The 144,179-nt window shown below is 40.2% G+C and overlaps 1 protein-coding gene across 2 annotated transcripts; it reads left to right on the top strand.

Moving 5' to 3' along the window:
* The first annotated feature begins 60,929 nt into the window (after positions 1-60,929).
* Positions 60,930-128,891, top strand: SLC44A1 (solute carrier family 44 member 1). Of its 2 annotated transcripts, XM_085212850.1 has the most exons (16): positions 60,930-61,070; positions 79,893-79,982; positions 82,079-82,221; positions 89,266-89,402; positions 99,285-99,378; positions 103,845-104,014; positions 105,751-105,840; positions 109,978-110,105; positions 111,162-111,348; positions 112,168-112,333; positions 114,806-114,962; positions 115,221-115,304; positions 115,778-115,915; positions 118,118-118,354; positions 119,846-119,926; positions 122,126-128,891. In XM_085212850.1, the coding sequence occupies exons 1-16, from the start codon at positions 61,044-61,046 to the stop codon at positions 122,147-122,149; spliced, it is 1,953 nt and encodes a 650-aa protein (XP_085068976.1). In that variant the 5' UTR covers positions 60,930-61,043; the 3' UTR covers positions 122,150-128,891. The 2 variants fall into 2 exon arrangements, with proteins under 2 accessions (XP_085068976.1, XP_085068975.1); XM_085212849.1 differs by lacking the exon at positions 122,126-128,891 and having other exon boundaries at positions 119,846-122,119.
* Positions 128,892-144,179: the final 15,288 nt, after the last annotated feature.

Here is a 144,179-nt window from a genome sequence, read left to right as displayed (position 1 = left end):
CCAGACAGAATTAAATCTAGCCACGGAGATAACAGTGAACAAGAAGAAATTCTACATGTATATTACTATAAAAAGAAGGTCAGGGAGGATGTGGGCCCTCTCCAAATGGAAACTGGAGATCTGGTCGCAAAGAATATGGAGAAAGCTGAGCTGCTCAGCTTTCATTGCCTCAGTCTTCACCAACAAGAGCTCTAGCCACACCACCCAAATTGTAGAAAGCAATGCTGAGTACTTGGAGAAGTACAGGGATTTGTAAGTAAAAATTAGGTTCAAGACCATCTATAGAAGCTGAAGGTGTACAAGTCTATGGGACCTAATGAGATCCATCCATGGGTTCTCAGGGAACAGGCAGATGAAGTTACCAAGCCACTATCCATCATATTTGAAAGATCATGGCAATCTGTGAAGTTCCCATGTCATCTAAAATACAGGAAGAAAACTCTCTAACTGGAATGTGGTGTTAGAAAGTGGCATTCTTTCATTCTTCACGCATCAGACAACTTGACAAACAAGTGCATACTCTCAGAGTTAAGTTCAGCATTTATATAGATATGACATACATATACAGCACATTGGCATACATATTCGTTCTTTTCCAAGGTCTCAGATATGTGCTAATGTCCCCTTGGGCATGCTCAGTGGTATTTAGGGTGGTCAAGTGCCCACCCACTTCTTCCCCTTTTTACACCATCATCTTCATCACGGAAACCTTTGACTCACTTTCATTCACTTTTCCCCAGTTTGGAAGATTTCCATTGCTTATTAGGCCACAGTGAGCCATTTTTAAAAAACACTGTATATGGAACCAGAGGAAAATGTCCTTGCACATTTTGAGACAAAAGATAGAAGTATTCTGTTATGACTCCAGTATTTCTCATGAGGCAAAATCATTGAGACAGAAGATAAAAGTATTCTGTTATGTCCCCAGTGCAAAATTATTAAGGAAAAACAAGACTGTTACCCACTAAAGCTAAAATGGATAGTTTTAGAATTATCACTTATGAATTCCTTTTGCTAAACTAATATATTGGTTCTTAAACTAATGTACTAATCCCTATTGCTTAGCAAACCAACCTATATCATCTTATATCCCCATGAAAAGAGGAAACATAACCCCCATTTTCAAAAAGGGAAAAAAGAAAATATAGGGAACTACCAACCAGTCAGATCACCTCTGCGCCTAGCAAGATCTTGGAATAGATCTTCTTGAAGGCCCTGCTGAGGCAGTGAAAAATACAGATGAGGTGATTGGTGGTAACCAGCATGGCTTCATCAAGTCCTGCCTGACAAACTTTTTGGCTTTTATGATGGAGTTACAGTGTCAGTGAATAAAGGAAGAGTAACTGACGTCATCTACCTGGACTTGTGCAAAGTGTTTGGCAACATTCCACATGACATCCTCTTTGCCAAACTGGAGAAGAATGGATTTGATGGATGGACCACTCAGCGGATAAGGAATTGGCTGAATCGTTGCACTCAGAGAGTTGCGGTCAATGGCTCAATGTCCAAGTGGAGACCAGTGACAAGTCATGTTCCTCAGGGATCAGTGCTGAGACTGAGTATCTTTGTAGGTGACATGAACAGTGGAATTGAGTGTACCCTCAGCAAGTTTGCAGGTGACACGAAGCAGAGAGGTGCAGTTGACACGCTAGAGGGAAGGGATGCTATTCAGCGGGACCTGTAATGGCTTGAGCGGTGGGCCCATGCCAACATCATGAAGTTCAATAGGCCAAGTGCAAGGTTCTGCACATGGGTCAGGACAATCCCAAGCACAGATTCAGGTTGGGCGAAGAATTGCTTGAGAGCAGCCCTGAGGAGAAGAATTTGGGAGTATCAGTTGATGAAAGACTCAAGCAGACAATGTGTGCTTGCAGCCCAGAAGGCCAACTGTATCCTCAATTGCATTAAGTGAAGTGTGATCAGCACATTGAGGGAGGTGATTCTTCTCCTCTGCTCTCACGAGATCCCACGTGGAGTACTTTGTTCAGTTCTGAAGCCTCCTACACATGAAGGACATGGAGCTGTTGGAGCAGGTCCAGAGGAGGGCCACAAAGACAATCGGAGGTTTGGAGCACCTGGTTCTTCAGCCTGGAGAAGACTCTGAGGGTTACCTTATAGCAGTCTTCCAGCACCTGAAGCTTACAGGAAAGATGGGAAGGGACTTTTTATAAAGGAGGTAGCGACAGGATGAGGGGAAATGGTTTTAAACTGGAAGAGGGTAGATTTAGATATTAGGAAGAAATGCTTTACTGTGAGGATGGTGAGATACTGGGACAGGTTGCCCAGTGATGTCATGAATGCCTCCTCCCTGGAAGCATTTAAGCCAGACTGGATGGGACTTTAAGCAACCTGGTCTAGAGGGAGGTGTCCTTGCCTGAAGCAATAGGGTTGCAAGTAGATTATTTTAATGCTCCCTTCCAACCCTAACCATTCTATGATTCTATGATTCTTTGATTCTACAACTCTGCGAAAGGACAGGTGAGCTTTAACTGATCTCAGGTCTAGGGCACGCTGCTGAGTGTCAGGACAGATCAAGTCATGGATGTAGTGTTATGGCAAGACAATGAAGCCCTGGGCTGATATTGGAAGCATGTCCAAATGTAAAGCATGTTGCTTTAGAGCAGAAACTCCTGATTGCTCAACTTTTGGTTTTTGTATCCTGGTAGTGTCTCATGGGAAACAGATTTTCAGCAGTCACATGCTGCAGATTTCTATGATTTCCCTTATAAATTCTGAAACCATACAAAAATAACTGTCAAATTTTATAGAGACAGCAATTACAAAGTTAGAGAATTCCTTCAAGATTTGTAAAATTGTTGTATTGGTAGCAGGGTGACTGATTCAGCCTGCCCACAAAGGGAAAGCTGCAGTGTGCACTAAACATCGATAAGCTGCAAAGGAAACACATAAGTCAGAAGTACTACCAGTTCTGTTACTCAGACTTTAAAAAAGACCTATGCATCTTAGGAGCAAATGTCACTGGAATGTTCCTGGATTTCAGCACTTTTCAAACTTTTGTTTCTTGAGTGCATCTACAGACATTTTTTAAAGTGTTTGAGGCTTATATGAAACCAACAAAGTATTGTACTTCTTAGATAGAATCTTGGAAATGAAAAGGCTAAGATAAAATGTCATCCAAACAAGGTAATGCTGTATATCACAGACCCGAGGTCTCTAGTGAACATTTTGCAAGATAGTTAACATGACAGTGATGTCCAGCCTTGTTACTCACATCTAAGAATTTCTCAAGATAACACTGACCTTTATATTAATGCCAGAACTGTGCTGGCTGTTAATTGCTTCCAAGCATTTTACAAAACTTCAAATCTAGTCCTGATGTAGAGTGTAGTTTCTCTATCTAGATAGCTGACTCTTAGTATTTGCCATGGGTTCTCTGATTTATCACCACTTTAATATCTAACATATGCAAAAACATGTAATGTCTTTCACTCTCCACGTTACAGTGATCTGGATTTAATTCTGCATTTGGCAAAAGTACTCAAGAGTGTCTGCTCTATTTTTTATTTGCTTTTCCATACTTGAATCTCAGACTGGAGAAAAATACAGAGACAGCATCTCTGACTTCTCAGCTTGATAAGCCAATGTTTAGTGAGTTATGTTAAAAATCTCTTTCTAATACTAAAAAGAAAAAAAACCACAGATTCAAATACACGCAACAAATATTTTTCAAACCTATATCTCAAGAGAAACCCAAACTCCATAGTCTACTGTGGCAGATTTGTCCAGGAAAGTCTTATTTCTCTGTACAGCCTACAACTGATTCCTTCAACTGGTCTTTTTCCAAGACTGCATTCCCTATCTCAATGTAAATTGTCTGAGGCAGCCAAGAGAGATAGACTCTACTTGCCTGCATTTTCACAGTGGTCCACAGAAGTGACCATTTGCTGATAGGGTGACCATACCACCAGCTCATACTTCTTCTGAAGATGTTCTTCCTCTGAAGTGTTTCACCCTGATGCCAGTCCCTGCTAGTTCTGCTGATAAATGGTACAGCACAGTTTCCGATTGTTGTGAGACAAATCATGAGAAAAAGTAGTTACTTATGATTTGCAAGTCAACATGTACTCAACATTTTAACCCAGCTATTTTTGTGATATTTTTGTCATCCTGCAGCTTTGCAACATGTTATGAGAAAAAAGTGTAGGATAATGCAGGCCTTTGATTTGTATCCTGTACTGTGAGCTTGATTTCCTAACAAAATCTAGTTAGTACTAAAGCAGAGGCTACCCATCTCCTTTTCTGGTAGTCTCAATGTAACATCTTCTTAACCCACTGAATATCTTTTCGACTAAACAGAAAAGTTACTTATATTGTAAACATAGATATAAGAGTAGAGACATGGCAGAGGAGACAGATGTTGTTGCCTCCCAACACAGGCAGAACCTGACCCTTACATTTTTTGAGCTGTAGGCAGTGGACTGCTTGGCACAGATCAGGTGATCATCATGCACAGAGCTCAGTGTAACATACTGTTTGTTGCCAGGAGGTGTTTGGGACCTGAATGGGAGAGAGGAGCAGCTGGGCTTGTATGGTGAGGAGGGGAGGGTCAGGGAACAGAAGGGCCAATTTTTACTCAGTATACTCGTGTAGCGCTCATCATGGAGCAAGAAATTACCTCTAAATGTAATTAAAACAAGTATTTAAAATACCTTTTCTGTACTGGGATGAAACTCTGAAGGTAATGAATATGCTCAGACTTCTGGTCTAAACATAAATTCAGCCTGATGTAACTCATTTACTATCACCCATTGAGCCTGACCCATCAGCAAATCGCTCACCCACTGCATTATTTTTCTTCCTCTAGCTGTATGCTGGACATTTGTCCAGAAGGATAGTGTGAGAAACAGTACTGAAAGCTTTTCTGAAATCCAAAGTTTACGTCTTTTTTTGTCTAGTGGCAAGGAAAATAGTGCCATCTGCCCATAAATTATTCACACTGCTTTCCCAAAAAGCAGACTTATTTAGCATGTAAATGATGAGGAGGGAGAGGAGGCTGTGGATTCATTCTCTGAGCAAATGCTGACTCTGCCAAGTTAAAAACAGCATGTGATGGGTTAGCCCACTGCACTGGAGGTCTGAAGCATCACTGAAGGCTTTGTAGCAGGGTACACAAGAAAGAGACAGTGAAGATCACAGTAAAATTAAAAAGCGAGAACTTGAATAAGTAACATTTCCAGACCCTCAGACTGACTAAGTCAGAAAGAGGAAACTGCAACTTCAGGAAATAAATTTGATTGCCTTCTGTTACATCTGAAGAAGGCCATCAGAGCTTTCAACTCCTGACTCCCTTGAGTGCAGAGCCGAATCCTCTTTTTTAAGAGAATTTTACTATTTTCTGCCTGTAAGACATTTACAGTGCTTTTGCATTTTGAAAATTGAGTGCCAAGCAGTTGAATTATTTCAGTCTCTTACTTTTGCCAGGTTGTGGGTGAGCTGTCCACAAGTCAAGTAACATGTCAAGCAGGATGCAGGTATGAGGAAGCTGGAGGAGAAGGAGAGAGCTTTGTCAGAAAGTAGACTTCTGTATTGTATTGCAACTGAGCAGGGAATTGAGGATTAATTCAGCACAGTGGTGGTGACACTGCCAACTAAAAGCACCTTGTGATCACTGCTAAGGAAGATTCTGAGTATGATTTCTTTGGAAGAAGGAGGAGAGAAATTACCTTGAAAACTTAAGAAAAAATTCATCACTGAATGGGTGGTTAGGCACTGGAACAGGCCTCCCAGGACAACAGGCCTCGTGGAGTTCAAGAAGTATTTGGACAACACTCTCAGATGAGTGGCTTGATTTTTTGGTGGTACTGTGAGGACTTGGACTCAATGATCCTTGAGCTCCTCTTCCAATTTAGAGTATTCTATGATTCCATGATTTCTCCAAAACATCCTTAGATTTTTCATTTCTCAAAGGAGGTGTAAAAGACAAAAAAAAAATAACATGTCCTGTGCACACCTAAGTATTATAGAAAATCCACAAGGAGATGTTCTGCAATAGCAACTTGAAAGTGAAAATGAGTTCAGCAATAAAATGCCAGCCCAAGTCTCCTCTTGACAGAGCTCCCATGAGAGAACCAGTAAGGAAGAGTTATTCACTATATGAGACTAGACAGCATACAAGGAGGCTTTCCATCCACTCGTAACACTGCAGTGTAGGCACAAAATTTATTTTTATTTCCTTGTTTGACTCCTTAAACTGACTGTCTTTGGTAATATCCTCTAGTCAGGATTTTAAAGTCATTAGACTCTTCTTCAGATTTGAAGATCTGTCCAAATCACAGGATCTCCAGATCAGTATGCTGTGCTCACAGAATAGCTTAACTCAGGATAGAATTTTTATTCCAAGCCAGAAACGAGTTTGATTTGGTAGTTGCGTTACTTTAATCTTAAATGAAGTCACAGTTCTGCCTTGGCTTGGCCTAGTTCCTGACAAGAGGACAAAGGGACTCATGGACCCATGCCCCAGGAAAGAGGGAAGGGGAAAAGGTAAAAGGTAAAGGTTTTAGGAAAACAGCAGCAACGAACTAAGGGAAAAAAGACAAACTTTATTTACTAAATATTATAGCAGAATGTGAGATGCTACAGTAGAATACAATTGGAATTAAAGCAAAGAAATCAAATAAAATGAGAGAGAGAGAGTTTCCAGAAGTGAAGTCCTTACTCCAATGCTGTCAGTGAGAGAGCCAGGAGCGCAGAGAGCAAAGAGACAGTCTCATGACTCTGTCAGTTTTATCTTTCCCTCTGAACAGAACTGTGAAGTCTTCTGGGAACTGTAGTTCATTCTTCTTTTCTGAGAAGAGGTAACCCGAAATACTGACAATCTATGGAACTGCAGTATTAAGTCTTTAACTCCTAGTACACTATGTGATACTATGATGTGGAATACCAATCAAAAATCATAGGACCATGACAAATCAGTATTACCAAGAGCTGTATAACTTTAAGGAAATGTTTTCTTGACACAGTTGTTAATCGTATGCATAAAATTGGTCCTAAGTTTCCTTTTCCTCAGTAAGTATTGTAAGTAAACGCCCTCAATTTACTTGTAGAGGACAATTGTGGCTTCATATAGATGCCTCACCAGTACACTTAATTAGTTTTAATAAAGTTTTAGGATCTTAGTCTTTTAAGAAATGCTAACGATATCATTTATGTCAGCAATTAAGGGGGAAATTAAATGCAAAGAAATACTTAGTGCCTAAACATAACAACCATGAGATAAAATGCATTTCACCTAAAGGGTGGAGAAAAAAGACATCTTCTCCCTTTGCAAATGCAAAACTTCAAAGGCAATCTAAACCTGTCAACCTGCTAATCTCAAGTGGTAACAGAACTGGATCTGTCAGAAAACACTAAATATGTCCCCAAGAAATGTTTTTCCACAGAAAACACAATATCACTGAAAGCACAGAATAATACTGCACTTAAAACCACCAACAATGCAGCATTATTATTCAGTACTAAACTGCAAACTGAATTCCATGCTTGCAACTCTCTTCTTTTACTTTAATTGGTGTTATACTCCATTATACAACAGCAGGATGAGTTTAAAAGGAAGACTGCTGAAATACAAAGACATCTTTTAGTCAGCATAATTTAATCACAGAATAACAGAGTAATCCAGGTTGGACATGACCTCAGGAGCTCTTGAGTCCCACCTCTTTAAGTAAGGACAGCTCTTGAGTCCCACCTGCTTAAGTAAGGACAGCCAAGCAAGTACAACAATGTATGACAATAGCTGCAGAAGCTGGCCCAAGAAATGAGAAAATCTGCCTTCTGAAGTCAGTGGAGCAATATAAACATTATATCAAAGTAATAGGTAGTAAATAGGCAGAAGGCCCGTCCTAAGCTGCAATAGTGGTATGCAGCAAGGAAGAGTTGTACCAGTCTTGTAGTAGGGGGTTACATCTGGAAGGCATTTGGAAGGGGAAGTGGAAGGAGAAGGAAGTATTCTCCTTCCCTTGATAACAAGCAGCAGTGTTTGCTGGTTTGCACAGTGCAGTCTGTGAAGAAACATGTGGCTTGCTAAAACAGGAAGCAATGAAATCTGCTGAGCTTTGACTACTGACATAATCAGATTATTACAGAAAAGATTCTGCAAAGAGGTTCTGTGCCACTTCTGCCTCACACAAAGTTAGTGAGAACAGTTCACTGAAAAAAGTCATTCTGCAATGAGATATCCTAGATCAGAACCTAGCCTGTGAGATACATATTTTTCATCCAACTCAGAAGTTAAATTTAAGAAAATTCTAAATTCTTATTTCCTCATGTGCTCCTCTCAAAGAAAGGCTTACAAAAAAGTAACAAGGTATGTCAGGGCAAGGTGGAGGAAAAAAAATTTAGGACAAGACAGGTATGTTCTAAAGCAGCAAAGAGATATAATAACTGATATACAGACAGGCTGGTGAGTCATATTGAGTCTTTTTCTAGACAATATAATTTCATCCTTATCTTCTCTGCCAAATCTGTCATGCTCTGCCTCCACAAAATTTAGTAAAGAAACCATAGATGACCAGATCCCAGAGGAGCTATCCAAGTATATCTTAGCTGATCATCTCACAGAATCACAATCACAGAATCACAAAATTGTTCATATAGAAGATATCTCTGGAAGCCATCTGCTCCAACCCCTGCTCAAGCAGGGCCTGCCCAGGCCTGTGTCCAGGCAGCTTTGGAAGACCTCCAAGCGGGGAGAGTCCACCACTTTACTGGGCAATATGTGCCAGTTCTCAGTCCCTTCGGCAGTAAAGAAGTGCTGCCTGATGTTCAGAGAGAACCTTATGTCTTTCAGTTTGTGTCCTCTGAGCAAAAGGTTAAATATTTGACATTAATTATGTTAAACTACTTCATCTTATTAGGTTGGACTGAGTATTGTTTATCCTCAGGAACACTGATCATGTGCTGTATTAGGGTATGCTCAAAAAGAAGAAAACCGTGTCAGATTCTCAACCTCTGTGACTATTATCACCGAAAAATAAAAGAGAAAGTTTCAGAGTAGAGAAAGCGACTGTGTAGAGAATAACAGCTTTGCAAACTTAGTTTGGCTTGAATTAGAAGCCTTCAATTTCTTCCAAAGCAACTTGTATCAGAGAACATAGATTACAACAGATTTTGAGTAAAACCTCTGTGTTCTCCATCTAAAGAGCCACAGAAATGGTATTTGTGACCTTATGCAACCATCCTCTGGCCTCTGCATTGACAGCCCATGTTTTTTAACAACCAGAGACTGACTGTCTCACATGATAGGATGAACAGCCAGATAATGCAGTAAGGCAGAACACCTTCCATCTCACTTGAAAGGCATCCTCCAAGTGCAGATAACAGCTGTTTATCCCGAGGTGTTTTCCTGCTTATTGGCAGCAAAAGCTCTTTGAGAGTTGAGTAATCCACACTTTCTGTAGCCCTTTGGTGAACTCTAGTAACCTTACTGCCTGCTGCTACTTACTTGGCATTAACTATACAGGCAGGTTCAGAAATTCCCTTGTGAGCTGGCACTTCCCAGAGATGCAATTTTGCAAGTGGTTGTTAGTCTGGGTGTCTTCCACTGCACTAGAATAACCCCAGGACTAGGACAAAAACACTAATTGATAAACGCCTTCCCAGAGAGGCCATGTATGTAACAATAGCTTATGATCTGCATTTAATTATAATTTTGCAGGCATGAATGGGAAGTAAACACATCAGCTAAGCGATAACTATATATGCAAGAACATTCAATACAGGAGTTCCATCAAAGAAAGAAAATCTGCTGAAAATTGTATTTCTAACTTAGTTACTGCTTGTTTGTAGCTAATTAACATAACTTCTAGGGTGCTCTGGGACATCTTAAATCAGTGAACTCATTTTGTGTTTTTTAATTATAATTATTCAAATACTGCATGAACTACTATCTATATCTTTTATTTGGCCAAATATGCAAACTGGCCTCAATAAGAAGCAACAAGTACTAACAGAGTAACTCAGATTTAACTGCAATGCCTCTAGCAATTAGACAATATAGCATCAATACAGTTACAGCAAGAAATGGTTCAGTCAATACACCAATTAGCCAAAATGCTTGCATGGCCTTTGCTAAAATGTATGTATGTAAATATAATGTACAAGTATGTGTGTGTGTGTGTGTGTGTGCACGCGCGCACACTTTTTTTATCTGTGAGTTTTAACACAGAAATATAACCAAAATGTTAAAGACAGCCTAGGAGGATTTCCGTATATATGTTTTGCTGTTGTTGATGACCAAAAACCAGTTATGTTTATCATGAAGTAACAAACCATACAATATTCCTTTGATTTTCTGATCTACAAGTAGACTGCTTTACTGCTTGGCTGTCCTCTTAACAGTACAGTTTCTCCTTAATAAATTTGAACCTCTCTTCTACTGATTGCTGTTTCCTCTATCCTTCCACCATCCACTAGCTGTATCCTCAAACAAGTTTCAAGTCAACCAATAAGACTATAACATTAAAGCTCCATCAATTTGGAGGAAATGCAGATGCCCATATGGTAAATTTATGCCTTCTGAACAGATAGTGGTTTTCTTTGGTCCCCTTACAAGTTGTTGATGACTATCAACAACAACAAAAAAAGCACTGTCAGGATGCATTCACAAGCACAGGAAAGAATGGCATGTCAAATTTCAGCACTAAAGAAAGGGGAAACAGAAGGGTAGAGTACCGCTCTATGCAGAAAGATGAGTCTCAGCAGCAGGCAGTTAACAATGGAAGAACTCGACATAACAGCCAAAGTAATTTTATTAAGCTGCAGAGGAAAAAGTTTTAATAGAGAGAGTATCATCTCAGGTCACTAATGAGGAAGAGCTGGCACCCAGACTGCTGTAAATCTGTTGAGCTCCATTTCATTCAGTGGAGATATATGCCTCTAACACCACCTCAGGATCAAGTCTGAAGTACCTTATTCCCTAAGGAGTTACTGTTTGTCTCATTCTATGTATCATCTTCCACGCGTTCGTTACACCAGCAGGGAGTTTCTTGTTATGTCTGTGCAATATCACACTGCATGACAATTCATTCCTCACTGACATGTCAGAAATTTTTTTAATGAGGTACTTCTGCTGCTCCAAAATAGGGTGAATGTTGAATATTAATTTTCGCTGTTTACATTCAGCATTCATTTGGATCAAGTGGTAAATGATGGTTCTCCACAGCATAGTTTAAACTTCTACATCCCTGCTGTTTAAACAAATAATAATTACTCATTTTTCCTCCATTGTCACAGGCAAAGGAGGAAAAGTCATTGCAAGGACAGAGTGTTCTGAGTTTGCAGGATGCTAGAAGGTTTCTAGGCAGCTTACCTGCACAACTGTTAGGTGAGATTGAATGAGGGCTATGTAAAATAGAAGGAAAGAACAGAAGGATCTTGTTCAGGTTGAAAAAAAGAGCTATCCCAGAGACAAGGTTGTGCATATTTTTTCTTCTGAGTGAAGCTAAAACTGCAATCTGATGAAATTCTGGTATCAATAATAGAATCACAGAATCATTTGAGTTGGTAGGGACATTTACAAGTCATCTAGTCCAGATCCCCTGCAGTGACCAGCAATACCTACAGCTCAATCAGGTGCTCAGACCCCATCCAGCCTGACCTTGAATGTCTCCTGGGACGGGGCATTCACCACCTCTCTGGGCAACATGTGCCAGTGCCCCATCACCCTGGTTGTAAAAAACTTCTTTATTCAGTCTAAATCTCCTCTTCTTTAGTTTGAAACCATTTCACCTTCTCCTATCATCTCCTAGCATCACTCTGCTAAAGACTCTGTCCCCTTCCTTCTTATAGTCTCTCTTTAGATATCGAAAGGCCACTATCAGGTTACCTTGGAGCCTTCTCTTCTCTAGGCTGAAAGCCCCAGCTCTCTCAGCCTCCTTATAGTAGAGGTGTTCCATCCCTTGGATCATTCTCGTGGCCCTCCTCTGGATATGCTCCAACAGGTCCATGCCTCTCCTGTACACACCTGCATGCAGTACTCCAGGTGAGGCCTCACCAGCACAGAGCAGAGGGGCAGGATCATGTCCCTCGACCTGCTGGCCACACTGCTCTGGATGCAGCTCAGGGTACGTTAGCTTTCTGGGCTGTGAGGGCACATTGCTGCCATCCACTGGTACTCCAAATCCTTTCCATCAGGGTGCACTCCATTCTTTTGTCCCCCAGCTTGTCATGATAGTGGAGTTTGCCACAGCCCAGCTGTAAGACTAAGACATTGCGGATTTGCTGAATCTCCTGAGGTTCACCTGGGCCCACTGCTTGAACCTGTCTGGGTCTCTCCAGATGGCATCCCATTCCTCAAGTATGTTGGCTTGAGTATGTAATATGCAAATGTGCTGAAGGTGCACTCAATCCCACAGTTGTTGAGTTAAAAGTCATTCTATGACATTGCTCTAGATCTTTAATTATGTCCCCTGTCAAGGCAGGCACTTACGTAAGTGCTAAACTCTGACTTCAGCAGGGTCATTCACATGCTTCAAAGCTAAGACATACACTTGTTTGAGTGTCTTGCTAAATCACGGGTGAGTTGGATTAATTTCAGTCTAAGTAAGGATTTGTCACAGATTAGAAGAAGTTAGGTTGGCTCCTAAAATGATATGCACGATCACATGCTAGGGCAAATAGAACACAAAGGTTAGAAACCATTGTGATACAACATGATTCACATTGTATTGATTTTTAATGAGTCTGTAAAGTAGATCTTCTGATGATGTAATTCAGAATAACAACCTCACAGTTGACAAAATTATGTTAGTATGCATTTGCTGAGATTTACTGGCAGAACAGTAGGATGGCAAAGTAACGAACTCAGAAGTCCAGTCTCCCAGGGCTGTACACCAAGTCTTAGCTATGCCACCTTATGTCTAAGTGGTGCAACTGCAGTACAATCTTCAATCCTACAATACCTATTCACACTTTCTTTGCATAGTTAATGAAGAATCTGAACTATATTTACTTTTATACAAGTGCTCCTAATGTAGCCTTTCCTCATTCATTAGTTAAGTACACTATCCATCTGCAGGACACCAAAAAATCAGATCCAGGTTTCCCATCTTGGTTAAAAAATACATACACATAGTAAAGAAAAGTGCCAAGGCACGCAGCCTAAATGTATTTGATCTGTCTGAACCAAATGAGCTTTCTGCCAGATCACTGAGCCTTCTGGATAGTTTCCATTCTAGATTTCAGCTTTCCATTTTCTCCTGTTGATATGCTTTAGTCTACTCAGTCTACTTAACTTGTTTCTTCTCAAACTTCTAAAAATAATTATCTCTTATCTTTATCAAAGTCCAGATTCAGAAGACTTCAGTTCTAAAAGATAAAGATGAGGCAGTCATCTTTTTTTTTTTTTTAAAGAGCCTTAGACCAGAAACAATTAGCCTTAATTCTAATTCATTTCACGTTTCAGCTATGACAGCTTAACATACTGTACATCTTAAAGCACTTCAGAAGCATTACAAACCAGTTGATAAAGCATTAACTGTTTTCCCATTATTTTATAACTAACCAGAAGAATGTATAATTATTTTACAATCAATAAAGGTAAATCATAAATTAATTCCATTATTAGAGCATTAGCTTTGTCTCAAGTAGTTCAATCCCATCATAGTCAGATTTGGTATGTGAACTAATTGTTTCTGAGGAACTCTCTATTGAACTGAAATAAAAATGTTTAGAGAAAGTGCTTTAAGAAAAATATTAGCATGTTGATGTATTTGACAGATTTGTGTAATCACTTATATATTCTATGACTCCAACATTAAAAAAAATACAAACAAAATATACATAAACAAATAAATTAAAAAAAAAAGGGTGCTTGAGATATATTTGAAACTTACCTGTTGAGATACAACATATATGTTTAACTCAAGAATAAAAAGGAAAAGGCAAAGTTCATGCTGAAGCTATATGAAGTCATGGCAGCAATACAGATAACAAGCTTTAACTACCCTGTTCATTTCTCAATTATTGTGCACAGGAGTCATCAGTGGCATTAAGGGATATAAGGGCAGAAAAAGATAAAAAATACATTTTTAGTATAGCTGATGCTATGTGAATGCGTTTGCATTCATGAAACAGTTGTGATAACAAGAGCTTAACAAAATCTTCCCAAAAGACCGTACATCAGCAGGAATAACAAACCTGCACAGAGTTGCTAAGATTTCAATTTAATAGCTATCATCAACAGGATAGGATCTGAAAAAGCACTTAAGCTCCTGGCAGCTGTTACGGATGTGATCTTGATACCCATTCTCACCACTAGTAATAAACGAGAGGAGCTGCCCAAGTTTAGTAACTGCCAAAGAGACTCTGGAGCTCTTAAGCCATGTTAAAGGGAGGATTTTTAACTTCCCTCCCCAGTCCTTTTGTTGTTTCCAGTTACTTATCTTCTGTTCCTCTGTGCAAATGGACACAGAGTTTTAACACAGGTTTGACACCAAACACAAAGCTAAGCTCTGGGCAGTGACTACTTTTAGTAAAGTATGAACACACAGAGTTAACTAAATATGAAAAGGACATGTTGCTCATCTCCAACAAAGGTGAAAGCAGCCCCTTCTTTCTCCTTCCTTACAACCCTTCTCAGAATTGTTGTGCAATAAACATGCGGTCTATTTTGTTCACAGAATCACAGAATCACAGAATTGTAGGGGTTGGAAGGGACCTCTAGAGATCATCGAGACCAACCCCCCAAAGATTGTAGATTCATACCAGGCCAGAAGCAGTCTATTTCTGCAGCAACAGGAGAGAACACAAAGCAATGAAGGTTTAGCCCTCTATCAATATGAACTTTGACTTACAATAAATTAGTAGGTCATGTATACATTTACAGCAGATGCGAACTGCTCTGTGAAAGTGCCTGATACAACAGAGCAGCACAGGCATAGAAAGGAACTTTGTTCCAACAGACATACCCGTGTGTTCCTGCTAACTCAGAATCTCAGCTATATGGCTTCAGCATACCTTTATCCAGGTCATCCATCTCTCACTTGTGACACTGCTGTATCCTTGACAGGCCTTCAGGCATAAGAAGGTCTGTTTCTAGACAATCTGCTATCTGAAACATAGCAATGGTTCATGTGTCAAAAATGTTTTTTTCGCTCCTCCTGTTGCTGACTGGTTTATTAAGATTTAACAATAATTCAGACTACTATCTTCTTAGTATGGAGGTATCCAAAGAAGCAGAGTTTCTATAGCATCGTAATTTATTAATGGAGCAATATTGGTTCTTCTTCACTAAGCTTTATTCCACTGTCTTTGTTGTTATCCTAGCTACTAGGTAGGGTTAGCTATTAGGTATTACTGATAGGTAAAGATATCTCTACAATTCTACAACTATATAAAAGGAAGTTGCAGAAAGAAAGTTGTCTTTTCTCAAGTGATAAGTGGTGGGACAAGAAGAAGCAGTCTCAAGTTGCTTCAGAGGAGGTTTAGGTTTGACACTAGGAGAAGGTTCATCATAGAGATTGGTGAAGTATTGCAGTGAGCTGCCCAGCAAAGTGGAGTTTCCATCTCTGGAGATACTTAATAGGTAAATGGACATAGCACCAAAAGACATGGTTTAGTGATGAAACCTGATAGGTCAGGTTAAAGATTTGACCTGGGGATCTTAAAGGTCTTTTCCAACTTAGCAATTCTATGATCTGCTCTAGAGACCACTCCCCCCAGTAGCTGTGTGGCAATTAGGTAAACAGGTATTCCAGGTTGACAGTACAATTCTCTTCCTATCTGACAGTAATTCCTGGCATTACCGAACTTTAAACTGTATTTGCTAAATAACTTGCTGCATTAGTGAATTTAAACCAGAAACGCATGATCCTCTGGCATGTTAGTCCACCAGACTTGAGATCTGCAAAAAAAAAAAAAGCTATTTTCTAAAAGCAGAAGAAATATAATTAAAATGCTTTTTAGGAAGGCATTTTCTGGGTTATTAGTTCAACACTTATGGTATTAAAATATTTTACTTTTTTAAATTGAATTTTGGGGGACAAGCAAAACTTGTCATAATACTTACTGACAAAAAGCTACAAGATGCTTTCACAGTTTTGTTGATACTTGTGCAAAATTAAAATGCTCCAGGTCTAACTCTGAGCTGAGAGTCTTCCTCTACTCTGAAAGGATGGGCTGTTTCAAAATGGCACAAAGAAAAGAGAGCTATCAGCCTTTCAAATCATTCTTTCATCACAAGCTTACAGTACAAACTTCCTTTCCCCTGCCTGTGCCATACAAAGTGTTTGTCCTCTTTCTTCCCTCATCTAACTCCCACCATGCAACTTTACGTGCTGGGCTTCTTAAGCAGAGCTCTTGTAGATAGCCTGCTCTCTACTGGAATTAACACTAAATCATAGAATCATAGAATCATAGAATCACAGAATCACAGAATCACAGAATCACAGAATCATAGAATCATAGAATCATAGAATCATAGAATGGCCTGGGTTGAAAAGGACCGTGGTGATCATCTAGTTGCAACCCCCTGCTATATGGAGTGTCACTAACCACCAGACCAGGATGCTCAGAGCCACATCCAGCCTGGCCTTGAATGCCTGCAAGGATGGGGCATCCACAACCTCCTTGGGCAACCTGTTCCAGTGTGTCACCACCCTCTGAAAAACTTCCTCCTAATCCATCAAATCTAATCCCTTCAAATCCATACCTCTCCAATTTAGAGAGAAGGATGTGGTAAGGGGCCATGTCAAAGGCTTTGCAGAAGTCCAGGAAGATGAGATGCATCGCCCTTCCCCTGTCCACCGATGCCATTACTCTATCGTAGAAGGCCACCAAATGGATCAGGCAAGATCTGCCCTTGGTGAAGTCATCCTGGCTGTCTCAGATCTGGGAGATGGAGTAGCACAAAGGAGATATTTTTTGCTTGACTTCACAGCAACAAATTGCAAACCTGACATGCAAAGGTGCAAGGAAAAGAGGTAACATCATGTATTGTGGAACAAAGCCTGCAGAAGTGCTGTACAGCTACTAGGAGTCATCAAAGGACTCTGCGGTGTGGACAATCAGCAAGCCAGAGTTTGAGGGCAATATTAAAGGTCAGATCATAAGTATAGTACAAACGCACTAAGGCCAGTGAGAGGGACTTGTCATTGCAGGACTGGCTACCACACATAGAAGACTTTGCCATCTAAGAGCATAAAGGTGGCACTGTTAAGATACTAAGGGCTGAAAAGAAGATGTGCCTGTCTGGGAGAGAGTCTGCTCCTGACAGGCAGAAAACTGAACCGGCATGTCCTAGGCACAAGCAGATCCCAGCTACTCACCCATGCACATAGAGACACGGTGCTTTACCTTTTAGTAGCAAAGAGTTGCCACTTGCCTGAGAGAGCAGCAACAACCCAAGGAATAGCAGCTGGAAAGCTGCAATGATGCAATGCTGATGCACCTGCAGAGTGACAAGAAGCAAAAGTTGAACATTTCAGTCTTTGGGAATGAAATGACTGTCTCACTACCTCATCTCAATATCCAAAGTGCAGCACATTGGGAAGTTGCAGTTTCCAGCAAAGGGGCTGCCCAGCAAGTCATCCAAAGGGCAGCAGGAGCTGCAAGCAATGGAGCTGCAGCTTAGCAAGAGACCAGGCCATCTTTAGATGTTCAACATCAACAACATCCAGCTATATCTATAAAAATAGGAGGCAAATTCTCAAGTGATATAAATCTGCACGGCATCAGTACTTCCAGAGGATTGGTGAAATTTTATATAAAAAGAGGTGTAATCTCTGCTTTGGCTAACAGCTATTAATGTCTTCAGAGAATTAACGATAATTTTGTCCTCTTTTTGTGTATCTAACCTTAACAGTACTTTGACCACCATATGGCCCTTAAGGTACTTAGGTAAACTAGTTAAAATGTAATAACAAACAGCTCTGACATTACACTGTATAGCCCAAAACATGCAAAGGGTACATTAAATGAAAAATTCTGGATTTACCACTTTCTTCCCTCTATTTATAAGGCCAGCTAAACACCAACTTTTCAGCTTTTAATTTACCTTTCATTTACATGTGATAATTGCGATAGCTTGAACAACTTCAGTCATGCTTTATGCTCACGGGAAAACTGAGTTCCTTTACAAAACAATGCAAAAAAAGCCAGACTTACATGTTGCTTACAAAACAGCATGCAAATAGTTAATGATCTTCTGAAATATAGGTGTATATATATATATATATGACTTTCATACCTTTCTTTTTCCTTAACCTTCATCCATGGCAGATCACTGATCTATTTAAAACAATTCTACCAGCGTAGGAAACAGAAATATGGAGAGGAGAATGAATGCCAGAACAAGGGCTATGGAAGGGAGGAATCCGTAGTTAAATATTTCTGACTTTGCTGAGCTGGTTATCATCTGAGACAAAATTACCATGTTATATTCCTTACAGCACTTTTATTCTGCACTGCCTTCGACTTTTTCTAACAATTATCAAATTTGTAAAGATGTAACAAAAGTTATATGCTCTGAAACTGGAATGGAAGCATGCTATGCCATGCTCACACAGGTGTGAATGACATTATAAGGTACAAGCAAAAGGGACAGCAAGCCAGCTGATCTTTCTTACTGGGGCACGGGGAAGCAGTATGTTGTTCCAAGGTGCCAGCTATGGAGCAGCTATTAGACTGTCAACAGCTGAAGTAACAAAATGGCAAAAAAAACCAGAAATATGTGAAGTTATTGAAATTTGACCCTTGCTTAGTTTTTATAGAAGTTTGATACTTTTATAATATCTATATAGGTCCAATTAAGTTGTTAAGACAGGTGTAGCACGTTAGTCTACTTTGCACCAATCCATTTTGTCTCACTTCTTAGCTACTACTGGTATTTTTCAGCCTGTGACAGATGAGGGCATACCTGACCTTAGCTCTCCAGAAAGCTTTGTCCATGTGTGGGCTGGACTTATCAAAAGAAGGGAATTCACACTGCAATACATTTGCTTGCAGTATTACAGAAGTCAAACTGCTTACACAGCAGCCTTGATCTGAGATACGTTATATGCATCTTTCATTACCACGCTTTTCCAAAATGAATGAGTAGTCCAACTTGTAAAATTGATGTTCAGCTTTAATTGCACTGTATCTTTTGCCTCACTGGAGACAAACATTGCCTGTATTTCAGCCCTGAATTATTTCAGGCTTCTTTTCATCTGTTGTTAATTCAGAGGTTTTGCTACAATAGTCACTTTCATTCTCTTTCTCTTTCATCACCTGTCACATCCTCTATTTCCCAGTGTCAGTCTTTACTCTATCTCCCAACTGCAGGAAAAAGGAAAAACAGCTTTCAAAACAGGGAAGAACACATTTTGAATGACCTACATATTTCCACCTTATCTTGCAATATCAGTTTCTACAGTGACTGTAATGAATACATGCACAAATCAAGCAACCTCAGTTTTTTTTCACCTTGCTTTTCTACTTTCTTGAGGTGATGAATTTTAATGTCTGTTGCTCCAGGATATCCTTAACAATGCTAGGTCACAGTACGGGATCAGGAGAGATGAACACCAGTTTACAGTGTATCCTATGCACTGCTCTTAACTAATCTTTGCATGAAGCAACATCTATAGAGTGGAAATAAAACCAGGCAAGACTGGGACTGCTAATTTTACTGATTTGACTTGCTTCGGTGGACAGGGGAAGGGTTATGGATCTACCTGGACTTCTGCAGAGCCTTTGACATGGTCCTTCACCACATCCTTCTCTTTAAATTGGAGAGGTATGGATTTGAAGGATGGACATTTTGATGGATTAGGAATTGGTTGGCTGGGTGCAGCCAAAGTGTTGTGATCAATAGTTCTGTGTTAGGGTGAAGGCCAGTCACAAGCGGTGTCCCTCAGGCTCGGTTTTGGGGCTGGTGCTCTTCAACATCTTCATCAGTGACATAGATGTTGGCATCGAGTGCACCCTTAGCAAGTTTGCAGATGACAGCAAGCTGAGCAGTGCAGTTGATACATTGGAAGGAGGGAAAGCCATCCAGAGAGACTTGCACAGGCTGGAGAAGTGGGCCCATGAAAACCTAATGAGGTTCAACAAGGCCAAGTGCAGGGTGCTGCACTTGGGTCAGGGCAATCCCAGGTATTTATACAGACTGGGGGAAGATCTTGAGAGCAGCTCTGTGGAGAAGGACTTGGGGGTCCTGGTGGACAAGAAGCTGGACATGAGACAGCAGTGTGCGCTTGCAGCCCAGAAGGCCAAGTGTGTTCTGGGCTGCATTAAAAGAGATGTGGCCAGCAGGGAGAGGGAGGTGATTGTCCCCCTCTACTCGGCTCCTGTGAGGCCCCATCTGCAGTACTGCGTCCAGGCCTGGGGCCCCCAGCACAGGAAGGACGTGGAGCTCTTGGAGCGGGTCCAGAGGAGGGCCACTAAGATGATCAGAGGGCTGGAGCACCTCTCCTGTGAGGAAAGATTGAGGAAACTGGGATTGTTTAGCTTGGAGAAGAGGCGGCTCTGGGGAGACCTCATTGTGGCCTGCCAGTACTTGAAGGGAGCATATAAACAAAAGAGGGGTATGACTGTTTATGAGGGTGGATAGTGATAGGTCAAGTGGAAATGGTTTTAAACTGAGACAGGGGAGATTTGAGTTAGATATTAGGAGGAAGTTTTTCACACAGAGTGTTGTGACACACTGGAACAGGTTGCCCAAGGAGGTTGTGGATGCCCCATTCCTGGAGGCATTCAAGGCCAGGCTGGATGTGGCTCTGGACAGCCTGCTCTGGTGGTTAGTGACACTCCATATAGCAGGGGGGTTGCAACTAGATGATCACCACAGTCCTTTTCAACCCAGGCCATTCTATGATTCTATGATGATTTAACAGGCTAGTAGTTCTTCTGAGGATGACAGTGTAATGCAATTTAGGATCCACTCAGCTGAGCGAAGATAGCATATTTTTCCAGTGTAACCCACTGATCAGGTGTGAATGGAGTCTTTCACAGCCCTGCATTGAAAAGGCAGGCTGTGTAGTGCAAGCTGTAGAGAAAATCTCCCACTTAATCCCTCACAGTGGCCATTATATCATCAAAGTTTTAACTGCCAGCTGTCTACATCTTTTGCAACTGCCTTTCTTTCAGAAGGAAATTTCTTACTCAACACATTCTCAACAGTAATTGTACTGTTTAACTCAGTTTTCCTAAAAATTCTTTTTCATATGTTTTTTTAAAAGTAGTACCCAACAAACAATTTCTCCAGAATGTCACAGTATCTATTTCGTAAACATTAGGGGTATTTCTTACATTAACGGTCTAGATCTGCAAATGCTCCTCATTCTATTCAAGACATAGAGTACATGAAGCTATAGTGGAATATTATGAAATGATCAAGTTAATACGCTTGCAGTAGACTCCTCCCATCAAGTCTGCTCTGGTGCAAACATCCCTCTTACTCAGATGTCTCTAAGTTCAGCTGATATCTCCATCAGCATGAAAGAGCATGAAAGTTGTCTCATGTTGGGGAAGACAAAGGTATCAAGCATAAGGAAATACTTTGAATAATTCACTACTTACTATTTATTCCCTAGGGGGAATTTATGGTGTAACAGAATCATAGAATGGCTTAGGTTGGTAAGTATCTTATAGCTCATCTAGTTCCAATCCTCCTGTCGTGGGCAGGACTGCCCCCCACCAGCTCAACTGCCCAGTTTCCAACCTGGCCTTGAGTGCTTCCAGGGATGGGGCAACACAGCTTCTCTGGGCAGCTTTGCCAGAGCCTCACTGCCCTCTGAGTAAATAATTTCCTCTGAATATCTAAATCTCCCTTCTTTTTGTTTAAAACTATTGCCTGTTATCCTATCACTAACAGTCAGTGTGAAAAATTGGTTACAATCTTATTTATAAGCTTCTTTAAACACTGGAAAGCAACAGTGATGCCTCTCAGAAGCCTTCTCTTCTCCAGGATGAACAAGCCCAGCTCCTTCAGCCTTTCTTTATAAGAGAGATGCTTCAGCCCTCTGATCATTCTCATGGCCCTCCTCTGGACCAGCTCGAGCAGCTACACATTTTTCTTGTGCTAGGGGACCCAGGCCTAGACAGGGTACTGCAGATGGAGCCTTACAAGGGCAGAACAGAAGGGGACAATCCCTTCCCTCTTACAAGAATGGAATGTTATTTCTGCATTAGAACTAACAAGATAACTATTTTACTAATAGTTCTTTTCAAAGGGGATCTTTTTACTTCATCAGGAGTCTCTGCTAGTCTTCACATGCTCAGCTGAAATAATTTATAGTCAAAGACATTAGGTAGATGGAGTAATTTATAGGTACAAGGACTGCAACTCTTGTCTGTCCACCCATTTGGAAAACCTCTGAGCCTTGAGTTAAAGGCAAAGTTAGACACCCCACTCCTAAACAATGTGATAATGCCTTTACAAGGATATCAATAGGCTCATTGTGTTGGAACACTACTAATTTTTGGTGCTGAGCAGACAAGACCTGAGTGATAGAGAATTTAAGGAGGAGAAGGTTAAATATTTATGTTTACCCAGTATGAATATATATGTAATGTTTTGTTGCATGCTCACATGCACTGCAAGAATATCCTGCATGAGACTGATCAAACCAGAGAACAAAACATTACATGCCTAAAGAAGTGCCTGAAGAGGCATCAGGAAAGCCTGGCACCTCCAATCCTTTTTCCTCACCCTTCTCCCCACCAACCTCCTGCCAGTGCTCTTTATTTAACAAAGAACTGTCCTTTGGACAGAAACAAGAGGCCTTGGAGAGAATCAGAGAATCACTAAGTCAGTACAATAAAAAGGGTACTGTTAGTGATCTGTTGGTAATCTGGATAAGGAGATCAGTGCATCCTTACTAAGTCTGCAGATGACACCAAGTTGAGAGGAAATGATCTGCCTGAGGGTAGGAAAGCATGGAGGTATCTGGACAGGCTGAATTGATGAGCTGAGGCCAACTGTATAAGTTTTAAGAAGACCAAGTGTCAGGTCCTGCACTTGGTCATACCAACCCGCATGTTGCTACAGGCCTGGGGCAGAGTGGCTGGCAAGATGTAGGAAGAAAAGTATTTGGGGGTGTTAATTCACAGCTGGCTGAACATGAGCCAGCAGTATGGTCAGGGAGTCAAGAAAGCCAATGGCGTCCTGGCTTATATCAGAAACAGTGTAGTCAGCAGGACTAGAGAGGTTATCATTCCTCTGCACTCAGCTCTGGTGAGGCCACACCTCTAGTACTGTGTTCAGTTTTGGGCCCCTCTCTGCGAGAAAGGCATCAAGGCCATGAAGTATATCCAGAGAAGGGCAACGAAGCTGTGAAATGTCTGGAATAGAAGTATTATAAGGAGTAGCTGAGGGAACTAGAATTATTCAGTCTGGAGAAGAGAAGGCTCAGGGGAGACCTCATCACTCTCTACAACTACTTGAAAGGAGGTTGTAGTGAGGTGAGAGTCAGCCTCTTCTCCCAGGTAACGTTGATAGGACAAGAAGTAATGGCCTTAATTTGCACCAGGGAAGGTGTAGATCGGTTTGGATATCTGGATATTAGGACAAATTTCTTCTCAAAAGGAGTGGTGAGGTGTTGGAACAGGCTGCCCAGGAAGGTGGTCGAGTCACCATCCCTGGAGATGTTCAAGAACTGTATGGGCATGACACCAAGTGACATGGTTTAGCAGGTATGGTAGAAATGAGTTGATGACTGGACTAAATAATGAACAAATGGAGAGTTTGTGGGTGAGAATTAAGGGGTAATATAGGTGACACTGTTGTGAATGTTTACTAATGTTTACTACAGGCCACCTGATCAGGAGGAGGAAGTTGATGAGACCTTTTACAGACAGCTGGAAGTAGTTTGAACAGACACTAGTTCATACAGGGAACTTCAATCATCCTAATATTTGTTGGATAAGAAACACTACCAGGCACACAAGGTCCAGGAGGTTCCTGCATATGCACAGAAGATAACTTTCTCATGCAAGTGCTGCAGGAGCCAGTGAGGAGAGGTGTGCTGCTGGATCTTGTTCATACAAATAAGGTCTGGGGGATGTGAAGGTTGAGGGCAGCTTTGCAGAGATCATGAGATAGTGGCATTCAGGAGCTTGTGTGGAAGAAGCAAAGCAATAAGTAGGATTGCAACGCTAGACTTCAGGAGAGCCAACTTTTACTTTTTCAAGGACCTACTTGGAGTTACCCCACAAGCTAAAGTGTTGGAAAGTAAGGGGCCTAAGCTAGTTGATACTTAAACACCATTTCTTCCAAGCTCAAGATTGGTGCATCTCTAAGAGTGAAAAATCAGGGAAAGTGGCATGCATGTAAGCAAGGAACTCATGGATAAACTCAAAGGGAAGGAGAATGTCCATGAAATGTGGGAAAAAAAAGTCCTGGCTACTCTGGAAGAATATAGGAATGATGTTAGGGACTGCAAGAATGCAAAGAGGAAGGCTAGGGCCTTCTTGGAATTAAATCTGGCAGGGGAGATCAAGGATAACTAGAAAGGCATCTTTAAGTAAGTCAACAGCAAAAGGAAGACTAGGGAAAATGTGGATCTGCTGCGTAATGAGATGGATGTGCTGGTGGCAGAGAGTGCTGAGAAGGTAGAGTTACTGAATGCTTTCTTTGCTCCAGTCTCCACTACTGAGACTGATCCTTGGGAATCCCGGACCCTGGAGGTAAGAGAAAGAGTGTGGAGAAAGGATGACTTCCCCTTGGTTGAGGAGGATCTGATCAGAGTGCATCTAGCCAAAATCAATTCACACAAATCCATGGGACCTGGATTGGATGTACCCACGTGTGCTGAGGGAGTTGGCAGAAGTGACTGCTGAATTGCTTTTTATCGTCTTTGAAAGGTCTTGGAGAGTGGAAGAGGTGCCTGAAGACTGGAGGATAACCAGTGTTTTTATGGATGTCAAGAAGAAGGATTTGGGCAACTACAGGCTAGTCAGCCTCACTTCCATACCTGGAAAATGGCTGGAGTAACTTGTTCTGGATGTCATCTCCAAGCAACTGGAAGAAAAGAAGGTTGTCAGGAGGAGTCAAAATGGATTCACCTAGGGGAAATCACACTCAACCAACTTGATGTCACTGGCTTGGTTGGTGAGGTAGTGGATGTGAATGTGGTGTGTCTTGACTTCAGCAAGGCATTTGACACTTTGTCCCAGAACGTTATCATAGATAAGCTTAGAAAGTGTGGGACAGATGGGAAGGCAGTGAGGTGGATTGAGAACTGGCTGACTGGTAGAGCTTGTAGGGTTGTGATCAGCAGCACAGAATCTGGCTGGGAGCCTGTAGCTAGTGGAGTTCCACAGGGGCTGGTACTGGGTCGGTTCTTGTTCAATATCCTCATAAACAATCTGGATAAAGGGACAGAGTCCACTCTCAGCATGTTTCATACAAAGCTGGGAGGAGTTGCTGACACACTAGAAAGCTGTGCTAGCATTGGACTCAGTAATTTTCTCTCTCTTCCAATCCCTATGATTCAATGATTCAATGATTTTAGTGGACTTTTTCAATCTTAATATTTCTACGATCTTTCCAGGCACCAGGCTCACCAGTCTGTAGTTTCCTGGATCTTTATTTCTACTCTTCTTAAAAATGGGAGTGGTGTCTGGAGCTGCACTTAATAACCTCTAGATGTTCCTTGCAATCCCTGCAATACTGGGATTCCCTTTTTCCAGTCACCAAGGACTGCACCTGGCAGCCATGATTTTTCGATTGTAATGGACAGTGGTTTGTCAGCTACATCAGGAAGTTCCTTTGGGACCCTGGGATACATATCATCAGGATTTGTATACGTTCAGTCTCATCATGTAGTCTCAAACTTGCTCTTTGCTTACAGTGGGAGGGATATGGCTTCCCCAATCCCTGCCTAGAGGTTCAGGGACCTGACATAAATGGGAAGCCTGACTGCCAGTGAAGACTAAGGGAAATAAACTGTTGAGTACCTCAGCCTTCTCCATGTCTGTTATTGCCAGTTCTCCCTTTCTCATTTATCGGAAGGGGTACATGCTCCTTTGCCTATCTCTTTAGACCTATGTACCAGTGGAATTCCTTCTTGTTATTTCTCAGATTTCTTTCCAAGGCAGTCCTTGTCCAGTCATACTGGCATCCTGCCTCTTTTGCTTGATTTAATGTACTTGAGGATGGAGAGCTCTTGCACTCTAAGAAAAGTGTCCTTAAAGAGCTGCTAGCTGTAGTCAGTTCGTCTGTTCATAAGGACAGTTTCCCAGGGGAATCTCATCCACTGATTATCTAAGCACCATGCACCCTGCCTGCTCTACCCCAGTGAAGCAGTGGACTGGAGCTTTGCTCAGTTTATCTATCAGCAATCCGAAACACCACAAAACATAATTTATGAAAATCACATAAAAAAGCTGGTACTTTTCTATAGCTAAATCGTTGCCAATCCTAACTATTAGATATTATTATTACAACTATATTGTAGTGTGTGCCTTTGAGAGCTCTCCTCTTTTGTTCAAAGTGTAGAAGTTGCGTTGTTTTTCTTGTTTCCATCATCCTTTGATGACTAGTAAGAAGCCACACCCATCCTGTGAAAGTAGACATGGATCCAATGTTTTCAACTGCCAAGTCTGAATAGCATCAACTGTAAAGCCTAAGTGCAGAGCAGCTGCCCCTTAAAACAGTCACAGCTGGTTTACTATGCAACCAGCCATCTGCTCAGCTAACACAGATGGCTAAGAACAGATCAGCTTTGGTATTTGCACTTTTCACTGGCTCCAGGTCAAAATAAGATGATGATTTTGATCTTCACATTATCATAGAGATGACCTTTCCGACTGGGAAGGCTTCTGCAATACAAGTAGGACAATGTCACAGTCAGCATGGAGAACAAGCAGAGCAGCTGCAGGAAGCAGAATGTTCACAGGGGCTACAGCAGCTACTTGGGACTCTCTTCCAGAGGAGATCAAGATGTCCACACAGCACACCACTCTCCTAAGCATATGCACAGACACAGAAACAAAGAGCTTCAGAGGACCTCATGAAAGGATAAAGAAGTCTTTTTATGATTTCTCTTTATGAAACTGTGAAATACTCAGATACCATAGCAGTGTCTAAGAAGGGAAAGAGAATTAAAAATGGAAGAAATGAAGCTGCAGAAGGAGTGAAAAAATAGGGCTTGAAGCAGAATGTGGACTACTTCTAAGTCCCATGCCTGTCCTTTAACTCAGCTGGGATGTATTCTGCTGGTTGTGTTACAGTGCTTTATTTTCTGAGGCTCCTATTCAGAATAGTCTCTGAGCAATCTTGAAATCAAGTTCCAAGTAAGTGAATAATCCAGATAAAGTAGAAAAAATTGCTTGTGTGCCTAAAGTGCAGCATGTGTGTCTTGCTGAATTTAGATTAAAGTAATCACAGCAATTTCTACAGGTGAAATAATTGTCACTGATATGTGCAGATAGTGTATCACTTACTGGAAATCCTGCAGCATGTTAATTTCACTTCCAGTTTTATGAAAAGACAGAAACTGACAATGACATAGAAAATGGATTTATGCAAGAGAAGCTATTCAGAGACAATAACAAACGATATAAGAGGTAAATCTTCAGGATTTTTATTCTAAAATTACCTTGTTTTTGCTGTGAGATGGTCACAGACTTAAAGCTGAACTTGTTCAGTTTGCCAAATATCTGTTAAAAATATGCAAGCCCTATTGAGTTCCAGTAAGGACAAAACACTCATGTAGGAAAAATGAGCTTCTTTTAACAGTCTGGTAGCTAACGGAGAGCTGGTTCTTAAAGTGTTCACTGGAAATCTGGATATTCTGTCGTAAGACAGTATGAATGAGAATTTGAAGGGAAAGAAAAGGTCAGGAAAACAGCAAAGAATCAAGCTTTCAATTTCTGTGGTAAATGGTAAATTACACATCTTCATGTGAATCCCACTCCCTTGTGTTTCACTGTCATTTCACTGAAACAGGCAAAGAAACGTAACTTACCAGGAACTAATGACTTTGTTTTATACTTCAAAACTGGATCCACAGAATGGAGTTGAGTAAATTTGGGATGGACTTTCTGATAATGGATTTCCTGAACCTCAGCATAAAGCAGGGTTCTGAGCTGCAGATTGAGAGTTTGCCAATGTTGTACAATGGAATGTTCTCTCCTGTTCTGTTCAGGTGAATTTGGGGTCTAGATTGTTTACTCTCAGCAGCCTCCTTGCTCTGACTATCTTCAAAAGTGTCCTTCAGCTTAATCTCAATTATTTTTTATTTTCTTCAGACCACTACCAGTTTCTGATCTTGGCTGTAGCAAACGGAACACAATCTCAATTCAAAGCCAAAGCAAAACTGGGGGGGGAGTCGAAATCAGTAGAAACAACTCTGCAAAATATACTCAGCAAAAATGTCATTCTCCCTGTGCACCCTAGAGAAGCCCACTTGCAAAAGCCAAAGTTGGGATCTCCCATTGCATTTCACTCTTTCAGTCAGGATGAGAAGATTTTTGAGAAAAGACTGACAAAATCTTCAAATCTTTTTTTTTTTTTTAAGTTTAATTTTTTAATTCAGCATATTAGCATTTCTAACACTTCAGCACATGTGTCCATGCTACTCCCTGAGAGGTAAACATGGGTGCTGGAAATTTAGATGCTTTTTGGCAACAGAGGCACTTTGAAGCTTTCAGGAAAAGTACAAAAGTACTTTAATATTTTCTTTGGCTGAACTTATCTCTCATTCCCTTCTCTGTTTCTGAGAAGCCAGCATTAGTCCTCCATTCTCAAGCTATGCTCACAGTATCAAAGCAGAATGTCATCACAACTCAGTGCACTGAGATAGACCAGTAAGTAAACTCTCATGGCCATAAAAGATTTCATCACTCATTCTGCACTAATCACACAGAGCCTTAACATTGATGTCACTTTATTCTATATCTAAATTTTCCTGGAAGAATGACTGGAATTTGAAACAGGCAAAGACAGCAAAATTCAAATTACAGTTATGAGTCAAAACTCATAGAGGCAGAAGCCTAAAGATACCTACTCTTTTGTCATCAAATCATAGAATCGCTCAGGTTGGAAAAGACCTTAAAGATCATTGAGTCCAACCACAACCAAACCATACTACCCTAACTAACAACCCTCCGCTATATCATGTCCCTGAGAACCACATCCAAATGGTTTTTAAACACATCCAGGGATGGTGACTTTAACCTTAGTGATCATAATAAATCCATCCGTAACACCGTTAGGTACTTAAAGGATCATATGAGCAAAATTCAACACGACATCAGCCCTCTGGATAAATGGCTACAAGGGCTGGGGTTGACTGGGTGGCTGAGGGACCTCGTGAAGGAAGGAATAGCATTTGTTTCATGATTGTCCTTGGGATTGTAATCATAATTATTATTGAAGCAATAGTGAAACGCTTGCTTGCAAAATTATCTAACGCTGTTTTGCTTGCGCAAAAAGAAAAAGGGGGAATTGTGGAGGATTGGCTCAAGGACAGTGGTCATGTTTTCTTGCCCTTGGACTGTTGCGAGCAAAACAGCGCGTACAGAAGTACGGTGCCGCTGATAGAGCAAAAATGAGGCAGTCGGTCACAAGGGCAGGTGCTGTTCCAGAATGGCATCCGAACCTGAAACTTTTTGTGAGTGTAACCATGGGGACGCGACCATGAGCACTGATATCGCTAGCATGTATTAAAGATACACTGGGCTAACAATAAACGAATCATTCCACATGTTAACCATATTGGTGTACGGCATGATTTCTAAGTGCGTGGGGAAACTCCAGAGAAACTCTCCACAATTGGCATGGGACTGCTAGGAGAGTGGAGAGGACCCGGCAGTCACTGCAGATGGTTGGCACCGAGCACCGGAGCCATAAGTGTTGCGGTAGCTGGAAGCGGGGTCGCGACCCTCCCTCTGCGACCACCATGGAGTGGGAGGCTGCAGAGAAGCTGTTGCTTAGTATCCTCTCTAAGAGAGGAGAGCAACCGTCTCCAAAAGGCCTGACAGAGCTCATAAGATGGGCTCGGAAAAATGGACACCTATCGGAGGTGGCATTAATATTTAGTGTAGCAGAATGATGGGACATTGGTGATCATATGTGGGAAGCAATGATTGCCGATAAGAAGGAGGAGAAGGTGGTGAAGCCCCTAGGTGTATTATGGCGAGCAATTATAAATAAGCTAAAAACTATGCAAGCTGAGTGCCAGTCACTGTGCAGGCGTTGTCCGGACCTAGTGCTCCATCACCAGAATTTAATATGCCACCTTGCGGGGTATTTTACCCTGTGTGCACTTCGGCGGAGCAGGTATGAGCTTCTGTGGCAGCTCGCGCGAATGGTTCAGTGTCTCAAACAAACCAGAGCCCAAGCGATGCAATAACGAGGGCAGAAGTGCCTCGGACAATGAGGAAGAGTCACCAGAGGAAATTGGAGTCTGACATCCGGGCATTAACAGAGAAGTTGCAGAGCTTAGAAGTTCAGAGAAAGAAATCCCCAAGTGCTCCAGTGCCCTTAACCCCTAGCACGCTGCCTGTGCCTGTGCCTTCACCATCTAGTCAGACTTTGCAGGGCTGTCCATCTCGCTGGTCCGGAGTTATCTGTGATGCTATTTTGGATGGGCAGTGGGAGGCGGCAGCACAATTAACTTGTCCAGTGGTATATAACCAACAAAATGGGGCCCAATGGGAGGTGCATGACTGGAAGCTTTTGCAGCAGGCATGGCTAAATATGCAGTGTCAGACTGCAGGCTAAAAGCAGAAGCTTCAAAGCAGATAATTCAGTGGATATTCACTGCAGATGTCAACATGCCCATAGATATCCGTAATTTAGCATGCTTGTTATTAACACCCTCAGAAAATGTGTTGTTTTTGCAAGAATCGTCCGATCGTGTCCATAGAGAAACGTCAATAACACGACAACAAAACGACCCATTTTATGCGGTAATAGCAGAGATGCTGCTGAGCACAGGCCCCTATACGGCCTCTGATGTTCAGATTACATTCCCTGCTGCTTTCCATAGGCTCTCTGCACAACTAGCTTTGGAAGCCTTATTCGCAATTCCGGAATAAAAAAAAAAAAAGGAGCCAGCCTCGCCACGGTGAGGCAGAGTGTCACGGAACCTTTCACGCATTTTGTTGATCGTATGTGGGTGGCCATTCAGGACAGTGACCTCCTGGAAGAGACAAAACAACAGCTTTTTCGCGTTATGGTTCATGACAATGCCAATCTAGCTACAAGGTCAGTTCTGGCAACTCTGCCACAGGGGTCTTCAGTAGAAATCATGTTACACTGGCATTTCTTGGTAGTAGATCTTAAGGATTGTTTTTTCACGATTCCTATAGCTGAACAGGATTGTAAGTGTTTTGCCTTTTCAGTACCCTCAATAAACAAGGCTGAGCCGGCTAGTAGATATGAATGGGTGGTGTTGCCTCAGGGAATGAAAAATTCACCCATGCTGTGCCAACTTTTTGTTTTCTAATTGCACCGGGAAATTCCAGAGAAACTCTCCACAGTGACTCAATCACCTGCCAGGGGAGCCTATTCCAGTGCTTTACTTTTCAGTAAAGAAGTGTTTCCGGATATCCAAGTCAATTTAACCTGGCGCAATTTGAGGCCATTTCCCCTCGTCCTATCACCTGTCACCAGTGAGAAGTGACCAACCCCGCTCTTACTGTAAACACCTTTCAGATATTTGAAGAGAGCAATGAGGTCTCCCCTCAGTCTCCTCTTCCCCAGACTGAACATTCCCAGTTCCTTCAGTCTCTCCTTGAAAGGATTATTCTCCAAGCCCTTCACCAGCCTTGATGCCCTCCTTTAGAGCTGCTCCAGCACCTCAATATCCTTTCTGTACTGACATGCCCAAAACTGAGTACAGTACTCGAGGTGAGGCCTCACCAGTGATGAATACCAGCGCAGGATGACTTCCCTAGTCCTGCTCACCACACCATTCCCGATACAAGCCAGGATGCCATTGGCCTTCTTGACCAACTGAGCACACTGCTGGCTCATGTTCAGCCTACTGTCCATCAGTAAACCAAGGTCCTTTTCCATCAGGCAGCTTTCAAGCCACTCCTCCCAAAGCCTGGGGTTGTTGTGACCAAAATGCAAGACCCAACACTTGGCCCTATTGAAACTCATGCAGTTTGCCTTGGCCTATCAATCCAGTCCAGGTCCCTCTGTAGTGCCTTTCTTACCTCAGGCAGATCAACACTCCCTCCCAGCTTGGTATCATCTCCAAACTTACCTAGAGTGCACTTAATCCCCTCATCAAGATCATTAATAAAGATGTTAAATAGAAACAGCTCCAGTACTAAGCCCTGGGGGACACCGCTCATGACCAGCAGCCAACTGGATTTCACTCCACTGAACACAACTTTTTGGGCCCGGCCATCCAGCCAGTGTTTCACCCAGTGGAGCATGTACCCATCCAAACTGTGGGCAGCAGCTTCTCCACGAGAATGTTGTGAGACACAATGTCAAAGGCTTTACTGAAGTCCAGGCAGACCACATCGACAACCTTACCCACATCCACTAAGCGGGTCACCTTGTCATAGAATGCAATCAGGTTTGCCAAACAGGATATACCATTCACAAATCCATGCTGACTGGGCCTGATCCCCTGGTTGACCTTTAACTGGTCCATGATGGCTCCCAAGATTATCCATTCCATAACCTTCCCTGGCACTGAGGTGAGACTGATAGGTCTGTAGCTCCCAGGATCATCTTTCCGGCCCTTTTTGAAGACGGACATCACATTTGCCAGTCTCCAATCCACTGGGACATCCCTGGTTAGCCAGGACTGCCAAAGAATGATGGAGAGTGGCTTGGAAATCACATCCGCCAAGTCCCTCAGCACTCTAGGATGCAATCCATCCAGTCCCATGGACTTGTGAGCATCCATCATGGATCATGCAGGACCTATTCTGTTCCCCATTCCTATCTACCAGCACAGGGGGCTGTGTGCCCCGGGAGTAACAAGTCTTCTATTAAAGACTGAGGCAAAGAAGCCATTAAGCACCTCACCCTTATCCTGATCCTTGGTCACCAAGTTACCCTCTGTGTCCAACAAGGGATGGAGATTCTCCCTAGTCCTCTTGCTGTTGATGTATTTATAGAATATTTACTGTTGTCCTTTGTCTTGGTGGCCAAGTTCAGTTCTAGCTGGGCTTCGACTTTTCTAATTTTCTCCCTGCACAGCTTCACTGTGTACCTGTAATCATCATATGTAGCTTGCACACTCTTCCAGAGACCATAAACTTTCCTTTTGTTCTTGAGTTCCAGCCAAAGGTCTCTGTTCAGCCAGCCTGGCCTCCTTGCCTGTTTGCTCATCTTCTGTGACCTGGGGATGGTCAGCTCCTGCACCTTTAAAATTACTTTCTTAAAGTATCCTCAGCCTTCCTGGGCTCCCACGCTCTCCAAAAGTACATCCCAAGGGATCCTCTCAACCATGGTCCTAAAGAGGTTTAAGTCTGCCCTCCAGAAGTCCAAGGTGGCAGTTCTATTGACTCCCCTCCGTGATTCAACAAGGATTGAGAAATTAACATCTCATGATCACTTTGCCCCAGATGGCCTCCCACCTTTACATCCCCCACAAGACCTTCTCTGTTAATAAACAGCAAGTCCAGGATTTTGCTTCCCTTTGTTGCCTCCTTCACCAGCTGTGTCAGGAACTCATCTCCCACACACTCTAGGAACTTCTGGGACTGTTCCCTATCTACTGTATTATAAATCCAGCAGATGTCTGGAAAGTTGAAGTCTCCCACAAGAACTAGGGGGAGAGACCTTGAGATCTCACCCAACTGTCTATAAAGTGTCTTGTCCACCTCTTCATCCTGGTTGGGTAGCCTGCAGCACACTCCATGATAGTATCAGTCCTATTGGCCTTATCAGTCATGGAATTTGTCTGGATTTGCACCTTCTAACTTCAATGTCTAGACAAATAGGACAGTGACTAGAAAAAAAACCTAGCACAAGGAGGTGGAAAAAAATATTATAACCATGATTTTTAGCCTAATTTTCAAGAGACGCAATATAGCTGCTGCCTTAAAATAGATGTAGTGCTACATTCAAATTTACATATTCTGTGAATTTATTCTATGCAAATCTTCTGGTTCTGTGAGATTCTCCAGTCTGACAGGGTTGTTACTGTGACAGTGTCCTGGGATCAAGGAGAAGGACAAATGAGATTTACATGCTCCAGAGAATAAGCTCCATACAAAAGTTACTATGCTTTGGAATATTAACTGCACCTGTTTGTATGTGCTCAAAAGCAAGAACTGGTACAGATATGAAGCGTTGCTGCCTATGCTGGTTGATGTTGTACATAAGAATTTTGCTAGGCAAATCCTGTTCAGTCCATAAAGACCCTGAAATAGATAAACTGCTGGTTTTCAGTAGCATTTCTCACTGTAGCCTAAGAAGAACAGACCATGTTGTATGAATTCTCAGCTTTAAGAATTCACTCTTCATTAAAAATACAAATGTCAGGAGGTGTAGGATGATTTTTCATGACAACCTTTACTTTTTGTCCTTGAGATAATATAAACTATTTTGCATAAAAAGTTCTTTGGGAAATGATTTGATAAACTTAATATGGTGAAAAGCATTATGATCCTGTGAGAAATGCAGAGCCAATGTCTTTTGACTCCAGACTGAGACTACACTTGTTTTCAGATCAGTGACCTAAACAGAAAAGCAGTAAGGAGTAACGTGTGGTGAGAAGTAATTCTATTCTTCACAGAGGGGACAGTCTGCATCTCTACTACTTACCTAGAAATATCTGTATATTGCTAAGACTAGAGATAGTAGCCTTCACTTGCTGCTTTGCTCTTATATCTTCATTTCATTCTCGTCCTAATACAGAGCAGCTCCTACGCTGTCAGGGTGTTTCGCAAGGACTTTCTTCAAAACTTCGAAGTACTTAAAAAACATTTGCTCCAGCCAAATACCCTGTCCCTGGAGATAGTGAAGGCCAGGTTGGATGGGCTCTGGACAGCCTCATCTAGTGGGTGGCAGCCCTGTCCATGGCAGGGGTTGTAACTATATAGGCTTTAAGATCCCTTTCAACCTAAATCATTCTATGATTTATGATTTAAATTTAATTTAATCTCAAAAATTTGGACATAAAGAAAACTAGTTCACATTCATTTCTAATGTGGTGGGACAAGAGAAAAATACTGACAGATATGCACACAGTATAATCCGACCACTAAACAGTAGGCTTGGCAGAATCCCACAGATACACACTTGGGAGGGAGGATACACAACTCAAGTACTCATGCTACCTTCATTTTTGGAACTAGCAAACAATACTGGAGCAACTGTGAGGAATTCATCAGCAGACATGTACTTGCATGATAAACTGGCAAATGCAACTTCAAAAAACTTGTTTCATTTGAACAAGGCTACCTGCTGAAAATGACCTTCTGCTTTGCCTGCTTTTCATTTTATAGTCGGAAAGCAAGATCTTCCTTTCTGTGCACTTCTACCACTGTGTAGTGCACAGAAAGTGGGATTCAGTGCAGCTAACACTTCAAAGGTTGGATTGCATTTCTGAAGAGTGCAAAAGAGAAGCTGTGTGTTTATAAGAGCATGTTGACTCAGTGGGCAAGTGGGCATATTTGGCACTAGAAGAAGCATACAAGTGCTTGTTGAAGTCAATTTTGAGTTGTCTTATGTCTATAGCCAAGATAGGACATAAATGAAAAGATGCAGATAGAAGTCAGCATTATCAGGTTGTAGAGGAGGTTGCAAAGCGTGTTGCCAGTAAATACAGATCCAGATGCTTGAACTTCATAAGGTAGGATGAGATTAGTTGTTTTTAAGGATACAGCTTTTAGACATTTCTAATGAGTTTGTAATGACAACTTTTGGTTCAGCTGAAGACTGTGGTAGAAATGGGTGGAAACTGTTAGAAAGAGCTGGAAAAGGGAAATATGAAAGCAGCCTTCCCAGGCATGGACATGTATGCATGACACAAGGAAAAAAAAAAATAAATCTTATTATTTTTCCTTTGGTGGTACATCTTTTCTTCCTACTGTTAAATTAATCATCAGCTCTGAAGCCACTTGTTTTCTGTAGTCTGCTCATCTGATACTGATCAAACTTAGCTATTAGTTGTGTTCTATCCTTTCAATCACGGAGCATAAGTAAATAATTTGTTACCAGATGTCGCATATGAAAAGTCAAAATCAAACACTCAGTAACAAGTCTGGCTTTAGTTTTAACACTGCAATCCCTAGATGAGATCAACATGTCCTCACTTTCTCCCTGGAAATGGTTCACAATTCTTTGCTACGTAATGACTAGCTAGCTCTTTTTATCTTTCCACTTATTTCCTCCTTTGTATCTCCACCACCAACTGCACGTCAGACTTTACAGTTCAAGTTTATAATGCTTTACTGGCCTTCTTGCCTTATTGTTTTTGACACTGTGCAGCAAGAATTATACACTTCTGTTTAGTAAAGCGAGAGCTCACTCTTAGTCAATGTGCCAACAAAGTTAACTAGGATAAGAGCAGTAAGCCAAAACATCCAGAGACAATAAAGTCAGAGGCATCTGTATTGTTACATTCAGATCTTTCCATCAAGAATTTTGAAACTTAAGCAGGACTGGCATTATTTTTGTGGTACTGATGCATGAACTCATTCAGGAAGAGTGAGAGCAAACAGTATGATGTTTGGCATTGTATTCCTTTTATAGATTTGATGTTCATTGAAAGTTCATGCTGCTTTGAAGCAGGTACTTGTACTGTTCAGATTACAAAGACCTGCTAACATGTGTGCAGCTCACATACTGGTCTACCTATGACCAGAGCAGCACAAAATCTAGCAGCCAAGATTCTGCTTCGCTTGCTCTCATGTTCACAATAAGAAGAAAACTACTGGCATTTTGAAGGGTCTTGTTCATCCAAGAACTGCAAAAAGTTTGCAAAAGGTCAGTAAACATATTGACAATATATTAATGAGTGAAGCATTGATCCCCAATTTAAAGGACTTTCTCAAAATAATTCAAGGTATTCATTGTATACAAAGGGGCCTACTGAATCCCCATCAGTCAGCTGTTATGGTAAGCAAATCACTTTTCCATTGTTACATAAGCTGACTGCTACCTACAATAACCTAACTATAAAAATATCATCTTTCATAAAGTAAGGAGTGTGTCACTGGAGAAGCTATTTCACTCTCAACAGAGCTCTCCTTCAAATATCATAAACCAACTTCTGCCTCTATTTTAGTATTTTGCAGTCTTCTTAGTTAACTAGTGGACAACAACAAAGCCTGTGTATTAAGCCATCTATATGAGTAGGCCTTGACTTGATCAAAGACATATTTACACAGATAAAAACATTGTTTTGTACTGGACACGTGTTTCTGGTCAGACACAGATTATCTACCTAATCTCAGGTAGCTTTAAGCAAGCAGCATTCCAGAGAATGGTAGGCAAGCTGATAACATTTTTGTCTTTGATGTACAAACGAGTTTGCATGTTTGTAGAGAAAAGGAAAAAAAAAAAAGAAGGCTACAAAAATAGGGGAAGTAAGACCAGATTCTGTAATAACAATGGTAACAACAACAACAACTGTAAGAAACCATGCTTGATCATCTGAAACAAATAGCACTAAACACTGAACACAGCTCTCAGGGACAGCTGTTTAGAGAAAAAGAAAATATTTCTACTATATATTTCATCAGTATGACAGCTATTAAATGTGAAGAACTCTCATATCACCACACAGTCATTGCTTCAGTGAGTTAAATTGATAGATGACTTTTTGAAATCAGTGTAATAATAGCAAAGCCAAACATGACCCACTGAGCTTGACCTTAAACAGTGGAAACATGAAAGTAAAGAATGCTAGAAATCTCAAGGTCAAAGATGTTCAAATATATATCTTTCTGTTGCAAATCATCTGAAGACCTTGCTTGAGCCCTTGGGTAAGAAGCAATCACGTAAAAACATTTCCTTTTCTGTATAGTTAATGGTTTTAACTGAGAAAGAGAAAAGATTTGGAATGGAAAAACGAGAAGCACACTTAAATTTCCAATCTTCTTTGTAGTCTCTATGCAGAACTGACTTCATGGATTATTGTATGGTTAGAATCAGATTTATAGGAAGACAGAAAATCTGGTAGCAGATCATCTTTTTCATGAAGAATATAATATTAAAAGCCAGAGAACTCTTGAAGAAAGAGTCTTGAGCTTCCACTCTAATGCCAGAAATAATTGCATCTAATAAACTAAGTAAAAACACAATTAAATCTATTATAATTGAGTCAGCTTAAACATTTTCAGTTTGATCATTCTATTCAAACAACCTCTACATCCTGGTCCACAAAACAAAATCCCCAAATCAGAAACTAAATGCAGTCTTGTGCTAATTAAGCTCCTTATTGACGAGAAAGACCAGTCACAGGTTGATGGATGAAAAGTAGCATGCAACTCTGACAAGTTATACAACTCCTACACTTCCAACCAGCAGCTAAATAAAAGGATGGGGAACACTTTCCCTTTTCTGCAATCAGTTCAACATTATTTCATCTGGGTTTGTCTCAGGTGCTCCCTGATATAGGAGCAATATCATCTGAATAACACTGCAAACAGATCTGCATAAGTATCATACAGAAAACACCACAGAGAAGGATCTATGGGAGAAAAAATCCATTGTCCACATGAAGTTCTCTCAGTAGAGTTTGGAAGAGAATTAAGGAATATTACTGCATCTGTGCCCCTTTCTTAGACTTCCTGAACATTGTTTTGGCTCACATTTGAGAAGGAGGTATGGCTGGCCAAGTGTGACTCTTATAAAACAGAACAATGAGGAGAGAAATGCTGTAATCTATTTTTGTGGAAGGGAGAATAATCACCAGTTTTAAACAGACATTTTTTTTACCTATCTGGTGTAAAATTAAAAGGTACACATTTTGGTGTGGTCATAAGAGGGCATGCAGTGTGGTTTTCTTCCACCACACTACCTTGGGGAGATAGCAAACTGCAGTTTATTTATGTGCTTTGGTAATTTGCAATGGCATCACTGCAGATGACTACCTAGAGAATATAACATTTTCTTCATCAATCGGGTTTCACTAACATAATGCCAGTACAGCGCTGCTCTGCTTAACTAAACACATGCAAATGATTCCTATGTGCTACCTTGCAAAAGCATTGCAAAATTCAGGAAGGAGGGGAAAGGATATGTTATTTTGCTGACTGGGCAGAGAAGGAAGAGCCATCAGTCCATAAAATGACCAAACCAACAGACCTGGAAACTAGAAGCTCATAGTTGCAGTAGTGTGCTGCTGTTAGTGAACTGCTCATCTTCATATCCTGTCATGTGAAGTAGTTTGATTTTCAGATGATCTAATGGCAGTCAGCAGGAAGCTGGAGGCCTAGCAAAGACGTAATTGGTTATTTGCAACTGGTTCCTTCCAGAGACAAATTCTCTCCTCAAGGAAGGCAGGCTTGAGCTGCATCTTCACTGGTATTACAGTGTTAATTCCATCTGTCCCAAGTAGTTATCAACTGTACTCATGCATTCTGAGACTATTTGAGTCAGAAACAAATCTTGGGCTCAGAAACCTGAATGCCAGCAACTGGTAAGCAAAGCACCAAGTAGTTACAGATGTGTAAGAAGCTCAGCTTATCCTTCAGCCAACCATTTAGGCGTATGGTTGAAATCAGTGGCATGTGTACAGTGCTTTGCTAGACTAGATCCAACCTGGCCTTGAACACCTCCAGGTATGGAGCATCCACAGTCCTTCTGGGCAGCCTTTTCCAGCACCTAACCACTCCTTCTTTAAAGGACTTCCCCCTGACATCCAATGTAAACCTTCCCTCCTTGAGCCTAAAATCATTCCCCTTTGTCCTATCACTGTATACCCTTGTAAAATGTTGACTCTCTTCCTGTTTATAATCCCCTTTTAAATACTGGAAAGTCACAATGAATTCTCCTCACAACCTTCTCTTCTCCAGGCTGAACAAGCCCAGTTCCCTCAGCCTGTCTTCATGGAGATGCTCCAGCCCTCTGACCATCTAGACCCACTCCAAGAGCTCCAAATCCTTCCTGTACTGGGGGCCCCAGGTCTGAATGCAGTACTGCAGATGGGGCTTCACAAGAGCCAAGTAGAGGGGGACAATCACTTCCCTCTCCCTGCTGGCCACCCCTTTTTTAATGCAACCCAGGATACCATTGGCTTTCTGAGATGCTAGAACACACTGCTGGCTCATGTTCAGTTTTTTATCTACCACGTTCCCCAGGTCCTTCTCCATAGGGCTCTCAAGGAATTCTTCTCCCAGCCTGAATACATATCTGGGATTACTCCAACCCAAATGCAAAACCTTGCACTTTGCTATGTTGAACCTCATGAGGCTCACATTGGCTCATCTTTAAAATCTGTCGAGGTCCCTCTGAATGGCATGCCTTCCTTCTAATGTGTCAACTGCACCACTCAGCTTGGTGTCATCAGCAAACTTGCTGAGGGTGCACCTGAGCCCATCATTGATGTCACTGATGAAGATATATAATAGCACCAGTCCTAAGACAGACCCCTGGGGGACAGCACTCATCACCAGCCTCCATGTGGACGTTGTGCTATTCACTACAACCCTCTGTCTATGGCCTTGCAATCAATTCCTTATCCATCAAATAGTCCACCCCTCAAATCCATATCTCTCCAATGCAGAGATAAGGATGTGGTGGAGGCGCATATCAAAGGCCTTGCACAAGTCCAGGTAGATGACATCAGTTACCTTCTCTTTGTCCACTCATGTCATCACTCCATCATACAAAGTCACCAGGTTGGTCAGGTATGGCCTTCCCTTAGTAAAGCCAAGGGCTGTCTCAGATATCACCTGCTCATCCCTAATGTGCCTTAACATGTCTTCTAAGAGGATCTGTTCCATGATCTTCCCAGGCACAGAGGTGAGGCTCATTGGCCTGTAGTTCCACAGGCCCTCCTTGCTCCCTTTCTTGTATACGGGAATGACATTTCCATTTTTCCAGTCTGTGGGGACTTTGCCTGACAGTTACAACTTCTCAAATGTGATGGAGAGCAGCTCAGCAACCATATCAGTCAGCTTCTTCAGGATTCTGGGATGCATGTCATCTGGCCCCACAGATGGCTTGCATACATTCAGTCTCATGAGACAGTCTCAGAATTGTGCTGCCCTTACAGTGGTGTGGGGGATTTTCTCCCCCAGTTCCCACCTAGAGGCCCAGGGATGCTATGTGTGTTTTGAATTAGAGGAAGGAACAACTCTAAGCTTTTCTTGTGGCTTTTCTTAATGTATGTAAAATATTCCACTTTTCTATTAAAAACCAACAAACAAAAACAACAAAAAAAAACCTTTTATTTTTGCTAAGAAAAAAAGAGGAAAAAATCTCTCTAGAAAAGGTTGGTAACAACACAATTGTGTACAAAGACTCGAGGGAAGTAGGAAGAAAACATAAAATCACTTCAATCACCACAGCAAACAGATTTCCTTCATAGACTTCAGTTCTCCTAGCCATGGGGAATACAGCTGATGAAGGTTAAAAGCACTAAATTGTGCATGTGGAATAATTTTCAGAGGGCTCAAGCCACAGTGCAGGAATCAGGTTTCAAGTCTGAAGATGCCGAGATCTGAGAATATGGTATCTGTGGTTTTAACCTGTCAGACAGCTCAGCTCCAAGAAGCAGTTCACTCGCTCTCTCCACACTGGGATAGGGGAAAGAACTGGAAAAAAGTTAAAATTCGTAGGTTGAGATAAAAATGGTTTAATACAACAGAAAAGGAAAGGAAAATAATAATAATGGTAAAAGAATATACAAAATGAGTGATGCACAATGCAATTGCTCACCACACAGTGATCGATTCCAACCTCCCCAGTTTTGTTGTTCATTGTGACATCATAGGGTACAGAATATCCCTTCAGATCCCTTTGATCTGCCTGTGTCCTCTCCCAGCAACTTGTGCATCCCCAGCTCCTCACTGGCAGGGCAGTTTGAGAAGCTGAAAAGTCCTTGGCTCTGTCTAAGTACTGCTCAGCAATAACTACAACATCAGTGTGTCAACATTATTCTCATTCTAAATCCAAAACAGAGTACCATACCAGCTACCAGGAAGAAAATGAACTATCCTACTGAAACCAGGAAAATGGTTCAGAAGCTTATGAAGACTGTAAAATGCAAAACAGGCACTAGTAAATAATTTCTTATTCCAGCTGAATTGCCCTTGAGGCCCAAAGATTTTGGTACAAACTTGAAATCTCACTCAACCTCTATGAAAGGTTGAAAGGAGTTCTTGTACTACCAAGTTCCACCTGAATACTGCTACTTGAATGACAACTACTTATTTGGAATGAAATGAAGGGGAAGACAGACATTCCTTCATCACTAATAAACTGAAATGTTTTTCTACCTTGGGGACAACCAGAAACTTCAAGTTGTATTCTTTTCTCCAGTCATTCTAATGGGAATATTATGAAGAAGTCCTTCCAAAGTTTATAGCACTGCAAAATAAGATAATTACAGGATTATGAAAGATGTTCTTCTCTATACTGCACGATTGCCCTAGCAAAGAACAATTCATAACAATGCCTTTCAGCCAGCAATGCTTCCAGATCTATCAGGGCAGAAAACTGCAGACTTATTCCAGACAGGGAGATCTTGTTCTCCTCATTTGTTGCAAGGTTGACCCATCCTTATGATGGCCAAGCACAGAAGACATAGCAACTTCAAGGTTAATTTAACAAAACAGAAGCTAATAGGATCTGGAGTTTTTTCATCTATCATGTTGTTTACCTTCTCTGCCATGTGCCTAGACTTTTTAACTCTAAAATCTCTCTGTAACATCACATTCCTGTTAAATGCATTTCTTGGGCATTTCCTAATGGCAGAATGTGCTTGGAACAAAAAAATTGTATTTAAATATTCTCCCTATATTGTGTGGCTTGAACAGTCAAACCAACACAAAAACGAAGAATCTCTGCAAAAGGAGATTAAAATAAAAATCTCTCTAAACCTGAATTTTCCAAGTGATTCAGCTTAGCTCAAAAAATTTCCCCTGTGATCCAGCATCAGCTTAGATTTCCACTAGTGTTAGCCAAAACCAGTACAGGATTTGTCTCAGAGAAAATTCCTCCTGATGAAAAGTGCAAATACTGTCCACCAAATAGACAAAAATCTCTGGAATCAGGGTAGGGCCTCTATTGCTAGCAGACCAGCAAAACAAAGCCAGAAGGATAGTATTACTAGGAGAACCTGTCAGATTTGCCTGCGTTTTGAATCCAACATAACACAAGTAACTCACTGGCTGCAGGACAGACTGCATCCTTGAGAAGGAGTCCTGCTTTTTCCGTTCACATGGTACCCTCTCGTCAGAACTTAGCAACTCACCAACAGGGACAGAACTGAAGTAGTCTGCAAGCAGTGGGGAAAAAAAACAACAAAAAACACCGCTTGTTTTAATAACGCAAGTTCTGCCACCTAGTGACGAAGAAAGATTAACCTACAGTTAACTAACTGTCTTTGGGCAGATTAGCTCAAACAACTAAAACTGTGCCATAACATCATCAGTACCTGCAGTACTCAGAGCATAAAAGTAGAAGACCGTATGCTGCTTAGCAAAGCACAAAAAGGATGATCATAGCAATATGTAAATGTGAAGTCCCAACATTCATTCAACCGCACACACTTCAATTGTTGACTCTACACCTTCTTCAGGGAGATCAACAAGTGGGCTCAGCTATTGCCTGCATAAAAGCACAACAATGGCAGAGAGCAGGAAGGCAGACACAGATTTTCTTTTCCAATCCTTTGGCTTACTGAGCCATGAGCATGGTTTGGACCCCAAATCTCTAGCACACAGGTGGTGGTTCCAGCAGGATCTTCCTGTTCAGAATTCACATACGGAACCTTTACAACACCTATTCAGAGTGAAACTTTACAGCTCTGCTCTCCAGACGAACTGCCAGCAATAACCACCGTCTGTGAAGCATGTTGGCCAGTGAGTTTTTCAATGCAATATCCTTAACACCAGGTAGAGTACTCTAAGTGGAGCTACACATGAAAAGAAAATCAGTTGCACCCAATGAAAATGTATGTGCTCCTCTCTGCTGAGGGTCTTCTGACCATATTTTCATTGTCCTGTGCCAACGGCTCTGGGAGGAGATAAGACATTAATCTGGAAGTTCAGCTGTGCTTACTATTGGAAATGGAAATGGAAAACGGAAAATGGTCCTGTGCAGAGCAAAACCATGTGGTTTTTACAGATTTGCCTCTAAAGAAGCACTTCTCAATGTCTACCTACAGCAAACCATTCTGTAAGTTCATGTAAAGGGGATGGTAAAGGGGATAGAAAACTACAGTTGCAAAGACAAGCTCCATGGCCACATTTCCTTGAGAGCAGCCCTGCGGAGAAGGACTTGGGGGTCCTGGTGGACAAGAAGCTGGACATGAGACAGCAGTGTGTGCTTGCAGCCCAGAAGGCCAAGTGTGTTCTGGGCTGCATTAGAAAAGGGGGGGCCAGCAGGGAGAGGGAGGTGATTGTCCCCCTCTACTCGGCTCCTGTGAGGCCCCATCTGGAGCACTGTGTCCAGGCCTGGGGCTCCCAGTACAGGAAGGACCTGGAGCTCTTGGAGCGGGTCCAGAGGAGGGCCACTAAGATGATCAGAGGGCTGGAGCACCTCTGCTGTGAGGAAAGGCTGAGGGAATTGGGATTGTTTAGCTTGGAGAAGAAGCGGTTCTGGGGAGACTTCATTGTGGCCTGCCAGTACTCGAAGGGAGCATAGAAACAAGAGGGGTATGACTGTTTATGAGGGTGGATAGTGATAGGTCAAGGGGAAATGGTTTTAAACTGAGACAGGGGAGGTTTAGGTTAGATATTAGGAGAAAGTTTTTCACACACAGTGTGGTGACACACTGGAACAGGTTGCCCAAGGAAGTTGTGGATGCCCCATTCCTGGAGGCATTCAAGGCCAGGCTGGATGTGGCTCTGGGCAGCCTGGTCTGGTGGTTGGCAATCTTGCACATAGCAGGGGGGTTGCAACTAGATGATCACCACAGTCCTTTTCAACCCAGGCCAGTCTATGATTCTATGATCTTGCTAAACTGAAGATGCAAAAAGCAGAACCACTTATGAGTCTTTATTACTTATTAGAAAAGCTTGCAATTAGTCATTAAAAAGATGCTAGAGCTGGAAATAGAATCCAGGCTTACTTTCTCCCACTTGCTTGCTACACCCCTAAAAAATCCTTTGCCCCTGTGTTGTTGTACATCTGCTTAACATCCTCAGTAACACAGCAATAGAAAAAGCTACTGGAAGGAAAACTACAAGGCTTTAATTCTAGTCATCTTGTGTATTCTTTTTCATACATGTTACTCTGTGATTTCCATCAGAATCAATGGAACTAAAACAAAGTTAGAGTTTAGTGCAATGTCTACAGAACTATATGTCTTATACAGCCACTCAACTTCATCTCAGTAGAAGGCTAGCTATTAAGGAAAGCCTTTTCACTGTACTTCAGTGTACTTAGCATTAGCTGGTATTTTGGTTGGAGCTATAGAATTTAAGTAGAGGGATTTTATTTTTATTTTTATTTTCATTTTCATTTTTTTTTAACCTAAGAACAATATAAAAAGAAAATAAATCAAAAAGTATTTACTCTTTCTGATGAATGGCAGACTTCCTGTCACAGAGCTATTCCTAAACTCTTTGGAAGGCATTCCCTCCTTCTGCACAGTATTTACTTTCCACTTGGAATCCAAGGCACTTAGGATTACCACAATAATGCTGTGAAGTACATGTAAATCACCAGAAGACCACTCAGATTTTTCTTCTTCATACTACCATGCTAAACAGAAATGCTACATTGTTGGTAATTAAACCATGTATTAGAACAACTAAACACATCAAGATTTGGGTAGGAGAGAGAAGGATGACCGCTTCTTGCTACACAATATACATACTTTATCTTCCTGCTCCATCTGATTTATTAGCTTGTCCTGTTTTTGATCAGGGAATAGGAAAATCTAGCCACTGCTTCAAAGCAGAACCACTAAGGCAGCATTTGTTTCAAAACCACAGTGAACTAGAAAATAATGCCAGGAAAAACTGGAAAGTTATATAGATGCAAAAAGAGATCTACAAAATGTTTTGATTTTTGTGTTCTTCTAAGGAACCGAATGCACAAACTACTGAAGACAGTAGCTATCTCTTAGGGACATAGTGGAAAAGAGTGTAGAGATCTCTGAAGTGGTAAATCTAAAATGTTTGACACAGGTAAGGTGTTTCGCTATTATTCTTGCAGTGTTTCCTGATGCAAATATTTAGGCAGCTTTGTTTTATGAACCATACTGCCCTACATGCAGTCTCCACTGCAGACCAAAAATCTCAGCAGTAGACTGGATATTCCCAGGTCAATACTGCAGACAGTCCTAAGTGACTCAAGCTTTGAATCTCCACCCACATTGCATTCCAGAATCCTGAAGGTGACTGACAAAGTCACCAGACACTCTCAATGATATTTGAAAAGTCATGGTGGTCAGGTGAAGTCCCTGGTGACTGGAAAAAAGGCAGCGTTGTAGCCATTTTTAAGAAGGTAAGAAAGGATGACCCAGGGATCTACTGATCCATCAGCCTCACCTCTGCGCCAGGAAAGAAATATACGCCTATACAGAACAACTGTTATCCTAACAAACAAGTACTAATGACTTGAACTTCATGCCCAGAGATTGAACTGGTGGCTCTGATCAGAGAAATGCTTTGCAACAGGATGATATTTACTCTTACAATGCCCTTGAGGTTATATTCTTTGGCAAACGTGCTGGAATAAAAGCTGAAAAGGAAGTCAGGTCTTTTAAGCATAACTGAAGCTCTTTGAAACTTTTACTTTGCCATCATTTTGACTGCAATTGAACTACTTTCCTGTTTTAAGAATTTTTGACTTAATAGTTTCTCAGTGAAAATCATAAGTTTTTCAAACTGAAACAACTTCTTATGATGCATAAATTCTGCCATAATCTGTGAGAAAAGAGTTTTGATAGCTGAAGTACAATGTGTAATCTATAATGGAGTCTACCCTTGGTGATCAGCCCTAACATAACCAATTGTCCAATGTGTAAGGCATTCACATGGAAAAATGAGTGAACAGTACAAGAACAGTTTCATCAACATCTGTACTACCTTATTAATTAGCTGATCAACTCATAAAGCAGCTTTTTTAAATAAAAAATGTGGAGTTAATTCCTTTTTTATACTGTAAAAATAATAGCTACTAAAAGCTGTAACTGTGGTATTGTAATCTTTCACACTGATAAGTAGGTCTTACTGTGTTGAGTCCAATGTCTAACATTAGTCTGAGAATCAGTGAATGCAGTGTTTTCTCTGCAAATACAAAACTCTTCCTTTTTCTGTTCTCATTTATTCATTGTCACTGCTCCTAAACAGACTTGCCATACCCACAGCCAATAGGCTGTCTGAGGGAGCCAGCTGCTCCACAAGGGAAAGGAAAAATAACTTTGTTACGGCTGGTGCGAGCAGAGACCACACCAACAAGGTGCCAAGATGCAGAGTGCAGGGACAAAGATGGTGGTGTTGGAAATATCCAAATAATTTATCAGGACAGTACCTCTGATGAAGCAGATTTTATTTGCAATTGCAATGGTGGGCCTTCTGCAAGTAGGAGAGCATACAGAAAACAGTGTTACATCTTTTATGTCCCGTTGCCCGATGCTTATCTCTTTCTCCCCTAGTTCCTCACTGACTGAGTACTTCAGGTTCACAATCTTCCCAATGCTTCACTAAACATACAAATACTGGACAAACATAAATCTTGGCTGGCTAAGTGTAAACCTCTAATTATTTAATTAACTTCTGACACTCACTCACTCCACACTTGGTCATTGTTTCTGGATATCTGCTTGCCTTCCTTGCACAGAGATAAGCTCAGAAGGAGGATAGAGGGGAGTATTTTGATGTCTGCCGGTTGCATGCCAACCTTCCCACAGAGTGAGACAGTCCGGCCTTGTGTAGAGGCCCTGGCTTCTTTGATGTTTGTTAAATCTGTTTTTCTTTTCCTGGGAGTTTCTTATCCTAACAGAAGAACCCTACAATATGTTCTCTAGTCCCTAACACTATACCCACATTGTCTGGAACATTTAAAAACTACTGCAGTTTTGTAAGAAAGAATTAATCACATAATTCAGCAATAATGTTTCTAAAACACGCTGCTAACATATACAGTGTTCCTACTTTTTACTTCAACTATTTCTAAGGATAAATTACAGAATACAAAAATACAAAATACAGAATAAAACATTATGTTCTACTTCTTCAAATCAATTGCCCTTTTTAACATCTAATGCAGAAACAATATTCCATTCCCACAGTGGTGAGGCTCAGCCACTATCCACTGATGAGGCAGTCGATGCGAAGCCAGACATCACAGCCAACAGGCATGGGTCATGCTGACAGCTTTGCTTATACAGCAGTGATGTTGCCAGGCAAGGGCCAGCAGTAAACCCTCAGTGCAGGGGCGGAAGGTCCTTGTTTCTGACTTCATTTACAATGGTTCCTAACAGTGGAAGAGCTGACCTTGGGTTCAACTATACTCAACTCAGCCAACTCAATGAAGAAGGATGCACACTAGACCCTTCATCAACGAAGATCTAGAGCAAGCAGGGAGAGGATTCCTCATCTACTTCTAAAATTTGGAAGAGGTTTTTCTGGTACTTGGATACTACAAGCACCTACCTTGGATAGACTTGATGGATAGGCTCCATTCTTCTACAATTAAAATATTATTGCAGCACTGTTAAAATAAACATAGAAGCAAAGAACCAAACAAAGGAAGAAGGAAAAAAAAACACTTCTGCATTTAAATATTTTCTGTCTTTCTGTCTTTCGAAAACTGTATAATGGTATCTTTGGAATTTCGAAGTGGCACACTCTTCACTCTTCCCCAACCCTCCCACCACTTATGGATAACAAGAACTCCCTTACCAGTTACTGCATCTTACCCTATGGGTTTTCCAGTGTAACATGAAAATCGGCAAAGCTGCAGTGTTAGTACTCAGCATGGGTTCACATCTCCATGGACAATATCAAACTGGCTGCCTCAGTCAGGTTTCTGGAATTTAATCAGCAAGGGACAGTGACAGAAGGAATAATGAAAACCTCTTTAGAACATTACTAGTGCTCACCCCACCCTCCTTCTATGTTCTTATGTCTGCTGCGTTGGTCCGTTCACACTAATGTCTCAATTCCATGTGATTAATTTCAGTGAAAGTTAAACACTTTTGCTTGTGTCTGACACAGCTGTTTTGATGTGACAGCAACAGAACTGTTTCTCAGTGTCACCTATCATCAATAACATATCTTCAAATATCTTCTACAACATTTTGCATGTCAGTCCGCTATTTACATGCAAACCACTTTTGCTTTTATTTTGGAAGTATTCTCTTACCTGGAAGCTTAAAAAAATTGATGATGGAAGAATCAGGCAAACATAATGCAGGTGATTGAATGATATCACAAAAAAGCAAGGAGAAATGTACTGAGTACATTAGCAGTATAGAGTACTGTTAACTATTTAGAAAGGACAAAGAAAAAAAAATCTGCAACACATCCTGGCTTTCCATGTGTTATAAAACTATTTTGTGGATGTTTTTTGAAGATTTAATGGAATACTTTGCCAAATGAAACAGATGTAGCTACAACAAAATAAAAACAAACAAACAAAAATATTAAAACCAAAAACCCCAACCATTGACTGATTGTGTTCCTGTAAAATACTTCTGAGTTCAAATGAACAATCAAAAGCAACTACATATTCTGCAGGCTGCCCACAGTTTCCAGGTAATCAAAGACCTGGTAATCAAAGATAAAAGTGCTGACGCGAAGAAATGTTTGAAGACATGAGTAGAACTTGCTCTTTTCAAGAACAATGCCAGTCATTATTCAGTGTTTTTTCTTTCACGTTTATTCCATGGTGAATATTGCAGATGGGCAAGGATGGTTTTTCCTGCTCAAGGTTTTTATGGCCTTAGACACCACAGCTGTTAGTATGAGGCTGCATCAGCTACAGAAAAGCTGAGACACATGCCTGCTGACAATATGGCTTATGGTAAGCGCTCTCTATAGATGTAAAATCCTCTCCTGAGATACCAAAGTATTCTCCTATAGTTAGTGATATTACTATCCTACCCTGCTTCTGCTATAGGCACAACAGTAGCAGTGTACAGGAGGTATGAACTTGCGAAGTAAGCCACTGGCCAGTCTAGAACTTGCTTGAACACCAGACAATGATCTGGTATTCAATGTACACAATGCTATTTTATAGCACGTTAATGGAGAATTACTACATTGCTGGGCTTGGTGTGACTTGACTCTTTTAATCTATCTTCCTTTCATTCTTCCCATGACGTATTTTTGTGTAGGAAGCTGATGGCACCTGAAAAAAAAAAAAAAAAAAAAGTAGGTGGATGGCTGGACAAGATGATCTCAGAGGTCTTTTCCAATCCTAATGATCTTTTATCAAAGTCAGCTTATCTAGCACATAACAAAATGGGGTATCACCTTCAGCTGCTGTCCACAGTTCTGATATGTGACGTGCAACTTGCAAGAGCCAATCTTTGCCATACTGTACTGTAGAGAATAAAAGTTGTTGAAGGAATTACCTAACTGAATAGATATCTGTGTCACAGCAGAGCTCAGCAGATATCAGGAATTGGGTGTACGCCATTTGTGTCACTACAGCATACTGTCTCCATGACTGCAGCAATTTGCAGGCTAGAATCTGATATAGAAAAGAAAAAACAATTTAAAAGAAATGTAAAGATGCTGGAATAAGGCAACATGGAATCAGAATGCTAGAAGACCTTTATCCAAGCATTTAATTGAAGGGATAAGATTTTTAAGGTTTTGCAAATGTCCTTGACAGGAAGGAAAATTAACATAACACCAGATCAGATTTTTCATCATTCTTAGAAAAACCAGCAGGCTTTCACTAAGCAAAGCACTTAGCAATGAGCTTAAAGATAAACATCAAGATAGCACTGAGAACTTTTGTGAAAATATTATGGTTAAAACTTTTTGCCAAACTGAGGCCTAGTTCCTAACAATCAGCAAATGACTTCTGAAATGTTAACGAGTATTGTTCTAGAAAAACAAATAATCACTGAAATGCCATTACTCATTACTTGAGGAACTGCAGAGGAAACTAGATATGCTATTCCTTCTATATGCACTCTGTCCTAACACATTAAATCCATTATTCCCATAGGTAACATAGAGGTGCAGCTAAATTTTCTCCTGAAACAACAACAAAAAAATTATCACCCATCAAATTCACAACATTACTATTGCTTTCTACAGAATAAGTGATTTAAATAATAAAACATATCTCACATCTGATATCATGAAGTACAAGCCTGGTTCAAGGAACATGGGCAGTCCAATATCTAATACTGTTGAAAAAATGCAACAAAAATCTGCTGGATGCATTTATATTGTTCATAGTATCATTCAATTGTCTAGAACCTGTAAGTATTGAACTCCAACACAAGCTCCATCTCTTTCCAAAGTTAAATTATTTTCTTAAATAAGCAATAGATTTTATTTTTTTTTTCAAAAAGAAAATCAAGATAAACAGGAGCTGATGGATGCACAGAACTTCTGAAAGTCTCCATATTTTCCATGAGACAGAAAAAATAACCTAACACTCCATATTTAAACATTTTTATGAGCACCTACAGGCTTCCACTAAGCAAGGCACTTTGTTATAAGCTTAGAGATTACCATTTTTATGTGTGCAGGAAACATATAAATTGAAAGCCTCAATTTCAAATAAATTTTCATTCCTCTTTACATATATTTGTACTTGTTTTTTATTGGAGTGGTGGACATTGTATACAACTAAATTGCTTTCCAAATTTTTTATACTCTTATTTTAAAGATAGACCTCAATGTTATAGAACAAGTGCGTTTCTTCAGATAATCAGTCACTGCCTTAAAACCCATTCTATGTAAAAAAAAAAAAAAAAAAAGTCATGCAAAAATCAGTGAGAAGCCTTTTGTATTTTCTTTCAGCTGTCACCACCTGCTTCACTGACTGTATGTGTACTGCCAACTGCAGTATAGATCTGTATTAGTCTATCACAGTTCCATCTCTCTATTCACCTTGCTGATGTAACTCATCCCCATCTTCATCAATGTCTATTCACTTATAGCATACGAATAAGCTTTTGTGTCAAAGGTATGGCACAATAGTCTTAAGCCCGCACCTGAGTTGAACACAAATTCTGAACATGATGCAGATATCCTTCATAGTCAATAATCCAAAATAGTGGCATAGACTCATAGAAGGAAGGAATGGTTTGGGTTGGAAGGGACCTTAAGGACCACCTAGTTTCAACCTCCATGCCCACTAGATCAGACTGCCTGAAGCCCCATCCAACCTGATCTTGAATTCATGCAGAGAGGAGGCATCCGCAACTTAGGAACTTCTATTTGGCCAATGATTTAGCTAATATAAGGTCCATTACAGCTTAAGACAGTTTGGATAGTGGTTTCTCTACTCCTTCCCTCTCATGGAAAATACCATACAGTAATCCAACTGCACGTTAAATATTGTCACATCTCTTTTCTTGTCTTTGAGAAAAAGGTAAATATTCCCCGATGAAGGCTTCCTTGCATGACATTAATGAGCGCAGAGTAGAACAGTACCTTCCCAAACACCATCTTCTCTAAGAAAACAAAGACAAGTTCCTTCAGCATAGGTTTTGCTTTGTCTGTTTTGTTTGTTTTATGCAATGACTTTTCTCCAGATTTACAGCAGCAGCTTTACAAGAGATTTGTAACAGACAGCGCTCCATCTGTAGTCTTGCATTCCCTGCGTGAGAGCCATAATTCACCTAGTGTGAAATGACAGGAGATCATAATGGCTAATCATGTATTATGATTATACTGCCTCTACTGGAAGAATTGCACTTGGCTTTCTGTGTCTCCTTTGGGCAATGCAAAACTTTCTCACAAAGCTGAGACAAATAATACTATTCTGGTTGCTAATGTGACACCACCTGGACACCTCTCCTCCCCCTCAGGCATCAGCATTGTCCTAGAACATGAAAAGTGGGTTTCTTAGTGGCTTGGATGCTGGATACAGAACATTCAGTTGCAAATTGCCAGCATGATTCTGGCTCACATTGGTGATGATATAAACGTCTGACAGATGTTTTGCTTGCATGAAATTATCTACTCATATAGTTCTCATGCACAGGTGTCCAAAATCAGAAAAAAAAAAAAAGATTTAAATGATGCAAAACAATACAGAATCACAGAATCATAGAATTGTAGGGGTTGGAAGGGACCACTGGAGATCACTCTCTGCTAAAGCAGGTTCCCTATGGCAGGCTGCACTGCAGAGTGTGCATACGGGTCTTGAATAGCTCCAGAGAAGGAGACTCTACAGCCTGTCTGAGCAAGCTGTTCTAGTGCTCCATCACTCTCACAGTAAAGAAGTTCCTAGGATACCACTGGCATTCTTGGCCGTACTGCTGGCTCACGGCCAACCTGCTATACATCAGGATCTTGAATCATGAGAACAAATTTCCCATATTGTGAGAACAGCCTTTTCCTATAACGTGAGTGGATACAAGCTGAAGGATGAGATGCCTGCATACAGTTAAGCTCAAGAACATAATGCAGAGTCCATGGAAACTCGCTGTCAAACAATGATAGGAAAGAAGAACAGATACCCTGTTGTTGAAGATAGGACAGTGAAATATATTCCTCAGCTTAACAGAACACCAGTATGAGCTGGTTAGGGCTATCCCCTTCTTCCCCCAAAAGATTGGAAGTTCACAGTGAAGTAAACTACTAGCCTTCATCCAATGACCATCAGAGACCCCCACTACATTTTTAATATATGTGCTCAAGAGGCTGGGACAATATATTAATGATTACTTAGAATTCCAGCCCATTTCCTTGGAATGTAATGAATATGTATACATTATGTCTTTAAATTTGTAACCACTGCTTTACTCAGTGTGCAGGTTAGGAGGAGTTATCCCCCTCACACCCAGCACATTAATAATAAACATGCCTGCTTTATAACCTTCTTTTCTTCCAGTTGCTTGGAGATGACATCCAGAACAAGTTACTCCAGCCATTTTCCAGGTATGGAAGTGAGGCTGACTAGCCTGTAGTTGCCCAAATCCTTCTTCTTGACATCCATAAAAACACTGGTTATCCTCCAGTCTTCAGGCACCTCTTCCACTCTCCAAGACCTTTCAAAGACGATAAAAAGCAGTTCAGCAGTCACTTCTGCCAGCTCCCTCAGCACACGTGGGTACCAAATCCAGGTCCCATGGATTTGTGTGAATTGATTTTGGCTAGATGCACTCTGATCAGATCCTCCTCAACCAAGGGGAAGTCATCCTTTCTCCACACTCTTTCTCTTACCTCCAGGGTCCGGGATTCCCAAGGATCAGTCTCAGTAGTGGAGACTGAAGCAAAGAAAGCATTCAGTAACTCTACCTTCTCAGCACTCTCTGCCACCAGCACATCCATCTCATTACGCAGCAGATCCAATTTTCCCTAGTCTTCCTTTTGCTGTTGACTTACTTAAAGATGCCTTTCTAGTTATCCTTGATCTCCCCTGCCAGATTTAATTCCAAGAAGGCCCTAGCCTTCCTCTTTGCATTCTTGCAGTCCCTAACATCATTCCTATATTCTTCCCAAGTAGCCAGGACTTTTTTTTTTCCCACATTTCATGGACATTCTTCTTCCTTTTGAGTTTATCCATGAGTTCCTTGCTCATCCATCCATGTGTCCTGCCACTTTCTCTGATTCTCACTCTTAGAGATGTACTAGTTATTGAGTTTGGAAGAAGTGATGCTTAAGCATTGGCTATTTCTCATGGCCCCTTTACTTTCCAAATCTACAGCCCATGGGGTATCCCTAAGTAAGTCCTTGGAAAGGTCAAAGTTTTAATATAGAAAGGATATATAATTTACTTTAATTACAGGATCAGTGGACTACTACAGACATAAAGCAAATGCTTAAAAGGTGTTTTGCCAACACACTCCTTGAATATTTTTGACAGACATCAGTGGCCAGGACCTTTGCCATACACTTCTATCCCCACAAAAAAGTTACTAGTCTAGACAGTTTCAGAATGTGGGAAGGAAGTTTTCACCATCCTGATTCACTCTGAAAGCTTTCTCCTTCTCCTTCCTTGGTGTTTTCATCTCTGAAACAGAAACAAATCTAAGCTGATCAATTTATGGGGCTACAGCAAAAGTAGAATCACAGCAGGTTTTCTCAGTTTACCAGTAACTTCACTGAATTGTCTGTTCCTCTGTGGTTAGGAAGTCACCAAGAAGAAACTTCAGAACTGTTTCATTGAGCAGTACATAACTTCTCTTGGTAAGAGATGAAAAATTCTGCAAGACTCCTTCCAGTCTAACTGCATAGCAGGAATACTCAAGTGCTTTAGCCATGACTGAATAAAACTCTTAACTAACAGTACCTTCAGTGTAAATACTAGAATTTGTAGGATACAGCTTCAGTTTTCTGCTCTGTTGTGTGACTGATGCAACAAATGCCATAGTTCCCCAGCAGTAAACAACTGTAAAAACATGTTTAACTTTTCAGGAAGACAATCAGTTTATATAAAATAATGCAGCCTCAAGATGCTGAATAGATCAGTGGGCTTCACCACCACATTGCTCAGAGCCATACCATTTGCAGTGTGCTTACTGGAACACCTTCTCATATTGTTATTTCATTTCTGTTCTGAAATCAGCAAAATCAGTCTTACATCCTGCACTGACAGACATGTATGAAGAAAAACAGTTAGTTTATTCACAGAGCAAAATATGAAGGGAATATGTGATTCTATATTTAAAAGGACAAAAAAAAGAAAAAGTCAAACAAGAAATACTGACACTAGGAGCACAGAAGTTACACAGGATTGGATTGTTAAAAACACGGAGTGGTTGCCAAGCATTAATGGCTGCAAAGCTGTTAGTGGGTGGAAAAGGTCAGCATAATGGTAACAAGTTGAATTTGTCTTTTAGAAGAGCGAGGAGAGCACAGTCTCTAATAACACCTTGTACAGCAGAACTCAGCTTTTAGTCTGCATGATGCAACTTTTCATTAACAGCAAGGCTTGATCTGGATCTCCTTTTGATTAAGCAGGCAGCCTAGTACGGAAGATTGTCTGAAAATTCTGTCTCAACATTCTTATTTAGAGATATATACAAAAGATATGAATTTTATCTATTGATATGTTAAAGGCGTTTTTCCCAGTAATTAGGAACAGAAGCTAGAGATTGTTATTCAACTTTGGAAAGCCCTTACGTCTTTAAATATGATTGCCCAAGGTCAGGATTCTACACCTGGTGAGAAAAGATAAATTTTGTCACGGAATACATGCTTTCTGGAATGTCTCCTTATCTTCTATTTTGTCCCTCCTACATTTCCTAGAGCAGAAACAGTCTGGATATAAGCTATAATTTACTTATGTACCAAAGGCATTTTGTCATTTTAAGGCCTTCTATGTGTTGCTGTCGCTCTTTCTCAGTATCAGATGATACTTCAGAAATTCTAACCTGCCATTCTGAGACTAGAAATTAAATAAAAATTCATACAAAGTTCATCCTTCCAGGCTGAAGGTAGAAGGGTAGATTCAAATCTGTTATACAAGTCTAAATTTTTATTAATCCTAAATCTGGGCAGTTAGATTCTAACAGCTTGTGATATAAAGATGCCTTAGAGCAAATTATAATCAGCTTCAAAAAGAAATCTATAAAGCATGGTTCAAAATATCTACTTAAGCATATGCTTAAGGTTCAACTTCTGCACTACTAAATTAAGATTCAGCCGTTCTGCTTTCTATTCCCTCAAGTTTATCCCTGAAATACTAATCTGAATGTACACAAAAACAAGTGCAAACATGAATAAGAAAGAACTTTTAAACTCTTTATCTTCTTTCTGGGACTGGCCCAAAAAAAGTGCAGTTCAACTAACAAAAGCCAGACATTTACTGCTGCCTCTATTACTGCCTCTGTCAAAAATGCAAGTAATTTCCTCATGGCAGACACAGATAAGGGCAATTACTCTGACTATTGCTTCTAATGCTTACATTTGACCAATTGCTTTCTGCAGTTGTCACATACTGATTCTAGACCCCAGCTACCTGTGTGACAGCTAGTATGTCTTTACAAGCTTTTCCAGAAGCCTCCACACTGTGAAAGCCCAGAATTACTTAATCACTGCAAATCTACCACTCCCTCTACACAGCTGCACAGAGCTTCTGACTGCTGGCAAGAAAGGGTCTATAAATGTGGAGATCATGTTTTAATCCACTGCTATCTTCAGATAATTATGCTGAATGTATGAAGTGTCTAATTAAAAAGCAGAAGCAATATTAAATAATAACAACAACACTTTGATGAAACACAATGACTACTTTAAAAAAGTCTCCTTAACAAACTAAGTCACACCTGTTGGAAATATCCAAATAATTTTCTAGGACAGTATCTCTGATAAAGCAGATTTTATTCGCGATTGCAATGGCGAGCAAGGAGGGTAAGCAAGAGGGCACTCAGAAAACAGCATTACATCTTTTATTCCTATTCCCTGACAGTTACCTCTTTCTCTCCTAGTTCCTCATTGGCTGAGTACTTTAGGTTTACAATCTTCTCGATGCTTCACTAAATATTGAAACACTGGACAAACATAAATTTTTGCTGCATAAGTGTAAATCTGTATTTAATTAACTTATTCCACACCTGATCATTATTTTGTAGATATCTGCTTGTCCTTCTTCCCACAAAGATAAGCTCAGGAGAAAGACGGTGAAGTATCTTGGTGCCTGCCTGTCACATCCCAACCTTCTCATGGAGTGAGACAGTTCGGCCTTGTGTAGGGGCCCTAACTTCTTTGATGTTTGCTAAATCTGTTCTTCTTTTGCTAGGATTTTCTTATCCTAACAGAACAACTCTACGATATGTTTTCTAATCCCTAACACACTTTACTCGCATTGTTTGGAACATTTAACAACTAGTACAGTTTTGCAAGAAAGAATTTATCACATAATTCAGTAATAATGTCTCTAAAACATGCCACTAACATATATAGTATTTTACTTCTTAGATCAACTATTTCTAAGGATAAGTTACAGAATACAAATGCATCATATTCTACTTCTTCAAACCAATTGCTCTTTTTAATACCAAATACAGAACAACATTCCATTCCCACACACCTATGGCACTGGTATCACCTTGCTGTTACTGAAGGAAGTGAGAAAGACAAAGGCTAGGACAAAGATCAATTATACAAACAGCGAAAGTGACTAATGTGTCTAAAGTCACGCAGTCATTGACTAGTTTCTTATTGCCTATTCCTGCACTGATCATAAAGGAAACATGCCTCCAAAAGCATTGATGTCCAGCCCTTAGGCTTGCATGGGCTACACTGAGTGAAAAGGAATCATCCTGGGCCACATATATGTAGGTTGCTCTGAAAGTTATGCCTCCTATTTATTTCTACAGAAATGATAACAAAGAGCACAAGTAACACTGTTTGATTGAATAAATTCTCAGCTACAAAACACTGTTTTTTCACACAATCACCACCATTAGCTGTGCATTTTCACCAGTGATGAACAAGAGCCTGCATGCCGTACTTGTAAATATCCACACCAGCAGACCCACTGTCACTATTGCCACTGCTGAAATGCACCCACCACCTTGTGCTCACATTTACTGTTTGATCTCCATAAACCAAGCGTTGATGAATGTCAATGGGTACAATTTTTTCCATATGGAGGAGTTCAGTGACACACCTTTTCTTAATACATTCCAATGTCAGATGCTGTTCTGTCAGACTGCCCCTCTGTGCCATCTGTCACACGGCAAGAAAATGGAATGTGATGTTAGAGGGAAGGTTCAGCCTTTACTGCTGTAACACCAACATCTAAGTCTGATGTGTAGGCCAATGTCATAAAAAAGGAGGCACTGATTTTGCAGCGGCCCTCGTTAAATGTAAAACATAATTCATGTTTTTAAAATAAAACTTATTTTAATTTCAATGTTTTTTTAATTAAAACATAAAACTAGTGGGATATGTGACCTCGTTTTTGTGAAGCTAATGCATCAGGCTAGTTCAGTGGCAGAGGATCAAGTTCACAATGAGCTCTAAAGGTGTTCAAATAGAGATTTTTGTTGAAATTTTACTTTTCCTGTACTTCATCCTTGACAATTGTTCGCAAGTGTGCGTGCTACCAAAAAGCGATGACACAAGTAAGGTGTGACTGTGAACTGAGGGGCATTTCTCTCCGTTAAGAGAGGTCTTATAAAAGTCTTGAGATGAAAAAGGAAAGGATAAAATTTCCTTGCAAAATAAGCTGAATTTTTGGAAGCATAAAGGAAGGACAGGGGGTCCCTGTAAAACAAGATAAACCTGAGGAGAAGGGTTTTGGTCACAAGGATCTGGTTAAAGAAACGTATCTTGCAAACTGTTGCTGGCTTGACACGACAAAGAGGAGAGTTAATCGTGAACCAATATTTGATGGTTACTGAGGGGCCAAGGTGGGCCACTCAGAAGGGAAGAGATATCACCATGATGGTATGGGGCAGGGGGTAGCTGTGAGCTGTGCTGGGCCTCATGCAGTCTGCGGTCAGACAGGCCTGTAGGCACTGCTGCAAAATACTTCTTTGAAGGTCACACTTTCAAATACAATAGAAATATTTGGATAGAATCAGGCGAAACAATGAAAAATGATGGCAATGTGTATACGAGTGGTAAAAAGACATTTTTAACTCACGAGCAAGGAATTATGAAAATTGTGAAGACAAATTGTTTGCCATTAAAGTGAGAAGAGCTAAAATAGATGCATGATTCACAATTCACCCACACACTGGTTTTAGTTCTATTTTGGAAACCTGCTTAACTAGCCTCCTTTGCTAGTCACATACCCTCCTTTAAACTTAAATCAATATGGCAATATTTCTAATCGTGGGTATTCTGTTATATTGGTGGGCTTGCACTGACCTTCACGTAAAAAGCTGGGCCACACAACTTTACTCAAAAAGGGGCTGCAAGCCTCCCAGGAGAACTCTCCTCCATTCTGAGCAGAGTTGTTGCCTTTGCTGCTATTAATGACTACGAGATGCAGCCTCGCCATTACTGATCTCAGTGGCTCTGAGGCATCTGTTGCCGAGGTCTGCTTTATACATGTGGTCCTGCCTACACTTGGAGCCTGAACTTTGATGTAGCTGATGAGCAACACGAAACCACTTTTTTTGCAGCCACGGAGGCAGACACCTCAAAGTAGCAATCCTCGAGCTTGTCTCTAGGAAGACTGAAAAACTTGTCCAAGCCAGCCACAGAAACATACAGCAATCGACCCTTGGTCAGGGATACGGGCACATCATCTGCAATCACTCCAGGCCACCCTTTCACCTGACCGGATAAGACACACAGCTGCGACTTAATAAGAGCCGCCGAACGGGATAAAAAGTACCGAAGGCATTTCAAGGCACAGGCACTTCTCACAGTGCCTCCCAACAGGGAGCAGAAAGCACCGCAGAGCCGCACGCGGACCTCCCTCCGCGCTCTGAGAGCCTATCTGCAGCTTCCCAAACCACCGGCGGGGCACCCCGCGCCGCCACTCCGCTCGGGAGCCAGTCAGAGAGGGAGGGCGGCCTGGCCCCGCGCCAAGCCTGCCTCCGGCCCCGCTGTCGCCTAGGCAACAAGGCGAACGGGCAAAAGAGATTGCGCCACCGGAAGCGGCCCGCCGCGCGGGGCGGGGCGGAAGCGGAGGCGGTGCCGGCCGGTGGCGCAGGTATCCCCAGCGCTGCAGTGCTCCGGCCCCGCCCTGGCGGCCCGCCCCGCCCTCAAGCCCCGCCCCGCCCTCAGGCTCCGCCCCTCGACCGCGGCCGCCGCCGCCGGGGAGGCAGCGGGGGCGCCGCGGCGGAGCCGTCGAAGGAGCAAAGCTCTCTTGACAGGGCCCGGCACTGCCCCGCGCCGCGTTCGTCCGTCGCCGCTGCCGCCGCCACAACCGCCCCAGGGCGGGCCGTCGCGGCGGGTGGATGCCCAGCGCCTAGTGGGCACCGCCGGGACGGGGACGCACGGACACCATGGGCTGCTGCAGCTCCGCCGCGCAGGTGAGCGCCCCGCGCCCCGCTCTGCCCCTCCGCCGCCGGGTCCCCCGCGTCCTCGGCCTCGCAGTCCCCCCGACCGCCCGCGCTGTGCCCTTTTCCCCCGGGACTTCTCCCGTCCTCGCCCAACCCTTGCCCCCGGCCCTGCCCCGCTCCGGGCCGGCTGCTCCCGCCGCCCTTCCCGGTATGTGGGGCTGTCCTCGGCTCGCCTCCGCCCTCCCCGGCCGCTTTCCCTCTCTGGGTCCCTCCACTCGGGTAGCGCTGCTCCCTCCGGAACTTCACGCTGTTTGCTCGGCCTCCTTCCCGAGGTTGTGGATTGTGACTAACGCCGCGACGGTGCCCGCCCGTAAATGTTGGCTCTCGGGTTGCGGTGGCTGGATCCAGTTTCCAGCGGGCTGCTTCTGTGGGAAAGTCCATCTCTGCCGTCCCGGATGACTCATCACAGAGATGAGTTTTTTAAGTCAGCCGTTCAGTCAGTATTCGTGTTTATTACTGTATTTTTAGTTGTTTTTTTTTTTTTTTTTTTTAATAAGGATTCTGTTCTTCCCACGCAAAGCACTGCAGAGAGCTGTCCAGTTGCAGTAGGGAACAATATTCCTTCTGTACGGCAAATTTTGCTGCAAAGAGAAAGGCATTGAGCTTTGTGTGGTATGTGGGGAAATGGTCTGGAGTTGTAGAGAATGTCGTTTTCCACGGATGTTAGAGGAGATGTTCAGATCATGAGGCCACTGCAGCAAGCTGCTGCCAGGGAGTCTGTGGTTTGAGGTTTGCTAAAACTGTGCTGGATAAACATCTGCCAGGAGTGGCTTAAGCAAGGCTGATATGGACGTTGAGCACTGTGAGCGAGACAGATGTTTTGAAGTGATGTTTTGAAGTCCCTTCCAACCTCATTTTCTATGATCCATATCAAAATTCATTTTTGTAAGCGTTGCATGCCCCCCTTTTAGGTGTTCCTTATGAATTTGAATTGCTTGTTCCGTTTATGTTCTTTCCTTAAATGAAAAAGCAGGCTCGTTTGTGGGTTGTGTTAGACCAAAAGCAGGGAGAAATAGAAGATTGGATGTTTTAAGTTCTCGGATTTCAAATAACTGATTTTATTTTAATTTTTTTTTTTTGTGAAACTTGCCTTTCCCTGCCAGATCTCATGATGCTGATGATATGCTGCTGAAACTCTCATTTGCTTTCCTTGTGTGTGGCAAGATGTGGCACAGTAATTGAGCTTAGCATCCCGTCTATGTAACTGAGCTGTAGAGAATGGTTGATTATTTAATTCCCTAACCAAGAGCAATTCTGCATCTCCTCAGGAAATCCGAATCAAAGGCTAGTTGCTGAATATTTTATCAGCAACAGTTTTGTCTGGCATATTGTTTGCAGAAACATTTCTACCAACAGTGCAGCTCTGCTTTACAGCCTATCGTCTGTCATCTCCTTCCTTTATCATTAACAATAGATGTTGGCTTCCTCTACCCCTGCCTTTATGCCTTCCCCTCCCTTATTTCCTCCAAAGCCTTCCTCGAGCAGGGTTCCATCAGATGTTCCTTCATGTTGCCTCATATCTTGTTTCTCCCAGTTCAGCTTCATCTTAGGCTTTGACAGTCTTTCTTATCGTGATTCCTTATCCTCATTCCTTATGACTTTATCAAGTTCATTTCTCCTTAAGTTTATTCTCCAGCTCCCCAGCTTGTTTGATCTTCATCTGCTAATCCTCATTCTTGTTTCTGAGAGAGGCGATTACTTGTATTTTGGCTTTGCCAGCCATTTTCTTGTCTAGTTCTGCATCTCCAAGTCCCTTCTCACGACTGCCACCTCCTCATCTCATTTATGTTGCTGCATCTACCTGTGACTGGCTGTTGAACCAGGCAGATTTCTTTATTGTCTTCTCCCTAGCTCTTATTTCATGCTCAATTGCCTTTTTTTTTTTTTTCTTTCTTTTTTTTCAGTGCATTTCCTGATTGCTTTGCTTTGTAGGCTTTCAGGAGCTCTGCCTTAGGCTTTTTCCTGTTTCTCTTTCCCTGTAGAATCTAAAGGTTTAAAAAAAAAAATAAATTAATTAAAAAAATAAAAAAATCTGATTCAAATTGACATGTTTACCTTTTCTCTGTACTGAACCTGCTACTTTCAGTGATGGATTTCCATGTTTGTTGTCTGCTTCTTTTGCCTTTAATTGCTTAGCCTGACCCTAAATTCCCATTCATTCTCCAAACATCTGGGTTTTTGTTTTTTTTTTTGTTTTACCTTTTCCTGGCGTCTTATTCCTTCTAGATCTTATTGAGTTACTGTCCTCCATTTGTAGAATTGACAGTCAGCTTCAGTCTGCATTCCTACTTTTCCAAACTCCTGGAACAGGAAATAGAAATCTAAATCGTTGGACATTCTCTCTTCTTCCTTCATACCAAATTCTTCCATTCCTTTTTATGTACTTGACTCAAATTTGCCTCATTAAGCTCTTTGCATGCTCCTGGCCAGGCAACAAGGTTTTCCCTGCTTCCTTACCCTCCTTGCCCTCTCTTACTTTTGATACTGACATTAATCTGCATCTTGATGCTGTATTCTCACTGGGCTCCTACTGTCCTGTTCTTACTCTTTTCTCCACTCCCTGGCTGCTATTTTCTTTTCCCCACCACTGCGCTTTTACTTCCATTCGTTTGTTGTTTCTCTCCCCCTTTCATTATCTTTCTCCTATCTTACTAAATTTTTCAAATTTGAACTTTTAAAAGTGATGTCAGCTTAAACTCAGCAGGACCATCCCAGGCTTTCTTCCTGGTACAGCCATTGTTTGCTGCTGGTGCATTGTTGTTATCCTTTGGGACTGAGCTTTCTGAATTTTAGTAGTGCTGAAGCTCTGAGTAGATAGTCAAATTCCTTATCAAACGCTTGATTTCATCTATTAAAAAAAAAAAAAAAAAGTTTGCATTTGTGAGGCAACACTCTTTCAGTTCTTTCCATTATTCCTCAGTGATGTTTTCTGCCTCACTATACTAGTCCGTGATAAATTGAATTTGCAGGAGGTACTGTAAGAGTTCATCACTCCTGTCTCATCATGACTGTCAGTCTCTGCAGTAGAGCTGTTTGACTGAGGTAATACAGGTGGTGGTGGATTGTTTTGTTTGTTGTTGTTTTTGGTTTTTTGTTTATTTTGTTTGCATAGGCAAGAAAACTTCCATGATGGTTTAATTCTGATTGCTCCAGTGGTCTGGTTTATAGCAAAGTTTGCATCCCTGTATGTAGGGATACAGAGTTCTGGAGTCTGGAAGGGAACAAACTGTGAGACAATGTGGATCTTCTTAAACTGCTTTTTCTTGGGTTAGCTCCATTATGGAATTCTTTCTCCTTTCCTGGTCTCTTGCGGATAAATTGAAGAAGAGGAGTGTAGTTACTAAGTATGTGCTTTGGCATTCTGTTGTAGGATCAGTGTTTGTGCTTGGTCAGGGAAATAACTATGTGTGTATATATGTATACATATATATTAATCTTCATGTCCTTCTTTGCTGTGAACTTCATGTAAAATGCGAATGAAAAGAACTTCAAATCTTGCTGGAAACTGTAGGGATGAGTGGGTTAAATACAGCATGTGCTTTAGTAGTGGACTTGTTTTTTACAAGATCAGAAAAACATTCCATTATAAAAGGAGAAGACAGATCATCCATTAAGCTTGCCTATGACACTTGATATCAAAGTATCAAAGAATAAATTTGGAATTCATAGCTATTATAATATTTTCTTAGTTCTGGTGAAACATAAGCCTCTTGTGAGCTCTTACGGACAACATATATCATTCATTGCACATTAGCTCCAATTGTTATAAGATCTTGCAAATTTCTAAATACAATGGGCATCAAACCATGCCTGCTTCATTGCTCTTATGAATATGATTGTGCAAGAAGATTAACTGGTTAACAGTGTTTGTAGTTAAAAGTAGAATGAGATGTGAATTCTTCCAGCAGTTACAGCATTTATTTTCCTTCTCAGCACTTTGACTCTAGATGAAGCCTCTGGCAAGCAGATACAGAGTGAAGGATAAAGCATGCAAGTAGGATTCAGAGATGCTGCTTTTCAGTCAGGTATCTCATGGAGCAGTTTACTTCTTTTTTTTTTCTCCAGTATTTCTGGTCTATGAACTCCATTCACTCCCTGTGAAGCATCAGGTGTACATTTTACAAATGCTGTCACAAGCAGCTACACAACCTTTGCATAGGATTCCTTTTCTTCTTTTCATAGAAGGAAATACTTTAACTACAGAGCTACTTCTAAATAGTCCTTTTCAAATCCACTGAGTTTTTTTGCAGAAGTCTAGGTCTTTCTGAAGTGTAGACTGTCTTTAAGTTATGTCAGATCTTAAAAGTTGTAAGTAACACATTATTTCCTTTGTCAGATTGATAACTGACTCACTCTTTTTCTTTCTTTCTTTTTTTTTTTTTAGCACTTCAAAAGCAGAACACTTGGATTAAGAGCAAATATAGAGTATTGCATCATTAGAAGATAATTTTTTGTAAAGAGAGAATAATTTCAGGAAAGATTGCTATCTTAATGGTGATTGCTAAGTTAAAAGCTTATGGTAGTCTAACTGGCATCTGGATTGCTGTCAGCTGTCAAACTTCCAGGTTGATAATCATAAGGGGTGTATTCGGGATTATGCTACTGACTACTTCTGTTTTTCCTGATCCTGAAATGGCAGTGTTCGTGGTTATGTGGTGAAGTTACCAGCGTCTTTATGCTCTTAGCTCTGAAGGGAGCTTTTCATTAACGTTGCATGCGCTCTTCTCCTTTAGGCTAATTATAATTTTTGTTCATTTGAACATCAGTTGTTTTGTCTGTGAAAATCAGAACTGGTGAATCAACTTGACAGAAACTGCGTGTTTTATTTTGTTCTTTCTCACTTGAAGAATCTGGGTGGTTGTATAAATCCTGCAGTTTGCTTTTGAAAGCCAGTGAAGAAGCAGGGTGTTGTCAGATTACTTCTACCCACTGGCTGAACTGACTGCAAATTTGTACCCATATCTGATGAAACTACTTGGAGAGTTTGTTTATGCATAAATTGCAAGGAGCAAGTTTGTGTTGGTGAATAGGCTCTCTAGTCACTTTAACAGTTTAAAAACAGTCTTAAGAGTGTTTTAAGAAGGAAAAAAGCATTAATATTCAGAATCTTCCCTTTCCAAGTCCATCTTCACCATTTTACGATTTTTTTTTCTCTTGCTTTACTAACACGCAGCATGCAGTGTACTGAAGAATAGGAGATGATTGCCATTGCACTCTATAAGAAAGTTGAGGTTCTAATACATGTTTAACATGATAGTTTGTTGCTGTAGCTGTTTGAGCCAGTAATACTACTGGAATGAAGTGGAGTGTAATGACAAAGGGAATGTGGTGATTTATGCACTTACGCCTGACATCCTCTCATCCTCTCTTAATAAATATGATGTAATTAAGCAGCTGTTTACAGCACAAATGAACTCTGGCCTGGTCTTTTTTTTTTTTTTTTTGGAGCCACTGTTGCTGCTCTCCAGATGAATTATTTGACTGAGGAAGAGAACTCTGAATGTTGTTTTTAGATCTGTAGAAACTAAACAGAAAACCCACTAAAGTGTTTTGTACTAGGCGGCAATCCTTCAGACTTGGGAATTCCTTATCAGACTTCCCCTAGTTTGCTATGAAGAACTGCAAAATAATTGCTTACACACAAGAAAGTGTGTTTATGTGATGAATTAAGTAACTGATGCATTATTTGCATTTTTATTCTCCTACTCTTTTTCCATATAACAAGTAGAGCCTTCTTAATGTTGGTTCTTATTAGTTTAATGCGCTTTAGATGTCCTCAGACATTGGGGCAGTCCTCAGACTGCCCTCTTATTGTAATCCTGAGTGGTTTTCATTCCTCTTCTGGAACCTGTAAGTCAGGGTTTTTTTTTTATGGAAGAAGCTATATAAGCTCAACATTTTCCTGCTCTCGGTGAGGGGAAGCTAGTGCTGATAATAACCGTTTAAGTATGGTTGAATATTCCTAATGGCTTCGCAATTTCTGTTGTAGCTCTGTCTTTCTCTTTCATGTGTAGCGATATAGAATAGTGTAGGTGACCAATGTATATATACAAGAGTTAGTTCCTAGTGTTTAGTGTAGAGTCACAATTTTTTGTTCCAGAGCTGTGTTTGTATTGGCACATGCCAGTATGACTCTAAGCTTGCAGAACTCTTTACCAAGTGGGTCTTTGCATTCAAAAGATAGGAAGCTCTTCTGCAGGGATTGTAAATGCAGTAATAATATAATTAAAAAAACAAACAACAACAACAACAAAAAAAACCCCAGGTCATGAGCTCTTAAAGAATTGTGCTGAGTTTGGTCTTGAATGTCAGCTTTAGATACTTCAGAAAGGAGAAGTTCTTTTAGATCAAATTGCTTACAACAGAGTGAGTGCACAGAAACAGGGGCAGCATTTTCTTACTTTCCCGTGGAAGCCACACATTTGGGGATTCTGCTGAGCGTCGTGCTCTACTGCTGATGTCGTGTTGTGACAAAGCTAACTTATTTGGAAGCTAAGGCGTGCTGTAGTTGTACAAAGTTTTACTATTCCAAATTTTAAAAATAAATAATAGTTTGAGACTTGCAATCTCAAGAGTAAAATCTGAGAAACTGTTCAACAGGTTAATGGACAAATAACAAAATTCATGTGGAAGAACTAACTTGATGTAAAATATCTTTAAAATGAACTTTCTCTTATGGCATAATTACTTTTTATTGATCATAAAGCCCCATGGAAATACCAAATATGGTCTGAAATGTGTATTTTAATTACCTGAAGAATATTACTGTGGTGTTTTTGAAATGTCTTGACTTACTGCTGCTTTCAAATAAGTACTTCACTTATTTCTTGAAGAGAAGAAACAAGAACAAAATACTTTAAGAGTTAAAAACTGAGGTTTTGTCTCCAGATGGCTGTATTTCTGAAATTTAAAATATCAGCAGGTGTGCTGATCATGTCAGCTCTTTTTAAAACAGCTGTGTTATATTGCAAGATAAATATTTAAGTTGTAGACTGTGATGGAAGTGATGTCACCAAGGGAGTTTTAGAAGCAGTGTTAAATATGAGTCGACTGAAAACGAGTGTAATATGATATACTGCACAGTGTATGTCAGATTCATAAATGAAGTCTCAAAGTATGAATTTCCAGTGTAAACATATTACACAATATATAATATTATAAGCACTGTCTTATGTGCTTTTGTTTTCATTTACATTATGTTGAAAACAGTAAATACTGTATGGTGTGTATGAGAATATTAATGAAATAGCAGGTGTGGAAGTGCTGAATTGAAGTACAGTGTAAGTTCATTACCTTTTAGTGCATAACTTTACAGTTGTATAAAACTATCAGGAACCTCTTCCTTTTTCTAGTTGGATCTCTGAACATCTTTTTTGGGACAAGGCCTTGGATAATGATGGTTAGTGATCTGGAGCCATTAGGAAAATATGGTTGCAGGTCCCAGAAGTTCAGCTAGCATTTGTTTCACAGTGTCTTAAAATAAATGAGATTGAAGTAGAAGTACCACAGAAATGGGCATCAAACACCACCATAACTTGCATATTTTGTAACACAGTTCTTTTTGGTGTAGCCTAGAGGAGTTTGGGTTGGCTTATTATGCAGGGAATGGTATCATTGTGGAGGGTGCTTGCAAAGAACACTGCATACTGTTTTCATTTCTTTTTAGAGATGACTGACTGCCACTTGTGGTAGTGTTTGCGACTTCTGTAATAGTACTGCTGTGCCATTCTCCCTTGCCCCTGGAAATGAGGGGCCTACCTTCTGTTATGTAAATATGGGCATTTCCAAGTTTCTGTCTGCCTGGAGAAGCTGTATTGGCAGGCTTTTTGTAGTAGGAGCCCAACTGCTAACCTTCAAGGACAGATCAGTCTAGAATCATAAAAAGGTTTGGGCTGGAAGGGAGAACAAGGCTCACCCAGTTCCAACCCTATGTCATGGGCAGAGCTGCCCCCCAGCTGAGGCTGCCCAGGGCCCCATCCAGCAGGGCCTTGAAAGTCTCCAGGGATGGGGCACCACAGCTGCTCTGGGCAGCTGTGCCTGGGCCTCTGCTCGAGTGAAGAATGTTCTCCTAATATCTAACCTAATAGGTAAGCCTAGCCAGGGGTGCACCAGCCCTCTCATCAATTTGTGACTCTCCTCTGGACCAACAGCTTTGCATCTTCTTTGTGTTGGAGGCCCCAAACCTGGAAGCAGTACTCCAGGTGAGGCCTCACAAGAGCAGAGCAGAGAGGGACAGTCTCCTCCCTCTCCCTGCTGCCACCCCTCTGTTGATGCAGTCCATACTGTTGGCCTTCCAGACTGCAGGAACACACTGCTGGCTCACGTCCAGCTTTTTTGTCTGCTAGGACCCCCAGGTGTTGTTGGGGATACGTCACCGGCTTCCGACTGGCTGTAGAGCCACAGACCACAGCCCTCCTGCTGCAGCCAATTCTTTATCCACTGAGTCAAATACTAGTCTTTCCAATTTGCAGACAAGAATGTGGTGTGGAACTGTATCAAGGTCACTGCTAAGAATTTCTTTGTGATTATGGAGGAGCTTTTATTGCTACAGCATTATTTAGATGTTGTACTGAGGGACATGGTTTAGTGGGAAATATTGGTGATAGGTGGGCAGTTGAACTGGATGATCTCAGAGGCCTTTTCCTACACTGGTGATTCTGTGATTCTATGATTCCATCTTTCAGGTGAACTCATAGTGATTACTAGAGTCTGGGTTTTCTGTATCTACTCAAATAATGAAGGAATACCAGTAAATTGCTGCATAATAAATCAGTTGTAACATGAACCTGAGGGAATTGTCAGAATCCGTGTATGGCTGTTGTGTGGCCTGCAGTTCTATACTGTTGGATATTTTATCTGAACAATTTTAAGTGCTGCTCAGGAAATCAGCAGGTAATGTTGAACATTTTTTAACCGTATTAGTGTTTCTGTAGTTGATGAAGCCATGTATTGCAGACAAATTTAGCACTTCAGGACTTGACTTTGGCAACACATTTTTATCGCATGAAAATTTTATGTAGAGAGCTATTTCACTTGATAGTTCTTTTTCTCACATACTTTTATGTGTGAAGAACTGAGTGTGTTTATTTTTTAGGAACAGAATCACCCAATCTTCCGAGTAAGAGCCTAAAATAATCAGACTTAATTCTCTCTAGAGATAACTTGCATCAACCTTCATATTGTCAGAGGCTCTAGGCTCTGTTTGTTATGTGTGAAGGCTTTAGAAAATGGGCATATCTTTTCACTCCCTCTCAGTAGGAGTCCCTTCATGCACTATTTTAACAGGTTACGAGTTGACTAATGCTTTTCTTTGAAAATATGAAGCAATTTCCTAGATCTTAATTTCATATTCAGATGTTTTACATACTTGCTCAGATCAGTTATTCTCTATTAGATTGGCTTTATAAGCAGACAAATTCTCTCCTTTTAATGAAGTAATGTCTGACTCATTTATAAGAGGGACACGCTTTGTCTACACCTGTAATGGTTATCGTGTGTGTTTTAACAATTTTGTGTTCAAAATGTAAGTCATAGAATCATTAAGGCTGAAAAAGACCCCTAGGATCATCTAGTCCAACCATCCACCTACCGACAGCGTTGCCCACTGAACCATCTTCCCTAGTGCCACATCCCTGTGTTTCTTGAATACCTCCAAGGACAATGACTGGACAGCCTGCTCCTATGCCTGACCACCCTTCAGTGAAGTTTTTCCTCATATCCAACCTGAACTTCCCTGGGAGCAACTTGGCGCCATTCTTTTTCGTCCTTTTGCTAGTTACCAGGAGAAGAGTACAACCCCCACCTTGCCAAAGTGGGTGCCACTTGAAAGGCCAGCAGTCATGGAGTCAAAGATGAAAGAGGCTGAGACATCTTCACTGTATCCTTGTGTACCTTCTATTTACCAGAGTAAATTTACACACAGACAAGCGTAACTGCCTAATTAATAAATTCTGAGTTCCTCTAGCAGTCACAGCTAGAAAAAAATCCCAAGTATTTATATATATTGGGGATTCCCTGTAAACAGAAATAATCACAGATGGCCCACTGCAGATGTGGCTGCTCTCTCCATGAAGACCTGGGAGCAGGGAAGTGTAGCACAGTGCAGATGCTCTCGTTGCAACAGATGCTCCAGCTCCAGGGTGCACAGCTGCTGGTCAGCAGTGCACCTGTCGTGTGTGCCTGCATTTTAGCAGCAGGCCCTTCCACTGGGATTCACTTATCTCACAGGTAGTTTTGCACAGTCTTTGAGCTGCTCAAATATCCCCTCCACACTGAGACAGACCAACAGAATGTACTGGTACTTCAGGATATGATGATATCCTAAGCCTCTCATCTGTCCCTGTTCCCTACAGCCTTCTCCCAGGTAGTCTCATGCAACAGGGGAGTGAAGTAACAAGCAAGAAGGCAAACAAACCAGGAGAGATATGTTGTATCAAGAGGGAACTAAAAAAGTGGCACAAGGCCATGATATAACCATATGGCACTTTTAATACCTTTGCAAGTTTCCCATTCACTGCTGAGCAAGAAATCTACACGAGCTTTCCCCAAATCCCACCTGAGAGAATTTGGAAGGAAAAATCGCTTCTATTGGTAGCATTAATTTTGGATGTAGCTTTCTTATTCATTGCAGTTTGGATTCATCATGAAGAGGGAGAACTATCCAGAAGAGTGGATACTTCATTTAATTATGTCAAAATGAGACAACTGTTTATGGAGTGGGAAACTTCTTTCTTTCTTGGTGTTAGTGTCCAAAGTACAGTAATCTAGAAATATCCTGAGCTGTTAATGAGGTCAGGACTCATCTCCTCTTCCATTTCAGGTCAAGGATCAGGATCTGTTCAGAGAAATGAAAGAAATTTTGTTAGGACAACAAACAGTTAGTGCTAGTTCTCCATGTAAACAGCTGAATAGTGTAGAAAGGTGTGCTGTACCTCAGACACAAAAGTGCCATGCTGTCTGGTAAACCAGAGATTTACACTTTTGCAGTAAAAACCTTTTTTTGTTTGTTTCTCCTTTTTTATAGATTGCATTCAAAAGCACCAGTGCTTCTGCATAAGGTTTACCAATACCAAAGAAAGTACACAGAAGCAAATTAATATTCATCGATTGAATAGAGAGGTAATGATGATACTGGGGGAGGCTGGCCAGTGGAAACCCTCAGGTTTCCCCCAGCAGATACCTGTGGCAGCCAGCAAGATGTCCACACAACCCCCTGATAGTGTGGCCAGATGTATATAACAGCGGGAGAGAGCAAAGCATCATGTATCAGGGTAAGCAGGTGGTTCACAGAAAAGAAGGTTACTTACAGCTACAGGGCAGTTTCTCACAAGTTCTATCAGCGTGATGAAGCTAGAGGCAGTTTACTTGTGTTTCCAAGCTGACAACTGCCCTTTCTCATGGACTGGTCGCCTGTTCAGGCTGTGATCTGTATTTTTCCACACAGCTTGCTACATGGTAAAGGCCAGCATATGAATAGGCCTGTTATTTAGCTCATAAATAAAATGATACATAAAATGATCCAAGAAATGCTCCTTGCCTGGTAGCTAGTTAGTTAGGAAACACTATTTGTAACTGACAAATGTTTCAAGATTTATTTTTTTTTTTTTTCTGGCAGTATGAACATGTTTGAAAAATAGCTTGTTGGACAGCTTTGGACAGGATGTGTTTTTGGTAGCAAGCTGTTTGACTTGGTGCTCTGGAGGAGAACTCAGGAGTGGGCTATGCCTCAGGAACCAATTTTTGCTGTTTGTGTTATTGCACCTGACTTTGGATATTCTGGAGCATTAGACTTCTACTGTAGTTGTTGAATGACTGTAGAAATGCCCACTGTGCAATTCAGATAAAATGATAATTGGTTGATCTTTGAAGAGAGAGCTGGCTCTGCAGAGCACAGTAGTTGTTTCCCACAAAAGGACCTGGTCAGGATGAGTGTCTTTTTTGCCTCCAAGTGCTCTGTATTAGTGCTTTGTGTGTGCTGTGACTGTTTGTATTTGTGTAAATAGGTACTCAGCTACACAGCCATTTCTGAATTCCTTCATTTGCAAATACAAATACAGCTTCCAGCAGCTGTTACCTCTGTTTACTCTCCTGCAGTCAGCTGCAGTTGCGCATACTCTGAATCTAGATGTTAAAGCAAAGTGATAAAAAACAGAGAATTCAAAGGGGTTGTGATTAGATCAATATCGCTCTTAGGTTAGATTTTGTAACAAATGGTCTTAGACTGCCACATCACTAATAATGTCCCTGGGGATTTATTAAAGTACAATGAAAGCTATCCTTTCGTTTAGAGAGAAAAACAACCTGAAATACTTGCAATCCAAAATTTCAATACCCTCTTAGTATTACTGAAACAGACTGAAAAGGATAACAGTGAATATTCCATTTTTTTTCTACAGAGACTCTGCAGAACAGTAGAGAAATTAAATGAATTATAGATATTTGAAAAGTTCATTTATATGATCCCTTCACAATGATCTAAACAGGTGGTTATTTATGTTTTAAGAAAAAAAGCTTCGGCACAAATTACCCACATTTAATTCCTTCAGAGCAATACTTGTTCTCCCCCAAATAACTCTTAAAATCTTTGACCCAACTTCAGCCAGTTTGGCTGAATGTGATAGCTAATTCAGCATTGCCAGTTAATTCAGAGCTGTTAGATTCCTGTGAGTTAATGAATGACTGAGGTCAAACTGTCACTGCAGGAAAAAGGGCTGTGGCAGGAGCTGATTTGTTCTTAGATGCCAGAAATCTGAAGAAGGATAAGAAAAAGCGGGGGACAAAAAAAGGAAATGTTTATAGTGCATGAAGTGCAGTAGCTGTTTCAGAAGTGGGAAGATATGAATGTATCGTGTGGAAAGTCCAAGAGAAATAAAAGTTAACCAGTCCTGTGCCTTGCAGAGCTAATTATTATTTTTTCTTTCCAGATTCTGTGCTCAAAAACAAATCAAAATCTGTCCCTCTGAAATAACTAGCAACAGACTCAAATTCAGATATTCATGTATGCCAGCATTTGTTTCAGCAGCCTAGCAACTGTTCTGTGAAAGTTGAATCTTAAATTTTATTAAATTTTCTGATTTGATATCAACGTGCTGTTAGGGAAGAAATCTTTTTTAAAGAGTGTGCAGTTGCTGTAGTAACTGAGATATTCAAAATTTGGAAGATGAGTTGGATAGAGAAGGGCGACTGAGCGTTAGAGGATGAGGTCTAGCAAGTGCATTGTGTTTGTTAAGGGAAAGTACTGGCGTAGATTTAGGTTGTGACCTTACACAGCCTTTAAGGAAAGATCAGGTACTGAATTTAATGGTGAAAGCTGCAGTGAAGCCTTTGCGAGTTGTGTGTCTCTGTGCCTGGCAGTACTGTAGCCTAGCAAAACTGTCAGCAGAGTAGTGAAACCAGTTGGTCTGAAAAGTCATCTTATTAAAGCATAGAATGAACTGCTAAAAGGGGGATAGGGCCAACTGCTCAAGTGCCTGAGAGTGCACTTTTAAATCCTTTTTAAATGTAGACCTGATTGTTTAGAAACAGCTCTCTGAAGTCAAAATTGTCTTGTATTCTGTATGGAGTAGAAAAAGAAGTGTCAATTTCTAGTCTAGGAGATGTGAGAGCTTATTCTCAGTGACTGCAAATGGATAACCAGGTGTTTTGCGGCATGTTTTGTTGGAATTGGATTGCAGGTAAGAAATAACTAAAAGAAAATAATTGATTGCCTTCTAAGAAGGAATGTCAAAATGTTTTATGTGTATCTCTGTTTAAAAATTATTTCAGTTTTTTTGTCTTATTTTCTGGTATTTTGGTTTCAAGTAGAACAGAACAAAACAAAATGCTAAAGCACAAGAATTTTAGGTCACTGTTGTATCTCTCATTATTTGAAAATACATGTAACAATACATGTCATGCTTTGGAACTTTCCAGGAGCTCTGAGAGCCTAATCTTGCAAGCCTTCTCTTGAGCCAGATTTGTTCACATGACTGGTATCTCGCTTTTCTGACTGTGGGCATTGCTTTAAAATATTGTATTTGCATAGCTTTCTGATCACTGTGTTTGTGTATTCCTGGAATTCTGGAATTAGACTGGTAATTTAAAAGATCACTCTACATCATGACTACTGATGTAGGAATTTTGATGGAGCACTCAGTCTGTCCTGGGTCTTCTCGAATCTTTGTTTTGGACTGAAATATGTGGGGGCTCTTTCCTTTTTTTGTCCTTAGCTACCTGAACTGAACTACATCAGTGTTTTTATAACCTATATGTTCCTTAAATTACTACAGAGTCTAACCTCTCCCTGCTTCACCTTTTCAGACTGGATGTTTTTCAGAATAGTCATTGGGTTACCTCAGTGATAGCTTCGTCTTCGTCTTCCTGAAACATGTAATCTGATCACTACAAGATTATAGGATTTTTCTGCTGCCTTTCTGCCAGGCTGCAACACCCTCTGTTGATGGCAAATTCTATGATTATCCTGATCTCATTCACATCTTTGCTGCTTAAGCACAGCTTGATTATGTATGCATATATGTATACAAGCATACATGCGCATATATGTGTGTATGTGTGTATGTATATATATGTATGTAAATGTATTTTTTATATATATATATATATACACACATAATACTGCATGTATTCTTACTTCTGTGTCTTACTTCAGTTGTATTACCCCCACGTTTCAGATTGCAGGAGACACTGTGTGTTTAAAGAAAGTCTTTGATACCTAATTTTCATCATCCAATCATCTTTTGTGCTTTCTTTTTTTAACTTTTTTCTTCAGACTGTGTCAGGGCAATCAGTGTCCTGTGGCTTCTGTTATGAGGTTGTTTTCGCTGTTCTGTGTGTTCTCTGTAATTTCTTGTATCTGTGATATTAGTCTGACATGCCTCATATTTTACTTCTTTTGTGCGCTTACTTAAAAACATGCACATAAAGCACTCAACCGCTAACAAGAGTGATGCCTTCCAGTAAGTACATCAATTATAGTGAAAATAGTAACCACTGGTTTTGTGCTGTGCTGATAACTGTAAAGAATTATATGCAGGAGGAACCTATATTCAGATTTCTCCCACAGCTTAGTCTTGCAAAGGTGTTCTTTGGAAATGTGAGGGAGAAAAGAAGCTGGGAGAGGTATCCGAATGTGCTTTGAGGTGATTGGATAGAAGGAATATCAAGAAAATGGTCTCTTCTATTTTACATTGGCATATGAACGCTTGCTTACTTGCAATGGTGTAGCTCTGAATCTAACTGAAAAAGTTGAAATTCTTCCCACTTCTCTCCAGCAAAAGCAAGCCCACTTTTATACACCCAGCTTTCTAGGATTGGAATGAAGAAGTTGTTGTAAAATTGTGCTAAACCCAGCAGTTACTGTGGGAGACAACATATTGTTTTAGCATAAGTAATTGAATGTTATGCTGGAAGAACGTACCTCAGAACCTTTGACACGAGATTTTGTCAGTGGCTAAAGAATGGAGTATGTGAATTATTGAGAGATAAATGGAGAGTCTGGCTGGCCTGTTAATTTCTGTGTGCTCACCTCCTTTGTGGAGGTCTCTAGGCGGAGGGTGGGCTATCAAAAGTAAAGGCTGGGAAACCTACATCTGCACCCAGAACTGCACAAGAAGAAACAAAATTATTGGGCAGATATGTGAAGGGGAGATACTGGCTTTGGTGTCTTTTGGATTCTGTTTGCTTGGAGAAACAGAGAGGTGGGCTTTGTCAACTACCTAGAGGATGCACATGTGAAGAATGTGAACCTGGCAGCAGGTGTGGGACTCAGCACTGGGAACTGGGAGGTATAAGAGCTCGTTTTTCTTACAGCAGGCACTCCTGCTTGCAGAACAGGAGTTGCAAAAGTGAAATATAATACTGTTCACTAAAATCCTTGCCTGGGCCTAACTCATTGGCTTGTGTTTCTCACATTCTCACTTGTTTTTGGGAACTGTTGAATTTGCTAGCCATTCTTGAAATTATTCATGCACAAACTTCTCAGCGCTTGTTTGGATTCTTAAACAAATAAGTCTTAAACTGTTGAAATCAGGAGTGAAATCAGCTGTTGAGGGCAGGAAAGCATTCCCAACCTGCCAGTGAACTTGTAGAGCTTTTTACTGCCTGTGGTCCATTTTGTCTGACAGCATTTCTGGTTCTCTGCACTGCTGCAGTGGTGTGCAGTTCTGTACTTTCTTAGCCATGGGGGATCCATAGGTAGCATAGCAAAAATAATTAAAGCTCTATTTAAAGAGGGAAAATTTATATTTTTAAATTGTTTCCTCTCTTTTATTTAAATTTCCTGCCTTGCCAAATGTTGAAAAATTTTAATCTGTCTTGATAGTAAGATGGTAAGCTGCAAATTAGTAGAACTGCTGATTTATGGAAACAAAGCATCGTTTCCAGATTGCAGAGCAACGAACACTTGTTAAAGCTTATGTTGAGCACAGACTCATAATTTCTGTTATCCAAGAATGGAAACTGGTATCTGAATAAAAATTTAAGTGTGTAGTGTAGTGCACAGGGAGTAGCCAGTAGAGAGACACAGACACCAGGGTCAAAGATGATGATTAAGGGTTGTAAAGCTAAGGAAGAAATTCAAGTGGAAATCCAGAGTACAAGGAAGCAACTGAGAAGAAAACAGCAAACAGGTATTGGCAGCTAGCTTGGGTTGTAGGAAGCCCTGAGTTAGAGGAGAGGAGAGTCTACTAGAGACATTATCCTAAAGATGCACTGTATTAGTTTGCTGAGTGGTTAAATTGCAAGTTGATAAGTAGTATCTTTTTAATTGCTTCCAAAGGCACTTTTTATTTAAAACAACTTCCCTAATGCTTTTTTTTGTTTGTTTTTCTTTCTTTTTTTTTTTTTTCCCCCCTCCAAAAGCTAGTATTTTTGAGCCAAGTTAAGACTACTGAAGACTGAATTCTTCTTGGTAACTTTCTACATATGTGTTATGCCTTGACTTTTCAAGTTGTCTTTTTTGAAACGCAAATTGCAGTCCACTTTTGTAAGTAAAATGGGTTACTTATTGTAACTGACTTGTCAGACAAGCTGAGTGTTTGCCGGAGCTACTTCAGAGGATGTCCAGTGGCTTTTAAAAATCCTATTAGAAGATTTTGTTTGCAGATGGTACAGAGGATAAAAAACAAAAAACAAAACAAAACAAAAAAAAAACCACACTATCCTATCCATCTAACTGCTGCCTCTTTTCTCAAGGGCAGATTATTCTTATGGTGCAGCTATGGCTGAAATTTTTCCTCTGTTGTACATAAATAAAAGTAAGACTCTCAAATATCAAGGGTTCTTGGAAGTGAATTTAGGAATACGAAGCACAAAGCTTTACATATTTTGTGCAATTCATTTATGTTAATTAAAACAGTATAAATGTCACAATCTTACTGCAAATGTTAAGTCTGAATAGTGTGTTGGTTCTAAGCACGAGCTTGCCAGGATCAGAAGGCACTTTTGTTGAATGAGTGTAGTAGGCTGAATGATGTGACCTTTTACTGCCTCTCACAAGTGATTGTTGAGTAAAGTGGCAAGATTTTTGACTGATCAGTGAATATGTAGAGCACAAATTAAAAATATAAACACATGTATCTGCCACTGCAGTTTCCTTAATATGAAGTGGCAAAAATAGGGTGGAGTTCCCTAGTGAAAAGCTGAGCTATTCAGAAGGATTCTTTTTGATACACGCCGTGTACAGGATTTCTTTTACTTTGTATTGTTATTGTTTTCAGATGGTATTACCTGTGTAGGATATCCATCCAGATATGTGAATAGCAAAGTATGGATTGCTAACAGCGCAAAGGTTACATGCTTTTTTTTTTTTTTTTTTCCTCTTTTTTTCTTAATATAAGAATCTGGCAATAGAATGGTTGGTTGAAATGTCAACAGTGTTTGTTTTTGTTCAATATTGACATTTTCTACCCCGCCAACTAAGTCTTGAAGGTGCTTTGGAGTCATGAGTGGAAAAAGAAATCTAAAACTTGGGCAGGTTATCATCCCCTTTGATTCTGAAGAGAGCTGTTCTTTATGCTCATACTTCAATCTCCTTTTCTTCCCAAATACAAAGACAGTGTGAGTGATTTTTTTGGATCCTGATAGAAATGTATGAACAGTACTTATTTTGGAATTAATTGTAAAGATTGCACACTATCTAAAACTATCTGGTTTTAAAAGTAGCTATAATTAATACTGTCACTATAATAATGACATTCTAGTATGGTGGTTTTTTTTTTTGTTTTTGTTTTTGTTTTTTTTTTTCCTGCTACAGCTAGTGTTAATTCTTTACATGAAAGTTGTTGTTTTCTTGAACTGTTTGGCTGGACCCAAAAGACCTAAGTATTTTAGTGGTGTATGCACACCTGAGAAATTTTACCTTGTGAGCAGCAAACAATTTGAATTGCTTAAGACTGCCTGTTTATTGAAGCATAATAAATAGCACTCAGCATTATTGTTTCGTGGAAGTCTACAGAAGAAGACATTGATTCTATGCTGTTAGCCTCTTTCTAGATAATTAAAAAAAAAAATAGAAAAAAGCAACCTGTTTATTGGACGAGTACCTGTAAATTCCTGCATAAATCAGTTTTTTTCTGGGTAAATTATTCTTTGTTGATCTAGCTGCCAATGGAGATTTTTTTAAAGTGCCTTTCACAAGTCTTACTCTCCAGTTTTTTGGCCATTGGTATTTAAGATTTGAAAGATAACTCTTGCTGTATGTTAATGCCGCAGAGTATCATTTTCTGCCTTTTTATCTATTAGGGGCAGAAAATTTAAACAAATGTTGTTAACTTCATCTCTCTTTTCTTATATAAGAGCTCCAAACGAGAATGGAAGCCTCTGGAGGACCACAGCTGTACAGATGTACCATGGCTGTTCTTGTTCATCCTCTTCTGCATAGGGATGGTGAGTAAAACTTAAAGGGTTTTATGATTGTTACATAGTTGAAGAGTTTGCATTATTTGAAGAAAGTTCTAAACTCAGTGACTTAATGAGTAAGGTCAAAATATACTGACATTTGAATTATCAGCTGCAGAACAGGATTGAGTACTATACACAGTTGGAAGACCTTTGATAGGATTCAGAATTCATTTTTCTGTGCCAGCTTCTGCTCCAACTTACCTCCTGAAACTCCAGTTCTTACACTGCTGTGATTTCTTTGTATCTTGTGTTGTTTCATGGACCTATGTACCTTTTTTTTTTTTTTTTCCTAGATACAGAATATCTGTCACCATTCTGTATAGCTGTACTGTGTGCCATAGCCCTTAGGAGTATGGAATTTCTAAAAGCTATCAGCTTTCTTTTCTGCAGTTCCTTAATCTCTGATCTTTGGAATTCTTAGTCCACCAAAAGAATTCTTTTTATTTTCCTATAGTGTTTGTCATTGAGTGCACTTGAAAAGTAAAGATGACAATATTTTCATTAAATAATATAAGATATCCATATCTTATTTTAAGATATTTGTATCTTAAAAGCTTTAAAAGCATTCTATTTCATGAGACAAACAGCTTTAGTTTTGGTTGTTTTTCTCCTGCCTGTGGTGTTGATGATCTCTGGTTACTCATTCTGTACCCACCTGCTCCACTAGTCATAAATTAGTTTGCTATAGGTTAGTGTCTGAGATTGTCTTGTCTGAGGAATACAATACACAGAGCAATTACCCAGTTGTTCACATACCCTATTAGTTGGTGTTCTATGGGAGATTTCATCTGAGCAGTCAAGTACTGGCTGAAAGGTCATCCTTGTATTGTCTTAATTTAGATCAGATGGGGAGGAATTACATGATTTCTTTTAATTGTGTTTAGGGAAAAATTTTTGAACCATCCAAGAAGCTGAGTACTGTAGTAATGCATGATTGTAAGGCCTTCATGTAATATAAAGAGATCCTGTAAATTGAGAGTCAGTGCTGGAAATCAGCTTTAATTATTACTTGTGATGATAGCCTTTTCCTGATTTTGACCTTATTCTCACTTTGAATATTAAATCTATAAGTGCATTAGTGCATTGGCAAGAGAAGGACAATGAACAGCTTGCTGTCTGAAATTTCTCTACAGTGATAGCCTGTCCATTATAGAGGATCTCTATAGAGGATCTTCAGACCTTTAAACCCACTCACATTTTAAGTATTCAGTGCTAACTTTGTTACCTGTCGTTGTCATCTCATGTGATCCTGTTGCTCCATGCATTTCTGTCAACTGATTTCTCATGTCATAGCTTGCCTCATCATTAATGACAGTGGGGCAAGAATATGGTTCACTTCTCCCTGCCAAAGGCATTGCTAGAAAACTGGTGATATTTTTCAAAACAGTATCATGTTCACATCGTTACTGGCTTGATGCTAGTTTTGCTCGTGTGAGAACTCTGAAAATGCACAGCAAGTCTGCTTGACATTGAGTGTTTGCCATTTTGCCTTGTGAGTCATTTTGCATTCTCCTTTTTTTTTTTTTTTCCTGCATTTGAACCTAATGTGTGGAGCAGTTGTGGCTTCGACCTGGCCACTTCTTTTGCTTTAGAGCAAAAATATTTCCTTGAAATGAACTTACGTCACATAGGCCTGTTCACTCTAGCTTATCATTGAAAGCACTTAATTTGAAGGAAAAACAAACCATAATACAAGAAAAGCAGGACTGTTTGAAGTCTTGTAAAATGCATACTAACTCTCGATAATGGTAGCTCTTTTTTGTAGCTCTTTTTCACTGTGTGCCTTTGTTCTCTCTTCTGCTTCATGCACCACTTGATGAGGATATTATGATTCTCAAAAAGGAGCACCTATGAGATTTTTAATTCTGCTTGGATTAATGTGCAGTGCTCGATATGAGCCCTCTTTTGGCCTTGCATTTTGTTTTATAATTGCACAGTAGTTCTCTGTGGATTGTCCTTGTCTTTCCTTCTTTGACCTGAAAGAATTTTTAAAGAAACTTTGCTTAGAAACAAATGAATTAAACTAAATTTTCCCAGCTGTCCAACAGAATATTACCATTTTGGATTTTTTTTCCCCACAGGGCTTTATCTGTGGCTTTACAATAGCTACAGGAGCAGCTGCAAGACTGCTTTCAGGATATGACAGTTATGGAAATATCTGTGGACAGAAAAATGTCAAGGTGGAGGGAATAGTCAACAGTGGTCTGGACCTCACACAGAAGAAGTGAGTATGTGATTCAGTTGTTCTATTCTGTAAATGAAGAAACCAAAATTTCATCCTTTCATTCTTTGAAAGTGGTTTTCAATAGAATTGGAAAATGAATATTCTAATTCTTTTCTTCTGATCTTCTTCCACATCTGTGGAACCACAGCCTTCCATAACAGCAGAAATACTTTAGAAATAATGTGTTGACAAAAGGGTAACATGAGTGCAGTTAAGTCACTGAGAAATTTCTCATTCTTGACATCCACATGGGATGTGGGGGTATCTATCAGATCACCAAAGGGTCATTTTTGTTTTGGTTTTAAATATGACAGATGTTCAGAAATTTGAGGTAAGGCCTTTGATATCTGTACAGAAATGATTGGGCTTCTGTGATTAGTTTCTGCCATTGAGGTTAGGGGGAACTGCAAAATATCCAACACATTAAAATAGGACTTTAAAACTTTAAACTTTAGATGGTAAGTAGCATTTATAAAAGGGGCGTGTGGAGAAAACATGCAAGAGCAGCACACAATTTTTATTAAGCAGTGTCATGAGAAAAATACACAGAGATCAGAATCAGCAAAGGGGTTCTATCTATCTATTGTGAAGAAAATAATAACACTTTAGTATTAGTACAGGAGCTAATTCATCGTAATTCTGGAGTGAGGACTTGAAAACCTGTTGACTGAATGTCTGTTGAAATCTGCCTTCCTGTCAGTGCTCAAAATGCATATGTACAGTTTGGGTAATTTCAGAAAGAAAGCTATTTAGCCTAGTCCTGGTACTCAGATATTAATTGACAAAAAAAAAGTCTCTTTCAAAATTTGATTATATTACAAGAGTTAAAAAAAATCTTCATTTTCTGACGGTGATGTGATTTTTCTTCATGCTTTTACTTTCAAACTAATGGAAGGTCATTAATTTCTGGGTGTTATTTTAGGTGGATGCTTTTCTAATGTATGTTGTTGTTGTAGTAAAGATTTCCAAACACCTGATTTAAAATTTAATGTTGCCAGGTGTCTGTTGTGTCATTAGAAGAAATAAAATAAATAGTCTGAAAACTTCTACAGATTTTGTTTCTGTCAGGAGATCTTTTCTTAAACTAATTGAAAGTTCTAGGAGAGTTAAAAAGCTTAAAACTTACCCAGCATAATTTTCCTATTTTACTACATCAGTATTTTAGTACTTTTTAAAGTCAGATGTGTGTAGTACAGAAATGTCATTCTTGTGTTATTAGAGAAAATGTTAATGTAAATATTAATATTTTAAACTTCCTTCCCTTGATAAAGAAATGGTGTCTGCCTTGGTGTAAGAAGGTGGAGAAACACAGGCACATGACTAAAATATACCAAAGTAGTGTAATAGTTTCTTAAATTCCAGAGTATCCATTTGACAGAGATCATCATGAGGAGAAACATCTGCAACTGCAAAATGAATTCATCTTGTATAGACATGATGAAAAGATTACTAATAGAGAATATTTTAAATGCAGTTAACATATAATGTTTTTTTATTTGTCAAGCCAAAGTGTTTGTACAGTTCAGAAGGATCAAATTGTTCTGAAAAAGATATTGCAGCTTCAGAAATGGCTTAAATGAAAGATTGGGTACACCTACATAGGATATCATTGTTTCTGTTTGGTAAGAGTGTCCTCTTTCTAGTAGGACAAATTATTCTCCAGCTATTCTGGTGTTGTCAAAGGTACCCTGATTTGCTAGAAGCCAAATCTTTTGTAGGCAAGTGATACTTTGCATTCTCATACTCCATGACTTCTTAATTTTTTGGGGCAGATTTTTAGAAGAAACAACCTACTTTCATAGAATCATAGAATGGCTTTGGTTGGAAGGGGCGTCAAGGATTATCAAGCTCCAATCCCCCTACCACAGGCAGGATCACCAGCTTCCATATCTAATACTAGACCAGGCTACCCAGGGCACCATGCAACCTGGCCTTGAACGCCTCTAGGGATGGGGTATCTGACAGATACTTTGCATCTGTCTCTAGCAGATGGAACTCCTGCAGTGTCTGAGGTATGGGTCATGGGAATATTTCATGCTTTTTTTTTTTTTTTTAGGAATACTTTTCAGACATATGTAAAAATCATGTTGTCTTATTCCTATTTAATATTTCAGTTTGTACAGAGAAAGGAAGGGCTTTAAGCTCTGTGATTCTGGAAAAGTGAAGTTATTTCATCCTGCTGGCAGAGTAATTCTGTCTTCATTACCTAGTCCAAGGCAGAAGAGCTAAATTGTCTCTAAAAACATTTTCTTTCTTGTAAATGACAGTAAACCTTAAAGACAGTAATGTGGAAGTGAAGAGTGATCTGCGTGAATATGAAAATCTGGTGGTAAGGGTAAGGATCTCCCTGTGGTGTGATCATATAGGTGCACAACAGTTACACTGAAATCAGTGAAATGGAATGGGAGGAAGGAGGTTTCTACAACTTGATCTTGTCAACAAAGAGTGAATTGGACATCTTTGTATTCTACTAAGGAAAAAAAGCTTTAATAGACTATGATTTTAGAGTAAGATGTAGAATTATAGTACAGCACTGGATTCTCAGTAAATCTCTCCACTTTAAATTAGTTCAGTTAATTCAAGTTTTGGCAGTTACGATATGGCTAAAAATGGCTTTTTATTCAGAAGCATAGTTGATTCCTATTGTTGTTGTATAGGTTCCTGAAATACTAGTCAGTGGTATTTTTGATCAGCAATATTTTGGTGCTCATGCAGAATTTTCATTTATTGCTGTTCCTTCAAGTACAAAATGATATACATGTGCTATTACGGAGAAGAGTTGAGGTGGCATTTCACCTTAATAAATGCCTTTGACTCATGAAAAGTGTTGATGTTTAGCTCATAGCAGAAGCCAGGTGGAGTTTGTAGCATGCATACAGAAAACTTTATTTGGTAAAATTAGATGCCCTATGCATCATTTGTTTTGATAGTGGTAGTTTAATTCAGTTCTCCGTTATCTTGGTAATATGCTTATAAATTACAGTAAATGATTGTTCTGTAAAGTGCTCATTTGGCTGTGAAGAGATGCCTTGAGGACATCAATGACACTGGCAAATATAAGATTGTATGAAGTATTTGAAGGTAATACAAGCTTATTCACATAATTTGCAACCGTGCTTAAAATGTACTGTTCATGCTTCCAGAATCAAGATGTATCGTATAAAAGGATGATGCTTTGACTTCCTGTTTTCGCATGGGAAGAGGAGATTACTGCATTTCTCATGGCTATGAATAGGTCACTTGTCAGGAGCCAGAACTATTGATGTTCTGTTTCTAATCTCAGATCATTTCTGAAATTATATTACTTCCTTTTACCTTTAGAAAAAAAGGAACATATCAAAATAGAAACTCCAAATAAGGAAGACTAGCCTATATACCTGTAATTTTTTAAAAAATTATATATTCTTTCATTATATATATAAATTTGATACATTTATAAACTTACACTGAAGTTCATTTTGAACGTTCTGCCTCAGGATGAACAATTTGGTATTGACCTTATTGTCAGATACTGTGACTTCTGAAAATTGACATAGACTCGTGCCATCTTTCTCTGTGTATAAGAATCCATTTAAAATTAGACATGAACTCCACATTTTTTAGTTTTTATTATACCTATGGAATGTAGATATATTAAAAACTTAATGCATTTATTTTTACCTGAAGTAATGTTTTTCATTGTGCTGAATTTCACAGACAAATGTTGATTTCCAAAAAAGATGGGTTGCTGAGATACTAGAAAAGAATTATTAGGGCTGTGAATTTGACATACTCTGAACTTCCTAAGGCAAGCAAATTTTCACTTGCAGTGTGGAAGCTGCAAGTCTTTGTATTGCTAATCTGAGTTACATTGTTATCAACGAACTGGTCTATTTTTGATAATTGATTACAAGAACTGGAAGTGCAGTGCAAGGCATGAGCAAAACCTGTTCATTGGTGACATGGTATGGAATTTTCTGCAATAAAATTAGTTGTTTTCAATAAATTGTAGCTCAAAAATCAAAACAAACCACTTTCCTCTAAAATGCTGTTATTTGATATTTTAACTCATGTTTTAGCTGTTTGAAATAGAAAAATCTAATCCCATAGAGCATGGATTGAAGTCACTGATTTCATAGCTTGGAGTTTGATTTGCAGCTGCCTTATTTCTGTTAGAGCCATCTCTGAACTGTACAGTGTAGTGTTTGAACTATATGTGTCTACGTACACAGTTTGGACAGAAGTATGTTTATGGCACTATATTTGCATTGTATTTCTGAGTCGCCTGTCTTGACCTGAAGCTGTAGTATTTATTTTACAAAATACTCTAATTTCTTCCAGATGTTAAGATTATAGCTTAGTCCTTGAGTTCATTTGAAGAATATTGGGCTGCCTTCCAGTCTGTGAGTACCAGCAATGCTGAAGTGGTTTTCCTTTGCTTGTCCCAGCAGTACATGTTAAAGGATGCTGGGAGTACCCTCCTGCACAACCACTGGAGCACAGCCTAAGGATTTGGGGTGTGTTCCCAGGCTGAGGGACACAGCTGGACAAACACTGCAGAACACTGACAGGACACACAGCACAAGCATAGCACTGTCCCCTCCTGCCCTGGGGCTGGCAGAGCCAGCAGGCCCTGGTGCAGGCCCACAGAAGATATCCAGAGGCCATCATCATGGCCATGCCTGTCACCTCAGTGCTGCTGGCACCACATCTACGTGTGCTGGTCCCTGGTAGCTCTTACCTGGCAGCGTAAAGTGCTTGTTGCATGGAGCAACATCATGCAGAGATGATGAAGCACAGGTTTAGTAAGAAAATTGGACAGGGTGTGATAGTCAGATGCAGGATTCCTTCTGACTAGCCTTAGTATACACACAACCAGCCCTTTTTATGCCTTTCCCACTTTGTTCCCATCCCTGTTGTCACCTCAGCTGGTATAGCTCCACTGACCTTCTCCAGTGTCCTGGACCTTTAGGTTTGTATCTGTATCAGTTGCAAAGTCTCTGTTTGCCTGCTACTACTTGATAGCCCATCAGTTGCTGTAGTTCACTAATGGCACATGTTTTATGTTCAAATGTTTGTCTCCCTCCCTTATCAGAATTTGACAATAGTGAGATGACCAGGTTTGTAATCATCACTGCCTCCCTCATTTTTTGTTGTTAAGATTTGAGTCTTAGATGTTCTTGTTAATGGCTGCTTCAACTCGATATACCCTTAAAAGACACCCAAATTCCCCTCCCTGCAGGAGGGAATGGCATCTCCAGGGACTTGCTTTCATGAAGAAGAAGTGGTAACAAGACTATCTGATTAATGTGCTATTGTCTATCTCAGTATCACTTCAGAGATGTTTATAGAATGCTTATGAAATATGGACAAAGAAAAGAATGCATATGGTATATTACTATATTGCACTTGAGATAACATGGATTTTGAGTTTCAAAAAATGAGACAAAGTCTTGAAGCTAAGGGATGAAAAATTGCAGAAAGGAGTAGTAATTCTCATACACTGGAATTGGATAATAGGTAAGTTTTAGTGGGGGGAAGATTAGTTGGAAATTTGCATATAGAAAGTGTTGAAATGGAATCTAAACATTAGCCTTTACGAGCATGGCCTACTGAAAGAATGTATTTGCTTTTTCTTTTTCTAGTATCTGTTAGGGTTGGGGTTTGGGTTAGGGGTTATCTAGTATCTGTTTTTTGAAGCAGGCTTGTTCCAATTATATAAGAAAGATGTATGGTTTGACATTTTGTCATGATCTATGAGATTTGTTAAAAATTATGCCATTTTCAAAGTATTATCTCTAAAGTATGTAGTGTCAAACGTATTGGGACATTACATTTTGTTGTAATTCTCTCTGACATAGCAGTATCAAGTATCCAAATGAAACATTAATGTATTTATTTCTGTTAACGTGATTCTAAAGAAGTCTTATGTGCACTATGTATTTTAAGAAGTACTTATAAACTCTATGTAACTGTAAAGTAGCCTGGAAAAGTTTTCTAAGGTCAGAAGGAATTTTTATAGATTATGGGATGAATTTCTGACTTCTAAAGAAGTCATTTAATATGGCTGTTTGTTTTTGTTGTTGTTTTATCATTATTATGTCAGATAATATGAAGAGAGTATTTTAATTCATGGCATGTCACCAGAATTATTGGAGTTTGAAATGCTTGTTCAGCTTTTGGGAGAAGAAAAAGAGATAATCTGACTTCATTATGCCATGAATGGGCAATACTGTACAGTTAGTCTTTGTGATGAAGTGTGCATAGCTAGGAGATAAAGTCGGCTAGAGAGCTATTATACTATTACAATATATATATTATATAAATATATATTTTATTATATATTAAATATATACTTTATATATATATTATAGAGCATGTACTTCACAAGCAGCTTGTTTGTTTGCTTTTAGTGGCAGTAGCCATCATGGAAAGTTGTGAGATAGAATCTCTTTAAAGTACTGCACTTGAGCTGTAGCCACTTGAACTACATGAACAATTTTAATTTAAAATAAATACTAATATGATGTGCTCAACTTTATGGGCTGGTGCTGTGGAAAATCAATCTAAGCCAAAAAGCTATTTTGAATTTTTTGTATTGTATCTGTTGACAACAGATGATCATTTTTTGTAGAATAAGTATAACCTTATGGGATTTGTTGTGTATCTTTCGAAAACCTGGAAATACTGAGGTGGGGTGTTTGTTGTTGTTTGTTTGTTTTTGAAAGAAGCTCTATTTTTCAATTTAAAGACAGATATCTGTGAAGAGGTATGATAGAAGTGCTAGTCTATACATTCGTAAACATAGATTTGAATAGATTTGCATCTAATAGTTTAATATCCTTGCTGTATGATCCAAAAGTCTGTAAAAATATTAATGTATTTGTGGTGCGTATGTTGAGTATATGAATTCTTTTTAATCATGCAATTGTATTAATGTAAAATTTTACACGTTTCTCGGTAGATTTAAAGTTAGTCTTGAACGAATCTTGTAGTTTGAGAATAATTTTCTTCAATGTAATTGTTGATTAAAATAGAAGTAATTTGCATCTTTTTTCTCTGTAGGTATGTATTCTTCTTGGACCCATGCAATATTGATCTGGTACATCAGAAGATCAAATCTCTTGCTTTGTGTGTATCAGCTTGCCCAAGGAAAGAACTAAAAACTTTGGCCGATGTTCAGAAATTTGCAGAAACTAATGGTATGAAAAAAGCATGTCTATTCCCATACCATTTTTGTAAGATTGTAGAAAGATTTGTGCATTATCTGAAAAATGAAATCTCGACTAAGAAATACTGTTAAGCTTTAAGAGAAATGTTAGAGTTTACAGTGTTAGTATGTTTGTGTTCATGTCTTGGACAGTTTTGAAGGCCCATTCTTAAAACAGGAGCAGAAAGTATAATGAAAATTTATGAGAATGTCTAACACTGAGCATGTTCCAACTCTTACAGAAATGTTCTGATATTGCTGTTCAATAACTGTGGAAATACCTTCAAGAGGGCTGTGACCCCTTGGCATTTCTGCTGTCAAACTCCACTTGGAGCATGTCTGTGGTTGTGGGAAATTGTCCTGCTTTTATTCAGCCCCACAGTGCAATACCTTTTTGCTTTGGAGATTGTTTTTTTGTTTGTTTTTTGCTTTTTTAAACACTTGAAAAAAAAATAATAGGGAGAACAACTGTATTACCATATAAAATACTGTACTCCATCCCCAAAAGCAGTACTTTCTCTCTGCAGTAATGATGCTGATATTATCATTTCGATTCATATTTTAACACTATGCGTAATAAAATGCATGAGAGATAATCAGTTTTTGGACCATCCAAAACAAAGTAAAGGTAAAAACTTGAAAATAATTTGAGGAAATTGTCAAGTTCTTCCACTATTAAAGTGGAGAATTTTGTTCTAGACTTCACACCTGTTATTTTAAAATGCTATGATGAGATTTCTTCATGACTCAGCTAGTGACGAGCAGTGAACTTGATTGCTTTTCACAGACAGGAATGACATGGTGTTCTCTGTTCTACTACTGGTGATACGAGCACTTGTTTTTGTTTTTTTATTTTGAAAGCAGAATGAGTTCAAATGGCCCTAGAACACTGTTAGCGCTTTCAGGTCTTCCCAGTGAACTGTCTACACATCTTGGTATCTAACATGTGAATCAGGAAGCTTAATGTAGTGTGGAATTAAAGCATGTTACTTGAAAGTCTATGTTACTGTACAAACAGCTGTCTCAGCATAATGCAGGGGATAATTTGGGAGTGATGACTTCCTCATGTATTTTGTTTATGGTTGTCAATTTAAGCTCTCAATGTAAGTTAGTATTGCTGTAATATGGTATTACTCTTCACCTCTAAGTCTAGCTGAGTTTCTCTTACTTAGTGCAGGCTCAGTATATTTTTGTGTGGAGTTTAAGTGCATCTTGAAGTAATAAAAAGCAGCCTGTGTAACCTGTGTTACCTGCAATACTGTGTAACCACAAATATTGTTTCTGTGTTTCTATGTGAAGTCTTATATTAACTATGTCTGAAATATTTTCAACATAATCATTTTTTAAAGTATATAAAAAATCGCTCTTCCTAAAAACATTTTGTCTTGTCTTCATGATTCTTAGTTCTAACTGTATCTCCCTTAGCATTTTTAGGTTTTAAACAAAACTCACGAATTAATTGGTATCAGAGCCAATTGTTTCAGTTTAGAGAAGCTTGTCCGAAAGTGTGATATCTGCTGTTACAGCACAATAGAATCATTCATGAGTTCAAGCCCCAGTTTCCATTATATGATTTTGGGCTTTTCAAGACAACCAAAAAAAAGGGTACTGGACTAAGTCAAGCTTTCTTTTTTTAAGCATATGCTGTACAAAACTGGAATCACACAGTTCTGTGGAACTTATTTTCATGGCTTTAGTTCTGATTTATATGTTCACTAACCAGGGCAGGTTGCAAAAAGTTTATTTTTTAGCAAATAAACAGCCTACCTATTGAGCACCATAAATGTTATGGCAACACATTTTGCATATAGATAGTAAAATTTAAAGCATTATTCAATCCTGCAATAGCAAAAGAACATTGAATTAATATAAAAATTATAGGATTAATTAATCAGGATCTTTTCTCTGAGAGCTTTAAGAATAGCTTTAAGAACAGGTTTAAGCTACGTAAAACTATTAAACTATTGCAGACTATTTCAAGTGACAATAAATTCTATAAAAAGAATAAGGAGAAAATTTGAGAAATCTGAGAAATTTGAACATGTCTGCACACAGTTTAGTTGCAGTTTCTAATCTAATTATGTTATCAAGTTGAAGTTTGAAGAAGAAAGGCAAGAGATATGTGTTTGGTTTACTGTGACAGTCAGTGCTGAGTTTTCCATGCTAACAACTTCTAACGCCTATGAAAAAAAACCCACGCCTTAATATTTGAAAATGCATGGGCGTAGAATGCAATAAAACCTTAATTTTGATCTGCTGAACCTTTCTAAAAGCTTTAACCCTTCTACAGCCTGAGGATTATAGTGATGCTGAAAATAGCCTTTGTGTAGGTTGCTGCAAGTAATTTGAATAACCATTTTCATCCAGCTCAGATGTCCTATCTGAAGTCACCTTACCTGTCTCTACACCTTGCAATTTCTTCTTAAATTACTGCTTAAGAATCATTCTATTCAAAAGAAGTCTTCTGTTGTGCCTCAGCTCAACAAGAGTTGATATAGTAAATTCAGATGAAGAATTTTACCGGAATGTCTTTATGAGGAGCCATAATACAGTAAAACATATTGCAACATATTGAATTGTTTCATTATTTTATTGATATTAAGATATGATCGTTCAAATAGTTTAGCATTTATGGTTTCTTTCCTAAAATGGGGCAGGTACTTAACTGCTTACACACAGTGTCATAGAACTGCTACCCTAGGACTCAAAGCTTTTAGGGAGGAATTCTTTGTTACAGTGCAGTACAACATGTGTACGAATAAGCATGTAAGGCAGAGAAAATTCTTTCTTGAGGCCCGAAGAACATTTGGCTTCTTGAATCAGTAATGATGCACTTGCTATTCTGCTGTAATTTGGGAAAAAGAGATGATTTGGTGAATAGTGCTGCACCGTTTCAGGTCAGTAACAACTTCTCTACCCCACTTGGTTTCTCACTACAAGGTCCTGCATTTGCATTGCCATTGCATCTAAGGAAAAGAGAACTCTGTTCTTCAGAAAGTCAGGTTGATGTTCAAGAGTCAAGAAAGTGTGTCCCTTCAGTCTGTTGAGAGTGGTGATAGACAGAATACTAGTAATTGGTTGGTACCTCTTTCAAGGGGCGAAACAAGGAAGGAGAATGCTGGGCAGTTGGTTGAGGTCTTCAGCCTGTACAAAGATGCAAGCTGAAAATCTTAAAAATGTTTTGAAATTACTCCTGAAGCTGACGCAGCATTTACAGGGAATGTTTTCTACTGCTGCTTCACCCAGACAAGCTAATAGTTGACTGTATGGAGCTAATGGATTTTGCACAACAAAGAAATTCTGTGATGTGAACTGATTATTGGCTGATCTCTCCAAAACTTTCTTACCCAGCAGAACATTTCAGGCGGGGATTTGATGTTTTTTGTTTGGTCTTTGCATGTAAAAAAAACTGTGCATGCTGTCTATTGTTTCTTTTTTTACAGAAAGCTGATTGGTGCATGGCATTAGGAAACATTACAGTGGCCTTTTCAAGGCCTTGCCAAAGCATTTCTTAACATCCTTGAAGATGTAATTAATTTATAATTGTGAGAAATGAGTGATATGATGTCAGTATAAAAAAAAATATATGTAAAAATAAACAGCACTAAACAGCTGGCCAGAATTTCTGACACGTTTAATTAATATTATTTGTAATAACTAGTCTTTATGAGAACTGGCATTCATATATGTTTTGTAAATAACTACATGCAGATTTAGGAACCTGAAATATTTCTGTTCTAATATGTGTTGTCAGACATCTCCATAAGGAGAATTTTGTATCTAGACCGGGCAAGTTGGGGTTCAGGTAGACTTCAGAGCTTGAGGTGAAGCTTTATCAAGTCTGCTACTGTAACTGACTTGAAGTAAGTCAATAAAAGAAATCAAGCTGCCTGAACCAGAGGAGGGCATCTTTCTGAGCTCTAGGGGAAATCACTTTTTTTTTTGTCTGAAGATAATAATTTATTACACATAGTAATCAAAGTAAACCTTTACAGCATGCTGATAGTATTTGCCATAGAAATACCTTAGAAATAGTAGTTATATCACTGCCAGATTCTGACATTTTTCTTCTGTTTCTGTTCGATCTACTACTATTTTTCCCCTTAATAGAAGAGTCTTATTTGAAACTCAATCCCTAATTTTCCAAACGCCATTTGTTCCATATAAGTTGTAGGTATATGATTAAAGAGATTGTGAACCACAAGATCTTTGGGAATCTGAACGTATTAATTTTGACTGCCATTTTTTTAAACAACTTCTTTTTTTTTTTTTTTTGAGATAAAAGGCAGTATGGCTAATTCTGACCTTCGTATCAGAATTATTTTGTGTTCAAAATGGGCTGGAGTTAGAATGAAGCAATTTTCACAAGAGAGAGGGAGGCTGCTTTGGAGTCTTTCAGTAATCTGCACCAATACAATATTTTTGATTAACTAAAAAAACACTTCGGAAGGGGAGGAGCAGTTGGTAATGAATCTTGCTAATGCTATATAATTATTTAGAATTATATGAAAAAATATGATGACAGTGATAGTGGAAGAAAATATCAAATGTAATGGAATACCTGCACAATGAAGGGGTAGGAAATAATTATTGGTATATGTTTTGTGTTTTACTACAAACGGGTTATTGCTGCTTGGGAAGGAGATTGTGATGCTACTGAGTACAGTGAAAGAATTAGGGGAAGGCACAGAATTGTCCAAAAGTGTAAGATTTATTAATTGTTAAGAGAGGAAAACAAGAACCATACTACGTGTGAATTCTTGCTCTGTTGTCATCACAAAGGTTGTGTTACAGTCCTTATTTTGTGAATGTCATGTGACGGTACGTCCCCCTGTAACACCCAGGAGTTTAGATACATACAGTCTCCTCAGTTTCCTTCCTTTGAAACAGTGTACTCCTGAAAGGTACTGAAGGATAGATCGAAACTTGCTTTATTCACTGAGAACAAATCTGTTGTATTTACCTGAGAAGTCCTGACTACAAAGTGCTTCATCCAGTGCCATTTTGCTAATCTAAAGGCATCAGTAGTTTTCTGGTTTCTAGTATGACCCAGAAATTAGATTAATTTGTTACGTAAAATTCTATCTTCATGTGGCCTTTTACGTGTATACTGGAACCTTTTACAGCAGAAGTGTCTACAATATATAGGTATGTTTATGCAGACCTCTGATGCTTCTATGTTAATTACTACTTCAGACTGTATTCATATCAATGACTGAGATGTGGCGTTCTTATTTTCTCACTTGTTCATAGTTCTGATGCTAACTTGTGCATAACATAATGCTGCTTCATTCCTAAATGAAGCATCAAATGTGAACTACCTGCTTCTGAAGTGTCTTCGTTACTCCCTTGGCAAGTAGGAAACTGATCCAAGCCTAAACTTTATGTATTCTTAGTGCTTGCATTCTAAGTTGTTGACAGGATATAATTATAGTTGTCAAAACCTAGTGAATAAGGAATGAAAAATCAGCACCAGTGTATTTCCTTTCATGATAGCTTGAGACTTTTTCAACTTGGGAGGAATGAAGAGAAACTTCTGTTGGCAATGAATAGTAACTTACATTTTCTATGGAAACACTGCTTGTCATCTTACCTATTCTGTGTTTTTTGGCTGTAGAATATACAGCAGAATTCCTCACAGATAAATGATCCAGCATCTTAAGCTTCCATCTTTTTTTCTTTTTTTTTTTTTCCTTAAAAGAAATGGGATGATTGCACCCATGTCTGTGTTAAGGTTGGAAGGGTATCTTCTGAGGTACTTTGTCCCAGTCATGGCCTCAGAATATTCTAATGCCTAGAGCAGCTCTTTTTATAGATAAGCCATGGGACAGAAACTGTGTTGCATCTCCAGAATACCACCTAGTTTGTGAAAGCACCAAATAAAAAGCACTGTGAGACCAGAAGACTGATGTATTCATTGCTGGCCGGGCAGCTGTTAGTCCACATGGTTCAGAAGTATTTTTCTTTAAGGTTACAGCATGTTGTGCTCTCAAATTCAATCCATGTAGGACAGTTGAATGTTATTTGCCTAATTATTTCTCCAGAAGAAATATACGAACAGAGGTAGCAAAGAATTATTATATAATGATTTTTCAGTTTGTTCTCTGAATTCTACCTATAATGTTTATGAAACAATTAAGAGTGTTAGTAGTTTAGAAATAACTGTGATGTCTTTGGTAAACTAATTGTCTCAGCAAAGTAGATAACTGGAATTAATCTTTTAGCTTCTCCAGGCCTCATAAACTCAAAGAGCACAGCTGAGGCTGGCTATGCAAAAATTAGTCTCTACTAGCCCATATTATAGGAGTCTAAAGAAGCAAGTTCCATGGATAAAATTGAAGACAAGAGGCCCAAAGGAGCCCTAGGAGCAAGCTGTTTGTAGAATCATCATAGAATTCTAAAATGGCTTGAATTGGAAGAAAAACCTTGAAGATAATCTAGTTCCATCCTCCCTGCTCTGGGCAGAGTTGCTACCTACTAGATCAGACTGCCCAGGGCCCCATCCAGCCTGGCCTTGAGTGCCTCCAGGGAAGGGGCATCTACAATTTCTCTGGGCAGCCTATGCCAATGCCTTACTGCCCTCTGAGTGAAGAATTTCATAGAATCAGAGAATGGCTTGGGTTGGAAGGCATGATTTGCCATTGTCACATGTTGACTGTCCTGAATCACCTCTTCCTTTTGCACGTGTTTTCATCTCTCTTCCAGGAGGATCTGCTCCATGATTTTCCCAGGCACAGAAGTGAGGCTCATCAACCTGTAGTTTCACTGGTCCTTATTCCTTTTCTTACAAATGGGAGTTGTGTTTTCCTTTTTATAGCCAGAGGGACTTAACCTAGCAGTCATGACTCTACAAATATGAAGGAATGGCTTAGCAATCACATCAGCCATTTCATTTAGGACTCTGGGATGCATTTTAACCAGCCCCATAGATTCATACACATTCAGTCTTGAGAGATGGTTTTGTGTTCATTCTTTTCTTATAGTGGGAGGTATTTTGCTTGCCTGATCCCGTGTACAGGTTCAGGGAATTAAAAGATGTGGGAAGCCTGACTGCTAGTGAAGTCTGAGGCAGAGAACTCACTGACTACCTCAGCCTTCTCCGTATCCATTGAAGACAGTTCTTCCTTCTTGTCAAGTTCTTTTTTTTTTCCTTCTGCACCTTGGCTTTCCTGATCCCATCACTGCATGGAATTTTTTTTCCCAGTCTGTACATGTCTGAGATTGCTCCAACCAAGATGCAGCATCTTGCATTTGGCTTTGTTGAAATTTATTATGTTCACATGGTCCCACTTATCCAGCTTGTCCAGGTCCCTTGGGATGGCATCGCTTCCTTCATATCAACTGCAAGGGATGAGAGTCCCAGGCAAGAGATGGTAGTGACAGGCAGAGGCATCCACTGCTCCTTTGAATGACATGAGGGAGCATGCTCAGGAGGGTTCTGGGTTGAACTGACAACATGCTTCCAGTTTCCTCCACAGCCAGGGACTTTCTGGCTCATCTTCATTGACAATTTCTGCTTGAATGTCTGTGTGCAGATTATGATCTGGCATTCACTATTTCTCCCATTACATTTTTGAGTGGGATGCAAAGAGAAGGACTTTGAGATGCACTTCTTTTTTTGTCAGGTTCTCCTGTTCCAGGCCTGTAGTGAATCCTGCTTTCTCTTTCATCAGCTGGGATCAGTAAAAGTCGCAAGGAACCATGGTGTATGGGAACTGCTGAATCACAGCCTGAACCTCTGATTGATCACCTGAGGCGAGCAATGAGTCAGCCAAAGGAGCACAGGTGAAGGCAATTCACCTGTGCTGCCGGAAGGGGTGGAGCCTGGCTCCACCTCTCCTAGACCCATCTAAGAGCTGACTACCAGGGGGAAAGGATCTCTTCTGGAGATCTGCTCCTCTGGAGTTTTGCAGCAAGTCCAGGATGTGTGTAAGCATTCTATCTATTCTCTTTTTGTTACTATAACCTGCTTAGCCAAACTCACTTGTTTATTTCGTAATTATAACATCTTTATATTCATTGATTATACACAGGGCCTTCCACAGGTCACTTGTCTGCTTATGTGGTGTGGGGGCCTGTGTATATGTTACGAAAGCTGTAGCTGAACACTTGTAGCACAGAACAAGAAAACAGAGCAGACATCTCAGTTTCAGTGTCTTGAATCTGTATAGGCTTGTCCTTATACAGTCCCTCCTGCTTCTTCATGAAATAATTTCTACAAGTTAGATTCTTGGTCTGTATTCAAAGCAGAACACAGTTAAATATCTTGTGCCTTGTGTCTGTAAGAGATGATGCATATGTGACTGCTTCCTGCAGTGTACCCCCACCTCAAACCTCTCATACCAATAGCAACGTGTCCAGATTAAAAACTTCTGCAATATTATAGTGCCTTTTGTCCAAAAAGAACAATAATTACTTTTAAATACTCATTTTATTACTGTGATGTTAAATTTGTCTCATGTCTTTCTATCTAATGCAATGTTATCCACATAATCAGGATGCGTACAAATGGTAGAACTATAAACAGAGTTCAGATGTTTTCCCTCTGCAAGAAATCTAACTTTCTTCAGTGGTGTAGTTGGTGTTTTGGTTTCTGTTTCCCCCCAGAAATTTAGTCTGTAGAAGCAATACTTAACTAGTGTTCCAGAGACTGAATGGAATAGCCTTCTCAGCTGTTCTGTCTTCTCTTCCAGCCCATATATAGAGATGTTTTCATAGGGGTAGCAATATGCCAATGGTAAACAAGATACCTACAACTTCTACAAATAGCATGTTCACTTTCTATGAATAGTACTGGTTTGATGTCACACAAGCCAAGAGTGTTTCTCAAGACTCACAGTTTAACTTGTGGAAAAGTTAATAATATCTGTATTATTTAGATCCAGTTTGTAGAACTCCCTACTACTAAGTATTCATGGAGAGAAGACTTTGAGAATACGAGGAATAAAATGTACCTGTGGATCACAAAGGTGTTCTTACTTATGTAGCCTTTACCATTCTTTTTTACATATACAGAATCCTTGCACTGAAGAATTAGAAAGCAAACAAGCTTGGGAAGAAGCTCTCTTTGGATAAGCAGCTCATCCCCTTATAGCCTTTCTCCCCTGTTTCTGAGAAACCAGTGCTCCAATCTGACTTCGCAGTTGCTATATTCCTGGAAACACTGGTGTCAGTGTTGAGTATGTTGATCACAGACAAATGGGAAGAGAGCTGCCTGGGTAGTATATGTCCATTAGACACACGTTAGATATTAAGTAAAACTGAAATAATGTTTGAGTTTTGATTTTGGCAATTTGATATTTACAATACTGTACTGACTTGTATGTGTAGAATATTTAGCTTTTTTAAGAGCTTTAGACATCGGATACAGTCAGACCTTGTATTCAGCCAACTATATAACCTCTGCTGTTTGGTTCCTTTATTCCTTTCTCTGAAGTCTATAGATTAGTTGTATTTTAAAAATTTTTTTAAAGTTAACTGAATGATTATTAATGTAATAAATGTTGTATTATATTGTATTATGTTGTATTCATACACTGAATAATCAAGAAAAAATGTGGTGGACCAGCAGAGAAGAATGACTTCAAGGTGTTTTGTGTCTTTTACATGGGATCATGAATCAGCCTTTTACTCTTGAATTCACAAACTCTGGAAAATCCAAAACTAGATGGAAAACGTAATTCTGTTAACTGAAGTGTATGCTGGGCTTGATTCAGTGCTTCATTACAGGAGGAGCTGTAGCATAATGTTGCAGTTATAGCATGAGGCACTACAGAATGACAACCTGTATCAGTTTTGATATTGTTTGCAAAGATTAGGAATATTTGATTTTTTCCATCAGTCGTTTTTCTTTTTTTTTTTCCCCTCTCAACAGGATCTACTCTGTGTAGCTATGAACTACTGCCCTCAGAATATACTACAGACCCAAGAGCTGCCAAGTTGTGTCCTAAATATCCTGTTCCAGAGAGGTAATATTTACATCTTATCTGATGTGGGGGTGAAGGGAACAAAGACTTACTTTGCTTATATGCTTGAGTGTTCTTTAGAAAATATGCCTCAAACTTCTTGTTTTACAGATGGATTTTTTTAGTTTATTATTGTTGCATGTTTTTAAAACACATTGGGAATGCAACTCATAAAGGAAAACCTGAACTATCCTCACATGCATTAGTAAGATGACTGAGCTGATATCATTCAGTTCTCTTCTGTCTCATGTGACCAATACAGTGCTGAGTATCGCTGTTTTTCTACCTTTTACCCACAGCCAGCTGCCTTCCAGCACTACAGTTCAGGGAGCCATATGCGACTATGTCATTTTCCCTCTCAAAAATCCAGAAGTTACATGTCAAGTATTCACTTTTTGCACCTTGCATCAACTAATCAGCTGCAGCAAGTTGCTTCGTCTTTTAATTCTTTCAGTTCCCAAATGGCTAATGTGGGAATGCTCAAGAAGTAAAGAGAGTTTTATTTTATAAACAGATCAGTTTGAGTTTTATTGTTCAAAATATTATACTGGACTGCTTTTTGTGAAGTAGAGAGAAAGGATTCTTGCTCCAGAGACCCTGCTACTGTTAGCTGTGTTGGCTGCACTGGAAGCAGTTCTGTGAAAAGAAGTGATTGCACACCTTTTCATCAGTAATTCTTCTCAAGAAGAATCCAGTTCTGTTTTCTCACATTTTAGCTTTTCAAGCATATCCAGTAGAGATTGTAACTGCTTACTCTTGCCCTGTGCATCATCTTTTGTTACAGTTTAATAAAATTAGAAACTCTAATTTTAAGTATCTCTTGTCTTTATGGTAGGCTATCCGGTGAATATATAATTTATGTAGCAGCTGGAATTTATTTATTTAACTTTTCCCTACAGCAAGTCAGTATTCTATGCAACTAACCAGTGATACAGCTGTAATAGAAAAATGAAAATTCCAGTGCTGACTTACATACTGAAAAGCCTTGTCAGTCTTAATTGTTGTCATATATATTGACTTTTCTTACTGTGTGTTCCCATGCCATTCAGTCTGAATGAATGTAACTTAATAAGAAAACAAATAAGTAGAACAGTATGTCAGAACTCTAATGATACCATGTAAATTCTGTGGAAATGCTGCCTCAAGTTATTTCCGAAAAGCTATTGTGTCAGTGGTGTATTTCCCCTTTGTTATTTGGCATGAATAAAATGTACAACATATTTGAATATTTTTGAAATAAAGAAGTCTAAGCTTGATGCCCTCAGGCAGAAAAGGCCTATATTGTATATGTAATCCACACTGTTTTTCAGATTTTTATGGTTAAATTATTTGAGAAAATTGGTGTAATTTGGAGGGGAAATAGAATCCTGTGGAGGGAGGCAAATGAAAAGCCTGCACACTGTAGACTAAGACATTCTGGCTGAACTTACCAGCCCTCCTTTTCTTTGATTTGATCTGTCAGAGGTAGGAACCATCATCTAACTCCCATTAGGTCAGTGGAATTGGAGGTAGCTCAAGCTGTGAGGTTTGTCCCTTGATGTTTGATGACTACTTCTCATCTTGCAGTTGAGACTCCAGTTCTCAAGGGACTACAATCCACCACCTTGAAGGCTCTATGTACCTTTGACTTAGCGGTTCAGCCTAGCAGTGCAGTTAGCAATCCATGCTTCTGCTGCGACTGCCTAGAATCTCTAAGTCTCAGTGGATCATAACCTTTCTTTTTAGTTTTGGAATAGAGAACACTAGAAAAAAACCTATGTAGCTTTTTCCTCTAGTGTTTCTCTCTCAGTCAGCTCTGTGGAGCTGTACCAAGAGTCTGTTTGGTAGTGCTTATAGAAAACAAAACACTAGGTAGCAGTGGCATTTCAACCAGTCACCCTATACATAGGTGTACAGTCAATGAATATACAAGAAAGTTAGGCTAAACAGGTTATCATACTTGAAGAAGAATGGATGGAAAGGTTGCCCTTGTCCTGGGCTCACTGAGAAGACTCCAAGAGGAGCAGTCTCCGAAAGAGATCCTTCTCCTGTGGTAGTCAGCTCTTAAGTGGGGTCTAGGAAAGGTGGAGCCAGGCTCCACCCCTTCCTGTAGCACAGGAGAATTGTCTTCACCTGTGCTGCCAGGGCTGCACTCATTGCTTGCCTCAGGTGATCAGTCAGAGGTTCAGGCCATGATTCGGCAGTTCCCATAGAATAGGTTTCTGTGGGTATAATTGTGAAAGAAAGAATTATCTTCTGAAATTGAATACTTGAACAGTTAGGTAGAGGTCTTAACTTCATCTGCTGGCTTGAACTGTACTTGCTTTATCCTTCCTTAAGCAGCATATTATTATTCTGAGAAACTTGCAATTCAGTTTCAGTTTGCGATATACCAAGTAATGATTGAGAGGCATGCAAGATAGTACAAATCACAGGGAATAGATCTATTATTGCATTTTTAATTAAACAGGACACCTTGCCTTCCTTTCTCATTGAGACAGAACCGCTGAAATAGGAGCAGATCTCAAAAGATGAATACTCGGGAGTGCAGTTTCTTCAGGAAAGCTTGTAGGAACCTCATTTTTTATTAATTACGATAAAGTTAGAAATTAATTACTGCATAGGAAAATAGGTAACTGTGTAGTGAGAGTACTGTAACATGAGGAGTGTTAGATAGGTGATACAAAATGGTGCACAAAAAACATTCTTTCCAATTAGGGTGGATTTTGGAATGACATTTTATTCTGCTAGACTTACTTTTCAAAATTGGTATATTCTTATTCATATAGCAGAGATAATAGTTCGTTCCATACTCCCAGCTCAAAAATTGTGTATTGCTGCTGGTATTGACAGTGTTTTAAATACTCCCGAATTTGTGCAAAGTTGGAGCAGTCTACAGTAAAGTAAAAGTCAATTTTAATATTTCCTAGTATTAATGCTTATAATGAACTGTAGCATATGTTGCATATTCCAAATAGGCTGAGAGGATATGCGAGCTGTCTTTTAAATAGAGCTACCATCTATATTGGTTTAGTTTGTTTTTTAACAACACAGAATTGCTTTGCTGTGCTTAACTGCTGTCTTCATCAGTAACCAACAGTAGATTAGAATATGAGCACCTGCAGATGTGTTTATCTATTTGGCACACTGAGATTAGAACTGTATAATTTACAATTGTCAGTCACCTTAATCGTAAACCTAGAATCTATTAATTATCTAAGTCTGGAAGATAATCATAATTTCTCCTGAATTCCATGCAAATAATTACACTCAGGGTTTTAGGAATGTTGTCTTTTTTTTTTTTTCCTCTTCAAAATAAAAAGCAGCAATGCATAGGAAGAATGTGCCTAACACAGCTGATTTGCTCACAATGTGTTTAAGATGAAGGTTGGAATTTTGGAAAGGCTTGGGATTTATGAATAGTTATAGCAAATAGGAAATCATTGGTTTATGAGTCATTGCTGAAATGGAGATACTGCAAAACATTATGTGCATTGCTACTGCAATCCCCTGAAATCTTGTAAGGAAGAAACATTACAGAGGATGAAATAAATTTAACTATAAAAGATTGAGTTAGCACAAAATATATTTCTTTTATTGGATCAGTTTACAAAAAGGAGTGTATAATTAATGAAATATACGTCTGAACTGCAATTGAAAAGTTTGACACAAAGATTTAGTAGGTCACTTCGAGATGTGACGTCGCTTATGAGCCAGAAATGGGTAACACTTGGAAAACAAAATTACCCAATTTTCGTGTGAAGATTTTTGCTCTTTTACCTTCCCCTGATAGACTTGATAGCAAATTGTGCTGAGCATTCAAAAAAAGTTTAATACTAGCTCCAGTGTTTTGAGAGAGGATGCTTCCAAAGCAGTTAAGGAGTAATGAAATCATAGAGACATCATTGCATGTTTTTGCATAGAATGTAGTGCATTATTTTAATAAAGTAATGAAGCTAAACAATGTGATTGTAGGCTTTAGTAGAAGAATAAGTGTAGTATGGGGGAATAGTAAAAACATATGTATTGATTGGTTTTGCTTGACAACAGTTGTAAATGCGGGTGTCTTTAATTTCCAAATGTGTCCTTCTAAGAGTAATATTGTCATTCTGGGATTTCTTTGCTTCAAATGTGAGCCAGTACTCCACTTCAACATGTGTGAGAGGCATTGTTTCAGCTGCTGGTTCACCACGTGACGCTTGAATGAAATAGGAACGTACATTTTCTGAGCCTTACTGTTTATGGGTGGGAGGGTAATATGCCATTGGAATGTGCGCTCCAACTTCACAGGGTTACTTGTAAGAACGACATCATTTCCCATATAATCATCCTCATTCCAGCAGCACTTGTGCATTACACATGGTTTCTGGTTATGATGTTATGAGGGTGGAGTGGTTGCATCTATTCACCTTTCATTTGTGTGTTGATGTGGCATTTATATTAAGTAGGAGTAATTTTTTTTCCTGATTTTTTTTTTCTTGTGTCACCAGTGCACCTATTCCATTCTTCCATCGCTGTGCTCCTGTGAACATTTCCTGCTATGCCAAGTTTGCAGAGGCCCTGATCACCTTTGTCAGTGACAGTAGTGTCTTACACAGGCTGATTAGTGGAGTTATGACCAGCAAAGAGATTATAATGGGACTTTGCTTGTTGTCACTAGGTAATTGTTTTTCTCATTACTAGCTATTTACTGCAGTAGGAGATTGTTAACACCCTCTAATCACAATATGAGAAGAAAACAAACAAAGAAACATGTATTATAGCATTAAGCCCTTAGAAAATGGTTCAGAATGGTACATATTTTTTGACAGCTAGATGGCTTCTTCAGAAGCAATGCATGTGCATTCTTGTTTTTTTTTTCTCCTCTTCCAGAAATGGGAGATAGAAGATGTGGGACAGTTGATTAGCTAACATTAGTTTTGGTATAGTTAACAGAGCATCTGCATTCTCCTCATTTTTATTAAAATATTCACATTTTTCTTTTATAATATTCATCTGCCAACTGAAGTCCCTTTCCAAATAAAAAGGACAGAGAGGTGCACAATACTATCCTTCTTGTTTTGGTTTGTTTAATTTAAATTAATTGTGCAGGGATACTCAAATTTTATGAAGGAAATGTAATTTATGTTACTCTATCCTCCAAAATAAAAAAAAAAAAAAAAAGATTAGACTTCAGGCCTTTGAAAAACTCATCCTAAAAGCTATTAATTCCCAGCTGTATAGAGGTACTGAATGGTTTTTCAGTTAAAATACAGGCTTTCTCTGGCCTGTAAAGTGACACACTGCACAAGACTGAAGAGCTGTGGTAACAAAATATTGTAAATTAAAGTGGAATGCTAGTCACTCACGTGAATTACTTTCCTAATGAGTATACTCCTACTAAGTCTTTACACTGAGTATACCAGCTATAGCAAATGTGAGATGGAAAGCACCAGACACCAGTTGTGCGTATGAGCAGTGTGAGGTTAAAATAAAAGACTGCAAAGCTGTAACTGAAAAACAAGTCTTTCTGTTTTAATCTGCCTTTGTAGTTACAACAAATGAATAAATAAAAAGAAGAGGCTAGTTACCAGTTGACAGAAACAGAAGACCATTGAGTATCTTTTCAGCTCTCAATAGAGAGCTGATTATTGTTTTACCTTGTAATGGTAAAATAACTATCCAGAATATTCTGAAAATTAGTGGCTGAATTATTAGTGTTACTTTTGGGTTAAGAGTCGGAAGCTAGTACAGTGTTTTACATAGTTTTAACTTGAAGGAGAAAACTATGCGAGTTTCCACTTTTTTATATTTTCATAGTTAATTTACTTTTAAATAATTGGTTAGATAGCGTGATTCTCTAAGCCTGTTTTTAGAAGCTTACTACTGTATACAAATAGGTATGTGGAAATGTACACTGCTCCCTAAACTATAGATGGCTGACACTGATGATGTCTTTTTAATATGTAGTTCCTGAATTACAGTGGAACTGTATAAACAGAGCTTGTTAAATAACTCATTTTGAATGTTGAAAACAAACACAAAGTTGTGTTCTTGAGGAGGTGTGCTCATGTTACTAGACTCAAGTACTAACATGTCTTGCTGTCTGTTATGTCATTGTCTAAAAACATCTGTCTGTATGTACGCATTATGTTTTGTATGTAGTGTACCATGTACATGTACTTATGCTCTCTTTTGTTTTAATCAGCAGCACCAAAGCAGGAGATGTAGAGGTGCCTGATTTCCTTAACTATCTGTGCAGTGAGTCTGTAAGATGCAGAAAATAAATCTGCCTAAAAATTATTTTGAAAGCAGTCTGATCTTAGTGCAGTGGAAGAATTAGAAAGGCTATTCCTACTTGAAATAATTGCTCTGCTTATCTCATTTGTCTTTTTTTCTTTATTTTTTTTTTTTCAGTGTTGTCCATGATTTTGATGGTTATAATCAGGTACATTTCAAGAGTACTTGTCTGGATTTTAACAATTCTTGTCATTCTGGGATCACTTGGTAAGTTGCGTTCATCTCTACGTTTTTGAGTGCCTGTTCTCATATTTGTTTTCTATGTCTACAGACTAGCAAAATGCTGCTTTTATTTTGGGACTATTCCTTTTTGTTCAGCTTTCATTTGAGCCCCTTGTAATTGCAGTACTCTCTCAGATAGCATATTGCTCTATAGGGATTTTCTGTACTTCTTGCTTGGCAGGCAAGCTTCTTTTCAGCCTAGCTCGTGCAGTCCTAACCACTACCTTTTCCTTAACTTTGCAATCACATCAGCAAGCTGATCTAAATATGTTGATAGCATACCAATCCACTGGGTGTACTCAGGCATTTGGGAATCAAAGGGCAGCTGTTGTTTATGCGGCCTCAGGGTATCTCAGGACATGGATTTGTCCATATCACCGTGACACGTTCATAATATCCTTCAGTCCTCCTAGGGGCTATTGTAGGCCTATCCTTGAAGAGAGGAAGCAAGGATGGTTTTCTATAATTTCTAATCAAATCCTATTTCCATTGACCTAGGAAGTCCTGCATGACCTAGATAATGTATGAAGTAGAACCAGCCATGACATCTTGAGCATAACCAAAGATTGTCCTGTACAAAATGATTCTTAGTCTGCATTATCTTCTGTGAAGGTTATATTCTATATTTGTAATAGCAACAGATGTGTGATGTATGGACAGATGAATATAGGGAAGGAACAAGAATAAAGTCACTGAATTAGAAAGTACTAGCAATATGATTTTCAATTTGTGTTAGCAAGGAATTGGGAAAGAAAAAAAAAAAGCAGACCATCACTTTTGTTTTTCTGCTTACTGATCCCAGAAAACAGAAAAAATATTTTTTCTTTGGAAGCTTTGTTATATATTTTCTTTACTTTAAAATAAAAATTAATAAGAAACTCTTTGAAGACATCAAAACAAAAGCACGTAGTAAACATAGAGTTTAAAAACTGTCTTTAGGAGAATGTAAGAATACCTGTGTAGTAATTAAAACTGACGGTGGTTTGCCCAGCAGGATGTGATCATTGAAGCCAGTTGGTATAAGCTTTTGGGATTTCAGCAGAACTTTCAATACTGTTTCTCACAGAGTTCTTCTAGACAAAATATCCAGCTTGACAAAAAGATAATACAGTGAATGAACAACTGTCTGACAGGTTGCACTGAAAATGTTGCAGTAAATGGAAGACAGGGTAGGTAGGATTCCACAAGGCTGAGTGTTCCTGTAATGTTTTTTTAAATGACATGGGTTCAGGATTCGAATGCATACTAAGTAAGTATACAGATGACACCAAATTGAGAGGAGCTGTGGAATTCCGCAAAGACAGGGAGGCCTTGCAAAGAGATCTTGACAGGTTGGAGGGCTGGCCAGTCAGCAGCTGCATGAAGTTCAACAAGAGCAAGTGCTGGAGTCTGCACTTGAGGTGGGGCAGACCTGGTTATATGTACGAAGTTGAGAACAAGACGTGTAGAGCAGCCCTGGTGGAAAGGGATTGCAGGGTTCTGTCTGACAGCAAGCTGAACATGAGGCAGCAATGTGCCCTGGAGCCCAAAGGGCCAACCTTTTGGTTAGCAGCAGGCCCAGCGCTGCTACCTGGCGAGGGGAGTGGCTGCTCCCTCTGCTCTGCACTATGCAGCCTCACCTACAGCACTGCATGCAGGTTGGCTGCTGCAGTACAAGGACATGAAGCTATTAGAGAGTTTCCAAAGGAGGGCTGTGAGGAAGGGCTGTGTATGGAGGGCAGGTTGTGCTCAGCACAGAGCTGAGGGGAGCCCTCACGGCAGCTGCAGCTCCTCACAGGGAGTGGAGGGCAGCGCTGAGCTCTGCTCTGTGTGACAGCGACAGGGCCTGAGGGAATGGCATGGAGTTGTGTCAGGGGAAGGGCAGCTGGGGGACAGGGAAAAGGTCTGCACCAGAGGGCGGTGAGCACGGCCCCAGTATCAGAGTTCAAAGGGCTTTGGACAGTGCTCAGAGACATAGGGTTTGAGTTTTGGGTGGTGCTTTGTGGAGCAGGAGGTTTAATTCAATCCTTGAGTGTCCCTTCCAGCTCAGAATGTTCTGTGGTTCTAGAAAGGCAGTAAAGAAGCCTATATATAATAAGCAGTGAGCAGTACAATGGGATGCGGATGTGGCCAGAACACAGACAGCTTCTTCAGAAGTGGACTGTGGGAAAACTCAGATGGTTCCCAGTGCATTACCCATGCCCCCTTTTATTGAAGAAGTGGCAGCAGCACATTTTTTTTGCTGTGTGAATATTTGTGTTTACATCTACCAATTACACCTTCCTTGGAAGATCCTTATGAGTCCCTTCCAACTCAGAAAGTTCTATGATTCTTGGGTAACCAGACTGAATGAATGAACTAAATAACTTATCTTATTGTAATTTACTGTTACAATGTTCTAAAAAATTGCATCCAGACTGAAAAAGGACATTCTCTCTGAAATACACTGCTTATTCTTTATTTGATGCATGCTTATGAGGTGCCAAAAGAGCATCCTCCAGTTTAGAGCTCAGTAGAGTACCTTTAGCAAAGTCAGTGTGATCTCTAGATAAGCTTATGCAGATGATTCACAAGGAATAACAGAAAAGAATACTAAAAGGAGAAAAAAAAATAATAGCAGTAAAGCTTAGTTCATTGAAAGGCTGGAATCCTGTATTTAAAAACATTTTTAACTTGGAAGACAGGTAAAATATGCAGTTGAAGTACTGGTTTAAAGGCTAGATTTTCGTAACAGTGGTTAGAAGAAAGTATCATATTGTATTGGCCCCCTGACCTTTTGTTCTATTTAAACCACGATACCTTTCAGTGATGTTTTTACAGTGCCTGAAAGACAATGTCTTGATGCACGTGTAGTTCTGTCATTAACCTGAGGTGCTGTTTTCAGGGTCAAGACTTTTCCTTTATTTTCTGTAGATCTTCCCAGAGATTATAGGCTCGTCTTTTTCCCTTTGATATTTTGCATCCTCACCCAAAGTTCCCTCTTGGTTTCCCCTCCTGAATTTTTGCATACATCCTGTCATACAATTTCATCCTTTCTTCTATTGCTCTTTCTTTCCTTTCTTCAGTTTTACTTCCTATGTTGTCTGTCTAATGACTGCTGTTATCTAACTCCTAGAGTTTCCTATAAACTAGTTACATCACACACTTTCACCCTAAAACATAAAGAGCTGCAAATCTTTTAAGTGGGCATAGTAGGGTGAGATTTTGGAAAGAGTGCATCAAATTGAGAAGACAGAAACAGAGGAGAATTGAGCACTTCTCCAGGTCTTGCACCTGGGTCATGATAACCCTCCACTGTCACTACGAGCTGGAGGATGTAAAGACAGCGCACAGTCCTGCTGAAAAGGACTTGGGGATAGTGGTGGATGGCAGCTGGACATGAGCCAGCAGCATGGCCTTGCAGCCTAGAAAGCCAGCTGTATCCTGGACTGTACCAGAAGTGTGGTCACCAAGGCAAGGGAGGTGATCCTGCCCCTCTGCTCTGATGAGACCTCACCTGGAGTACTGGATCCAGACCAGTACAGTGCAGTCCTTAGTACGTAGGTGAGACATGGACCTGTTGGAATACGTCCAGGGGAGAGCCACAAGAAATGATCCAAGGGATGGATCTCCTCTTCTACAAGGACAGGCTGAAGCTGTTCAGCACAAAGAAGAGAAGGCTCTGAGGAGACCAGGTAGCAGTAGCAGCCTTTCAGTATCTAATGGGAGACTGTAAGAAAGAAGGGGACAGGCTCTTCATCAGTATCTGTGGTGACAGGACAAGGAGAACTGGTTTCAAATGAAAAGGGGAGATTTAGACTGGATATAAAGAAGTTATTTATGATAAGGCTGATAAGGCACTGGTGTAAGTTGCCCAGAGAGGTGGTGGATGCTCTGTCGTGCCTGGAGACATTCAAGGTCAGGCTGGATGGGGCTCTGAGCAACGTGTTCTACCTGTAGATTGTCTCAAAGGATCTTATCCAATTCATAGGATTCTGTGATTCTACAGGTTCATATTAGGTTATTCATTTGTTTAATTGAATCTTCTGTATCAGACCAGACTTGAAAAAAGAAACTTCTTATTTTCTTTGCTACTAGATGTGACTGTGTCACATAGAAAGAGCATCTTTAATATGACTTTTGCTTTTCACTTCTAAAACGCAGGTGGTACAGGAGTCCTGTGGTGGCTCTATGCTAAAGAACGAATGTCTGCCAGTGCTGTTGAGACTCAAATAGCCAAAGAAAATCTTCAGGCTCTCCTGATATATGCCATTTCAGCTACTGTCTTCACGGTATGTTTTTCTAGTTACCATATGATTTTCTTGTCTGACCTTTTTGTTTATTGATGTGGGAAGTTTATATCTCACAAGTTTTAGGAGTTTATTTCTCCTACAAGTTCTGCTGCAATGTCTTTTTTTCCTTCTTAGCATTGTTCTGTAATATTTTCTTGTGCCAGGAGGGAGCTCTTAAGTCTGCATCTGTTCTATTGTACTCTAAGATGTCTACAGGGACTTTCCATGAATAGCTGAATATGAAGCTCCCAATCCACTTTCATTTATGAGATTTTTGTTAGGCTTCCAGTTCAGAGGTACTTTGCAATTTCAGTTTATTTAAAAGTCTGCTCATATTTCTGAAATCACTTGTTCCCAAATTTCTTCCACTTACTCAAGGATTTTTATGAAAGTGCTGGCACAAACTGCCCAGAGAAGTTGTGGATGTTCCATCCCTTGAGATGCTCAGAGCCAGCAGGTTAGATGGGACTCTGATCAACATTATTTAGTGCTTGATTTAGTGGTTTGTAACCCTGCCTATGGAAGAGGGGTTGAAATTAGATGATCGTTAAGGTCCCTTACAACCCAAGCCATTTTGTGATTCTGTGAACTGAAATATTAACACTACTGAACCACTGTATGTTCTCTCAGGCTTGTTATTCACTCAGAGTCATTGACCTTGCAACTAAAAATTGTCAATGTTTGACTAACTTACATGACAAGTTCACCATACAATGTCCAAAAATGAATGTTAAAATTGTTTTCTTTGTTAAATCTTCCAATCTTGCTAAATTCATTGCTATAACAGCGTAACTGAGGGTGAAATCTGGCACGCTCTTGTAAGCCTGTAGCTGATGATGATTCCAAATAAAAATTTGAGGTTAGAATTCCCTAAATGTGTAATTTGGAAAATAACTTCTCACCAAAAGAAGTGATCCAGACTTTACATTTTGATCTTGTGCTCTCAAAATAGAACATATGTTAATTTTCTTTGTTTAAATATCCCAACTGTGCAAAGTATTTGCTTACTTATTTTTCAGTTGTCTAAAATATGATTTGTAAAACTTCTTCTTCTAGGTTATCTTGCTGTTGATAATGTTAATTATGCGCAAACGAGTAGCTCTCACTATTGCCTTGTTCCATGTGGCCGGCAAGGTCTTTATTCATCTGCCACTGCTAGTCTTCCAGCCACTTTGGACATTCTTTGTGCTTATCATCTTCTGGACATATTGGACCACAGTCCTACTTTTCCTTGGTACTACAGGTAAACAGCTCCCAGGCTTATTTTGAAAAACATACTATATTTAAGTTTTCACATGTTTGAAGAGATGGTAATGTAAGTGCTATTGCAATGCATTTGCTGTCTCCAAAACGTAAGTGCTATTGCAATGCATTTGCTGTCTCCAAAACGTAAGTACACTGCAAGTGTTCAGTATTTTTCAGATTATTAGTGATTATTCTTTGATTTTTCTACTGTTTGTACATGTTATTCTGAGAGAAGCTACTGTACTCTGAGTTTCTGCCTGCTGTAAGAGCATAGACGAGATCTTTGTTCGTGTTATGGTCTTGTCAAGAGCTCCTAGAATTAGTCAGTCTTAGAGGTTCAAGTCTTAGTTTGGTAGAGAAGCCTGGCAAATGCTTTTAAAATGGAGGATGCTTGTTTTAGTTTGCAGTGAATTGTGGACAATAGAGGCCATAATTCATCACCAAAACCTCAGAATTTTGAAAATTACTGCTATCATAGAGCTATTTCTGTAATGATCACTATGTATATTATATCAAGAATAAAACAGACAAATCAAGAATGAAAATATAATAAAATTATTTTTATTGGTACTTGGTTGATGTGGTTAGTCTTGGAAGTTCTCACTGTATGGTTAAAAACTAAAAACGTAGCAGCATTTTGAATATTATGCATATTATCAATGTTAGTGTATTTTTTCAAATGCTGTTGTATTTCTTTCTTATGAACTATTTTCCTAAATCTGACATCTGATAGCTTGAGTAGAATCTAGAGTGGTTCCTCTCTGAATGGTTATGAACAGCTAGTTACTGATTCTTTCTTATCCTCGTTAATTTCTAGGTAATCCTGTCCCAAATGAAGAAGGATTTGTTGAGTTTCGGATGGCTGGCCCCCTGAAGTACATGTGGTGGTACCATGTAGTAGGACTCATCTGGATCAGTGAGTTTATCCTAGCCTGTCAGCAGATGACAGTAGCAGGAGCTGTTGTGACGTACTATTTTACAAGGTAAGGATAAACTTAGCTTTATTGTGAGAGCCTAGAAACGCAATTAGGAGAAATAATGAGAGAGAGAGCTTTTGGGGAGAATACTTCCTGCCTGCCTGAAAGCTGGAGAGTAGTTGAATTGTATTAACTTGTTTTATATCATGTGAAGTTTTTTAATAACATGTTTTGCTGGTTATGGATGATATTCTAGGTGTTGAGGATTTGAAGTTTTATTTACCTTGCAACATGTGCATATTGTGAAAACATGGGTGATTGTCTACTAGAGAAGAATGCACCTAGAAGACTATCTTTAGTACTAATAGCTAGTGCTGATAAGCTCAATAAAGATTGAAAAGCTACTGGCAGCATTTTGTTGTTATTATTTTAATTGAAAACAATGGCATTTAAATTAGTTTTCGTTAGTCTTTCTTACTCCAGATTGCTCAGGGTATTAATAGATTCAATATTTACATATAGATTCTCACAAAATTATGTACAAATATTAAAGTGATACTAAATATATATGCATTAAAATTCCATATTTTATTGCATGTCCCCAGTTGGGTATTAGAGCATTACCCTGGCTATTCTGCATGTATCTGCTGGCTGTTCAAGAAAGCAATAGTAATGCTTAAGCAACGTTTTTTAACAATCTTCAGGCATTAAAATTTGGTTTCACAGAGATAAGACTCATTTCATAATCACAGGCTTGTCCAGATAACTTCATCCTAGCTTTAGAGTTTTGTCTCTAGTGTTTGAAGTTTTCTGAAGCTAAGGGTACTCAAAATGTACACAAAATAAGTGAAGATTATCTTGTTTAAGCCACTTAGGATCTACTTTTTTCCACTAGAAAAATGAAACAAAACAGAAACCAAACCACCAACAACAGAAAATAAACAAAAAAAACCCACTTGATATCAGATGTGTTATTAGTATTTCATGAGAAAAAAATGGTATTTCAGTGATCTGAAATACTATGTTTTGGTATGTGGAGCAGAACTGTTGCAATATTTTTGTTAAGGAAAAGAGTCAACAATTCTAATTATCTGTTTATCGCTTTTCTAAAAGTAAAATAGATAAAAATGCACCTCATTATTCAGGAATGAATCTTCAGATTTTTTCAGTCTTTTCCAAACAATATAAATGCAAGTTCTCTGGTTAAAGAGCAGCATGAATAAAGGGTATTGACACAGTATTTAGCGGTGTTGTTTAATTGAGCGAGCTTTTCATGTGACGGATATGGTTAAGAAAAAACTTGTAGGGATATCCATCAACCCTGCTGTATTCTTTTGATATGCTATGAAAAGTCTGATTTTTATTTTAATGGGTTTTTAAATAATCATATAGGTATTTTTTGAAGTGCATAATCACAAATGTTTAGTTTGAATTTTTTTAGTTGTGACTGTTACCTGAACTAGATTTGATTTCTTATCTGCCCGAATTCTTTAAAATATATCCAAGGCAAGGCAAGTAAATTAATTTTCTGTGGTGACAGAGACTATTTTTGTTAATGATGATATCCTCCAGTATACCAGTGAAATGCATCTGAGAAGTTGTTATCAAATACTGCAGGGTTGTAAAAAGTAAAGAACTATGAATGTATAGAGTAAAGAGGAAAAGTTTTACATTGCTGTGGGTTAACAATGCTTGTGTTTCATTTGCTTTATTGATTTATGTATTTGCCATCACCTGAAAGTGTATGATTTCACTTTTAAGTGAAACTGTCATTCCTTAATATGAATTTTAATTTAAGATAGCAATTATCAATTGTTCCGTACTGTTAGTCTTTCTTGAATTTTGAAGTACAATTCTAAACTGAAAAGTGACTTGGTATTAAGTAAAGGGCATGAAGATATTTCCACAGTAAGTATCTATGGAAGAATGTTTTAGATACGTTCGCTATTCATTCACCTTAGCAGGAAGGAGTTCTTGCAACTTGGGCAACAGCAGATCTCAACATTGTATGTGATGGAGTCATCACTCAGTTACATTTGCTTGACAAGGAGATAGTGATCTGGTTGCCTACGCGTATGGCTCAGGCCTTAACTTTCATGTGATTGTGTCCAAAGGGGAATTTGACTTCCCTCACCTGAACTCTAAAAGTTATTTAGAAGAAAATATAGAGAAAATCTATTTAGTCATAAATGTTTCATGGTGAAGTTGCACAGAAGTTATTTTCATATGATCAAGACTACTTCTCGACCTTTTTGAGTGAAACTTGCATGAAAATAGTTTTCTGTCAAGATGGGAACTCTTGTTCTTTTAATACATGGTTACTTGAAGATATAATAGGTAAATTAGACGTGCAGAATTGAGCCAAAATTGTGACTTGCACAGTCTATCAGTGTTTAATGTAGAATGAACAATATACAGTTGCAACTAGAAGGAGGATTTCCTTTTGCAGCCAGCCTGTTGGGAATTTGTAGCAATTCTGTAGGATGACATTAAATGCATGTTCATTATTCTATGTCATTCTTTTTGTCTTTTCAACAGGGAGAAAAGGAATCTGCCATTTGCTCCTATCCTGGCATCTGTTAACCGCCTTGTCTGTTACCACCTAGGAACAGTTGCAAAGGGGTCTTTCATTATCACATTAGTGAAGATACCACGAATGATTCTTATGTATATTCATACACAACTCAAAGGAAAAGTAAGAGAAATAGATTCCATATCCTTTCTGAAACTTAAAGCCAGATGTGCTTGCAGATAATTGAGTTAAACTTATTGGGGAGGCTGAAAGTGTCATTTTGAAATATTTGATCTTTCAAGGACCATAAGACTGAGAGTAACTGCTTGAGTTAACAAGTTAAGTATCAGTTACTTGAAACATGAAGTAATATTATTTTCTTAAGATTTGTTCTTTTTACTGTCTTTTTACTTTGCATCCCTAAATTTTATGCTTTCCTAGGAAAATGCTTGTGCTCGCTGTATGCTTAAAGCCTGCATCTGCTGCCTTTGGTGTCTAGAAAAGTGCCTGACCTATTTAAATCAGGTAAGACTTTCAGTATTCAAGTTTTACGTAAAGAAATGATTGTTTATGTGATTCGTAGAATGTAATATTAGGCTGACACATAATGTGTTGTACTTTGAAACTGAACTGGATGATGGTACTTAAATCTTGTCTTCATTACTGAAATTAAAATACAAGGATAACATTAGTCTTTGTTTACAGGTTTAATGGTGAAAGCCAGTACTGATCTTTGCAAAGTTTGTGTATCTCTTCTATCGATGAGATGGATTTATTTAGGGGTTGGAGGTGATCCTCTCTAAGTCCTCTGCAAGGCTACATCTGATTTTAAAAATGTTTGCTGTGAGAAGGGACTGAGCATTTTCTAGATTTAATATTTTATGTTTACACAGTTGAAAAGCATTCAATTTTCCCCATTTTCCCAATTTTTTACTCCTTCTCCTATTCCCCTTTTGAAAGATCTTTCAGTAAGTAAATCTTTGCTTTCTTCTTCCCAGAATGCATACACAGCCACAGCTATCAACAGCACCAGCTTCTGCACCTCAGCAAAGGATGCCTTTGTTATTCTAGTAGAGAATGCTTTGCGAGTGGCTGCCATAAACACTGTTGGGGATTTTATGTTGTTCCTTGGAAAGGTATGTCTTGGCAAGCTTTCCTTAGCAATGACTTGTACCTCAAATACAAAGTGTTTTAAAATTCCCTTTTCTTACCTCTTACTTTATTGCATCTACGCAATGTACAGAAGGAGCTGTCCAAAATTAGGGTAGGTAAGCAGATGGTATGCTTAGGTCAGGTAGATGATGAGTTTTTGCATGAATACATTTTTAGGGAGTCAAGCGAAGTGTTCCAGAAATTCTGTGGATGTGTTTGTTTTTGTAGTTAGAAATGTAAAATCTTATGGAAATGAGGCATTTCCTCTGAATTCTGCTCTCTGGGTTTTTGTTGAAAGTTGGCACTTTGTTGATCGCCATTTTTGACAGAATTGTACTGGAAGGCAGTATGGGAGTCTGCAATTAAGAACTGTTAGTTTAAGCGACAAAGTTACCTATACTCTGAGAAATGAAGTAGACTAGAATAATTCCTGTGGTCAGTCAGCTTTTTGTCTCTCTAGGAACTGCCCTATACTTGGTGCTGGTCAGACCATACGTCAAGTAGCATGTTTAGTTTTGGGTCCCTCTGTACAAGAGGGACATTGAGACTCTGAAGCATGTCCAGAGAAGGGCAATGAAGTGTCTGAAGGACATGTCTTAGGAGGATTAGCTGAGGAAACTGGGATTATTTAGATCGGAGAAGAGGAGGCTCTTAGGAGACATTAATGCTCTGTACAGTGATTTGAAAGGAGATTGTAGGGAGGCAGGGGTCAGCCTCTTCTCCTAGGTAACAGAGTCCTGATGAGAAGAAATGGCCTTAAGTTTTGCCATGGAAGGTTCAGGTTGAGTATTATGAAAAACTTCTCAGAAAGAATGGTGAGGTATTGGAACATGCTGTATAGGAAGGTGTTGGAGTCACCTTCTCTTGAGGTATTCAAGAACCATGTAGGTGTGGCACAAAGGAACATGATTTAGTGTGTGTGATGGTGATGGGTTGATGGTTGGACTTGATGTGGGACATATTTACTTAATGATTTTGTGATAGAGATCTGTAATCCAGTAAATTACTAGCTTTCTGAGGATTTATTTATTAATAATATTATAGCAAATAATTGCCATTATTTACTAGAATTTGATACTTGTCCAATTAAATCACCTGACATTTGCCCACTAGTTGAACTGAACTGTTTTTCTTATTACATTCTTCTTCTGTTAAATCAGAGTTCAGTGCACTGAGCTTTAATCCAGTAACAAATCAATGAGATGTGTGGAGAAGTAAATATATAATGAAAATATAAATGCTCTAGGGATCATAAAATATGTAATGCAGTTTTATGGAAAAGTGTTGAGGAAATGTGTTAGAGAACATCTCCTGTAAAAAATCTTTTTTAAAATCAGTAGAGAAATACACCAGTAACAGAAATGTTGAAATGAACAGTGCAGTTTATTAAAAATAGTATCAACTGAACAGTGTTAGGTTGCCAGTCCATCTTCTCTACAATCCAGCCCTGTGTTTTCATGATACAGTTAAGCTGACCTATTCTTCAGTTTGAAATTCAGCTGTGGTTCATAATAAAAGGTTCATAAATGTTAAAAATGTTGAGTATCCACAACAGTTGTTATTCTGAAAGATGAAGCTGGTACCTAAGGAAGTGCCTCTGTAGTTTTATGGAAACACATGATGTGCCTTATGTGTAGTAGAACCATTGTAATCTGACCTATAGTCAAATCTGATCATTTCTAATTCTGATCTCCTTTCTTTGTATGGAGACAAGACAGTAAAGACAAACTTGGAAGATGTTTTGGCTAAGTTGATTCCTACAGCAAAGTAAAAACTATACTATTGCCCCAAGCTTCACCCACGAAGACAAACAAACCAAAACCAAGCACAGTTGCACCTAAGTTGTTTAGTAACATCTTTATTAATAATTGGAAGAGTAATGTTCTTTTGTTGTAGGAATATTCTGTAATACTAGAACTATTACCAGTTGGATATAAGTATAATTGGACCTGAAAAATACCTGTTGTATTGAAGGATGTGTTTGAAACTATTTTGATTTTCATTTGCTGGACTAACAAATAAAAAGTCATTTCTATTCAGAGAGGTGGGGATCGAGGATGTAAAGATGCTATCATTGCTAGCATCTGCAGCCCCTAGTTGCAGGATTGGCACAGCAAGGAAAGCGTCACTTGAACTATGACAATACTAATGATACAAGCCTTTTGATTATTTGTTTTCCACTTCAGGTCCTGATTGTCTGCAGTACAGGTTTGGCTGGAATTATGTTGCTGAATTATCAACGAGATTACACTACCTGGGTGCTGCCTCTCATAATTGTCTGCCTCTTTGCGTTCCTGGTTGCTCACTGCTTCCTTTCCATTTATGAAATGGTTGTTGATGTCCTTTTCTTATGTTTTGCCATCGATACAAAATACAATGATGGAAGCCCTGGGAGGGAATTCTACATGGATAAAGTTCTCATGGTAAGTTCACATAGCTCTCTGAATCCAAGCATATAGTTCCATAAGGTGGATATTTCGAGAGTGCAGTGAATGCACTAGCTGAGTATAATTTTTTTTTTTTTTTTTTTTAATTTAGATTACCTCACTGTCTTATTCATGACTTGATCAGCCAGGAGTGGTGTGATGAACATTAGATAAGTAGTAAGGCCTCCCTGATTTGGCATTATCAATGCTGACTTAAGCTTGCTGTCAGCTGGATGAGCAGTCCTCATACAGAATCATACCTTTGGGTATCATTTCTTGTAAATGATGCAGTGCACAAGAGAAGGCAGCAAAAAAGTATGGAAAGATTTGCTAGTTGTTCTTTCCTAAAAAGTACATCCCTTGTGATGTGGAAGAAAATAAACATCAGAATATTCTACCTCACATACAGTTAGTGACCACATTGAAGTTTTTCTTTTCAAATGGACAGCAACCTGAAATATGTCATGCATAAAAGCTACTGGTCTTATGTTCTGTGCTGGAGCCTAAATTCTATGTCAAGACCCTTTGCACAGTTCAGATTTTGTTGTTCTGTCTTATTTCCTGTTCAGTCTAGCTGGAGAATAAGACACAAAAATTGTGCCCCTCAAATCATTCAGTTTCCTGATGAGTAGATGATTTCTTGATAATGTTTTACCACTTTAAGTGGCCCTTTCCACTCCCAGGTGTAGGCTAGAGGAAGACACTCGTGACTTCTTAGCGTAATTTCTTTTTCTGACTAACCTGTTGGAAAGGTCTGCCAAGAATTTAACATTAATTGCTGGTAAAACACTACAGAATTTAGGGTACATGGTAAAAGAGAGTGCTATCTGATGACTTGCGTTTTAGTACAGAGTAGTAGTAAAATGCAGCATGCTGTCTAAGAAGACAGTGAAGATCAATCACAAAAACATTGCAGTTTTCTTTAGTCAACAGTAGGTATCACAAAATGCTAGTAGCTACAGTTTACTGAAATTTGATACAGAGTGCTTGCCTTTAAGAGGAGAAAATAGATGAAAAACACCTCAGTCTTTGAGTAGGTAGTTTTGGGGAAAATTTGAAGAATGTGCATTCAGGGAAATCAGGGGAATAAACAAGACTTTGCAAGTAATTATCTCCAAGTCCCTCTGTTTAATGGTGTTCAGCCGCTACACTTAATTCTTAGGGCAGGGTTTAGTAACTGCAATTTAGTTTTGTGACAATTGCCCTCCTACCTTCCTTCCCCAAAAAAGGAGAACTTTGTGGACATTACAAAAGTTGTTATGGCACCCCGTGACACATGGCTGTTTGGCTTCCAATTCTTCAGAATTTGATGGTAGAGAACCGTGTGATGGCTCTTTTGATATTTTATGAACAATTTTAGCCAAAAAAAGTGGAAGAAGGAAGTTGCATTGACTTCTTGAGCAGTTACATCTCTGAAGTTTTGTATTTAGATTAGATATTTGAAGTCTGCTCTGAGAAAGCACTTTTCACGTTACTGCTGTTTTTCAGGAATTTGTGGAGAATAGTAGGAAATCTATGAGAGAAGCTGGCCGGGGAGGTGGAGCTGAGTGCAGAGAGCTAAAACCAATGGTAGGTGCAGATGAGGAGGTGGCCATCCTCCAAGAGTTTCACTTTTACTTCCTCTCCCTCTTTGTCTTTACTGACTGCACTTCTTCAGGAGAAGTTTTTGTTCTCTGTATCACTCAAGACGTTCTGCTTTTTCTGTTTGTGAGCTTGCCTATCACCTGGATGGCAGAGTTTTTGTCACAGCTGAGACCATCTCCTGTAAAAGTAAGATGAAAGGAACTGTGTCATATGAAACAAATGCAGTACCGTTTCATCAGGCTTAATAGTGAATGCTGTGAGGTATACAGATAGTCTTAACTGCTGAGAACTTTCAAAATAATATGACTCTGGAATTCGTTAGACTATTCTGACTTCAATCTACTTCTCATTCTTGAAATAAGCTATTTTTGTTTATCTTACAAACACTGTAAAAGCCTGAGGAATACTACTGAGCACATCCATTGATGCAAAGTAGAACCAGGCATTTAAAACTGTCACCAAATTACTTTATAGAGTGCCAAGGGATTGTATACAGTGATTCCTTTCAACCTGCTCAAATGACATTTCTCCCAGTTGTTTGTTTTTATTGCCAACTACTTATGTTGCTTGTCTCTTTGTGTGCTCTTTCCATCTCACACTGTCAAATATGCAGACAGTGAACAATGCATCATCTGTGCTTCCGCAGCCTGTCTTACTTATGATGTGCCTATTAGGAAGGCATTGCATGTCTGAGTAGCCTGGAATAAGGAACAGCCTTACATGGTACAAGTAACAGATAGGTGGATCAGTTTGGAAAGTGGAGAACTGAGAGCATATGATGGAAAGCCAGGCTGGGCAAGGTATGACTTGTCATCGTGCAGTATGACTTTGTGAAATACAGTCATCTTCAATCATTAATTTCTCAAAGGGGCCTAACTCAGTTCTTCACCAAGTGGACAGTCTGTTAATCTAATGGAATCCAAATAAGTGTATGCTAATAACTAGAATTTTTTTAGTTATATACCTTAAGCCATGTTGCATGAGCACTTTTTGACCTAGCTGGAATGAGTTCCTGCTGTAGAATTGATAGATGTGTAGCTTTGCGTGTTTTGCTATTTCATTATAGCATACCAGTTTCTAGATTTGCTTATGCCTAAATGCTTCTGTGTCTGTACATTTTAAAAACAAATTCTATGCTTGTTTACTGTTTCCTTCAGGGAGTAATTCTAGCTTTTCAAACAGTTACATTAAGATTTTCAAAGTGGTCTAACAATGAAGCTGCCATTAAAATGATTGAAAATTGGGTTTGCAGACCCTCTAGTCACATTTACAAAAATTATCCCTCAAAAATTTTATGTTTATGTGAATTAGTTGTTTGAATTAGAGATTAAGTGGTTTTCTGCTTATGCTTTCCTCACTGCTTGCACAGACCAGTACTCTGACCTGTATTTGACTTCCTAAAGCTTCATTACGAAAGCTTAGATCCATTTCCCTCGTAAAAAGGCAAAGGAAATACTAGCAAGTCAAGCATCTTTTTTGTTTTTGTAGAAACATGACTCTAGGCAATTGAGCCAGGCAGTGATCAGAACTCCTAAAACTGCTGGAGAAGTTGCTGAGCTCTTGAATGTCATGTGCTGAATTACTCCCATTTCTGGTGCTCGTTTAATAGTCTTGTTTGAAACGGATGGGGCCTTGTTTTTTCAAGAGGTCCCTTGTTTTGGGTTGTTAAACCTAGATGAATAAGATAAGTATTAGGTCCCCACTTCCTGAGAAGGGCTGTGCACAGCATAGGTAGTGGCAGTTATTACTTATGGGAAGTCTCTTGATATCTTGCACCAAAGCATTGATAAAGGCTTCAGATGCATCGGATTAGGATCATTACTAGGTCTGTAACTACAGCACCTGTAGTCCCAAAACTGGATGTTTCAAAATCAGATTAATTTTTCTTCAAAACAAACAAACAAAAATCCCAACAAATAATCTTTACTGTTTTGCCTGTTTTCTTGAAGTGGTTACTTTCTAGGCATGACAGCTAGTTCTAAATGGAGTGCCCTAAATGCGTTTGTATTTTAGATAGATACTAATACCAGAGGTGAGGAAACATTTAGAACATTAGGTCTCCAAAGAGACTGTCAGGAAAACCTTTCTGTACTTTCTTTATGGTTTCCAGTGACCCTTTTGACTCAGTTTCTCCTTGACCTATGGCATTTGTCTAAGACTATACTGTATGACTTTGTTTTCTAGGCCTCTGGAGCAAGTTCATCTTGAAACTAGCCAGCCATATTGGAACCCATTGACATTCCAAAACAATATATATATATACATATATATATATTATATATATATATATATAAATAATCAGCCAAAATCAGAGAAAAGGAACAGGGATTTAATACTTTTTTTAACAATTATTTTTGTGAAACATGTACTCTTTTCATACGGGTGGCTTTTACAAGCAGCTTTATCATTGTTCCATTTTTTAAAATTTATTCATTGTAGTCACAGAAATGTTGATTCTTATCTGCTTGATATTTCACAATCTGGAGGAGGAATCATTGTAAAGATAATTTTAATGATGATTGGGTTTAGAGACAGATTTCCAATGACATGGCTAATCTGCTGAGAGCTTTTTGTTTAGTTTGTGTAAATTTGCATTAAATTTAGGACAGCTACACATAAGCAAAACCTTCAAATCAAGAACAGTATAAAATTTAGCTTTTTAAAAGGTAGTTTTAGTGCGAGTTAATTCAGTTCTAACTGGTTTGTAAGCAGCCATTTTATTTTATGGCCCTGGCAGGGCCCAATTTTGTTTATCAGTATCAGATATCACAATAACCAACTCCTCAGGTATTCACATGTGTGGGAGCCCTTGTATCTCCTATTCAGCAGAAACTAGAAAATGGGGAATAATGATTTTTATATGCAATTTACTTCATGTTTTACCCTACTTACCCTCTTACCAATTTCTCCCCCCCTGCCCTGCCCCCAGATTCAGTAGCCTCCTTCAAACGTCAGCAGTGCTCCTTTAGGGACATAGATTCTCCATATGAGCAATTCAAAGAACAGATTATTAAAGCTCAGTCTTAGTCATACTCATGATTAATTCATGACTTGATGTAAACATGCTGAGGATGGAAGGAGAAATGAACTATAATACTGTACAAACAAGTACTCTATAGTTCATTTCATTTAATGTCAGAGAGGTTTGGGATGTGTAAGGGACCATTCCTTGCCTATTGTTTCATCCATATTTCTACGTACTGTAGCAGGTGGTTAAAACAGGAAAGGGCAGAGGTACATTTCTTTGGAAGTGTAACTGCCTGGGATTGTTATTTGAAGTCATCGAATAATGATAAGAGAACGTGTTTTGTTTTGTTTTTATTTAAAAAAAAAAAAAAAAAAGAAAAAGAAAAAGTGATAGTTGTATGGGTCTGAGATAATTGCATTTTTTTCAGTCTGGAAGTTGACCAGATATGAATGCTAATATTTTGTTCAGCCTAATGTAATGGTAAATGGTTAAAAGTGTATTTGCTAAGAATTCATGATCTGTCAATGCTATATAGTCCTTTTGTTACGATTTTTTTAAGAAAACTATTTTTGTTAATGTAAAGTTAATACTTCAGAGCAGAATTTTTAAACTTATTGCACTAAATATAAGCTCTGTACAAATAAATAATGCCTCAATGGTTTGATCACTCCATTCAAGAAAACCTTTTGAATGAGAAAAGCCCTTCTGTGGAAGCTTTGCAATGGAGTGGAGAGGTATGTCTAGTTAAAGAAGCTCAGTTGTACTTATGGTTTAAAGAGTAAGCAGTTCTCTGTGCTTCCTTTCAGAGGATCAGACGTTTAAAAAATAGTGTCATGTAACTAATCAGTGCTCTTACCTTTTGGCAATAGTGAAATGTTTCAGCTTTGCTTCTGAAAGTCATTTGATACTTACATTTGTTTAGTTTTCTTTTAGTAAGCCAATTAAAAACACTGTTTTCATATCACAGAAACCAAATTGTATGAAAAGAAAATAAAAATATGTTTAGAGGTGGTAACTGCTGGGGAGATGGGAAGACAGAATTACCTAGTCTTGCAAGCACTAGACACTTGTTTAACCAAACCACATCAGCTCCTCTGACATCAGGAGGGCTCTCTAAAGTAGTGAAGTTGTAAGATACATTTGTGTGTATATGTATGTTAACTGAACTAGAACTTCAACCTAGGATTCAGACTGGAGCACTGACTGGTGAGGCCTCTCAATGTGAGCTAGAAGTCAGACTATCTAGAAGAAGCCCTGTAACAGCCTTAAGCTTGTAGAGAGAAAGCATTCCTGCTGTTAAAGCTGTTGGTAAAGCTGCAGTTGCACTTAACACTGTTGTCTGTGTAGATCAGTGGAGTTTAGCAACAGAAATTTAAAAACTGGCTCATATGAATCCTAGAAACTGGATTCCAAGGCTAAGAGACTTCTCACATATACCCAGTTGCTTCCAGAGAACTGTAATTTCTGTCTTGTTGGAAATTATTGGAGGTGCTTTGATCAAAGCCTTGGATCCTGCTCATTTTGACAACAAATATCTGCCGTGACAAGTTCTGCAAGTTTGTGCTCTCTGCTTACTGAAAGTGGGAGCTTTTCTCTGCAATCACAATTAGAACTGCAATTGGAAACAAATTTTGTATTTTTGTATGACTTGACTGTGCACCATTTTTATAGCAATTTATCCTGTTTTAAGAACAAATTTGATTTATTTACATGGTGTTTAAGAGATACAGGCAACACTTTTCTATGGGTAGCTGTAAAGTTTAAGTGACAAACCTATATCATTACAGAGTTTTTAATAAAATCATATGCACCGTTCTTGTGTGTATCTGGCATGCTGAGCTTTTCAGTCATGCCAAACTGCATTCCATCAACATGCAGGCTTTCCAGTGGCCCTTCAAAGCTTTTGAATATTCTTTGAGATGAATTGCAACCAGACTACAAGCTGTCCTCTTCCAGTGTGGTCTTGTGCAAGGAGATAAGTAGAAGACTAGAGTCTAAAAAAAACTTTTCAGGACAAGCCTAAACTCTGCTTCCCCCCTTTAAAGGGAGTAGTGGAGAACACTTGAAATGTAAATCCGTAATTGGAGTAAAGGTGCTGGGGACTTCCAATTGAGATGGATTAAATACTCTTTTTGCCATCAGTATATGGACTGCGTTGTGGAAAGTAGTCTGCATCACTTAGAGTGTGCTGCACTGGGAATAACACTGCAGGAGGAGGAGATACAGAAATAATCTCGTTGGAAAGCCCACTGAACCAAGCAGTGCTTGAGGACTGGTGATTTGAGTCAGTGTAGTTACTGGTTCCCAGCATTTGGTTTCTGCAGACAGTCTGGCACATAGCCTCTAATCAGCTAGGTTCCAAAGGAAAAAAGCTTGCTGTTCTTTTAATTGTTTAATTATTTTCACTTTGTTATCCTCTGTCTTATTTGGAGGCTGAGCAACGTGTTATTGTTGCTTTGGCAGAGGTTTGAACTAGATGAGGTCCTTTCCAACCCCTGTGATTCTTTCAACCCTAAAGAATCTTTGTTCTTTTAGCTCTCATTTCTGTATTGCTCTTTCAGTGAAGGAGTACCGAGCGGCTGAGTGTCAGTTCCCCCTGCCCCACTTAGCCCATGCCTTCTCACCTTCCCAAGGCAATGATGTCACCTGGACTGAATGGGAGGGGGAGTAGGTGCAGAGCTGAAATTGAGATGTTTTTTTTTTTTGTGTGCGATACAACTCCATCACTGTGCTTGCAGTGATTAGGAGTGAAATGCATTACTTCCACAATTCCAGTGCTGCTCTGCAGCTAAACTCAGCACATGGTATGGCCAATTTAGAACTGCATCTTCAGCCTTCCATGAGCTTGTGTTCGTACTCCCACCTGCCAAAAACAAGATTGGGTTTTACATGTGGCCTTAGCTTGGTGCGGTAAGCCAAGGATGCTCAGTATAAGGAAGCATGTCCTAGAATGGACAACATCAAGTGGAAAACCGAGTACATACTGTTGTGGGGTTTACCCTGCCTTTCAGGTAAGCCCCTGCTCCCTTTGTGCCTTCCTTTCCAGGAGGACTGGGGGAAGAATCAGAATGTGGGTTGTGGTAAAGACAGCCCATTAAATAATGGGAAAAAATCAAGGGGAAAAAACAACACTATGTGTTGCAAAGGCAATCACTCACCACATCCCACCAGCAGACTGATGCCCAGTCAGTCTCTGAATAATGACTACTTTGGAAGACTCTCTCCCTACCTTTTTTTTTTTTTTTTTTTTTTTTTAATTTCTGAGTGTGATATTCTAGTGATCATGGCACAGAGTATTTTTTGTGTGGTTTGGGCCAACTTTCCCAGCTGTGTCCCCTCTCAGCTCTTGACCACCCCCAGCCTTCTCTGCAGGAAGGGAGAGACAGAGAAGGCCATGACCCTATGGGAGCACCGCTCAGCAGTGGGTTTGTACACTGTGTGCTACCAACACTGCTCCGATCTAAAACACAGTACCATATGGGCTCCTGTAACGAAAATTATCTCTGTTCCAGCCAAACCCTGTCCCCTGGTCCACTTACCTAACTGTTAACCCAAGACTCACTTCCCACGTTTCTGTACAGCACCTTCTCAGGGTGGTTACTTCTTTCTGAAAGGGCTTTTTTCAGAGTAGGCGATGAGTCTGCTCCACAGTGCTCCCTTTAGGGAGGGAGCAGGATATGCTGACTCTTATTCTTTCAGCACAAAATGGGGATGTAAAGCAGAAATGAGCCCTGTCTGTATCAGCGTCCTGGCAACTGAGCAGCCAGCGCTGAAGACAACATGTTTAATGTGCCCTCAGGGCCTGCACTTTAGTGGTTTGCTCTGAGTAGTTATGATGTATTCTATGAATGTATGTTACAGAGACAGAATAAATGCATGTAGCAAACATATACTCGTCATCACCATCCAGTGATCATTTGGTTCTGAACGCGTTTTACATGATGTATTGAACATGGCACAGTCATTTTAAGAAACATTAGAGTTTAAAAGTAGATACCTGACAGTGCACATCCCAGTTTTGTAAGTCATGGCTTTGCCTGTGCAGATACTGTTTACTAAATCTGAACATCTCAAGTCCATTGTTTCTTGAACAGCTTGTGTGTCACGCTATCACTACTGAAGTTCTGTTTCATCTTTGTGAAAAAATGTAGCTCCTTCCCAAAGGAGGAAACTCCTTCCCCTCCATGGAAAAAAGTACTATTTCACGGAACAAAACCCAACAGACTTACATGAAACATTTCTTGCGCTCAGCTTTTCGTTGGGAAAATGGAAGTTTACTCCAAATATTAAATTTTTTCAGTGCTCTTTCAACTCTTTCACCTCTGCTGTTATTTCCATCACATTACAAGAGAGATAATGGAGATTAGTAACTTTATATTTCTTGTGCTCTGTAGCAAATACTGTTCTCAAGATTTTTATTTTTTTTTTATATTTAGAGAGATGAGAGAAGAGATGAGTAAGAGATGAGTTTTATCTCTTGTGATGTAGGTCATACACAGAAGGCAGAATTTCTGGTCTGGGATGGAACTGTGAGGTATCTTACAGTGTTTGCAAGCTAATGCAACCAAGCCAAAGCTCTTTAGGGACCTTAGGATTATGAGAATATTTCCAGGGATGGTAGGAAGTATGAATCCATCTAAAATATCCATTAGGAGGCTAAAATACTTGGCATTTATTTGAGGGAAATCAGCTAAACCAGAACTACAGAAAACTAAGAAACTCTATCACATTCTACTCCTTTGTCTCACTGAAGCCATCATGTGATATGTGAATATACTGAGCACAGTTTGGTATTTTAAACATTTGGTAATTATGTGGAAAATTGTAAGGCTCCCTCCAGAATCGAAGTTGCAAGAATTTTGAGCTAAAGTAATAGGTAACTGCAGAATTAGCCAAATGTCTGAAGTTTCAGTGGCATCTCTGGCATCTCTGAAGTATTACGGTAGCAGTGGTGTCTACCACTCCTTGAGTGTGCCACCTCTCCCCTCTTGCTTGATTGAAACATGGGCAAACAACCACTTCAGAAAGGTCTAGAGTGATTGTGAAGCTGAACACTCCTGAAATCCAGCGAAAGCTGAGCACTGGCTGGAGTCCCTGTGAAACTCATGATTTTTAACTTTAAAATAAATACTGTGTGTGCTCTGGTGTTGGTACTGGATGGATCTGTCTCTGCTCAAACTGAAGAGTATCTCCTTAGAAAAACAAAGCAGCTGTGGGGTCATCTGTATGGAGGGTGAGAGGAGGAAGAACACAACAAGTTTGTTTTGTTTCTAATATAGGCCAGGGAGCAAATGCCGGAGGCCAGTGGAGCCGTGGAGAGCAGAGTTTCACAGGTAGAAAATAGTTCACAGAATATTCATAGTAAAGAAAATTCACATTCCATTTCACAGACATCTCACAGCAGCGTCCCCTGTGCCCTGCTTTTATTTTGCTCTTCAGAGCAAGAAAGGTGTAATCTTATGGAAAGGAATTATTTTTTTACTTTGGATTGTGTTGCTGGTTACAGTAACTGTGATAAGGAAAAAGGAAAATCTTCCAGACAAATGTTAAAGGCTTGACAGTTCTCAAAAAAGTTCTTGTGTTGTCATAGCCCATCAAAACTTCATGTAAAAAAAGAGTTTCTCATCCTCTTTCACTCACAGTTCTAACAGGGAAGTTAAACCCCTGGACTGGTTGAATAATGTACATTCAATTAAAATAAATTAACAACTGCTCCATTTTTCCAGTGGAATGCCACCTCCTTTTGGAATGGGAAAAATAAATGTGAGACAGTTTATTGTGTCTGAGAACTAGAAATGTTTTATACTGCAAGCTGTGAACGCAGGAAGAGAAGGGAAATATAACAGTGCTGATCTAATCTTAGATTTTCTGTGTAAACTGACATTGTGCCAGAATACCGATGCAAAACTGTATTTTAGTCTAAGAAATGTATAGATTTTTTAATGTATCAAAATAAAGTTTGTTTTTTGGTTAAATAAGAAAGTCTATTTGTCTCTGTGGAGTGCTGGGAGCCACCTCTTCTCATAGGAATGCTATCTGACAGCCTTGAAAGCAAGCAGAGTCTACCTAGGTCCGTGTCTTTTGTGCTCTGTGCCAGCCTGCCCTCTAGATGGGAAGCTGCAGCAGTGCTGTGCGTGGCTTCTTGTCTCCCTCACTTGTCCTGGTGCCAAGAAAAGCCATGCTATACAAGTACTTTGCTGGGCTGGGGGGGCTGAATGGGGTTTTGTAGAGCAAGTGTGTTTTTGTGTTGTCTTTCTTCTCAAAAATCTTTTGCTCCTCAACTTCTTTCTTGGGGGTATTAAAATGCCTCGTTAGCTTTATGCTGTATACGCAGATGAAGTCTCCCCCATGGCCAAGTTCCTTGGTCTCTCCAGAATGCAGGCTCCTGAAAGGTCCGGCCCACACTGATCCAGAATGCTTCCATTGTGCATTTGCAGAGTCTTTTGCTCACGGCCAGGAGACAGCCCTGTCAGGGCTGCTAAGGCTACCTGCACCTGACTTGCTAATGTGCTTTGCCCTACAGAGAAAATCTGGGGGGAATTAAAAGTAGGGAAAGGTGAAGGAAGTCCTGTTCTGTATTGTGATAGCTGTGCAAACTTTTCATCCCAGTGCTGCCCTGACTTAGGTGGGGCCAGCTCCTCTTTATGAAATGTTTTCTACATGTTCTCCACTCACTAAGGAGAGTCTCTGTTCTGCAGAGATGTTCTGAAGAGCTCAGAAAGCTACAGATGGGTGAACAGAAGCAATTCATAACAATACCTGTCTAATCTTATTAGCAGGGGTGTGTGCAAATGCACATTAATCCTCCTCTTCTTCCAATGGGCACACCTAGTTTCTGCTTTCTGGCTGCCAGTTTTTTTTAATAAACTAATATGCCAAGCTGAACAATGTTTTCTGCTTGTATAATTATTTACAAATAAAATTTACAAACCACATCAGCACTGCATTAACATAACATGGTTTAATTCACCTGGGAGCTGCTTCCAGCTCTGATGTTGAAGCCACTGTGGCAAAGCAGTGAATGACTGCAGTTGGGATGGAAAGGGCCGAACAGCCCTCTGTACACAGTCAGTTTCCCTGAAGGTGTGCCCCCTTGGCTGAGAACATCTTTTTCATGTCTGTTTAAAGGATGAGGCTGCGTAGCTTGGCTACGTGGGTTTGGTTGCCTGGAGCAGGAGAGGCACCAGTAGATGCTGCTTGTCAGCAGAGAAGGTCTTGGCCTTCTGTGGGGCTGCGACCTTCAGCATGTCACTGACTGAGTTCTCCCAGCAGTTCCTCCCCTCAAGCCGCAGCTCCTTCCTCCCACAGGGGGCACCACCAAGGAGCTGACCCAGTTTCAGTCGCTGGTATTCAGATGTTTAATGAAGATAAGCTGGTGCCTAGGGAAAGATTATTTAGAATTTCTAATTACTGTTTAAATTACGGGTGTGAAGTGGATGAAGCTTGCAGTCTACAGAGAGCACCTGCTCTTCTGATACCTACTGTCATACTCTGCACCTGACACTCATTTGTCAGCATGTAAGAAAATGCGCTGCGAGGGCAGACGTTGTGAGACCCTTGTTAAAGGAGTCAAAGGTGGAAGCAAAGCCGATGGCAGAAGCTCTGAATTGTTTTGATTGGCCATCCGAGCTGGCAGTAATCAAGTGGGAGGTAAAACAAATGGGTGAGCGGGTGTTTGACGCTTACGTGCTTTGAAGAAGGAAAAAACAAACCTGAGCCCTCTGACCTGGTGGGGGAAAAAAGAAAAAATGTGAGTCTTCCACAGTCCCAGAAGCAGCGAGATGTCACGTGATTTTAACTATTTTTCTGACAGCTCTTAGCTGTCTTCCGGTTCTAAACACAAAGCCCCAGAGGAGTGCAAGCCCTGGGCAAAGAACAACGAGCAGGTATTGGCGGTGTCGGTTGGAGCAGGGTGGTGTGGCAGGGCCTGCCATGTCCCTCCTTTCTGCTCTAGGGGGCAGCTCTGTGAGCGGACACAGCCTGGCTTCCCACGGCTGCTCAGCACCACCTGCTCTGGCGCTGGAGCCCACTGCCCACAATCCCTATGATTGCCGTCTAGCTGATGGGGGAGCCAAGAAGGTGAGTGCAAACCATATCAAATGCTGGAACATTTCTAGAGGAAGGAAAGGTGTTTCCAGGTAGGAGTTTGCTGCCTGTTTCATAATGCCTGATAGGAGGGCTGCAGGGGACTGCCCTGTTCTTGTGAGCACACTCCTGCAGCCTGCAGGAAAGGAAGGCCAGAGGTTGATTTGAACACTCAGGTGTTGGATCCATCCTCTGTGAAACAGCACAAGGTCAGGAAGCCTCGGAAGGGGCTGTGCTGCAGCACAGAGAGCATTTGGAGTTCTCACTTGGCTGTGTTGAAGCTCAAAAACTATCAAAGCATCATTTTCTCAAAACCTACAAACAAACAAAGCTACTAACAGACCCAGCACAGGGATGTGCACTTCTGAGCTTCCCAGAAGTCCATGAGAAGCAGCACATTTCTTTGCAATGTGTTTGCATTTGTGTTTGCATCTACCAATTACAGCTTCCCTGGAATAACAAAGCTTCTGCTGGCAATTAAAAAGAATTAGGTCATCTTTGGCTAGAATTAGGCATTTGCATAGAGCTATATGGGAAAACTGCAAGAAGACAGACAAGCCTCTATGGTCTGGGATCATTGGATTTGCAGCAGTAGGGGCTGCTGGAGAAACTGTCCTTTTGCATCTTACTTCTGCAAAAGATCAAAGCTGTCCTTGCTTCCTCTACTGAGAGAGACACTGTTAGGGGGTCTGAGAAGGAAAAAGGCACCGTATCAAGCCAGGACAAACACCATTGTGCTGTAATAGCAGCAGCACAGCAGGCGAGTGTGCTGAGCATGTCGCATCTGTATACTTTGTGTATGGTGCTTGATTTAGTGATTATTTAGTGGAAACATACTAGACCAGAAAAATGCGGCTGCTCTTGAGCCAAAGGGTTAATTTTTCGTATTAAAATGCTTCAATGACTGCTTCCAGATGAGCCCTGCCAACTTGCAGCCTAAGGCCACAGCTCACTACAAGGCATGGGCAGCATCAAGAGCCTAAACGGCAACAGCTTCATCGGCTATTCTGTTCCCTCCTTTGCAATCACAATATTGAAATCCAGGGGGAACTGAAAGCAGAGCTTGTTGGCCAACCATTGTAATGTGGCTGTGAAATAGATAACCATTGACTAGCAAGCACAATTAGCTAATAAGATCAGTGCTTCATCATAACCCCACTTCAAAGAGACTGCTGGTAGAGTAAATTTGACACCAAAATAGCATCACAGGAAATGCTTATTCCCTAAAACTGAAGGTGTGTCCAATTAAGCAATGTTGCAAAAAAGCCAGCAGTGACTTTCACCGCTGCCATCAGGAGCCATTTCTCTGCAGAATGCTGTGGACAGATGACAGACCTGTGATAGCCTCCTCAAGCAGCTCTCTTTGGCTCGGCTCACCCCTTCACCCATCTCACTCTGCTCTTTCCCCTGCCCGTGAAGACCAGTACACCAACACATCCACACGTGTTTTGCTGCAAACCATTTTGATGCATTTCTAGAAGAAGAGCTTGCTGGGGCCCAAGCAGCACACGGCTTATTAGGGAAGCTTTTTAACATCCAGCAATGTCTGCTCCTCCTGCATCCTGCAGGGATGAGCTCTGCTCCCTGGGCAGTGCTCCCACAGCCCTGACAGCAAGCCTAGTGCCAGGATTCCTGCAGCTGTGTCAAGAAATTTGCAACATGTTTTGGTTTTTATTTTACCTTATAAAAGCAAATGACTCACTTTTCTGTCTGTTCTGGCCCTCAAGCAAGCCATCAGCAAGCAGCGCATCTTCTGAGAAAGATAGAAATCATCCTGGAGCCTTCATAGGCACCTCCTGGGCCCGTGCTGCTTGCTGAGAGGATCTGCTGATGGGCAGAACATCTTCAAACTCCCGTTTTTGCTCCCACTGCTTTCATGCCTTCTCTCTCTCCTGGCTGGCTCTGGGCAGAGCTCACTGCAGTGCCTACCACAGCTGCTTTACAGTTTGGTGCCTTCCTCAGATGTTGTTACCGCCTGTTCATCAACCTTCTGATAGATGCTCATGGTCCCCATCTCCCAGAGGGCCTGGCTTCTGTCAGTGTTTGCTCCTCTGCAGTCTATGGGTCCAGCACCTGGCATGATTTCCCTGCTGGGTGCAGCCAGACTGTGAATGCCATGCTAAGCATGAGCAGGTGAGAATCTCACCTTGTGACTCGCCCAAATCTAGGTCAGGAGATGGCCACCAGAGTCCCTACAGTGGTAGTGATGATACCTGACCCTCTTGCTCCTGCACTTGCCTCTTGCAGCCAGCTGGTCAGTGTGGGATGTAAGGTGACACACCAGAGGTTGCTGTTCTCCAAGAAGAAGCAGGAAATCAGCCTTCAGGGCAAAATTTATCTGCTCCAGTGCATTTCAGTTATGGCAGCTGCAAGACAGGGTCAGAAAGTCATTTTGCACTCCCCAGCTTCTTGTGCATAAGGAGAGTTAGGCTCGTCATGCCTAGCTGCACCATGGTTTTTCCTGCTGCATCTTATTTGCTGTACACTCATGTCTTCCCTGCAATGCATGGGACTTAAAGGAGCCAGGTCTCTCATCACAGAATCATAAAATATTACAGAACCATAGAATATCCCAAGTTAGAAGGGACCCTCAGGGATCATGGAGTCCAACTCCTGGCTCCACATAATACCACCCAAAATTCAAAACCTGTATCTCTGCTGCTGCTGCTCATCTAAGGGGGCAACGCTGCCTTCTCCAAGGTGTGAAAATGTTTTCAATGATGTCACATTCTCGTCCCTGAGTCTTATATCCTTCAAGTCATCTTTTTTTTTTTTTTTTTAATCTCATCTACATCATTGCAACCTTGTTTTCTTTTTTCTTTGAAGGAACACAAGATCTTCATGCAGCAGGCAGCACTCACCTGTGCCTCTGCTGTCTGTATTTCTTCTCGCTTACTGTCCTGCCTTCCTCTTCCCCTGCACTCCATCCCAGGCATATGTCATCTCACCAGTTCTTTGCTGTCCTCTGTGATTTTCCCACATCAACACGAGTGGTCCCCAACTCTCCCCGTCTCAGCCCCTCCCTTCCCACCTCTCTGCTCCTGCAGCTCAGACCCTGGGTGCCGCATAGCCACAGCTGCTCACACTGACTCTTGATCCTGCTATCTGGTAATGTTCCTCTTCTGCTGCTCACTGTCTCTGTCCCTGACAACTCAGGTATTCTATTTGTCTGTCTTAGGGTCTAGACATCCCTTGGGGAAAGGAGGTGGAAGCTGTCTCTGCTCTGCTGTGCCCTAATAACTTAAGGTAGGCAGATGGACAATAGCTCCAGCCGGTGCCTGCCTCTTACAGGGCTGCTTGATGACCATGCTGTTCTGCTGCTATTTTTAGCTGTAATCTCCTTCTCCATTTAGTAACTAAATGCTGGTAACAGAGAACATGGCTGTGTTGCTGCTTTCTTGCATCCTCTGTGCTACCATTTCTCTCTGTGTATGCAGGTTATCAAGTAGCACTTGATAAAACACGGCCCCCACTCTTACGCAAAATATCACCCATGGAATTTCAAATGCACTTGCCTCTGCCTCCCTTAATCCTGCTGCAAACAGAGTGGAGAACAAAAATGCATTTTAAAGTGCTTTTAAGCATCTCACAATGAAACTATTTGAATAAGGACCCAAAAGCCTGATGCACTGTGGATTTCAACTGCTCTCTTCAAGTGGCATTCAGTTGAAATGGAAGGATGCAGGGTTATCACGTGGATGGCAATGATTGTCAGTGCAAGTGGTAATCTTAGCATTCCATCTAGAGACACAAGCCTGGCTCAGACCTGAGCAGCCCAAAGCTTTGGGTTTAGTGTGTGTGTTGACTTGCCCTGCAGTAAACACTAGGCTTTACTTGAAGTGCTTGCTCTCTTCAAGGAGGTGTAAGAAAGCTAAATATTACACTCTGTTTGCAATTCAGAGAACACAGGCTCACTGATTTCTGCAATGTTTTGATGTGCCTTTCGACAGAAATCCAACAGCACCTGAAAGTCACTTGTATCTTTGGTAAATAGCATTTTTTAATTAAAGCTTCCTTCTGTTAATGAATTTAGCAGGCACAGTGCCGCATGCTCTGAGGCTCCATAACTTTGTGTTCTTTGTTACTCAGCCCTCTTCTGAAAGACCACAGCTGAACCCCCTCGGTGCACAGACCAGCCATACATGCCAGCTCTTCTAGTTGCAGCTTTGATCCTGAATCAGTCTCACAGTGCCCCCTCCTGCACCAATGCTCAGCATCACCTTCTGAGAGCTCGGACTGAAAGAACCTGTGGAAAAGGAGTGCAGCCAAAGGGGCTGCTGATACCCAACCCTAATGGGAATGCTTGTGGGGATGCAGCACATGTCTTAGCATAATGCAGGTCACAACAAAGGCAGTGAAAGTGTTTGCAAATTTGCATTCCCCATGTCTTTGCTCTTCCCATCTCTTAGGGAGTTCCTCAAGAGTTCCCAACAAGTTCTGTAAACTCTCTGCCAAATAAAAACTGCAGCCACTGCAGGGGAGAACACAGTCCTCCCCCAGGATCCGGCAGAAGCCACCTTTTATATGCCTGCTGGTGATCAGTCTGTGATACCTCTGACCAGCAAATGGCTGCTAATCCAAATTGCATTAGCAGCAGGCAGCTGTTTCCTTGCAGGAAGACGTGCAGACCACACAGCTATACGCTCGAGGACAACTGCCTGCTTCCTGTTGCAGGACTCTGACCACAGTGTTACCCTTCTGGAGGAACACATTTCACCACAGAGAAGGTCACAGACCAGAATTAATATATGGAGCTGCACTGATCTTCACAGAGACTTCATCTACAGTCAAAGAGAGGACCAAATCTTGACAGTGATGTCTGCAGAAGTACACTGGCATCTGTTGAGTGTGCCTCTCCTCAATCCCTAAAACAGAAGGGATGTTATAGGTGCCCATATTTCCATCCCACATCTCCTGTGGCAACTGCCTTTGCATTCACTGGTCAAACTCCAAAAGCACACAGTGGGGACAGCCCCAGCAGAAGGACCTGCAGCTTACAGGAAACCTGTGCTGGAGCAGAGATGGGTCTACACTGGTCTCAGCCCTTGCTCCTCTCTGTGGAGCAAGCCAGCAGGTTGTGATGGGCATGGGATGTCTCAGCTGGTTGCGGGTTGGTTTGTCCTGCCAAGGGAGCAGGAGGCACTGTGGGGAAGGGAGCAGGACTGGTTGATCTAGGTGTATGATTGATATCTGGAGCACCTCTCTTCCTCTGCTGGAGATTTCTAGTGGCGCCAGGGACAGATCTGGAGATGGCTGTCCCTGGGAAGAAGGCATGCTCCTCTGGCTTTCTGCAGAAAAAGAAGTACACAGACATTTCACATGAGTAGCTAAAGTTGATGGAATCTTAGCCTATGAGAATGTACTTCAGATCTTCCATTTTTAAGCAGAGAAACTGTAACACAAGCCCAGATGAAACTGCTATACAGGCAAGCAGGAGCAACATTTTATTTGCAAAGTTTCCTTGTCTTAAGAACAAAAAAGAAGTCATACATAAAATAATTGCCTGAAGACAGAAGGAGACAATCAGGAAAAGGTAAAGTCCTTGGCCCAGAAATGTTATTTGGCAGTGTAGGTGGAATACAGAGGAGGTGTGATGAAGACTGTAAATCAGGAAGCTATTGGAAAAGCATGGTCCCTCCTAGGAGGCACCCACCTCGAACTGTACCACTATTTAAGAAAATTTTGTAGAAAAAATCCCTCCTTCAGTTTATTCAGTGGAAAGCTCGGGGTGAATCAGTTGTAGTAGCTGGCATGTGTAATTCCCACAACAGTTTCAGGCCACCTGCAGCTGCTGAGAGAAGAGAGAGGACCGCCGTCCAGGCAACAACTTCCTGCTCCATTGTGCCCAGGTCTCCATGCATGCAAGAGCTTACCCTGCACCGAGCCTTCAGGCTCTTCTGCCCTGCCCAACTTGCCGTGTGGGTCACACACTGTGCCAAGGGCAGCTTGCCTCTGTTTGATTCCTGTTTCGGCTCTGCACTACAACAAAGACGTTGAGACTCTGGAGAGTGTCCAGAGAAGGTCAACAAATCTGGTGAGGGCTCTGAGGCACAAGTCTAATGGGGAGCAGCTGAGGGAGCTGGGATTGCTCAGTTTGGAGAAGAAGAGACCTTACTGCTCTCTGCAACTGCCTGAAATATTGTGGTAAGATGGGGGTCAGTCTCTTTTCCCACTCAACTAGCAATAGGATGAGAGGGAATGGCCTCAAGTTGTGCCAGAGGAGGTCCAGGATTGATATGAGGAAAAAGTTCTTCTCAGAAAGATTGGTCAGGTTCTGGAATGGGCTGCCCAGGGAGGTAATGGAGTCACTGTCCCTATAGGTGCTCAAGAACTGTGTAGATATGGCACTAAGGGATGTGGTCAGTGAGGGACTGATGGTTGGACATGGTGATCTTAATGGTCTTTTCCAACCTTAATGATTCCATGATCCTATTACTCCAGCTGCAAACCAGGCAGGCTTTCCTCCTTCCAGGAATCTCACAGCAACACAGTGCCATCATCTCAGTTCTCACAGCGGTCTATCTGTCCCTGATGCACAACAACTTTGCTTGCAGGAGGTAGGAGGTTCATCATACCCACTTTTGTACTTTGTCAGCAAAGTGGGCATAGGTACACATAGAGTTTGTGCCTGCCAGCTGGCACTGGGTGACCAGGTCCAAGCACAGAAAGAGGATGAGGAGGTTCCGAGCCCATTAAGCAGCTGATCTTCACTAGCAAGCAGCTGCACAAAGCCTCTCATATCCTCCATTGTATGCCACTACCCCAGCTTCTCCTTACTGAGTGCCAGCTAAGGCAGCAGTGGGGCTCTGGGCACACCCTGTCTCACCACAGTCTGAAGACTGTGTTCATGATGTGCTTGGAGAATCCGGTATGAGGGAAGGGAGGACCAGAAGGCAAGCATGAAAAGCAGTGTTCCTTAATTTGTAGTGGTCGGAGGAGTGCAGTCAACTGTGCAGTCCTGCAAAGCGCAGCCAGCCTTGAACACTGCATTAATTGTGCTCCCTCTCTCCAAAAGGCAACTCTTATGCTGATCTCTTCTCTGGAGTGTACTAGCACACAGCCTTGCAGGTTAAAGCTCTTCTTTCTTCATCTCTTCTTATTTCCTGTTCCGTAACCCTCTATTAATAATAGCATTTAACAGTGGACTCTTTTACCCAGGTGTTCTTGCTTTTATGAATCCAAAAATCTTCCTTGGTTTGCTATTTTTTTCTTCTAATGTTTCTTCAATTTTTCTCATTTGTTTCTGCTCATGGCTGCAGGGCTTTTCAAAATTTGCTTCAAAATGTGAAGTGACTTCTGGGCTGGTGGCTCCAGGCCAGCCCTCCATTTGTGATGGCTAAGAAAATGTACTTATTCGCTCTGTTTTATCATGGGTCAAAGCTTATTGCAATAGCCAGTTCCACGTGAAAGGAGCAGCTCTGGAATCTGACAAACTGAAATGATCAAAGAACTCAACTTCCATCTTCTTGGACAGGCAACTCCCAAGAAATATCCTTGTCTTCATTTTCACGTCATGGGGTTTTTTATTTCTTTTCCTCAGCTCACGTGAACTCCCCTGGCTGCTCTTTATTTGGGAGTGTACATAAGTGTACCTTCTTACAGAGGCCTATCCTACATCTTAAAAGGAAAGAAAGAGGACTTTTACAGTAGCTAACCAAAACTGAGCTGAGTTTTTTTGAGCCTTACCTGACCCAACAGGAAGAGCAAGCAGTAGAAGAGTACCAAGAGTAGCAGGGCTGAAGTGGCCCCACATCAACCAGCACGCCCTGGAGCAGTGCCTCAGTAGGTGTGCATAGGAAGGCTGTGTGCAGCAGCAATACCCAGTGTATGGAATTTACAGATATGAGGATAAGACACGGGGAAGTAAATAATTGTGGAATGCAAAACTAAAATGGCATTTTGGAGAAAAAGAGCATGTGGCTAACTAATTGGCCTCAGAAGGATTTTGCCTTGTGACTTCAGAGCAGTTTCAAAGCAGGGTTGGGGAACATGCAGATAATGAAATTTGCAAAACCAAGCACCAGGAGCACACAGAGGCCCTTTCGCCAAAATCACAAACTAACTCTGTGTAAAGCAGGTGTATAAATAAAAATGCAAAATGTGTAATTGTATTTGTGTATACACATATAATACGTTTAATGTAAACTGGATACATGAAAAAATCCATGGATAACTACAGAAAACTGCAGAAGTTGCGTGAAGCAGGTGAGTAGTGCTGACTCTGAGGTGGTAAGAGCCCCATGTTAGCTTGTGGCTAAGCTACCTTTCTGACCCAGGAGTATGGCAAACCCTGGCCTGCTTGCTGCTCCTGACACCCCAGGCTGGTGGTATTCCCCAACCACACTTCATTCCATCCACTGGACAATGGGTGTGCTGAACACCAGCTGGCCACAGCATTCAGTCCCACACTGGAGGTCATTCGATCATACTGGGAGAGCTCGTGGGCCAGCAGGGCACCAGCACAGCTCCCCAAGGCATGCAACAGGGTAGAGGGAGACAACACCTAGACTCTGCTCCTTGGTGCAGGAAGGGTCTGTACAGGAGTCAGGCTCCAAGATCTCTGTATCAGAGAAGAACCACTGATGTCATTTGTCTGGCCTTTGACATGGTCCCCCCATAACATCCTTCTCTACAAACTGGAAGAGTATGGATTCGATGGATGGACTGTCTCACGGACAGAATCTGGTTGTGAGATCACAGCCACAGAGTGGTGGTCAGTGGCTCAGTGTCTGGATGGAGATCACTGACAAGTGTTGTCCCTCAGGGGTCAGTACTGTGCTCTTCAACATCATCAGTGATAATTGACAGTGGGATTGAGTGCACTCTCAGCAAGTTTGCAGATGACGCCAAGCTGAGTAGTGCCTCAACATGCCCGAGGGACAGGATGCCATCCAGAGAGAACCAGATAGACTCAAGCAGTTATCCCAAGAGAATCTCATGAAGCTCAACAAAGCCAAGAGCAGTGTCCACACCTGGGCCACAGAAGCCTCCATTAACAATATGTTGTGCTGGAGCTGAGATTAAAAGATTTTATTCTCCCTGTCCTGATTTATTACCAAGTGGTCATAGTGACTGATATGTCAACCACATCAAAGTCTTTTCCTCCTTCCTCATAATTCACTGTCACTAAGGACAGATTTGCCACTGATATACAGTACTTTATATGATGCAAACACATTAAAAATCCTTGGAGGGTTATGACATTCTCATTTGACATTTTGTTTACAATGGCATGAAAGTATCATTAAATGAAGGGCAATTCAAGTCTTGGTTCTTTTTTGTTTGTTTTTAATTCTAGTTTTCAAGAAGCTGAATGTCTTGTTGTATATGAAAATAGAAGTGCAGTAGATTTTAATGTAAATTACAGGGGAGGGAATCAATCATTTAAGTCTCAAAACACATTTTGCTCTCCTCCCTTTCTAATAGAAAGTCTATTAAGAAAATTCCCCAAAAACCAAAGCATTATTTTACTAAGTATACATATATAAGAAACAGTTTTTAGCTCAAAGCAATGTTTGTGCGTTCATTTCAGTGCCTTTCAATGGAGACAGTTGAAACAGTAAAGTGATTTCATAGCCACAGCTTTTTCTGTGTGTGCATAAATAATGCATTGTTTTGTTTCATTCAGCGACTGACTCAAGGTTGAAAAGAACAGTAGAAAAGCCTGTTTTCCTCTGTCCACTGTCCTCTGTTCTCAGTATGAATCAAAACACTGTGAGGAAGGCAGACCTCTACTAGTTTGGAAATATCAGTGGGAATTTTAATAAAAAATTCTCAGTTCAATTCTTTAACTGCAGCTATCATCCATTTTGTTTTGAAAAATAGAAGTTCAGTATAAAACTTAGTAAAATGAGCCATCATTGACCTGACTTCTGAGGATTTTATGTTCATCAATGTAATAATGTGATGAACCAAGTGCTGAAAGAGCAGAAGTGTCACCATCCCTTACCCAACCATCGTGACTCCAGAAAGATCTGGGGCTGACCCATGAAAACCCTCCCACCCCCTCACTGTTTTCAGGTAGCTTCCTGGAAGGAAAGCCAAGAAAACTTTTATTGTTACTGAATGTCTCCACCCTATATCTAACTTGTTTGAATCACTGGAATGGTCCCTCTGCTTTTCTGCTTGCTATCTGTCCATTCAGAAAGCTGTCTCCTTCAGAAAGACCAGGCACCTGAAAAAATACACCAGCTACTGCTAGAGAGGAGAGGGGGAGAGAGGAGAGGAGAGGAGAGGAGAGGAGAGGAGAGGAGAGGAGAGGAGAGGAGAGGAGAGGAGAGGAGAGGAGAGGAGAGGAGAGGAGAGGAGAGGAGAGGAGAGGAGAGGAGAGGAGAGGAGAGGAGAGGAGAGGAGAGGAGAGGAGAGGAGAGGAGAGGAGAGGAGCTCAGCACCATACAGCCCTCAGCTCACTCCCTACTTCTCCTGGGAGGATGGGGAAGAGAACTGGTAAAAAAAAGTAAAGGTCGTAGGTTGAGATAAAATCTATTTACTAAATCATAAAAGGAAGATAGAAATAATAGCAATGATAATACTATAATATATAACTACAAAACAAGTGCTGCCCAGTGCAATTGTTCTCCACCCACCAAGTGCTGCCCAGCTGCACCCCGCCCAGCTCCCCTCAGTTCTATACCTTTTTTCCCATGACACCATATGGTATGGAATATCCCTGTGGCCATTTGGATCATCTGTCCTGGTTCTGTTCCCTCACAGCTCCCTGTGAACCCCCAACCCCCCCACTGGCAGAACAGTATAAGATGCTGAAATACTGAAACATCCTTGTCTCAGTGCAGCACTGCTCAGCAAGGAGTACAAACACTGGTGTGCTATTAACACTGTTTTACTCCTACAGCCAAAATATAGCAGCATATCTGACTCTATGAAGAAAATCAACTCTGTCCCAGCTGAAACCAAGATGCTATAGCAGTTACCACAGCCCTTCTCATGTCCAACACAAAACAAATACTGACAAACAAATAGGCTGACTTCCTACCTCGCTGTTTTGCTAGCTTGCTTTCTCAACTAGAGATATAGTGTTAATCTCTAACCTCTTTCCATTCGGAAATACAACCTGTTGTCTCCTCCTCACATGCACAAACATATCTGGCACAGCGAATAACTTGAAGCACTGCAGTCCAACTATTTATGTATATACATACTTATGTATATACATATACATAAAAAACAGCACAACTGTGGGCTTGGAGCGAAAGGAAAAGAATCTCAGTGTTGAAACTGTCATGAGCTGAAGATAGTAAGATTTCAGCATGCAACCAGGTTATTAGGGTTAAATCTTGCTCTATGCTTCAGATATTAAACTGCAGCAAAACAGCGTGTTTAGTGCCAGAAGGAAGTTGCCCTGGGGCAAAGTCCTTCCTTCATTTTATTATCTCTGTTGTAAAGCAGTGTTATTGCAGAATTGTTAAAGAGATGTTTCTAATTTTCACTCCATGTACAGGCGGATTAAATCCAAGCTCTGCTGCTATTATTCTGTGATTAGCTAAGCAAGTCCATTCTTTGTTTCAGAGAGCTGAAGTGCTTCTTCCTACTACAACTTTCTTGCCAACATTTGCTTCCTTTGATTCTTCTTCCCATCGTGTATGTTATTGGCCTTAAGAGCCTTAACTTACAAGACGTTCTCTAGTCTCTCTTCCATTCTCTTAGAGAGCTTCTGCTCATACTTTAGATTTGTAGCCATCTGTCCATAAGACACCCTATCTAACATGGTTTCTGCAAAGGACTTGGACTAAAATCCCGCACGTGTTCCTAACATTGGTGGCTCAGCACAGATTATATGTTCCTTCTCAGTCTTGTAAGATGGCTGATAAAGTAAACGTGGACCAGAATGTTATTTGGAGACACTCCAAATTTGTTTGTTTTTAATCTGCAGAAAGAATGTGCAGTTTTAAAGAAATACTCCTATCCTGAAAGCATGCCATCACCTAGAAGATGAAATATCTCTGGACTTCAAAACTGCTTGTTACTAATTTGGTATGGAAAGGTATGTATGTATGTATGTATGTATGTATGTATGTATGTATGAATGTATGTATGTGTGAATGAATGACCAGGTGGCTTGTATTTGAGCAGTTTCAGTCATCATTCAGTTCTGGTTACTCATTCACCATCATCAGCCACATAGCCTAGCAGCTGCAGGCTGCTGACTTCCTAGTGGTGGTCTGAAACATTCAAGAGATTTCTGGGGTGTCCTCAAACCAAAGCCTATTGTTTGATTTCTTTTTCTGTTCAGGGCTAGCAAAATCAGCAGGTGTGCAAGACAGAGCTGGCTGCCCTGAAATGGGTAGCAAGTGGGGAGGTCTTTTTTTCTACCAGTAAGTGCGGGTGTATAACTGCTTGCTTCTCATCACAAGTCTTCAGTGACTGACAAGATTTTTCTACCTCTTCCTTTACATGTAGATTCTATTTGTGAGTTTTATAATGAGCACATAAAGTGAAAATGCATACTGCAAACTGAGGGCTATTTCCTTGAATTTCTCTCTGGATTCTTTAGGCCTGTGAGCTGTTAGCAAAGATGACAATGCTTCAAAACAGCAGGGGAAGTGTTAACATAGAAATGCATGCAAACAGTTCAGAACTGGAAAATAGCTAACTCTGGTCCACAAGAACATACCAACCTGGAAAATGCTAGTTTGGGGGTATTATGTGGAACAAAGGAGATATCATATAGCTGGAGTGTGCAATAAACCCTAAAATGTCAGCCAAGGCTCAGCCTGCATGAGGTGAGGTGGCTGCAGGAGGTCTGTGGATGATTCCAAGGGGCTGGAGTTGCACTCTTGGTGCATCACACCGCCTCACTTTGCTGGTGTTTCCCTCGTTGAAGCCTGGCCCAGGCTCATGCAAAGTGAAAAGCATCATGGAATGCCAGCCTTCGTGGCTGCCCAAGGGCTGCTGCCCTGTGGGCCTTTTGGGCCAGATGGAGGAACCACAGACACGACTACAGAGGGCTTGTGGAAACCTGAACAAAATGATTCCTGCACTGTTAGGCAGCAAACATTCCCAGCAGTGAGGGATTTCCATAGCCCTGATGCAGCAAAGCTTCTCTCCAACTCAGCAGCTGTTCTGAGGCAGCAGCTCTGTGAAACATCACCATTATGAAATTACGATTCCCCTGCGAGCACTGCGCTGGAACGATTTTTCTTTTTAAATTGGATTAGCAGTCACTGA

The sequence above is a fragment of the Meleagris gallopavo genome, chromosome Z (genome assembly GCF_905368555.1).
Source record: "Meleagris gallopavo chromosome Z, MGAL_WU_HG_1.1, whole genome shotgun sequence".
In the NCBI taxonomy this organism is placed as follows: Eukaryota; Metazoa; Chordata; class Aves; order Galliformes; family Phasianidae; genus Meleagris; species Meleagris gallopavo.
This window is presented reverse-complemented; position numbering and strand designations above follow the sequence as displayed.

Coding starts and splice junctions, on each gene's coding strand:
- SLC44A1 (XM_085212849.1), top strand. CDS start 61,044: ATGGGCTGCTGCAGCTCCGCCGCGCAG. Junction 89,403..99,284: donor GAAATTTGCAGAAACTAATG/GTATGAAAAAAG, acceptor CCCTCTCAACAG/GATCTACTCTGTGTAGCTAT. Junction 104,015..105,750: donor ACTTTGCTTGTTGTCACTAG/GTAATTGTTTTT, acceptor TTTTTTTTTCAG/TGTTGTCCATGATTTTGATG.